General features: G+C 41.8%; 1 protein-coding gene and 1 pseudogene across 2 annotated transcripts; one reads left to right on the top strand and one right to left on the bottom strand.

The window, feature by feature from the left end:
* Window positions 1–11,377: 11,377 nt before the first annotated feature.
* Window positions 11,378–13,226, bottom strand: LOC134207080 (uncharacterized; annotated as a pseudogene).
* Window positions 13,227–42,444: 29,218 nt separating this feature from the next.
* On the top strand, window positions 42,445–91,561 carry LOC134205859 (protein yellow). Of its 2 annotated transcripts, none has more exons than XM_062681517.1 (2): window positions 42,445–42,891; window positions 89,967–91,561. In XM_062681517.1, the coding sequence occupies exons 1-2, from the start codon at window positions 42,660–42,662 to the stop codon at window positions 91,385–91,387; spliced, it is 1,653 nt and encodes a 550-aa protein (XP_062537501.1). In that variant the 5' UTR covers window positions 42,445–42,659; the 3' UTR covers window positions 91,388–91,561. The 2 variants fall into 2 exon arrangements, with proteins under 2 accessions (XP_062537501.1, XP_062537502.1); XM_062681518.1 differs by lacking the exon at window positions 42,445–42,891 and adding an exon at window positions 43,060–43,195.
* The last annotated feature ends 52,618 nt before the right edge of the window (window positions 91,562–144,179 follow it).

Consider the following 144,179-nt stretch of genomic DNA (forward strand, 5'->3'; position numbering starts at 1 on the left):
TCGAGCGCAATCTTCAAAATCTGAGTCCAGACGAGCTGGTTGCAGCATTGACCCGAGCCTGCGATGCAACCATGCCGAGAAAGGTACAGCCACGGTATGCACGTAGGCAAATCTATTGGTGGAATGAAACGATCGCAGAACTCCGTCGTAGCTGTTTTCGAGCAAGGAGGAGGATGCAGAGAGCCCGCAGCGATGTAGAAAGAGAAGACCGCAGACCAGTGTTTAGGGCGGCCAAAGCCGCTCTTAAAAAGGAAATTAGGCTCAGTAAGGCAGCTTGCATGAAAGAGCTCTGCCACAACGCGAATGCAAACCCATGGATGGATGCATACAGGGTCGCTATGGCTAAGATTAAAGGCCCAGCTATACCGCTAGAGTGGAGCCCAGAAAAACTCAAAGCAATTATTGAGGGACTGTTTCCGTATCACGAAGCACCAGTCTGGCCTCCCACACCTTATGGTGAGGCCAACACCAGCAGAGATGAAGCCCGTGTCACTAACCTCGAACTAGTTACTGCAGCAAAAAGCCTAAAACTAATAAGGCTCCGGGACTAGATGGCATCCCCAATCTGGTCTTGAAAACGGCGATCCAGGTCAACCCGGACATGTTTCGCACCACATTGCAGAATTGCATAGACGAAGGAAACTTTCCCGAGTGCTGGAAGCGGCAAAAGTTAGTACTGTTTCCGAAGCCGGGTAAGCCACCCGGAGATCCATCGGCCTACAGGCCTATTTGCCTGCTAGACACGGTCGGAAAACTCCTTGAGAGAGTCATCCTTAACAGACTGGCGATCCACACAGAAGGTGCAAACGGATTATCAAGCATGCAGTTCGGGTTTCGGAAGAGCAGGTCCACAGTTGACGCCATCCGGATAGTCGTCGAAGCAGCTGAAGCAGCCATGAAGCAAAAGAGGAGAGGAAACCGTTACTGCGCTGTGGTAACCTTAGACGTGAAAATGCGTTCAACAGTGCCAGCTGGGAAGCAATAGCCAGCTCCCTACACAGAATGGGGGTTCCAGGGTACCTGTGCAGAATTCTGAAGAGTTACTTCGAGAATAGGACGTTGGTCTACGAAACACACGAAGGCCTGAAGAGAATAGGCATAACAGCGGGTGTTCCCCAAGGCTCCATTCTGGGGCCGACGTTGTGGAACGCGATGTACGATGGGCTGTTGCAGCTAACACTACCAAGAGGTGTGAAGATCGTTGGGTTTGCGGACGACGTGGCTCTCATGGTATTAGGTGAAACAATAGAAGAGGTAGAAGTACGAGCAGGGCAGGCGATAGAAATAATCGAAAACTGGATGTGCGGGAAAAAGCTGGCATTGGCCCATCACAAAACCGAAGTGATGATGATCAGCAACCGAAAAGCAGTACAGCATAGTACGATTACGGCCGGAGAAGCCACCATCGCCTCAAAACGAGAGGTAAAGCACCTCGGGGTAATAATCGACGACCGGCTCAATTTCAATAGCCACGTTGATTATGCTTGCGAGAAGGCAACTAAAGCGATCACAGCTTTGACCAGAATCATGTCAAACAGTTCCGCGATTAGTAGCAGTAAGAGAAGACTCCTGGCCAGCGTATCTACGTCAATTCTCAGATACGGAGCTCCTGTCTGGGCGGCTGGTGAAATCACGAGAAGGAACCTTACTCGGCTCAATAGCACCTATAGGCTGATGGCCATGAGAGCGGCAAGTGCATACCGTACCATATCGATGGATGCGGTCTGTGCCATAGTAGGAATGACCCCCATAAACATCTTATTGGAGGAGGACTGTGAGTGCTACAGACTGCGAGGAACGGTTGGTGCTCGCATGATTGCGAGAGCCGATTCGATGAGGAAGTGGCAGCTGGCTTGGGACAGTAGTTCGAAAGGAAGGTGGACATATCGGCTCATTCCGAACCTGTCGCTGTGGGTGGACAGAAAACACGGGAAGTGAACTTCTTCCTGACACAATTCTTGTCGGGCCATGGATGTTTTCGGAAGTATCTGCACAGATTCGGACACGCAGAGTCCCCTTTGCCCGGCCTGCCCGAACTGCGAGGAGACACCGGAGCACGTGTTCTTCGACTGTCCTCGATTCAGGACAGAGCGAAGTGTGCTCTCAGTAGGCAGCGCTAGTAATATAAACCCGAGAACATCGTGCAAGAAATGTGCAAAATGAGACTACGTGGAACGAAATAGGAAGAGTGGTAACGCAGATCATGAAATCGCTGCAGCGAAAATGGCGTGAAGACCAGAGGGTGTCTGGAAGCGATCATAATCGGTCGGTCGGTCACGGGAAGCTTCCGTCGTCGGGGAACTTCCTGTCGGTGTAGGATAGATCCGCCGCCGGGGACTATCTGAGTAAATCGCGATCCAGTTGGGAGCTTAATGGCTCAAGAATACAGAAGATTAATATCGAAGAGTTTCCGCCGCCGGGGAGCCTCTAGTCGGAGTAGGCTAGATCCATCGTCGGGGACTAGGCCGAGTAGAACGTGACGCGTTGGTAGAACTGGTTTCGGGTCGTCGGAGCACCATTGAACCGGACGCTATGCTCCACCCGGAATCTCTGGATCGACTTCGGCACTCGGACCGGTCACTCGCTGAAGTAAGAAAGGCCTCCCGTCCTGCGCTGATCTGGAAAACACCAGAAATGTTAAAAGTGGTAAAAACAAGTCTTACACAGAAGCGAGTCGTCGGTTCCGAGGAAATTCAACGTCGGGGAACTCCTGTCGGAGTAGGATAGATCTGCCGCCGGGGATCATCCGAGTAGCCCGCGATTTAGCTGGGAGCTAAATGGCTCAACGAAAAAGTGCAGCAAAAAGTCAAGGAAACTATGCTGGGAGCCGAACGGCTCAATGTTAACAAAAGTTCCGTTCGGGAGAGTTTCCGCTACCGGGAAGCTTCTAGTCGGAGTAGGCTAGATCCACCGCCGGGGACTATGCTGAGTAGTTCGTGACGCGTCGAATAATCGGTTTTGGGTAGTCGAAGCGCCAGTGAACCGGACGTTATGCTCCACCCGGAATCTCTGGACCGACTTTGGCACCCAACCGGTTTCCCGTTGAAGTGAGAAAGTGCCTCGGACTATCTAGGTGAGACATTAGTGTTGGACACGCAATAAACTTCCGGGGGTCGTCGGTTTTCAGGCTCGCTCCCGCCGCCGGGCGCCTCCGCTCCGGAGTAGGATAGATTCGCCGCCGGGGACTATCTGAGTAGACTGCGAACATGTCGAGAGCTAAATGGCTCAAAGATACAGTGGTGCTGAATGGCATGAGGAAGAGAGACAGTGAGCGTCAAAGATTAAGAGACACGCAAACCGAATAAAAATGCTTCGATGAGAAAATGTAGCGAACTAGCTGTGCTAGCTAGAGGCTGAACACGTGAAGTGCATGAGCACAGCCCCTCCGAAGTATTGACATCCAGTAAGTCCTGGGGAACAGGGCATGTGAAGAGAGGGTAACTCAAATAACCTTCTGTTACTTGGGTGGGTTTAGTGGGTTCGGCGGGCCGGCCTTCTGCCGACTGCGCCAACCCCACTCCCTGAGTGATAATTTCAGGTGTCTAAAAGCAGATTTACCTTCATCCCTCTATAAAAAAAAAAAAAAAAAAAACACTTACACACACACACACACACACACACACACACACACACACACACACACACACACACACACACACACACACACACACACACACACACACACACACACACACACACACACACACACACACACACACACACACACACACCAGACCAGGCGGCGTTTCTCTCGGGAGATGACCGGGCCCTGGTACCAGTTCACTGGTTTCCCAGCCAGCCCAAGCGGAATCTGCCTAGGGGACGTGGCGGAGGTTTGACAGTGGGCTCTGTTGAATCTCTACAAAAACCACATGTCTACAAGCAGCTCTGTACAAGCGACCCGTGCCGCTTCCAAAGCACTTCAGCCCCATCAACAGGAGTGCCAACCGGCACATTAGGATCGATACCAGTAAGGTCCTAATTACGATATACTGGTCACGGCTTACGACAACGGACAGAATCTGGATAGTGGATTGGAAACGATGACATTGGGCTGACGGTCGTGCTGTTCTACTCCCTGAGTAAGGTAGGGTGACACCGGCTTGAAATGGCGAGTGGGCCAACAGTACGGCCGCCTCCGTCCCGGTAAAAACTAGCAGTCCTCCGAATACGTTCAATACTCGTCCACCAAGTTTCTTGGTGAGTACTAGGCTCGGTTGAGATTTTCCCGATTGCGCGATCGGCTCTGAACACGGCCATATAAGTGCGTCCGTGTCAACCCTCGCATGGACCTCACTGCTTGCAAAGATAATCCATGGATCATAAGCGACTACGTACGACGGGTGGAGATAACGGTTTGGAGGGGGGACCCTATAGAATGAATAATTCAACAAATCACGCAGAAGCAGATGCAGGAGCGGCGAACCCGTTCGCCAGTAGTGGGTTGGTGAGATCACCGCCGTCAGTGGCAGTAGTGCTACAGCAACAACAGCGGCAGAAGCAGGAGCAAAAGGAGCAGAAGAAGCAGGAACAACTGCAGGAGCAACGGCCAGGGCAGAGTGAGCTGGACAAGCCCCCACAAAAGCCGAAAATAGTGGCCGCGAAGAGATTGGTGGAGGAACTTCACAATTTCGTGGATGGGAGGAACAACGTCCATAAGGAGATTAAGGACATGGTTCACAGGATCCGTAAGGCGTTATTATCGGCAGTGAACGAATTCGATACAGCAACGCTGAGGGCCGATGTAGCGGAGCGCGCATTGGCACAAACTAAGGCACATGCTGTTGCAGTTCCGCCGGAACACGGAGGTATCAGGACATTTCCGTTATATCCTAAGAAGCAGGGAAAGGGAAACTGCTCGGGTGGAGAGTTCACCAGCCTCCATGACTCCCAAAAGGGCAAGAACCTCACCGGGAGATGACAGGCCAGGCGGACTCAAGAGGCAGACGCGGTCGGACGTTGTCACCGTCGGAAGGACAGACACTACTCCACAGGGAGAAGGATGGAGTACCGTAGTATGTCAGAAGTCGAAGAGAAATAAACAGCTGAAGCGAAAAGAGGCAAGGAAAATGAAGCAGAACGGGAAAGAAAAGCCTCTACCTCGTAAGAAGACGCCGAAGGGGGAAGCTGCACTGGTCAAGGCTAACGACACTACGACGTATGCAGCGCTTCTCAAAAAAGTTAGAGAAGATCCTGAGGTGAGGGACTTGGGCGAAAACGTGATAAGGACCAGGCGCACACAAACCGGAAAGATGCTCTTCGAGTTGAAGAAGGACCCTGCGGTTCATAGCTCGATTATGCAGGAGCGCATTGCAAAATCGTTGGGCTCAGAGACGGAAGTCAAAGCCTTAACTCCAGAGATGGTGATTTTGTGCAGAGACCTAGACGAGATCACGTCGGAAGAAGAGCTGCAGGTAGCACTACAGGCCCAGTGCAATATAGGCGAGGTACAAATGTCGATCCGGATTAGAAAGGCGTACGGAGGCACACAGACAGCGATGATTCGTCTGCCAGTAACCGCTGCTCATAAGGCACTGGAAGTAGGCAAACTGACGGTTGGATGGTCGAAATGCCCATTGAAAGCCGCCCCAGAAGTGAGCAAATCTATGGAGAGATGCTTCAAGTGTTTGGGCTTTGGACACCGAGCAGGAGCTTGTAAAGGTCCAGACAGATCTAACATGTGCTGGAAATGTGGGGAAACGGGTCATCTTGCGAGAGACTGCACGCAAAGACCGAAGTGTATGCTTTGCACTTCAGAGGACGGAAATGACCATCAGACGGGTGGCTACAAATGCCCAGCCTACAAGAGGGCGATCGCAGGCCAGCAGTAATGCAGATAATTCAGATTAATCTGAATCATTGTGAAACCGCACAACAACTGTTATGGCAGTCTACAGCAGAAACGATGTGCGATGTCGCGATAATTGCAGAGCCGTATCGAGTTCCCCTGATAACGGTAACTGGGTGACAGACAGAACGGGTTTGGCTGCGATACAAGTCATGGGCAAATTCCCTATTCAAGAAGTGGTGGAGAGTTCGTGCGAAGGCTTCGTGATTGCCAGAATTAACGGCGTCTTCATATGCAGCTGCTATGCACCTCCAAGGTGGACCGTGGATCAGTTTAGCCAGATATTGGATCTGTTAACCGATAAGCTGATCGGACGAAGGCCGGTAGTCATAGGAGGTGACTTCAATGCCTGGGCCGTGGAATGGGGCAGTCGAGTGACCAACACAAGAGGATATATCCTGCAGGAAGCACTGGCGAAGCTAGATGTACGATTGTGTAATGAAGGCTCGGTGAGCACGTTTCGGAGAGATGGGAGGAGTCTATCATCGACATCACATTCTGCAGTCCTTCGTTGATGGCAAGTATGGACTGGAGAGTTAGCGAGGAGTACACCCACAGCGACCACCAGGCGATTCGCTACCGTATTGGCCAACGAAATCCTGGTGCAACACGAAGAAGGATATCCAGTGATCGGAGGTGGAAAACGAAAGCCTTTAACAAAGACCTATTCGTTGAAGCACTTCGACCGGACAGCAGTACTGAGATCATTGATGCGGCCGAGCTAACAAGAATGATGGTAAGGGCTTGCGACGCTACGATGCCACGAAAACTAGAACCGAGAAGCAATCGGCGTCCAGCTTACTGGTGGAACGATAGGCTCAGTACGCTACGCGCTGCTTGCCTCAAAGCTCGGAGGCGGGCACAGAGAGCAAGGACGGAACCAGAGAGAGAGGAACGCAAAGCGGTGTTCCGGGAAGCTAGGACCGCATTGAAACGGGCTATCCAGCTCAGCAAGTCAGACTGCTACAAGGAGCTGTGCCGAGAAGCAGACGCCAACCCCTGGGGGGACGCGTATCGGGTCGTGATGGCGAAGATCAAAGGCCCATCGACGCCAGCTGAAATGTGCCCGGACAAGTTGAAGGCAATTGTGGAGATTCTTTTCCCGAAACATGAGCCGACCATGTGGCCGCCAACACCGTACGACGAAGAAGGAGAAGCAAACCCCTTAGATCGACAAGTGTCCAATAGTGAGCTTGCGGAAGCGACTAAACGCCTGAAAGCGAAGAAAGCCCCGGGTCCGGATGGAATACCGAACGTTGCGTTAAAAGCTGCGATCCTGGCATATCCGGACATGTTCAGGAAGGCGCTGCAAAAGTGCCTGGACGAAGGCAATTTTCCAGAAATGTGGAAGATCCAGAAGCTGGTGTTGCTGCCTAAGCCAGGAAAGTCACCCGGCAATCCGGCCGCGTACAGGCCTATATGCCTATTAGACACGCTCAGGAAGCTCCTTGAGAGAATCATCCTCAATAGGCTGACAGAAATGTACAGAGGGAGAACGCGGGTTGTCGAATATGCAGTTCGGATTCCGTAGAGCAGTTTCGACGGTGGATGCCATTCGAACAGTGCTCGAGAGTGCTGAGAAGGCGTCCAAGCAGAAGAGACGAGGAGATCGGTACTGCGCAGTGGTCACGATAGACGTGAAGAACGCGTTCAACAGCGCCAGCTTTGAAGCCATCGCGACGGCGCTGCACAGAATGCGGGTCCCCAACTATCTGTGCAATATCCTGAAAAGTTATTTTCAGGGTAGAGTTCTGACGTACGATACGAACGAAGGACATAAATCGATGCGCGTTACAGCGGGTGTTCCCCAGGGCTCCATACTTGGTCCAACTCTTTGGAACGGGATGTACGACGGAGTGTTGACTTTGCAGCTACCCAGGAAAGTGAAAATCGTGGGTTTTGCGGACGACGTGTCACTAGCGGTGATGGGCGAGACTCTTGAAGAAGTGGAGGTGTTGGTGATGGAGACGATAGCCATGATCGAGCGCTGGATGAGCGGTGTTAAGCTGCAGATAGCTCACCACAAAACGGAGGTGTTATTAGTCAGCAACTGCAAAGCGATCCAGCGGATGGAGATCGTCGTTGGAGGCCATGCGATTACTTCGAAGCGATCACTGAAGCACTTGGGAGTGATGATCGACGATCGGCTAAATTTCAACAGCCACGTTGACTACGCCTGTGAAAAGTCGGCGAAGGCTATGAACGCAATAGCGAGGATCATGCCAAACGTAGGCGGTCCAAGAAGCAGCACGAGGCGTCTGCTAGCTAGTGTCTCGTCATCGATACTGCGATATGGGGTTCCTGCTTGGGGTAATGCACTGCAAACCAAGCGGAACCGAGAAAAGCTGAAAAGTGTGTTCCGGCTGATGGCCATTCGAGTCGCGAGCGCATATAGAACGATATCGTCAGAGGCTGTATGCGTTATTGCTGGGATGCAACCCATCTGCATCACCCTGGAGGAAGACATCGAGTGTTATCGGCGAAGAGACACCAGAAACGTAAGGAAGGAGGTGAGAATCCGCTCGATGGCGAGATGGCAACAGGAGTGGGACAGTACGGAGAAAGGGAGTTGGGCCCACTGGCTCATCCCAAACTTGTCGGTGTGGATGAACAGAAAGCATGGTGAAGTGAACTTTCACCTGACGCAGTTTCTGTCGGGTCACGGATGCTTCCGGAAGTACTTACATCGGTTTGGACATACTAATTCACCGTTATGTCCAGAGTGCGAGAATGTCGAAGAGACTCCAGAACACGTGGTATTCGATTGCCCAAGGTTTGCGGAAGTACGTAGAGGAATGCCTGCACTAAGGGCGGACAACATCGCAGAGCGAATGTGTCACGAAGAAGACACGTGGAATGTGGTCAGCAGAGTCGTGACGCAAATACTATCAGAACTGCAGCGTAGATGGAGAAGTGACCAGCGAATAAGCGTAGTCTCGGGGGGAAATCCAGTGTGAGTCCAGTGAGCAGTGTTTGGCCTCGGGTCGTCGGGGCGCCAGCGAACCGGAAGTCTTCTGCCAACCGGAATCGTTGGACCGACCTCGGCACTCGAATTGCCAACCTGCTGAAGAAAGAAGAAGGAAGTGCTTCGGGTATGTAGGGCACCGCCAGTGCGGACGTCACCCACCACCGGAACTGTCGGACCACCTCTGCAACCCGAAGACGAAGACGGCGCAATGCGCGAAAGCGTCCCCTGCGATAGCCGCCGGTAGTCGGGGCACCATCAGTGCGGAAGTTTCCTTCACCGGAACTGGTGGACCACCCTCGACGCCGGGGAAGTCAGGAGGATTCGAGTCAGGAAGTTCGGTGCATGACCGTCGAGGGATCGAGAGTGGAGCAGTGGAGCAGTGGATTAGCCAGTCAGTCGGCGAACTACCATAAGCTAGGGGCCGGAATTTTAGAAGAAGTGCATAAGCACAGCCCCCGAAGTAGTCGCAGCATCCCGTGGTCCCAGGGGATCGAGGCAAGGAAGATAAGGGACCCGGTTTATCCGGGAGGCACATTTTTAGCAGGTCGGGAGGAGCCCATCCCTGTTCGCCTTCGAGCATAGTGTGGATGCTCGAGGTGTCTGTCGCGCAGATTTTTGATGGCCTTTAACCCTTGTAAAAAAAAAAAAAAAAACACACACACACACACACACACACACACACACACACGAAGTAAACTTCTACATGACGCAGTTCCTGTCGGGCCACGGATGCTTTCGGAAGTATTTACATCGGTTCGGACACACCAATTCCCCGCTATGTCCAGAATGTGAGAATGTTGAAGAGACGCCGGAGCACGTGGTGTTCTATTGTCCGCGGTTTGCGGAAATTCGTAGAGAAATGCCTGTCTCAAGGGCGGATAATATCGCAGAGCAAATGTGTCACGAGGAAAACACGTGGAATTCGGTAAGCAGAGTCGTGACGCACATACTGTCGGAGCTGCAGCGTAGATGGAGGCGAGATCAGCGAATAAGTGCCAATTCTGGGAGTATTCAGCGCAGTGAGCAGTGTTTGGCTTCGGGTCGTCGCGGCGCCGGTGAACCGGAAGTTTTCTGCCAACCGGAATCCTCGGACCGACCTCGGCACTCGAACAGCCAACCTGCAGAAGAAAGAAGAAGAAAGCGATTGGGGTACGTAGGGCACCCGAGGACGATGTCGAGAAAATGCGTGAAAGCGTCCCCTGCGATAGCCGCCGGTAGTCGGGGCACCACCAGTGCGGAAGTTTCCTTCACCGGAACTGGTGGACCACCCTCGACGCCGGGGGGAGTCAGGAGGATTCGAGTCAGGAAGTTCTGTGCATGGCCGTCGAAGGATCGAGACTACGTTGCAGTGGAGCAGTGGATTAGCCAGCCAGTCGGCGAACTAGCCTAAGCTAGGGGCCGGAATTTTAGAAGAAGTGCATGAGCACAGCCCCCCCCCGAAGTAGTCGCAGCATCCCGTGGTCCCGGGGGGATCGAGGCAAGGAGGATAAGGGACCCGGTTTATCCGGGAGGCACATTTTTAGCAGGTCGGGAGGAGCCCATCCCTGTTCGCCTTCGAGCATAGTGTGGATGCTCGAGGTGTCTGTCGCGCAGATTTTTGATGGCCTTTAACCCTTATATAAAAAAAAAAAAAAAAAAAAAACACACACACACACACACACACACACGGACAGACAGACGAGCTGAGTCGATTGGTATATAACATCATGGGTCTCATGGAGACTTCTATAAAAAGTTCGATTTTGGAGTGAAATGATAGCCTTTCAATACAACTTTGTTGTACGAGAAAGGCAAAAAGATCTTAACACATATGTAGGTCTTGTAATAGGCCATTGCCCGAGACGATATCAATTGAAGCTGTTAGGAAAACTTCAAGATGATGTATGTCGTTTCTGAGGCATACATGTAGAAGACTCGGAACATCTGTTATGCTATGTTCGGCAATTTTTCGAAAGAGATAACAGTTCTTTAACAAGGGGCTGATAGAACCCTCAGAAGTTTGGAGAACAAGTCCCAATATAGTAGTACGATTCATCAGAACCATAATACCGCATTGGGATAACGCTGGTAGTCAAGGCAATGCAATTGCTCTAAATAATAATGATGCGTCAACTTGACAAAGCTAGATATCACAATAGATCTAACAAATGGTCGCAGTGATTAAAACACCCACAAAGGAAAAAAAACAAAATATTGAAGAAATTTTCAAGTAGAAATCTAAATGCGTTTCTGTTGAAGATACAGAACTGTATTACGTAGTAAGATTTAGTGAAAGAGTTCATATGTATACAATTTAGAATAGAGTTTGAATGGCTTTATTTGGCGGCGTAGCCGAATTTTTTTATGAGTGAAAACTGGAATTATTTAAAAATTAATTTCGAAATTCCGCGAAATTCCGTTTAATTTCGTTAAAAGTATGATTTTTCTGACGATTTTTTTTAAATTTAACGATACGAAACGAAATCGGAAAATCAGATTTCGCCTTACCCAAATTCCGCGAAATTCCGCGGATTTTCGTTTCGAATGCCCTAAAACGAAATTTTTCGAAATGCCGCATATGCTTACTGAGGAAATGCTTTCTGCGGATTGGATAACAGACTTGATCCGTTGGAGTTAAACCGAGGATCGAGGTAGATCGCAGCACGGAAAACTCGATTGCTAAACAGCTTTTGCTGTCGACGATCCATCGCGGATACCAGATATGGCTTGAATCTGTTGGCATCGTCCAATTCGGAAATTCGACCATACGCACGGATCCATTCAATGTAAAAGTCAGATAACGTAAGCTGCAGTTGTTGAACAGCTATGGTGCAATCATAGCTGCATATTCTTCAATGAAGCCCCATTCTTTGGAAAGATCTGTAAACCAAATAAAATTGATGGATTTTAGTAAAAGAAATAAAAAAGTGCATAATATTCCGTTTTTCTTTTTTATAGAAAAGGTCAACTGTTCTATGTAAGCATTATATGGATAATACTAACCCAACTCCACGTACTGTTTTCCCAAATTTAAAAAAACTTTTTTTCCAGTTTTCATAGCGGGAATCATTCTGTAATCTGAACCCCATCTAGTTTCATTTGGGAGTGGTGGGTACGTTCCCTCGCTGGCTTCGAAAAAAGCTTTATATTCGGCTGATCGAAAAATTTTTGATTTCTTTCGAATGCCCTTCAATAGTTCTTTAAAATCGTTTTCACGACAAACATCATGCACCACCAGTTGGGCTGTATGAGCTCCGCAACGTATGGTTGTAACGAACTCGTCCGGCGTACACTCTTCGAGAGCTTTAGCCCATGTTTGCTCTTCAGGCCCTTCGTACGAATCCCCTTCAAATAAGTTTGCGCAGATTTCAAATTCATCCATCGTTGTTGTTGTTACATCTCCGAGGTCCGCAGTACATTCTTCATCTGGAAGTGTCTCTGAAAGCTCCAGTAGATCTGATGTTTCAGCCTCTTTTGACAGAAGCTAAACTAGGTTTACCATGTTGGAGGCGTTATCTATGGTAATGGAAAACACTTGCCAGATATCCATCCGAAAGTGTCTCAGCAACTTAATACCTTCGTCCTTTAGATTTTGACCTGTGTGACGATCGTGCAGTTCAATAACGCCTAAAAAGTAAAAAAACATTGAATAGCTCGATTGAAATTATTATGTTTGAAGTAAGGGAACGTCCATAAATTACGCATCGCTTAGTGAGGAAAGACGATCTTGCCAGATGTTTAACAGTTCAAATACAATTTTCCGATTGTACAAACATGGTTTCATAGGGTGGGTTGAGTCAAACATGTCTAATTTTTCGTTACGTAATTAATGGTTTTCGTCAATGTAAACCCATTGACTTGAAAAATCAAGAATTATTCTAATCCTAATATTGATCAATACATACCGAGTGTCCTTTTGGTAATGATCCCACGATTTGAAACATATTGGCAATTTACACCCAGGAAGCTGTGGTACATTTTCGACACAATGTAAAGTTTCAACGATATAATGACCCCGTTCAGCTCCTGTTGAATTACCCAGTCGATTCGGTCAGCGCATGTTTTTATGTACTCCGTGATATTATGACGATTCAAACAAATGTTGAATGCTTTTAGAAGAGGTTCCAATATATCGCGGAAACCTTCCCACTCAACCGATTTAAACGGGAGACTATGCAGAGTGTGCAGTTTTACAACTCCTCCGATGAGTCTCTGTTTAGACATACGAATGACGATTGCGGGTTCCGTTGTTTCGTCGACTTTCATACATGGTTCTCCGATGCACAGCAAATTGTAGGCCGCCGGATGTGCAACACGAAAATGTCGTGCGAAGTTTTGCGACCGGAACACCTTTTGTGTAAAGGAACAGTTCGGTTCCAACGCACATGCTACCACTTTATCGTTGTTAACTATTAACTGTTTAATATGCATCAACACTACCGATTTCACCGAAGGTTTTTTTCCGTTGATTCAGTATAGGTAATTCCTTTTCCGATTGCCGCCCAGGAGTGAATCAGTGTTATGCTCCGTATGATTCTCTTTCTCCATCGTAGCAGATGAGCTAGACGCGGTGTTTTCTGCAAAACTCGTAGACATTTTCTTTTAAAAACTATACACTTTTACGAAAACAGAAAAATCAGCACCGGCAAAACCAAATCGCGTGAAATCTGAAATGAACTTTTGACAGCTCTTGCTGATAGATTCATTATTTATAAACAAAGGCGCTCAGTGGTGGTTCATGATTCATTAATCAAATAAATGGGTTGGCATCGATGAACAACTTGACACGAGCAATAATTTACAGGATGGTTCTGGTTCATGAATCAGAAGCAATGCAAAAGCATACCACGATGCGATCCAAGCAACCGTGAGCAGAATCTACTCAGACGAATCATGAGCAGTGTGCAGATTCTTTGGCAAAATTATGTTTTTTTGTTCATGGTTTGCCACCACTGATTGGGCACCCACAATTCAAAGTAGATTGTATAGGAGGGTAAAACTTGCCGAAACTTCCACAGACGGGGTAGCGGGCAATGTTTAGATGTAGAAATGGCTTTTCCATACGAAAAAAATATCTACAGTATTAACGAATTTACACTCACTCTTCATAAGATTCTTTCCATAAAGTTCTCTTTCTCACAGGTTTGTTGCAATCGATGATAGCCGCCTCATCGGCGAGGACTCATTTCCGTTATATCTCGTAGTACGGCGGATTATCAATCATATCGAAATGTATTGCAGGAGAGCAATACTAGAAGGTGACGGGGACACAGTCTCCACCATCAATTAAAGCAAAAGGAAGTGTACAAGGTGTGCTAAGCTGATATTTGAATGGCAGCTATTAGTTTACAATCTTTTCAAATTCTAATGGACGAACCACTGCCAGCTGGATGCGGGAAGTAAATTATATAGGATTAAGTATTTAATCCTAAAATTTTAGATTGCTATTTCCTTCAAAGTTGATTAATAACCCTCTATTGGATCTTAAGTTCGATTATGGTAAAAGTTGCCTAGACAATTCTTCCACTTGACTTCGAGCTGCTTAATAGTAAAAAAAAGTATTCTACTCAATGGGAGTATCGGTTGCATTGCTAAAACAATCAGAAGAAAATGAATACAGTTTCATTCTTACAAGCATATTGAAGTGATTTGTTACAAAAAATCTAGACAGCATTTTTTAAATTACGACTTGATCCGATCTTTAGAACTTTGATATTCAACAACATCTAGAAGAGTCCGCTCTCCCAGAAACAAAAGGAAGCCAAGCCCCAGGTCGTCGGCGTCAAATTTATGATTGAGCTAAGCCGCTATGGCGGCACGTTCACGAGTCAAATTTGTTAGCTGCTTAATGGCTTGTTTTGACCACCATGCGACCGACATTGTCGCCTTTTTGGCAGTGGTGATGGGGGGAAAAGGTCCAGCTAGAGGTCTAGTCGCTCACGGTACGACGACGGGCGGCGGCGGCGGCTGTAGCTTTCAGTGGTTGGGTGTTAAATTTTGCTGTTTTCAGCGATTAGGAACTGAAATTCCAAATTTGGGGGGTTTGTGGTAGTCGTGAGTCGGTCGGTTTGCGCTCGTTCAAGGTCTAGAAGATATGGGTTTGGGCGATCGCGACTTTAGTCCATTTCAGACGAGGGTGAGGTCAAGTTCATGGAATTGGTATGAACAAGCGATTTTTTAACGATGATTTTTGTTCAAAATTACTTACACACGACAAAGGAAAAATTCAGTATTTGTTGTAAAGGTTAGTTGGCTTTCAGAGGTACTGATGAATTATTTAACCAAATGTTATGTCATTCTATTGAGAATGGCGAATAATTTCCAAAATAGATAATGTAAAATGTGCCTATCAAAATAAATTTACAAACCTTTCTGTGCGGTATAGAATATGTGAGATATGAATACCCTTACAATAGAGATGCCAGAAGCAGCATAACATACATCCGCTAAGCCACACACCGTTAAACAACATTCACCTCAACGGATGCATCACCCTGGGCACAGCATCGGAAATCGGGAAGATTGTATGGGTCAAAGTTATATTTTTGTAGACGATTCATATACTTGGTCTAAGACTTGGTCCAACGAGATTCGGTTGGATGTGATGAAGGTAATGAATCCTCTCTTTACTTTGTTATGGAAAGACGTTTTTATGGATATTTCTTTATTTCTTCCTTTTGCCTTATCCGAGAAAACGTATTCATTTAACCGATTCAATACGGATTTTTTTTCGTCGTATTTCAACATAAATTTTGGACATTCTGCTTCAAAAACGTATGCAAACCAAGAAAAAGTAGAAATATGGGGTAAAATATTTTTTTGAGATCTTCTAGGGCTTCCAAACCTTTCTTGAGTTCAGATCCTGATGATCAACATAAACAAAGCGTTTTACGGGGCCTCAATCCTAATTTGAAGTTGGCAATGCTACTTGAGACGTAATTAAACTATTTTTGTCAAATCGCAGTGTTACCAGAACATGAACGGTACTCAAAACTATTCTAGAGTTCAGATCTTGGAGGTCTACAAGATCAACAGAGTAACCCTAGCAGCACAATTCACGTTGATTTGGTTGATATAACTCATATATGACCAAATTAAGTCTCATATGAGTATAATAGACTGATTTACAACATGTGTGTTGCTCGGGAATTCATAGGTTGCCGAGCTTTTGTGTTAGTTGGAGAAGCCCCATGGAACATCATTACAGCAATATATACAAAATACAACATTCCCAGAATATCTACGGTACTTCAAACAATTCTTGAGTTCAGATCTTGGAGGCCTACAAGGCCAACAGAGTTATTGATAGGCTCCTGAGCTTGTGTGTTAGTTGTAGCATCCCCATGGGACATGATTATGTCAATATATAAAAAAATATACATTCCCAGAATAGCTGCGGTACTCCAAACCATTCTTGAGTTCAGATATTGAAGCTCTACAACACCAACAGAGTAATTCATAGTGTCCTCAGCTTGTATGTTAGATGGAGCAACCCCATGGGACATCATTACACCAGTATATGCAAATCAAAACATTCACAGAGTTCCTGCTGTAATCCAAATCATTCTGGAGTTCAGATATTGGAGGTATTGAAGAGGCTCGGGAGCCTCCTTTCAAGAGGCTCGGAAGCCTCCTTTCAAGAGGCTCGGAAGCCTCTTTTCAAGAGGCTCGGAAGCCTCCTTTCAAGAGGCTCGGAAGCCTCCTTTCAAGAGGCTCAGGCCTCCTTTCAAGAGGCCTGGAAGCCTCCTTTCAAGAGGCTCAGAAGCCTCCTTTCAAGAGGCTCAGAAGCCTCCTTTCAAGAGGCTCCAGAAGCCTCCTTTCAAGAGGCCCAGCCTCCTTTCAAGAGGCTCAGAAGCCTCCTTCAAGAGGCCCGGAAGCCTCCTTTCAAGAGGCTCAGGAAGCCTCCTTTCAAGAGGCTCAGAAGCCTCCTTTCAAGAGGCTCAGCCTCCTTTCAAGAGGCCTGGAAGCCTCCTTTCAAGAGGCCTCGGAAGCCTCCTTTCAAGAGGCCTGGAAGCCTCCTTCAAGAGGCCTCAGCCTCCTTTCACGAGGCTCAGAAGCCTCCTTTCAAGAGGCTCAGAAGCCTCCTTTCAAGAGGTCTGGAAGCCTCCTTTCAAGAGGCTCAGGAAGCCTTTCAAGAGGCCTCAGAAGCCTCCTTCAAGAGGCCTGGAAGCCTCCTTTCAAGAGGCTCAGCCTCCTTCAAGAGGCCTGGAAGCCTCCTTTCAAGAGGCTCAAGCCTCCTTTCAAGAGGCTCAGAAGCCTCCTTTCAAGAGGCCTCAAGCCTCCTTTCAAGAGGCTTGGAAGCCTCCTTTCAAGTGGCCTGCAAGCCTCCTTTCAAGAGGCTCGGAAGCCTCCTTTCAAGAGGCTCGGAAGCCTGCTTTCAAGAGGCTCGGAAGCCTCCTTTCAAGAGGCTCGGAAGCCTCCTTTCAAAAGGCTCGGAAGCCTACTTCCAAGAGGCAAAGTCCTGTAGAAAGCTTGATGTAGGGTATCTGTTCCTATATCAATAACAATAAGTCAATGTGCACATAAAATACATTGATTTCTCACCCAATTATAAAGTACCGTGGAAATAGTTATGCTCAATTCACATAATTTTTAATTGAGAACAATTTGGTTACTTCAAAAATGAAATAAACATCACATTCATGAAGTATTTAACTGAAAAACATCATCACCACCATGCACCCATTTCAATAACATTCTAAAATGGTTAATCCTCCTTTCAAGAGGCTCGGAAGCCTCCTTTCAAGAGGCTCGGAAGCCTCCTTTCAAGAGGCTCGGAAGCCTCCTTTCAAGAGGCTCGGAAGCCTCCTTTCAAGAGGCTCGGAAGCCTCCTTTCAAGAGGCTCGGAAGCCTCCTTTCAAGAAGGCTCAGAAGCCTCCTTTCAAGAAAGGCTCAGAAGCCTCCTTTCAAGAGGCTCAGAGCCTCCTTTCAAGAGGCTCAGGAAGCCTCCTTTCAAGAGGCTCAGGCCTCCTTTCAAGAGGCTCAGAAGCCTCCTTTCAAGAGCTCAGAAGCCTCCTTTCAAGAGGCTCAGAGGCCTCCTTTCACGAGGCTCAGAAGCCTCCTTTCAAGAGGCCTCAGAAGCCTCCTTTCAAGAGGTCTGGAAGCCTCCTTTCAAGAGGCTCAGAAGCCTTCTTTCAAGAGGCTCAGGCCTCCTTTCAAGAGGCTCAGAGCCTCCTTTCAAGAGGCCTGGAAGCCTCCTTCAAGAGGCCTGGAAGCCTCCTTTCAAGAGGCTCAAGCCTCCTTTCAAGAGGCTCAGCCTCCTTTCAAGAGGCTCGAAGCCTCCTTTCAAGAGGCCTGGAAGCCTCCTTTCAAGAGGCTCAGCCTCCTTTCAAGAGGCCTCAGCCTCCTTCAAGAGGCCCGGAAGCCTCCTTTCAAGAGGCCTGGAAGCCTGCTTTCAAGAGGCTCAGAAGCCTCCTTTCAAGAGGCTCAGGCCTCCTTTCAAAAGGCTCAAGCCTACTTCCAAGAGGCAAAGTCCTGTAGAAAGCTTGATGTAAGTATCTGTTCCTATATCAATAATAATAAGTACAAACATATAAAGTACATTGATTTCTTACCCAATTATAAAGTACCGTGGAAATAGTTATGCTCAATTAACATAATTTTTAATTGAGAACAATTTGGTTACTTCAAAAATGAAATAAACATCACATTCATGAAGTATTTAACTGAAAAACATCATCACCACCATGCACCCATTTCAATAACATTCTAAAATGGTTAATCCTCCTTTCAAGAGGCTCGGAAGCCTCCTTTCAAGAGGCTCGGAAGCCTCTTTTTATGAGGCTCGGTAGCCTCCTTTCAAGAGGCTCGGAAGCCTCCTTTCAAGAGGCTCGTGAGCCTCCTTTCAAAAGGCTCGGAAGCCTCATTTTAAGAGGCTCAGAAACCTCCTTTCAAGAGGCTCAGGAAGCCTCCTTTCAAGAGGCTCAGAAGCCTCCTTTCAAGAGGCTCAGAGCCTCCTTTCAAGAGGCTCAGAAGCCTCCTTTCAAGAGGCTCAGAGCCTCCTTTCAAGAGGCTCAGAAGCCTCCTTTCAAGAGGCTCAGAAGCCTCCTTTCAAGAGGCTCAGGCCTCCTTTCAAGAGGCCTCAAGCCTCCTTCAAGAGGCTCAGAAGCCTCCTTTCAAGGCTCAGAAGCCTCCTTTCAAGAGGCTCAGCCCTCCTTTCAAGAGGCTCAGAGCCTCCTTTCAAGAGCTCAGAAGCCTCCTTTCAAGAGGCTCAGAAGCCTCCTTTCAAGAGGCTCAGAAGCCTCCTTTCAAGAGGCTCAGAAGCCTCCTTTCAAGAGGCTCAGGCCTCCTTTCAAGAGCTCAAGCCTCCTTTCAAGAGGCTCCAGCCTCCTTTCAAGAGGCTCAGGCCTCCTTTCAAGAGGCTCAGAAGCCTCCTTTCAAGAGGCTCAGGAAGCCTCCTTTCAAGAGGCTCAGAGCCTCCTTTCCAAGAGGCTCAGAAGCCTCCTTTCAAGAGCTCAAGCCTCCTCCTTTCAGAGGCTCAGAAGCCTCCTTTCAAGAGGCTCAGGCCTCCCTTTCAAGAGGCTCAGAGCCTCCTTTCAAGAGGCTCAGAGCCTCCTTTCAAGAGGCTCAGGCCTCCTTTCAAGAGGCTCAGAAGCCTCCTTTCAAGAGGCTCAGGAAGCCTCCTTTCAGAGAGCTCAGAGCCTCCTTTCAAGAGGCTCAGAAGCCTTCTTTCAAGAGGCTCAGAAGCCTTCTTTCAAGAGGCTCAGGCCTCCTTTCAAGAGCTCAGGCCTCCTTTCAGAGGCTCAGAAGCCTCCTTTCAAGAGGCTCAGAAGCCTCCTTTCAAGAGGCTCAGAAGCCTCCTTTCAAGAGCTCAGAAGCCTCCTTTCAAGAGCTCAGAAGCCTCCTTTCAAGAGCTCAGGCCTCCTTTCAAGAGGCTCAGGCCTCCTTTCAAGAGGCTCAGAAGCCTCCTTTCAAGAGGCTCAGGAAGCCTCCTTTCAAGAGGCTCAGAAGCCTCCTTTCAAGAGGCTCAGAAGCCTCCTTTCAAGAGCTCAGAAGCCTCCTTTCAAGAGGCTCAAAGCCACCTTTCAAGAGGCTCAGAAGCCTCCTTCAAGAGGCCTGGAAGCCTCCTTTCAAGAGGCTCAGAAGCCTCCTTTCAAGAGGCTCAAAGCCTCCTTTCAAGAGGCTCGAGCCTCCTTTCAAGAGGCTCAGAAGCCTCCTTTCAAGAGCTCAGGCCTCCTTTCAAGAGGCTCAGGAAGCCTCCTTTCAAGAGAGGCTCAGAAGCCTCCTTTACAAGAGGCTCAGAAGCCTCCTTTCATCAAGAGGCTCAAGCCTCCTTTCAAGAGCTCAGAAGCCTCCTTTCAAGAGGCTCAGAAGCCTCCTTTCAAGAGGCTCAGAAGCCTCCTTTCAAGAGGCTCGGAAGCCTCCTTTCAAGAGCTCAGAGCCTCCTTTCAAGAGGCTCAGAGCCTCCTTTCAAGAGGCTCAGAAGCCTCCTTTCAAGAGGCTCAGAAGCCTCCTTTCAAGAGGCTCAGAAGCCTCCTTTCAAGAGGCCTCAGCCTCCTTCAAGAGGCTCAGAAGCCTCCTTTCAAGAGGCTCAGAAGCCTCCTTTCAAGAGGCCTCAAGCCTCCTTTCAAGAGGCTCAGAAGCCTCCTTTCAAGAGGCTCAGAAGCCTCCTTTCAAGAGGCTCGAAGCCTCCTTCAAGAGGCTCAAGGCCTCCTTTCAAGAGGCTCGGAAGCCTCCTTTCAAGAGGCTCAGAAGCCTCCTTTCAAGAGCTCAGAAGCCTCCTTTCAAGAGGCTCAAGCCTCCTTTAAGAGGCTCAGAAGCCTCCTTTTAAGAGGCCTGGAAGCCTCCTTTCAAGAGGCTCAGAAGCCTCCTTTCAAGAGGCTCAGAAGCCTCTTTGAAAGAGGCCTCAGCCTCCTTTCAAGAGGCTGGCCTCGAAGCCTCCTTCCAAGAGGCTTGCTCAGGAAGCCTCCTTTAAGAGGCTCAGAAGCCTCCTTTAAGAGGCCTCAGCCTCCTTTAAGAGGCTCAGGAAGCCTCCTTTCAAGATGCCTGGAAGCCTCCTTTCAAGATGCTCGGAAGCCTTCTTTCAAGAGGCTCAGAAGCCTCCTTTCAAGATGCCTCGAAGCCTCCTTTCAAGAGGCTTGGAAGCCTTTTTTCAAGAGGCTCGGAAGCCTCCTTTCAAGAGGCTCGGAAGCCTCCTTTCAAGAGGCTCGGAAGCCTCCTTTCAAGAGGCTCGGAAGCCTCCTTTCAAGAGGCTCGGAAGCCTCCTTTCAACCTCCTTTCAAGAGGCTCGGAAGCCTCCTTTCAAGAGGCTCGGAAGCCTCCTTTCAAGAGGCTCGCTCGGAAGCCTCCTTTCAAGAGGCTCGCTCGGAAGCCTCCTTTCAAGAGGCTCGCTCGGAAGCCTCCTTTCAAGAGGCTCGCTCGGAAGCCTCCTTTCAAGAGGCTGGCTCGGAAGCCTCCTTTCAAGAGGCTCGGAAGCCTCCTTTCAAGAGGCTCGCAAGCCTCTTTTCAAGAGGCTCGGAAGCCTCCTTTCAAGAGGCTCGGAAGCCTCCTTTCAAGAGGCTCGGAAGCCTCCTTTCAAGAGGCTCGGAAGCCTCCTTTCAAGAGGCTCGGAAGCCTCCTTTCAAGAGGCTGGCTCAGGAAGCCTCCTTTCAAGAGGCTGGCTCAGAGGCCTCCTTTAAGAGGCCTCAAGCCTCCTTTCAAGAGGCTCAGAAGCCTCCTTTCAAGATGCTCCAAGCCTCCTTTCAAGATGCTCAAGCCTTCTTTCAAGAGGCTCCAAGCCTCCTTTCAAGATGCTCAGAAGCCTCCTTTCAAGAGGCTTGGAAGCCTTTTCAAGAGGCTCAGAAGCCTCCTTTCAAGAGGCCTCGAACCTCCTTTCAAGAGGCTCGGAAGCCTCCTTTCAAGTGGCTCGGAAGCCTCCTTTCAAGAGGCTCGGAAGCCTCCTTTCAAGAGGCTCGGAAGCCTCCTTTCAAGAGGCTCGGAAGCCTCCTTTCAACCTCCTTTCAAGATGCTCGGAAGCCTCCTTTCAAGAGTCTCGGAAGCCCCCTTTCAAGAGGCTCGCTCGGAAGCCTCCTTTCAAAAGGCTCGCTCGGAAGCCTCCTTTCAAGAGGCTGGCTCGGAAGCCTCCTTTCAAGAGACTGGCTCGGAAGCCTCCTTTCAAGAGACTGGCTCGGAAGCCTCCTTTCAAGAGGCTGGCTCGGAAGCCTCCTTTCAAGAGGCTGGCTCGGAAGCCTCCTTTCAAGAGGCTGGCTCGGAAGCCTCCTCTCAAGAGTCTCGGAAGCCTCCTTTCAAGAGGCTGGCTCGGAAGCCTCCTTTCAAGAGGCTGGCTCGGAAGCCTCCTTTCAAGAGGCTGGCTCGGAAGCCTCCTTTCAAGAGGCTGGCTCGGAAGCCTCCTTTCAAGAGGCTGGCTCGGAAGCCTCCTTTCAAGAGGCTGGCTCGGAAGCCTCCTTTCAAGAGGCTCGGAAGCCTCCTTTCAAGAGGCTCGGAAGCCTCCTTTCAAGAGGCTCGGAAGCCTCCTTTCAAGAGGCTCGGAAGCCTCCTTTCAAGAGGCTCGGAAGCCTCCTTTCAAGAGGCTCAGAAGCCTCCTTTCAAGAGGCTCAGGCCTCCTTTCAAGAGGCTCGGAAGCCTCCTTCAAGAGGCTCAGAAGCCTCCTTTCAAGAGGCCTGGAAGCCTCCTTTCAAGAGGCTCAGAAGCCTCCTTTCAAGAGGCCTGGAAGCCTCCTTTCAAGAGGCCTGGAAGCCTCCTTTCAAGAGGCTCAGAAGCCTCCTTTCAAGAGGCCTGGAAGCCTCCTTCAAGAGGCTCAAGCCTCCTTCAAGAGGCTCAAGCCTCCTTTCAAGAGGCCTCAAGCCTCCTTTCAAGAGGCTCAGAGCCTCCTTTCAAGAGGCTCAGAAGCCTCCTTTCAAGAGGCTCAGGCCTCCTTCAAGAGGCCTGGAAGCCTCCTTTCAAGAGGCTCAGAAGCCTCCTTTCAAGAGGCTCAAGCCTCCTTTCAAGAGGCTCAGGAAGCCTCCTTTCAAGAGGCTCAGAAGCCTCCTTTCAAGAGGCTCAGAAGCCTCCTTTCAAGAGGCTCAAGCCTCCTTTCAAGAGGCCTCAGAGCCTCCTTTCAAGAGGCTCAGAAGCCTCCATTCAAGAGGCTCAGAAGCCTCCTTTCAAGAGGCTCAGAAGCCTCCTTTCAAGAGGCTCAGAAGCCTCCTTTCAAGAGGCTCCAGAGCCTCCTTTCAAGAGGCTCAGGAAGCCTCCTTTCAAGAGGCTCAGAAGCCTCCTTTCAAGAGGCTCAAGCCTCCTTCAAGAGGCTCCCGGAAGCCTCCTTTCAAGAGTCTCGAAGCCTCCTTTCAAGAGGCTCAGAAGCCTCCTTTCAAGAGGCTCAGGAAGCCTCCTTTCAAGAGGCCTGGAAGCCTCCTTTCAAGAGGCCTCAAGCCTCCTTTCAAGAGGCTCAGAAGCCTCCTTTCAAGAGGCTCAGCCTCCTTTCAAGAGGCTCAGAAGCCTCCTTTCAAGAGGCTCAAGCCTCCTTCAAGAGGCTCGAAGCCTCCTTTCAAGAGGCTCAGAGCCTCCTTTCAAAGGCCTGGAAGCCTCCTTTAAAGAGGCTCGGAAGCCTCCTTTCAAGAGGCTCGGAAGCCTCCTTTCAAGAGGCTCGGAAGCCTCCTTTCAAGAGGCTCGGAAGCCTCCTTTCAAGAGGCTCGGAAGTCCTGTAGGAAGCTTGATGTACATACATAATTTGAATTGGAAAGTTTCACGAAAAACCACAAATTGTAAACAAATGTTTGGATAGAACTTTGTGAAAATGGAGAGCCACATATCCCGTTAGTTTTCAGGATCGTTTATCATAAATATTATTTACGCTTATTTTCATTAGGGCGATAAAAATAAGGGGTACCTCGATGAACGCAAAAGTTCGAAGGGGTACCTCCCAAGAAAAAGGTTGAGAATCGCTGGCCTAATAGGTTTCAAACCAGACCCTCCATGAGGTCATGGAAGATGGAGGCCAAATTACCTGTTCAGCCTTGTCTTATTCGGCCAAATGACCTTTTCGGCCAAATGACCCTTTCGACCAAACAATCCTTTCGACCAAACAACCCTTTCGACCAAATGACCCTTTCGGCCAAACGACCCTTTCGGCCAAATGAGCCATTCAGTCAAATGACTTTCGGCCTAATTCTTTGTTCGGCCTAGTGGCATTCGACCTAATTGGCTTTCGGCCGAATGGGTTTCGGCCAAACGACCCTTCCCCCGGCCAAATGACCCTTTCGGCCAAATGACGGCTTTCGGCCAAACGACCCTTCCCCGATAGAATTGGTAAATTCTTTTCTTACACAAATATTGTTAAGAAAATTATTTTGAGCTTTTTAGTCGAGTCAAGTACGAGACACTGAAGACGGCCTTACTGATGAGGTCGAAATACGTATCTGTCAAGATACAATTAAGTGGTGGAATTCAATGGGATTGTACAAACTCGTCTTATGACAAGTGACAAATATTGTATTTAAAATTTCACAATTCCGCAAGCTGTTTTACACAATATCTGTAGAAAAACCTTTAAACCACTTTAAACCAGTCTTGCAAAGTTCTTAGACATAATAAAAAGAAAATATGGCACTTCCTAATTGGAGTTATTCCTAACGAAGGCTCCCCAATTCCTAGAACGGTTGCTACGTCAACTCGATTGATGTTTCCATCGTTAGCAGATTTGTGGTGAAGGTTTTCCAATAGAGTATAGGCTCCGACCTTTATGAGAGCAACTTTTATCTCATCCAGATTACTAATATTGCTATCCCTATCTTCGGACCTCGCTAGATTAAATTGCAAGGTTATCCAGGGAGGAATGAAAGGCCTACTGAGAACCATTCTTGGGAGCATTATTCTATCCTACACGGGTGAAAAAAAGTACCCAAAAATGAGTATCTTTAAATTTACTTTTGAGCGATTTTTTCTCTTCTCTTTCATCCACTCTTTCTTTTGTTGTCAAAACAAAAGAGCCAAAAAATCCAACGACGCCAGTTCAATACCGGAAGCCAATTTTGAGTTTTATTACCTGAGGTCGAAATTGAGTGAATTAAACTTAAATTTGGGTAAATAAATTTTTCGTTGGGTACTTTTTTAACATGGGAGTAAAGGCAAACTACTTCGACCCTACTTACTCAATTTTGGCTTCCCGTACGGATGTTCGAGGTTGGGTGAAATAAACTCACTATTGGGTAGTTTATTTCTTCCGTGTATGTATCTGCCTCTGGGGCAAAATCAACGCCTTTTTGGTGGAAATTAAAAATTACAAGCCCCTTGTTTCGCAGATCTTACTCAACGGCTATCAAGAAGGCGTTTGGTAATACTTAATCACTATTACTACGTTCCGGAGAAAAATCCACTTTCAGAAAAAATATAAAGCTCTTTTAGTGGAATGTATTCAACCGTCTAAGACGAATTAAGTAATCTCCATTTAATTCCACCAATTATATTCGATATCTTTGCAGATACGTATTTCGACCACAACTGTGTGGTCTTCTTCAGTATCTCGTACTTGACTCGACTTGATGACAAGCCGAGTCAAGTACGAGACACTAAAGACGACTACACAGTTGTGGTCGAAATACGTATCTGCAAAGATATCGAAAATTAACTGGTGGAATTAAATGGAGAGTACTTAATTCGTCTTAGACGGTTGAAAAATCCACGTTGAATGATAAATCAATCCCAACTTCGGCATCGCAAATGACCAAACCCGGACCTTTTCCTATTGCGCAGCAATCCATAAATAAGGACTTTAATTTCGCATTTGCCAAAGTAACGAAAAATCGGCAGATTTAGACGTGATTGGGTAACCGCTTCTAATAAAAAAATCTCCTAGTTGGTATAAATAAGCTCATTTTGGGTTCTGATGGAGCTTCATATAAATGGAGTGGCTTTATAATTACTTCAATCTTTTCAGTAAACATGCATACAAATAACATCAATTGATTTTGAGCTGTGCGGTAAAATGCATCCTCAATCTAATCACTAGAAATCAAGATTTTGATCCGAAAACATTACAATTTTGTATGAAAATAAACACTATAATTATAATTGTTCTAGAGCATGTTTGCTGATATATGGTTTTCCAGCGAAACTAATACAGCTGATTCATGTGGGGCTGGACGGTTCGAAATCAAGCGTCGACGAAATTTTGACATCCTTCGTAACTTTAGATGAATTGAAGCAGAGCGACGTACTTTCGAATTTACTGTTCAATATGGCACTCGATGGAGTAATTAGGAGAACTGCGTTGGCATTGGGAATCGAGCAAATCATAAACTGTCGTAAGATATTGCTGTCGAGTCGTCAAACTGCGCAATGATGTCCTGGTTAGTGGAGGAGCGGTACTATTATCAGACAATCGCATATGCTTCTAATGAAAATATCGATATGCAGTGGAAGATATTTTTGTTATAAAGTAAAGAGGAAACAATATAGAAAGATATCCGAAATCAATAAGGAAAAGATGAAATGGTGGAAAGTAAAAAAGACATAATTCTAAAACGAGTTTTTATAGTGACATTACCGTTTGTTCCAAAATATTCGAAAAGACACAAAAAAATCATTCGAAGTGTGAGTTCATCAACCATCATCAACCATGACCGGTATTTCCCGCCTCCAAGCGTGAAACAGCTGGATCGAGATAGCTTACTGTGCTTTGAAAAGAAATTTGGCATGCTGCTCAACCGCATCGATGCCGTCGAGGGATTCCCCACCAGAGTACAGTTCACTTGGAACCTGTTCTCGTTTGGTACTTCCGAGGAAGATTGTTTCGCCTATTCCGTAGTCATGTGCCTCCCAGTCGCATCGTAAAAAGTTAAAGTTTGAACAATAAAACAAATAAGCTATTTTAGCGATCTGATAATAAGTGCCGGTTAATGTGAAGTAAGATCACACATTAACGACTCAAATTATGCACATTACTTCCCACAGCTCGTAAACGCCATCGATTACAGTCATTTTCGCAAGATAAAAGAAATAATTAAACAATTTGCAACTCAGACTGCATCGCGCGCATAATTACAGCCCATTCGTCCTGCGCACCAGCAGCGTACGCGTTCGATGGTGGTGAGGTGACCCTCACACTTGCGGTGGGTCCGTAAAGCCACAACCAAATCACTATTCGACACCTAGTAGACATCATTAATTGGAGACCATTTCGCGCAGGCACCCTCACCGCCTAGCTCGGCCAAGGTCAGCTCTCTTGACTAGTGGCTGTCGCTTTTTTTCAAATGGGTTATTTCTTTTACGATTGTGTCTACTCGAAAACCGATTCATGACATGACGTGATCCATTTTTTTATTGTTTCTACATACCATGCGCCCCATGATACACGGTCACAGCATGGTGCGGAGTTCCAATCCTCCCACCATGTATCGTCTGGGGGAAATAGTCGTGATTTGTGCTGTCGAGTGGTAAGATCAATTCTTAAGTTGGCCTACGTGACTTCTGATCAATGCAAAGGAGGAAAATACAAATGGATCAGAATAAGAATAGTCTGCAACAGATCTGAGAAAGAAAGCTTTTGCAAGCATGTCTTGAATTGCTTGAGTAGGGCTAGTTTCTCTGGGTACATACCATAAATCATTTCCATCACTTTGGGTGCATGTCGTCAATCTGGAAAAGTTGCGAAAATTATCAATTAGCTCAATGCATGATTCTGTTGACCAAAAGAGATACCTAATGAACTTACTTAGTTTTTTTTTACATCTTTTACAGCTGTCAACGTTGGTGAAGTCTTTCCTCGGTTTCCTCATTTCCAGCCCTAAACTCCATTTTACAAGAACTGCTAAAGGCATTCTCCAGAATCCTAAAAGAAAATTGCCGAGGATGCGCCAAGAAAATCCTCAGATAGAGATTTGTGCCATCGACTTCACAAGCCTTTTGACGTAGGACTACGTCTGTCTTCTCTATATTAGGGTACACTTTGTGATTGTAAAAATCGGAGACAAAAATATGATACACTTTGAACGTTAATATCCAATTTTTTAACCTTTTGATTAATGAAGAGTCAACGCTTCTTTGCATTTATCTAAAAATACTGATTTTCACCTATTTATCTTCTCTTATATATAAAAATCAAATGGTCTGTGTTCGTATCCGCATAACTCGAAAATGGCTGGATGGATTTTTTTCATTTCTTCAGCAGAAACATTCGTTATAGTTTCCGACGGGTTTATATGATATTTCCTAATGCGAAAATTACGAATAAAGTTGAGCAAATCGTGAAAAACTAAAATTGTGATTCCTATGCGAACTTTGCATGGGCAGTTCGGAACGCACATTCTCGCCTACTATGCAGGACAACGTCTGCCGGGTCGACTAGTTATCGATAACTTATAACGGTCCTCAGCGTGCAGATTATTCAAACTCAACGAATCAGCATTTTATGTGCAGAAAGGGTTGATTACAAAAAATGGCGTCTGTTGTGATCCCGCGCCATCAGTAACGATGCTGAAAATTTATTCCAAATGGTGGCGTCTTAGCGAAAAATCATCGAGAGGCCATCGAACAATAACAGCACGAAGTGAAATATTAACGCAAGGTTCAGACAAGAGTTTGGTTGTAGTTAGTTATTGGAAAGGCGCATTGGGGGAAGAAAATTGGTTCTTCTCAGGACTAGCATTTTCTGAACAGAAAGGTTTGATTGCAAAAATGGACTGTATCGGTGGCATCGGAGTTTGGTATGGTAGCTTAGTTGCTGATAGTGGTTCCATCTATTCGAAAAACAATTAATCCATCATCTTCCTGTGACGCGCGCTTATAATTCAGAACCAAACCAAAGAATTTTCGCCAAATTGATGAAGACGCCACCTTAGTGTACATCGATCACAGTAACCCGAGCCTGTAACAAGCGCGGTTTCATCATCATCAATAGACATAGACCGCTGTCATCATTGAAAAGTAGTATGAAAAAAAATTATAGCCCAGGACATCCTGGCTACGATTTGGCGATAGGCTAAACAATAGCATGACAGTAGCCTGCAGTAACCAGGGATTGAATCCTAAAGAGAATGAACCTAGAATAGGGCACTGCACGGACTGCTTTGTCTCTTTCTTGCTGCAAAGAAGTTAGAAAACAACAAGGCCAGTAAACGTCAAAATTTATGAGGAACGAAAGAGAAAGAGATGTTTCCGTGCAGTGCCCTATAGGATGTGCCAAGTAGTCAGTAAAAATCGTACTGATTTGCTGTCACAATCGTACCGGTTGCTGATTGGTTGAAAATGACAATCGATTATTTCGATTGGTGGCGGCGCGTTTTGCGTAGGGCAGCATGTTGTTAGTTTGGACGTGTTGCAGGTTTGTAATGTTTTTAATAACCCAAATACGTAAATGTTTGATTTCCAGTTTTTTGGAAAAAAAAAATGAATTTATATTGAATTGCAAACGTCATATAAATTATTCTTAAGGGTTGTAAATGTTTAAAACTGTTGATGTTAAGCATTATCGTTCACATTTTTGTCATTTTCGATCTCAAAGTCATATTTTCATTAGCGAAAACTTCTCTCTGTTAGTCTTTCGCTTCTCTTACATAAATAAATGACAGGACGGAAAGAAAAACATCAATTTCGAAATATTTTGTTCCAAATTAATTTGGCTGCACTGGCGAGCACCTCGTCAAAGCAACCGATTAAAAACAACAAGGAAGTCTCAATTGAGTTGTCACATCCTATCCTATGAATGAAAAAGTATCTCACTTATCATCTCTGTTTACATATACTATATGTAGCATACCGCGAGAGACTTTTTTCGCAAGCTGTCATGATAGAGAACTGATTCGGGAGGCTATACCCCATGATAATTTTTTTTTAGAAAGCTCCAAACCGGGGAGCACTGGCTCTGATGGTGCATTTCAACTTGTTCTACACAGCTGTGCAGTAATCAAAACGAAAGGAGCGAAAACAAAGCGAGAATCACCATTTTTCTGTGGGGACTGCCTATCCGATTCTGTTTTTTTTGCACTTGTATACAAGTTTGATAAATTTGTTATCATGGCTTGTAATGATTCGGAACAGTTTTTGCCTCTCTTTTATCGTTGTTCGTTATCTATTGAGAGCGATTTCTGCAAACCCTGACAGTAACTTATATATGAGCGGATTCCGTCACAATATGGTTACTCCAATCACACATCTATTTTTAGATTTTCAAGTTCATTATTGTTGCCGTTGGCAGTCCATCTCATCGTGAGTCCATTGTGTCCGTTTATCCATGTCTTCTATCCAATCGTTGCATTGTTCGGTTGCTATTTATCCGGGTAACGTTGGAGGAATGCCTCCGAGAAGAACAAGTTGTCAGTAGAGACACAGACAAACAGACGTAACAGCTTGAACATTTTTCTTAAAAATCCATCGCTCAACTCATCTACCACCATCTTGCGAGCATGTTACACGAAACGATGTTTCGTGAGACATCGTCACCAGAAGGCGCTGGAGTGAAATGTCAAACCCGAAGGATTACGACACTAGCGCCTCTAGTTGTGAATTGCGTAATCAATCAAATTCAAATTGATCGTTGAAGTCATGGTCTATGGTATTTTCACTAGTGTTACGTCTGTTTGTCTGTGGTAGAGATGTCGTAAAACCCGATTAATCGATTACTCCCGATGTTTGTCGATTAATTGCTGGGTAGTAATCGATTCCAAACAAATCGATCATCACAACGATGAATCGATATGCGGAGGTTTCACGCAACTATCAATGGCGCGTGGCATAAGACTGCGCCATTGCCCGCCATGTGCAATGACCGAGAGGGGAATTTGTTGACAGACAAGACTATGGTGGCAGCCAGGTGGAAGGAGCACTTCGAAGATTTGTTGAACTGTGAAAATGAAGTTGTATTAAGGAGCAGGATGGACATAGTCGGCGACGGTCCATCTGTGGAACCACACACGCTGGACGAGGTTAGGAAGGCTCTAAACGAGCTGAAAAACAGTAAAGCTTCTGGGAAGGACGAGATCCCGGTCCAGCGTCTCAAACACGGAAGTAAGCAGCGGCATAAATCAATCCACCACATTATCCAGAAAATATGGGAGGATGAAGTACTGCCTGCCGGCTGGATGGATGGCCTCATATTAGATCTGTTCAAATTTCAAAAAGTTTCTTAAAATCGACCGGTCAACTGGTATTTACAATTCTTATGCTAAGATAGACTTCTGGTGAAAATTTCAGCTCAATTGGTTGAAATTTAGGTGTGCTTCAAATCGATTTAGTGTTTTTGGCATGATTTTGCCCCTAAAAAAATCGTAACTCTGAGTGGGATGAACGAAATTTATTGCAACAACAACTAAATGGAAGCCATACCTATCCTCGAAAACTTTGTTGAACATTGTGTTTTAATCGGAACAGATCTTCTTCGTGTTTTAACAGATTTTGTCCTTCGAGATACTCAAAAATCAACATTTTTCATTGATAAAAGGCCTATGAATCTACATCCAATATTTTTTTTTTGATTGATTTTGTCGGGAAGTTGCAGCTACACATTCATTATAGTATAGCACGGTATTAAATCTTAAGCGAGTATTTAATAAAAATTCTAGAAAATTGAGGAGTGGATTCACATTTCAATTTGCTTAATTGATTGCCTTATTACTAAGCATATGCGGTATTTCGAAAAATTTCGTTTCAGGTGGTTCGAAACGAAATTCCGCGGAATTTCGCGGAATTTGAGCATGGCGAAATCTGATTTCTTGATTTCGTTTCGTTTCGTAAATTTACAAAAATTTCGCTAGAAAAAACTAGCTTCTAACGAAATTTAACGGAATTTCGCGGAATTTCGAAACAAATTTAAACTTGAACCATACTTTATATTATCAAAAAATTTGGCTGCGCCGCTGAACAAAATCATTAAAAACAGCTTTATGATTTTACATTTTTATGTTATACAGCTTTTTCTATTAACGCTTACTACATAATCCCATTATGCGTCGACACATACGTGTTTAGTTTTCTTCCTTTCGTAGATTCGAAACTCTTCGTTGATCATGTTATTTATTACTAAATAATATGATTGCCGGGATGTTTAGGATTTTCTCCCAAATTCAAGCCTGCACGGTGGGCCTGGCCGTTTTAATACTTGTGTCATATTTATGATATGCTGCAAATATTAATGCAGACAAGAAAATGCTCGGGAATACAACCGACATTTCCAGGATGCTTTTTAATACTGGCTATGCATGTGCTAAGACAAGACAAGACAAGAAACGTTGTTTTGTTAGAAATATATCTAAAAGAAAACAAAAAGTATCTTTAACTATTCTATCTTATGTTTTACAAAAGGGATCCGACTCAATATTTAAGACATCAGACTTAGAGTTTAAATTTAATTGGATATAAATCAGATAAGTATAACTTTGTTAAAGCGGCAAAGTCGTGGCGTGGATTCCTAGGGCCCTTTTAAGGTTTTAGCGCCTCTTTCTTATTAAAGGCCTATTTGTTCACCACTGCTTAGGCGTCAAATCAGGTTTAAGCGCAAGAGTAAGCACCGCTTAAGAGTTAGGAAGGCCCTAAGGAAAACATAATGCAACGTTTTACGTTCAAGCAACAATTAGAATCTTACCTAAAAGTAAGAATAAAAAGTTCAGAGGATTGAAGGTACTCCACACAACAGTCAATATTCGGCGAATCATCGAAATGTACATACAGCCCCCAAGATTTAAACTCTGTGATATTATTTGACTATTTGCACAATATGAGTGCAGAATCGATCGTGTTGTTGCTGGTCACGGGACGGGAGCTAGTCTAGGAAACGCAAACTGAAAAAAATCTGCCTCGCGAGCAGATTTTTTTTTAATCAGTGTGCTATCGATCGTGTTGATGCTGGTCATGCTAGCTAGTGCGGGAGAATACGAGATGAAAAAAATAATGTCTGCATCGAAGAGCACAAAATTATGTAGTGCAGAATCGATCGTGTTGTAGAAGTTTATTAAACGAAGCACAATGATTATGCGTCGGATTGATTTGAAACACGGTTTTTGTCTTCGGCTTTCCAATATAACTTCGTTTAGTCGCTTACCAAGGTGACTTCACATGAATTTCCTTTTCAACTAACCAACGATTTATTTCCCGTGGCGTTCACGGATATGCAGAGCATTCTTCTGTCTCTTATAACAATGAGTGTCAACCCTAGCAGCTCAATTTGGACCGATTTGGTAAAGCAGCTACTCAAATGTGATCAAATTCAAAAATGTGATGACTGTAAGGACGTGACCAGCATCGTTATTGGTAATGAATTGGAAACTTCGAAGCAAGAATAATTAGATTTTTTTATCCCAAGAAGATTATTCAATTGGTAAGCTCTGCATATTCGCTGTTTCTCGGCCAATCATGATTAGCAACTACGATGTGTACAATTAATCATTTTTTACTATTAGCACAATATGAAAGGAACATTGCGGAGTCGTGGGCTTTTTGCATGCCTCATATACACACACATATACAAGGACAACCACAAAACAATTTCTATATTTTTACATACTTACTGATATAAAACTGAACTGATAAAAGAATTATCAAATTCAGGACCCCTCGCTCCACAATGAGTTAATTTGAAAGCGACAAAAATGCTGGGGTATCGCCTTATCGCCAATAGTATATAAACGGGAACGCGGCAACTTATCACATACTGCTTCTTCTGTAATTTTAGCTCTATTGGTTGCAAAACAGATATTTAGCTTCGTAAAAGTTAAATTAGAATTGTGTATACATATAATGCGAAACCAACTCAAAAAAATTCCGCGGAAAAAAAATAAAATTTCGTTTCGTTTCATAAAATTTCGAATTCAATGGACCTTGGTTTCGTATCGTTTCGAAATCTCGGAAGTAAATCTATATTTCGTTTCGATTCGTTTCGTTACGAAAAAGTGTGTTATCGCATACCCTTACTTATTACAAAGATTTGCACGCTGGCAAGCATTTCCATCGAACAAGTTACCATTGCTTTTCAATGATCGTCATCGAATAGTTTTGGTTGGGACCTGAAATGTTGAGACAAAGCAATCATTGGTGACTTGGTAGATTGTCATTCAATTTTAATATCGTGCTGCAACAGCAAGCGTATCTGGTGCAGTTGGTAGGGCGTTCGGCTGATAATCAAAATGTCATGAATCGAATCGCACAGAAATTGAATGAAAATTTTGTTTGACATTTTTTAAAGAATCTTCTTGATATGGAAATGCAGCTAATGTTATCTTTTCAACTTAAGCATACATGTTCACGATAGAATTAAAGGCGGAAGTACAAATCTAGTTCTATATGGAAATCTTCATGGCTGCCGTACTATCAACCATCTGTACTTTCGCCTCTAATTATATCATGGACATGTACGTTTAAATTTGAAAGAAGATGTTAGCATTTTGCAATTCCATATCAAGAAGTAACAAACTCATCAATTATAACGTGGTTAATGTTACAAACAACTGCTCTTGTCAGATTCTTTTCAAAAAATGTCAAACAAAATTTTTGTTCAATTTCTGTGCGATTCGATTCATGACATTTTGATTAGCAGCCGAACGCCCTACCATATATATGCCCAATTTATAAGAAAGGGCACAGACTAGAGTGTGCCAATTACAGAGGGATCACCCTTCTGAAATCGGCGTACAAAATCCTGTCGCGCATCCTTTTTAACAGACCTTTTTTTAGACCGCTTGAGGAGTCCTTCGTCGGCAAATACCAGGCAGGTTTTCGTGAGGGACGATCAACGACACATCAGATGTTTAGCCTGCGGATGATCCTTGATAAAATCCGGGATTACAACTTGCAGACTCACCATCTGTTCATTGATTTCAAAGCAGCGAACGATTCCTTGGAGAGAAATGAGCTGTGTCAGATAGTCCTAGACGGATTGAAACTGGGTGATGCACTTTCGAATTTATTGTTCAACATTGCACTCGAAGGCGCTATTAGGAGATCTGGCGTGCAGAGGAACGGCACTATCATCACACAGTCGCATATGCTCCTGGGTTTTGCGGACGATATCGACCTTATTGGAATCGATCGCAGAGCAGTAGTGGAGGCTTTTGTCCCACTGAAGAGGGAGACGGCGAGGATAGGCTTAACCATTAACTCTACCAAGACAAAGTACATGGTGGCAGATAGAGATAGAGGAAGACCTAGTGGTGTTGGTGCTGAGGTAGTGCTTGATGGGGATGTGTTTGAAGTTGTTGAAAAATGTGTTTACCTTGGAACGCTTATAACATGTGACACTGACGTTTCCCGTGAAGTGAAAAAAAGTATTGCTGCTGCGAATAGGGCCTTTCACGGATTACGTAACCAGCTTAGGCCCCGCAACATGCAGACGGAAACGAAATTTGCTCTATACAAAACTCTGATTCTACCAGTGGCCCTTTATGGACATGATGCATGGACATTAAAAGAGGCGGACCGGAGAGCTTTCGGGGTTTTCGAGCGAAAAGTGCTGCGTGCAATACTCGGAAGGGAACTAGAAAATGGTTTGTGGCGCAGACGCATGAATCATGAGCTGCATCAAGTATACAAAGAAGAAAATATTGTGAATTGTATAAAATACGGCAGACTTCAGTGAGCTGGTCACTTAGTACGAATGTCGGAAGAAAGAAGAGCGAAAACAATATTCAACAGAGAATCAGATAGGGGCCGACGACTTCGTGGAAGGCCACGAACACGCTGGCTGCACGCGGTGGAATTGGACCTGGGGATCCTAAACGTTCGGGGAAACTGGAGGAACATCGCCCAAGACCGACGATTATGGAGCTCTACAATACGCCAGACATAGGTGTATCGACGCTGTAGCCAACTAGGTATCCAGGTATGTAATTGATTAATCGAAGTAATCGATTAATTTGCGACATCTCTAGTTGTCAGCCGGGACGGTAAGGAGCGCACCCCAAACGCCTCTGTATGAGCTGCGGATCCGACGATCGACGGGGGTTTTGGTGGAGAGGCTGGGAATCGAATCCATGACCTCCACCTGTAAGGCGAACGTGTAGCCAACTACGCTACGGGACCCCCTTGAAAGAGTGAAATATCAATGGTAATAAAGAGATACCAACTATGATAGCAAATCCATTTCATATTGCTACGTAGTCTTATTCTTTTATCTTGGATGCGTTCGCGCATGCACTTCGAAGACGACCACGGTGATGGGTGGAGCAACAGTAACTATAGAGGAGGTGGCGAGACGACAGCAAGGCCAGAAAAACATCGTCAAGCTCGACAACAACCGAATCGGAAAGCACAGAGAAAGTTTACGACATCTTCGGGCACATCGAAGACTGACGCACTATAACACAAGCTCAACGATTACCAGCCACAAGATTCAGAGTAGTGTCCGCATCCTGCTGTCGAATTTGTAATTTTGCAGTATGTCGTTATGCCCCCGTTGCGTGGTGCTAGTGTGCTGATAAATATGGTTAAAATTTGCCGTGTTTAACTTTTTAGCACTAGTGTTCATTCCGAATTGCTCCTAGGCTCGCTCCTAGGTGGTAGCACTACTTTGTTTATGTAGTGTATGCCAACGCCATCACTCAGTGAGATTGAGTTTTTATGTCGGGCAGCCTGCGTTGGCGGCGCTGAAGTGCGATTTAAATCTTTACACACGTTTTTACCGAAATTTTGTTCGAGCATCCATGTCTGTTCTCTGTGCTCCAACTAAACATGAACGACGACCACGACGAAAGGTAAACCAAAACGGTTCTTTTCGTGGCCACTTTGCCGCACTCACACCAGCAAGTTAGGTACCTACACACAACACAAACGCAATGATTTTGATTCTGATTTTGGGGTTGTTGCTGTTAGTGATTGGAAAGGCGCATCGTTGATAATAAATCGGTTCTTATTGGAACCACCATTTTATAGTATAAAGGGTTGAGCTGCTTCAATTTTTCTTACAAATGCAAATCATAATTGCTCGGCAGACGGTAGGAAGTTTCCGATGGTGGCAGAATCACAAGCGCGCGTCAGAGGGAGCTGCAAACATTATTTCGCATGGATGGCATCTGTTAAGTGAAATTTACTCTCAAGAGTCATACTTGGTCTTGTTGCTGTTTGTGGTTGAGAAGGCGTATTATTGGAAATAAATCGGTTCTTTTTAAGACCATCTTCTATAGAAAATAAAGCTGATCCGAGAAGCAATTTCTTCAACCCAACCACTTAGTGACGTCGGAAAGATCAATCGCAATGATGACCTTATGTTAGCCAACGACTACCTTGCAGTCGTGTCAAGTACACAACTCTTCTGATTTTTAGTGCGAATATTGGCTGAATTCGAACATGTACTTTAGCCGCCCATGCAACATCATTGTTGAACGACCTCAAAAACAATATCTGCTTTTAACAACTTTCAAACACAAACAAACAAACAAAACACACAGAGGTATACCGAGAAAATTCTTTATATTGAATATATTTGTCGCACACATAAATTTTTGCAATTTGGCGACCCAAATATATTCAATTTGTACCCACACATAAATTCAATAACTGCATATTAGAGACCACACATACATTTTATTTGATTATAGGTTACATTTGTACATTTGTTTCGCTTGGAAAGTGGTTATGTGTGCACTAATTAGAATCATGAATTAAATTAATGGATTTTTGCCAATAAAAATGTGTGGAATTTTTGTAGTGTAGGTAGAAGTTTACTTTGCTCCCTTGAAGTGGTTTGAATCATGGTGTGCTTGTCCTTTGAAATCCTGAAATTAAATTTGTGAAACCTGAATTTTTTTTGTCCCGTGACGTTGAAGCGATATGAATTCTAGGTTATTTTCCAAAGAAATCAACGAGAATAACGGTATTGTTATAAAGTTGACTTCATTTTTAATTTTAATGACAAACACAAACATTATATGACAGCTGAACCGGATCTTCACGGTGGCAGTAAACAGTAAAAAGTCCAATACGCACAACTTTCCCTTTGGAGTACCCCAAGGATCAGTGTTGAGTCCATCTCCCTACCACGTTCTCACTTCTAATACAATTATGATTGACGGTGTGTCTTATGCATTCTTTGCGGATGACACTGAGTTCTTGGCATCGGATGAAGATCCACAAATCGTTGTCACCCAGCTTCAGCGACAATGAACGTCCTCGAGGAAGTCTAAGGGAAGTGGTGCATCAAGCTCAATGCTAGGAAAACCCAGTCCATATTTTTCATTAGGAGGCACGTCGCTCGATACTTCCCCCGCAGATCACAATCAATGGCCAACCAACTTTGTGGGATGACGAAGTGAAGTTATCTAGGAGTGGTGTTTGACAAGAAGCTCAAGTTTGACAAACATATTACTTATATCGCCGAAAAGATGGATCGCTGTTCAAAAGCGCTGTACTCTCTGCTGAATTGCCGGTCAAAGCTACACATCAAAAATAAGTTACTGGTGGTCAAGTGCATCATCCGGCCTATACTGACCTATATACATCCCTCTAGTAACATTTTGGTTTTATGCTGGTTTTATAACACTCTTGTAGAGTAAATTATAGACTTCAGGAGCGTTATAAAACTTGAAATGTTACTTGGGCGCGGCGGTTAGGGGCAACTGCGCAAAATCTCACCGCAAACGATTCAAGGTGAAACAGAACAAGCTGCTCAAGATGGTCCTCAACTTGAACCCCTTATCCGACCGACGTTCTTCATAACTTGACCGGTGTCAGTTTCACGAACCGAGTTTCCAATAGCTAGTCCCTTTTAAGTCGCAGTCGTCTTCGCCGATTGTTCCGATCCGTATTCTCTTGTTGATTATTCGTTGCGTGAGTTTTTTTTCACAAGGCTGGCTTGCAGGGCTTGACACTTCTTTTTCTTCTTATTGACATTACATCCCCACACTGGGACAGAGCCGCCTCGCAGTTTAGTGTTTATTAAATACTTCCACAGTTATTAACTGCGAGGTTTCTAAGCCAGGTTACCATTTTTGCATTCGTATATCATGAGGCCCTCCTTAGCCGTGCGGTAAAACGCGCGGCTACAAAGCAAGACCATGCTGAGGGTGGCTGGGTTCGATTCCCGGTGCCGGTCTAGTCAATTTTCGGATTGGAAATTGTCTCGACTTCCCTGGGCATAAAAGTATCATCGTGCTAGCCTCATGATATACAAATGCAAAAATGGTAACCTGGCTTAGAAACCTCGCAGTTAATAACTGTGGAAGTGCTCAATGAACACTAAGCTGCGAGGCGGCTCTGTCCCAGTGTGGGGATGTAATGCCAATAAGAAGAAGAAGATATCATGAGGCTAACACGATGATACTTGTATGCCCAAGGAAGTCGAGACAATTTCCAATCCGAAAATTGCCTAGACCGGCACCGGGAATCGAACCCAGCATGGTCTTGCAGGGCCTGACACTAAACCCCCTAAATTTCCGGAGGACCATTCCTCCTCATTTCCGGTGGACCATGGTGCACAGTTTCACTTAGAGTCCCTCGCTGGTAATCGGAAGATGATCAGCCGCCCCTAACATGGGGAACAGACGCTATAGTGAGCCGCTCCTAATATGAAGAACAGACGCTCAGTAAGGTCTGCATCTCCTGAGAGAAGTCTCCCCCTTCTTCCCTGTCAGTACACGACCATAGTTCCCAACGGGGTTGGTTACCTGATCTGCCCTCAGGTTGCTCGTCCAGCGCCACGAGGAGGTAGGGCTAGGATGCGCTGAGTAAGAGGCTAAGGACCGTGAGATGGAGTCTATTTTATTCCCTCAGGTAGATTGTACGACAATTCCCCGAAAACCAATTCCCCGAATGCAATTTCCCCGAATGAAATTTCCCCGAATAACAATTCCCCGAATGTAACATTTCCCCGAATGTAACAATTCCCCGAATGCAACATTTCCCCGAATTGTTTCCACAGTGCAGATAAAACTGAAACTGAAAAAGAAATATGCGCCGTTCCGTTTAACATAAATTCGCATAATTGGCTTTTGACATAAGCAATTTGAGCTGCAACAAAAGTGACGGTCGCGGGACAATTCGCTTACAAATTGTAAAAAAAAAAGATGCTGGGTCATTAGGCCGAGTGAGAAGTAAGAAGTGAGAAATGAGTAGTGAGTAGAAAAGAGTGACATGAGAAGTTAGAAGAGCGTAATGAGAAGTGAGAAATGAGAAGTGAGTAATGAGAAGTGAGACATGAGAAGTGAGAAGTGAGTAGTGGGAAGTGAGAAGTGAGACATGAGAAGTGAGAAATGCAAAGTTAGAAATGAGAATGAGAAGGAAGTACATAGTAAGAAGTGTATAGTGTGGAGTAAGAAGTGAGAAGTGAAAAATATGATGCGAGAAGTGTGATGTGAGGAGCGAGAAAGGGCGAAATACGAAGTGAGATGTAGGAAGAGAGAATGGAAAAATAAGGAAGGAGGATAGAGATAAAGGAAGAAAATTAATGCGTTTTCCGGTATAAGGCGAATGAAAGGGATAATTTTTTTTTTGATAATCGCTTCGCCCGGTATTAGGGAAAGACGAGTTATAATGCCTTCTTAAAATGAACACGTTTGCCCGATATAAGACAAAGAGGGACCCTTCTTGAATTGAACACGTTTGCCTGAAGTAGAAGGAAGGAAATATTGCCCTCCTTAAATGATCGCGTCTACGCAGTATAAAGACACTGGATGAGATATTGCCTTCTTTAAACGAACACGTCGATGAATTCGACAATTTTTTTCGGTTTATATATTTGATATTTATTGCTAGATGCGATCTTATAAATTATATCTATTCCGGCCAAACTTGTCTACATAAAAAAGAGACTACATTTATCATTACCTTATTTCAGGCAAACTCTTACTTCTGAAAAGGTAATTCCATTCTACCACATTCTACTTTGGCTTATATCGAGCTAACGCCTAACGCCTAAGGGATCACATCCACCATTGCCTTATTCCGGGCATACGCATTATTATTTTTTTTAAGGATTCATATCCACGATTACAGTAACTTCTTAATCAAGGGCATCCAATAAAATCGAAAGATTTGATCATGTTCGGCATCTCCAAAGAGACACTCTGGAACAAATCTTTGAACGCTGCTCTGTTCGGGCGCTTATAGTCAATGACAATTATTTGTTGGCAAAAAAATACTTTATTTTAGGGGATTTATTACATTCGGGGAAATTGCATTCGGGGAATTGTTACATTCGGGGAAATTGCATTCGGGAAAATTGCATTCGGGGAATTGGTTTTCGGGGAATTGTCGTACAATCCCTCAGGTACGCTTAGTACAAATGGTACGCTTTACCCAGCATATGCCGTGCCATGTTGTAATAGTACCTTTGAATTTAGGACATAATAAAACTATTGAAATAAATAAAATATCCATGAGCAAGACGCTAAAACGGCTAAAACTGAAATTTTACACCAAATTCTCATTGCAAGTTTTACTTATTCGTTCTTATATCTAGCTCACTCCTGACATCGCATTCCCCCGTTCTTTTCTTACTTTTAAATTATCAAATTTCACGTCAAGCGTTCACACAGTACATTCAAAGGTAATTTCCTATATTCCGGGTACATATTAGTTTAGTTCTGGATTTAGTTCGGAAAAGGTAGTGAGGATAACCGCTCCCTTCGGTGAGGTTTGATACCACGAAACCATTACGCTAGACAAGTGCTTTCACTACTAAACTACGAAGGACCTCCGTCTTTTTACTTCTCGTGTTTAGCTTCACACTTTCCAATTTCTCATTTCTCACAACTTATTTTACTTCTTGCTTCTTACTTCAATTTATCTCTTCTCAATTCTTCCTTCTCACTTCTCAATTCTCCAACTTTACTTCTTGCTCTTCATTTTCCTTCTTCTGACTTCTCACATCTTGCATCACGATTCTTACTCTGCACAATTTACTTCTTCTTTTTACTTCTGAATTCACTAATTCAACTTCTTGCTCCTCACTTTTTAATTCTTAGATCTCATCTATACTTTGACACTTCTTACTCCTCAGTCGTATGTCTCATTCCACTTTGCATTTCTCTTTTCCCACATCTCACTTTCGTTTTGCTGTCCATTCCTCATTTTCCACTCTTCACTTTTTACTTCTTATCCCTCCTCACCAGTGATAAACTCTCGCTTCTATTCTCCCACATTTAACTTCTGGCTTTCCACTTTTTGTTTCGCCATACTCCCTACTAACTTTGCATGTTCTAAGTTTAACATTCTCGATTCTCACTTTTCCCTTTCCATGCCTACCAAAGTCAAAACTTACATTCATAAAGAGGAAAAAAAAGTTCCAAGCAAGCACAGGTTTGGGCAGGCTCTAGCGCACTAACTAGATCAGAAATGGACGAAATTCTGGGTGGGACTTTCGAACGCAAACCAGAACGGTAATAGGTATGCGCCAATACTTCTTACTTATAATAAGTAACACATATTTGATTAACAAAACCATCGAAAACATTGTTGAGATCAAATTAGATGATGTCTAGTGGCAGTCTTTAGCGAGAAATATTCTCTGCTGAGTTACCCTTATCAATCAAATTCTGCAAATACTTATCGAGAAGAGAGAACGAGTGCCACTCGAATCAATCGTTTTAACACTTCTTGACCATTTAAACTGTCGAAACTGAGTCAAGAGTGCACTTGCAGCGTCGCGTCGGCGAAAAATCAGCGCACGGCAGTCTGCATAGGTGAGAACCACCGCTGTCGATCATCCACCTACCGTGCAGAAGTCTTGTGCTAAGGCTGATGTGCTCCACTACCGTGTGCCGGCGAACAACATTGGCTCAGACTCGACCGCAGACGCAGGTCTAGTCGATCGGATCGTGGTCGTCGTCGGGTTCAACTGAGCGACGACGACGCGCCGCCACCGTTGATATAACCGGCGTGCGTTGATCCTCCGACGGTCAGTCGCGGCAGTTAGTTTCTCGAATCAGGACGGTTCTCCCCTCAGGAAAAGGAAGAACCGGGTGCGCGGTTAAGAATCGTTGTCAGTGTGTTTGTTGGTGATTGTTTTATCCGGTGGAGAAAAGGATTAGAATAATGTGGAGATCGGCACTCTGTTTGGCGCTGCTGGGCGCCTTTGGGGCCGTCAGCGGAACGACGAAACTGCAGGAACGGTACAACTGGCGCCAGTTGGACTTTGTGTTCCCGAACCAGCAGCTGAAGCAGCAGGCCCTGGCCAGCGGGGACTACGTGCCGACCAATGGACTCCCGGTCGGAATCGAACGGTGGGAGAACAAGCTCTTTGTGTCGGTGCCAAGATGGAAGGACGGTAATTATTTCGAGTGGTTTCTGTTTATTTCGATTATTGTTTGGCGAGGACAATGTGAAAGCGAAGTTGGTGCATAAAAGGGAATTAATCCCGAACCGGGGGAAGAGACTGTTTTGTTGAAAATCGACGACTGTGAAATGCCAACGTGAGGTCATTCGAAGATTTGCGACCGTTTATCAAGGACATGCGACAGTGGAAACGCGACAGTGGGATGTATTTTTGTTATTGGGACAAGTGAAGCTAAGATGATGCAATAGGAACGGAGGTTTTTAGTGAAAGGACTTTTTTCAAGTGACTGAATTAAGTAGGTGAACCAGCGGTTATCTTGGCATTAACAATTTAATATTAATTTATTGGAACTTTCGGTGAACCTGAATGTGAATTGGACCAAGTAGTTGTACTTGACATCAACCAAATGCCTTTTCCATTTAAAAGAAAACGTGGTGGATGCGAAAATTTGTGACAACGTATCTTAAATAACCTAAATAGAAAATACGGAATTGTTAGCAAACAACCAAAAACTTGTGCTGTGTGAATATTGTTTCGACTGATTTATATTTTCTCGAAGAAAAGGTTTATGCAGTTCTAAGGCGAAATAATTTTCCAAATGCTATTTTTTAATTTTTTTAAATTAAATAAATAGAAGTGCTTGATTTTTCACAAATATTTTATGAGTTTTGTTCTCGCTTTTTCTTTCAAATTCTAATGTTATTGTTAGAAAGTTTAAGATTTTCATGTCCTATTTTCAACATACATTCATAATTCAAAATGATATTAGATCTAAATGATAAAGATCAATAACATAAATTTTATATACGAATCTTTGACTGTGATGTGAGGTAATCTAATTTGAAGAAATATTTCAAAATGGCATGAACATTTTCCATAGCCATACTGATAACATAATTCTCCGATTATTACAACATGTTGCGAGCAAATCAGTTAATGGTAAATTTGAAATACTGTATCTTAAATTATTTGTATAAACATGTACTGCCCTTCTACGCATAACCGTCCCATGTTGGAATTGATAAAAAATAATCCAAACTCGAGTCAATTTATCCCTCATTGTAATCTAACGATAAGAAAGGTTGGAAAACGTCTCCATAAAGTGTGATCCATCTAATGTTTCAGAAAAGTATTTCCTATGCTCATAAGTTTTATAAAATATTGGTAAACTTTTTATATCTATTCGATTCTAAAATTAGTGTGTGGGTGTGCAGTGTGCACGCAAAAAAAAACTTACTCAATTTTCAAGAACTAATCGATTTTTGTGCAACAAGTTGCATTCAACTGAGAATCCATTCTCATTGTTTCCTATTGAAAATTAGCGCGATCGGTCATTGAGTTTCGAAGTTATTATAGAATAACAGATCTCTCCTTTAAAAAAAATTAAATAAAAAACCTCGCAGTTAATAACTGTGAAAGTACTTAATGAACACTAAGTTGCGAGGCGGCTTTGTCCCATTGTGGAGATGTAATTCCAATAAGAACAAGAAGAAGAAGATATGAAAAGTTGTCTAATGTTTTTCTTAATTTTTGTGCACACACATACACACGGATAGACATACATGTGATCACCTCGTCGACCTGAGCCGATTGGTATATAACACTATGGGTCTCCGAGACATATATAAAAAGTTCATTTTCGGAGTGAAATAATAGCCTTTCGGTACAACTTTGTTGTACGAGAAAGGCAAAAATTGTGTGGGAAATTGAGTTCATTTGGGTGGATACGAAATGCGGAATATGTAGTTTCTGCTTCGATTAGCAAACATTTTATTTGTGTGTGCATTGAAACTGTTACTCAGAACTCTCGTTAGCCATATGGGAGAAAGCTGGACCAACACTTGGAAGGGCATAACAGCCACAAACATTTTGTCGATTGGACGTTTAGTCAAATGGACATTTGGTCGAATGGAAATTTAGTCGAGGTTATTTTGTAAAATGGAAAATTCGTCCAATGGACTTGTGGATAATTTGAATAAATAATCCACAAGATACATAGATGAACTGATTAGAGGAATTCAGTGGACGCAAGAAAGTCCAATCAGTAGCGTAAGAAACGAATACGGAAGCTAACGAGGATTTTTCAACTGAGCAAACGGAAACTTCTGGAAACCCTGGTGAACTATAGAAAAATTGTAAACCTGCAGAAATAGCAAAATATTTGGTACTGATGATAAAATACCTTCTATTTTATTTTTCGTCACAAGCTCAGAAACCAATGCTATCAAAGTTATTTTTCCAATACTTCATCATAGTCGGCTTTGGAACATTTTGTCGATTGGGATTTAGTCGAATGACATCGGGTCAAATGACTTCGTTGAAAGGACGTTTAGTCGAAAGAACATTTGGCAGAATGGTTTCCTTATTATTTTTTGCCTTCCTCCTACAACAAAGTTGTACCGCACCGCTATAAGATCACTCCAAAAACGAATTTTTAATCGTGTTATATACCAATTGACTCAGCTCTGCGAACTGAAGTGATGTCTGTATGTGTGTATGCAGTGTTGTCCTACACTCAGTGCAAAAAATTCTGCTTTTTGATTTTACTCCACCTAAACGATTTTATTGTCTTAACCCTTAAAGGCGCAAGGCGATTTTTTTAGAAATCGTCGAAAGTATTTTTAGCGTAAATTACCATTAAAATTATTAACATTAAACTAATTTTCGGTTTGTTGTTTTAAAACAACATTTCGCATTTAAGGGTTAACTAAGTAAATGCAACTAATAGAAGGATATTTGAATTTTCTGAATGTCATGTCAAAGTGCCAAAAAATGCACGCCAGAGTCACAGGAGTGCGCGCTCTGAAAATACACTCCAGTGTATTTTTAGTGGGCGCGCTGCTGTGGCTCTGGTGTCATTTTTTTTACAGTTTGACATGACATTTGAAAAAATTCAAATATCCCTCTATTAGTTGCACTTACTTAGTTAAGACAATAAAATCGTTTAGATGAAGTATTTTTTTTTATTTCTTCATTAAGGTGTTTTTTTAATTCCAGATTAAGTTCAACACCAGGTTTAGATGGAGTATCAAAGAGCAGAATTTTTTGCACTAAGTGTAGGCCAACTCTGCATACACACATACAGACATCACTTCAGTTCGTCGAGCTGACGAAAATGCCTTCCTTAAACCTATTAACGTATTTGCCCAAAAGTACACACAGCGTGCCCAAAAGGAAACGACGCACCACGCTTTTTGCTGCTCGTACATTCCATTCTTATGGGAAGATAACATTGAGGCGTTTTCTAGGGTGCGGTTGTTCCTTTCGAGTATGAAACGCCGCGTGGAATCTTGTGCAAATGCGCTTTTGGAAACATTACAACAGCCGCGCGGTGTGTCGTGTTGACAGCACCGTACAATATTTTGAATATAATGCATAGTTAACTATGCCATATTTAATTAGTCCAGAAAATGGCCTTTCTTCCCGTCGTTCCGCCGGAACTATTTTCGGAATAACTTTACGGAAAAATGTTTAAGGTTTTGGCTTTCAGTCTTTTGGAATCAAAAACGGGGTTTTATATTTTCTTCCGACGTTTCGAACACATGTATTGTGCCTTTTTCAAGGAATAAACTATTATGTTCCGTTTTGTTGTCACATTAGCCCTCAGCAAAGGACTTATTTTTCACCACAATTCGTTTGCCCAAGACTGGGTGAGGCAGAGCGGACATTTGAATTTACCCGACCCGCAAAAACTTTTGGAGCACTTGTCTATTTGGCGCCAGAGTGATAAAAGTGGCGAAAAAAATAAACATCATCTGGATCATATTTGATTTGATTGAACTCAGTAGCAAAGTTTACCGGGAACCAGTCAAGTGTGAAATTTAAGAAATTAGCTGCATGACAATCTTTATGATTAAGGCAGATATGACATTCTGTGCTAGGTTTGTACTTCCTGGGCCATATTTTGCAAATGAGTAGATAACCGAATCTGGACCAACTTTAGAAAATAAAAAACCCTATCATGCAGCGTTGAATATGAAAGTGCTTTCGTTGCAAAATGAGTCTTAATTCAAACCTAAAATTAAAACTTTTATTATTGATACAGTGTTCCAGTAGCTGCGATTTCCGTTCCTACACTGAACCAAAAAAGCGACTTTTAATCGACTGACTTTCCCCTTGTTTTGAATATTATTCCCTTCTCAAGTGTATGTTGCCCCGCTGTGTATGACATGTAAAACCGAATGATAATCATCCGACAAGCAAACAATGTATATAATACAGAGGCTTAGGGGCAAGCCAGAGTAAACGCGACGAGGATGCGATGCGACGTGGCTCACGTAAAGAAATAACAATTATTATCAATGAACTGTCAAATCGCACTTTCACGTGGCATCGCACCGTCACGTTTACTCTGGTTTCACCCGTAGAGGGCCAACGTAAAAGATCTCCATCCTAATCGCTTGCCCGCGTTAGCCTTGACCTGGACCCAGGTCAGATTCCCATCAAACTCCTCGATTTCATTGTTGAGGCTTCCTCGCCACGAGCCCCTTAGTCTGCTGCAAAGCTCTGCTAGATTCCAGCTCAACGCTTGCTTGCTCCGCTTTTTCGCTGACGCGCCTCCATTTACGCTCTCGAATTTCTATTCTTATCGGCTGTTGATGGCATCGTCGATGCAGTTCAGCATTCGAGATCCAGTTGTGAGGCCACCAGTTCCGGGTTATAAAACGTAGACATCACCCAAGTAACATTTTGGTTTTATAATGGTTTTAAGACACTCTTGTCGAGTAAATAATGGTCTTCAAGAGCGTTATAAAACTGTGCTTCGCCGCACCACGTTACCACCGCCGACAGCTCTTGACACGCCGGTAGTCTATAATATTTCATTCCGTGAACACTAAGAAAAACTTCGAATTTCCAAAGGTTTTTCCGCTGAAATTAAAAAAAAAATCTTGTTGCAATAGAATTTTTGAACGAAGAAGTCGTTTGACAGAAAGCCATTTCATCGAAGACAACAACCCAACAAACATTGGAGGTGAATGAAACACTATAATATGACCCAAAAAAATTTCCACTGTTTATATAGCTAACATTGTTTGTTGAGAACGCTGAAAGTCGCTTAACCCTTTCAGGCCCAAATTTTTCTAAGCGGTATTACGCAGTAAATTTGATATGTTCCATTTGTTTTAGGTGATTAAAGGTGGACAAAACAAGTCGAAACATATTTTTTCGGGATGTACTAGATCATCCAAACTGTCCTTCGGCCCAGAACATGCGATCTACAGCCAGGACACTAGCTTTTTCCATCACTAGAAGTTTGGATATGTATCCAGTTTTGGTGACATACAGTATATCCAAACAATCAGCCGATATATACAAGGTCAATAACTTCGAAGAGATGTTATGAAAATGGCTTAACACGTATTGAAATTATGAGTAGTGCAAAACGCTACAATCACAACTGTTGATTACAAGTCCCGAACTCAAGAAAAATTTGGACAATCTAGAATATTTAAAAACTATCTTACAATGTCTTTTGGTCTTACAGGAGATGTAACGCACATTGTTGGATACATATCGAAACTTTGAGCAACAGAAGAAGCCTTCAAAGCAGCTATAGCCCTCAAAAGTTTAGATGATGCAGAAAATATAAAAACTATCTTACGATGTATATTGACCATCCAGGAGCTGTACTGCACATGGTTAAATACATTTGAACCATTTGTTTGAGAAACTGCATATGATTCGCGCAGATACATTAAAGAAGGCAACCCATCTTCTTTGCATTTTGACCGGACGAAGGACCAGAAACGTTTCGGACGTGTGCGCAGACTTCGTTGCATTCGGTCGGTATGCTTGCTACATGGACCGAAAGCAACGAAGTCTGCGCACATGTCCGAAACGTTTTCGTATACTACAGAACAATTTCACAGAACATTGTATTATGATTAAATAAACTTTTATATTCATTCATTCATTTATTTAGTTAAGATCTAAACAGATAACACTGAATCAACAATTTGACGCCACAATGTACGGTTCGAGGCCGCATCTCTCCATCCTCGGATACGCCCCACGCTCGCCAAGTCGTTCTGCACCTGGTCTGCCCATCTCGCTCGCTGCGCTCCACGCCGTCTCGTACCTGCCGGATCGGAAGCGAACACCATCTTTGCAGGGTTGCTGTCCGGCATTCTTGCAACAGGTCCTGCCCATCGTACCCTTCCGGCTTTAGCTACCTTCTGGATAGTGGGTTCGCCGTAGAGTTGGGCGAGCTCATAGTGCATTCTTCGCCGCCACACACCGTCGTCTTGCACACCGCCAAAGATGGTCCTAAGCACCAGTCTCTCGAATACTCCGAGTGCTTGCAAGTCCTCCTCGAGCATTGTCCATGTTTCATGTCCGTAGAGAACAACCGGTCTTATTAGCGTCTTGTACATGACACATTTGGTGCGGTGGCGAATCTTTTTCGACCGCAGTTTCTTCTGGAGCCCGTAGTAGGCCCGACTTCCACAGATGATGCGCCTTCGTATTTCACGACTAACGTTGTTGTCAGCCGTTAGCAAGGATCCGAGGTAGATGAATTCCTCGACCACCTCGAAGGTATCCCCGTCTATTGTAACACTGCTTCCCAGGCGGGCCCTGTCGCGCTTGGTTCCGCCCACAAGCATGTACTTTGTCTTTGACGCATTCATCACCAGTCCAACTTTTGTTGCTTCACGTTTCAGGCGGGTGTACAGTTCTGCCACCTTTGCAAATGTTCGGCTGACAATATCCATGTCATCCGCGAAACAAATAAATCGACTGGATCTGTTGAAAATCGTACCCCGGCTGTTACACCCGGCTCTCCGCATGACACCTTCTAGCGCAATGTTGAACAACAGGCACGAAAGTCCATCACCTTGTCTTAGTCCCCGGCGCGATTCGAACGAACTGGAGTGTTCGCCCGAAATCTTCACACAGTTTTGCACACCATCCACCGTTGCTTTGATCAGTCTGGTAAGCTTCCCAGGGAAGCTGTTCTCGTCCATAATTTTCCATAGCTCTACGCGGTCTATACTGTCGTATGCCGCCTTGAAATCAACGAACAGATGGTGCGTTGGGACCTGGTATTCACGGCATTTTGAAGGATTTGCCGTACAGTAAAGATCTGGTCCGTTGTCGAGCGGCCGTCAACGAATCCGGCTTGATAACTTCCCACGAACTCGTTCACTAATGGTGACAGACGACGGAAGATGATCTGGGATATCACTTTGTAGGCGGCATTAAGGATGGTGATCGCTCGAAAGTTCTCACACTCCAGTTTGTCGCCTTTCTTGTAGATGGGGCATATAACCCCTTCCTTCCACTCCTCCGGTAGCTGTTCGGTTTCCCAGATTCTGACTATCAGTTTGTGCAGGCAAGTGGCCAGCTTTTCCGGCCCCATCTTGATGAGCTCAGCTCCGATACCATCCTTACCAGCTGCTTTATTGGTCTTTAGCTGTCGAATGGCATCCTTAACTTCCCTCAAGGTGGGGGCTGGTTGGCTTCCATCGTCTGCTGAACTGACGTAGTCATCTCCTCCGCTGCCTTGACTTTCACTGCCTGTACTCTCAGCGCCATTCAGATGTTCCTCGTAGTGCTGCTTCCACCTTTCGATCACCACACGTTCGTCCGTCAAGATGCTCCCATCCTTATCCCGGCACATTTCGGCTCGCGGCACGAAGCCTTTGCGGGATGCGTTGAGCTTCTGATAGAACTTGCGTGTATCTTGAGAACGGCACAGCTGTTCCATCTCCTCGCACTCCGCTTCTTCCAGGCGGCGTTTCTTCTCCTGAAAAAGGCGGGTCTGCTGTCTCCGCTTCCGTCTATAACGTTCCACGTTCTGCCGGGTACCTTGCTGCAGCGCGACCGCCCGCGCTGCGTCCTTCTCCTCCAGAATCTGTCTGCACTCTTCGTCGAACCAATCGTTCCGTCGACTTCGACCCATATACCCGACTTTGTTCTCCGCTGCGTCGTTAATGGCTGCTTTGACTGTATTCCAGCAGTCCTCAAGAGGGCCCCATCGAGCTCACCCTCTTCCGGCAACGCTGCCTCGAGATGCTGCGCGTATGCAGTGGCGACATCAGGTTGCTTCAGTCGCTCTAGGTCGTACCTCGGCGGTCGTCGGTACCGAACATTGTTGATGACGGATAGTTTTGGGCGCAGTTTAACCATCACCAGTTAGTGGTCAGAGTCGATGTTAGCGCCACGATATGTCCTGACGTCGATAATGTCGGAGAAGTGCCGTCCATCAATCAGAACGTGGTCGATTTGTGAATCTGTCTGCAGTGGTGATCTCCAGGTGTACCGATACGGGAGGCTGTGTTGGAAGTAGGTGCTGCGAATGGCCATATTCTTGGAGGCGGCGAAATCAATTAGTCGTAGGCCGTTTTCGTTCGTCAGCCGGTGAGCGCTGAACTTTCCAATAGTCGGTCTAAACTCCTCCTCTTGGCCAACCTGAGCGTTCAAATCTCCTATGATGATTTTGACGTCGTGGCTTGGGCAGCTGTCGTACTCACGTTCCAGCTGCGCGTAGAATGCGTCCTTATCATCATCAGTGCTTCCGGAGTGTGGGCTATGGACGTTGATTATGCTGAAGTTGAAGAACCGGCCTTTGATCCTCAACCTGCACATTCTTTCATTGATCGGCCACCACCCGATCACGCGCCTTTGCATATCGCCCATCACTATGAAAGCTGTTCCCAGCTCGTGTGTGTTGCCGCAGCTCTGGTAGATGGTATGATTACCTCTAAACGTTCGCACCATTGATCCCTTCCAACAAACCTCCTGCAGCGCTACGATGCCGAATCCACGGTCCTTGAGCACATCGGCGAGTATGCGTGTGCTCCCGATGAAGTTGAGAGATTTGCAGTTCCACGAACCGAGTTTCCAATCGCTAGTCCTTTTTCGTCGCAGTGGTCTTCGCCGATGGTTCCGGTCCGTACTCTTTTGTTGATTGTTCGTTGCTTATGATTTTTTAAAGGCTGGCTTGCAGGGCCTGACACCAAACCCCCTAAATTTCCGGAGGACCATGGTGCACAGTTTCACTTAGAGTCCCTCGCTGGCACTCGGACGATGATCAGCCGCCCCTAACATGGAGAACAGACGCTGTTGTGAGCCGATCCTGACATGGAGAACAGACGTTCAATAAGATTTGCACCTCCGGAGGAGCAAATTTCCCTTCCCTGTCAGCATACGACCATAGTTCCCACCGGGGTTGGTTACCCGATCTTCCCTAAGGTTGCTCGTATCCCGGCCAGCACCGCGGGGAGGTAGGGATAGGAGTTGCTGGGTAAGAGGCTAAGGACCGCGAGATGGGGTCTATTTTATTCCTTCAGGTACGCGAAGTACCAATGGTACGCTTTACCCACACACCTAAAAATAATCATGTAATTTTAGGTGCTACAACAACGACATATACGAGCGTCACTTTTGACGTAAAATTAGATAATACTTTAATTTTACATCACAAATTTATTGACAAAAAAATTGAAGGGTTAGGACGAGAATCGAACATAAGCCCACTGAGTGAGAGCCAAACACGTTACCACTCAGTTATCTTCGTCTCTTGAAGGAGAGGTGATCGAAGTAAAGCAGGTTCCACGATTTGCACTGAACAAGTATTTCACTGCATCAAGTCATCGACTGCTAGAGCGTTAGGTGCGTTGCATCGGATGCTGGGTTTGGGTTCCATGACATGTAATTTTAAATCATCTAACATTGAAAAATATGCGATTCAGTTTATGTCATGTTGTTTTGTGTCATTTTATTCACATACGTCACCTGTAATATTCATATTTTTTTGGTGTGCAGCATTTGCCGTGCCATATACTTTTATATAGTTTTCGGCTGATTTATTAAGAGCTGAATTGTGTGTTTTTGGATTAATTTATCGAATCGTATCAGCCGAAACCTATATAAAAGTTCATTTCATCATCATACAATGTTCTGTAAAATTGTTCTGTAGCATACTAACTGCCGTTTTGCAATTCTGAGGTCAATCGAGCAATCAGAACCAATTTAGATGAAATCCCCATACAAACTTCAAATTAAATGCGCCAGCTTATGCAACAAGCGATTGAGCTGAAATTTTGAGAGATTGATTTTCTTACCCAAAAACACAATCCTGAGGGGTACCCCGTGGAATTAGACAACTTTTTGTTTCCTGGGCCAGTCTAGTGCATACGCTCTATGGATGCGGGTTTGCAAGTCGATGCTGTTTATACCGATTTCAAAGCTGCCTTCGATCGGGTAAATCATGACGTCCTTCTACACAAACTCCAAAAGTTAGGTGTTTTACTAGCAAAGCAATCGTCAATTGGCTAAGATCATACCTTTCAGGAGAGTCTATGAAAGTGGGACTTGGCTCGACAGAATCTGCCTCAGAAGAGTAACCTTGGCTCATTATTTTCCCTGTACATCAACGACGTCACATATGTATTGCCTGCTGGCAATCGAGTTTTCTACGCAGATGACATGAAAAAAATATATGGTTATTGCGGGTATTGATGATTGCCTGGAGCTACAAAACATGCTGGATTTTTCCGAAGAATGGAGCAAACGTAATTACCTGGAACTGTGTGTCGATAAATGCAGTACGATCTCCTTCACAAAACAACGACATCCGTTGCACCATGTGTACACTTTTTCTGGACAATCGTTGGAACGACTCGATCAAGTTAGAGACCTTGGCGTGATGCTCGATAGTGAACTAACGTCTCGACCTCATTACGAAAACGTTATCTCTAAAGTTAACAAACAGCTTGGCTTTATTCCAAAGATGACAGATGGATTCACTGATCCCCTCTGCCTCGAAGTTTTGTACTTTGTACCAATGCACGATCAATTTTGGAATCAGCAGTGGTGGTCTGGTGTCATGCTAGGAGCTGGATCGAATGGATCGAGGCAGTTCAATGAAAATTTGTTCGCGTAGTTCTGAGAAATCTGCCGTGGCGTGATGCATCCATTCTACCGCCATAAAAACATCGCTGCATGCTTCTTGGAATCGAAACATTGGAGAATAGAAGGACCACGATACAAGCAGTCTTCGTCTTGACCGGCTGAAACGATGCACCTGCCATTCTAGCTGAATTGTGTATTTATGTTTCAGAACGACCCCTACGACGCAGAAATTTCCCGTATCTAGCTCCTCGTAATAGCCGTTATTGTCAGCATGATCCAATAAGGTTTATGGCTTCGCGCTTCAATTATGCATTTAGGTTTTTCGAGTTTGATGAGGGAGCTTCTATATTTGCTAACCAGTTAAGGCTGAGAATGTGAAGTCGCGCGGAAAACAATAGATACTGTAGAATATAAATGTAGATTTTATTTTTTTATAGTAATTGACTGTTTTGTAAATTTCTGTGACTATTTTGTAGACATGTGCAATAGTTATTAGTAAACTTCATTAAGACTATAAGTCAGATGAAGGTAACAATAAAATAAATAAATAAATAAATGTTACATTTTTGGCCAAAATGAGATTCCGAATTCTCGTCCAAAAAACGTATTTCGGCAAAAAATACGAACATTTGTTTTTTGTTCAGGGTTGTATTGTTTTTCCTTTTTTTGAGAAACTTCATACGTGCACGCACTTTGAAGAGCAATTATGGAATACTGCTTACAGGTTTTGCACTGGAAGTGCCTCAGGGTATTTTTTAAAACAGCTTATCGTTGTTTTCCGGAAATTGTGTAAATGGATGTATGCAGTTTATCAAACAAATTTTCATTTAGAAACTTGAGTGACGAAAGAGCTACATTCGCATCTGTGGATTTCAAGTCTCGAAATGGATCTCATTTAATCATATAATCTCAAAAATATCTTATGATATCCGTAGGCCTCCCAGAAGGTGTAATAGATATAATTGAACGCATATTGAAGCTTTGAGTACCGAAAAGAGCTTCTAAGCAGCTGTAGATCTCAAGTCACGAACTCAATGACAGTTTGGATTGCCCAGAATATCTTAAAACTATCCTACGATATCCGTTTACCTCCCGGGAGGTGTAATGGATATAATTGAATGCATGTTGAAGCTTTCAGTACTGAAACACGATGTTCTCGCAGCTATACATCTATATCGATATCTGTGGGTGATACCAAAAGAGGTAATGGATATAATTGAATGCATGTTGAAGCTTTCAGTACTGAAAAAAGATTTTCTTGCAGCTGTAGATCTCAAATCCCGATCTCAAAGACAGTTTGGATTGTCCAGAATATCTCAAAACTATCTTACGATATCCGTTGACCTCCCGGGAGGTGTAATGGATATAATTGAATTCATATTAAAGCTTTCAGTACTAAAAAACGATTGTCTTGCGGCTGTAGATTTCAAGTCCTGAACTCAAGGAATGTTTAGATGGCCAAGGACGTCCAAGGAAGTTAAAAAATAGTTTATTGAATATCACAGTAACTCTGTGCATATTGCATAAGTTTGAATAAAAATCTTATTTTAAAACAATACAATCCGCTGCCAACACATTTAAATTTCCTCTTTCATAACTTCACCGTGTTCATGACGTTCTAGGTTGACGTAAGGCCTTGATCGCCCATGCCTGATATTTTTCCCTGATAAGGGATTATGCATATGCACAGCATGTGATAGATTTAGTTCGGGTAAGGTATTGGAGGGTAACCGATACCGCGAGAGACTTTTTTTTCGCAAGCTGTCATGATAGAGAACTGATTCGGGAGGCTATACCCCATGATAAATTTCTTTTAGAAAGCTCCAAATGCGGGGATCACTGGCTCTGATTATGCATTTCAACTTGTTTTACACAGCTGTGCAGTAACCAACACGAAAGGAGCGAAAACAAAGCGAGAATCTCCATTTTTCTGTGGGGGCTGCCTGTCCGATTCTGTTTTTTCGCACTTGTATACAAGTTTGATAAGTTATCATGGCTTGTTATGATTCGGAACAGTTTTTGCCTCTCTTTTATCGTTGTTCGTTATCCATTGAGAAACATTACTGCAAACCCTGGTATTTAGTATTGTCTGACTCCTACACGCTTGCTTCATCAGCAACGGCGCGATGAAGTAAGGTTATATCACCTTTTTTGTATGAATCGTTGAAGATTTTTGTATGGATTTTCACACTTCGGTCAACCCCTTCTACCCTATGAGCGTTACGCTTTTTATGGATGCTACCTAACAAAACAAACTATATGGCTGGAGCCCATCTAGACTAATGTTATTTGGCTGAAAATGTCATTTGGTCGAACAGTTCTCACTTAACTTTTCAAAACATTTTTCTTGAATTAATTTGAATATTGCAATCAACAGACCAATATGAAAGCTTTTGATTGCAGTACTCAAAATAATTCATGAAAAATGTTACTTAGATCCTTTTGAAAAGTTAAGCGAGAGTTCCTTTGGCTGAAAAATATAGTTTGGTCGAAATGGACTTGTGGCAGAAAGGGTCATTTGGCCGAAATAAGCATTCGACCGAAAATGTCGTTCGGCTGAATTGACTTTCCCGTCAAAAATTGTATCTTGTTTTATTGACTCAGTCGGTTTTTTTTCAAGCCTCTAACCACAGACAAACAGACATAACACTCGTGAAATTTTCGTCGTTAAATGATTTACTGTTCAATTTAAATAATCAATAGTTGACCAATCGATCACTCTTGGCGCGCGCATCTAATTTGCGCTAGTTTGACGTTTGTTCACTATCGCCATCTGATTCGTGGTTTGCCCAACTTAGTGAAAACAACAGATGCTGTTAGTGTTTGAACAACCGTCAATTTGATGAGTGAGTGACCGGCCTGAAAAATTCACCAGACGTTTGGTCAAAAATGGACAAATGTTAGGCCAATCTGAAGCCAATTGCCAATTGGAAGCAGCATGTTTTTTATTTTTTTATTTTAGAAATACAAAATACAAAATTGGGGATCTTTGGGAAAGTTCACCTTCAATAAAATAAAATAAACGATTGCGCAAATATTTTTTTTTTTACGGGAAAGGTCAATTGATAATTGTGCCAAAAAGCCGTTTAACCGAATAGGTCATTTGGCAGAAAATGCCATTAGGCCGAAATGGTTGTCTTGCCGAAAGAACATTTTCGGGCCAAATGACTCTTTCTGCCAAACGACCGTTTCTACCAAACGACATTCTTGGTCAAATGATCTATTCGTTCATATGACTTTTTCGGCTGAACCAGCATTTCAGTCAAACGACCATTTCGGCCAAACGGCGTTTTCAGCCAAATGAACTGATAGGAAAAACAACTTTTTCGGTCAAACTACCAGTTCGGCCGAATGTGCTTTTCGGTTGTTCGTCGCTTTCAGCCAAATGTAATTTTCGGTCTAACCATTTTCGAACTAATAACTGTTTCGGACAAACGTTCAGTTCGGACTAATGGAATTCGGCTAGATGACTTTCGGCCTAACTTGTTATTCGGTCAAAAGGCATTCGAACAAATGGCTTTTCGCCGAATGACTTTTGGCCTTTGTTAGGGCTATTTGGCTGAAAGCCACAAGGCTGAAAGTTGTTTTGCCGCGTATGTCATTTGACCGAAAAATCCATTGGGATCGCGGGCGAAATTTTTTTTTTTGCCGTTGTGGACATACGGCCGAAAATGTCATTTGGCCAAAAAGTCGGTTGGCCGATATGGTCGTTTAGCAGCAAGGCAATTTGACTGAAAATGTTATTTGGCCAAATGGCGTGGGCTGTTCTTTGGATCATGTTATTCCTACCCTAGCAGCACTCATGTTTCGCATACTGCGTTTTTTTTATCTATTGCGTTTATTTGACAGGCTCAGGCGTGTATAACACTTAACGGAGCCGAGACTTTATGATATTTACAATCGATATCATCTTATAATCAACAGTTAGTAAGGGGAAGGGGTATAGACCAAGATACTCGTGGCGACTCAAGGTTAGATTGCGTAATTTCAGGACGGACTAGGTTGGGATTTAGGTTTGTGGTATTACAGCTGCTCATCCGGGTATTTGACGTCATTAACGGTATGGCGTAGCGTCGGGCTCGAGTTGTGGTTCGTCAGGGAGCATCTTCCGGATGGCCATAGCTTCGTACACAGAACAATAAGACAAAACCAAAACAAAAACGAGAAAAAAAAATAGGGGAATTAGACTTTTATGTCAGACGAGCAAAGAAAGGCATAGATGGCCTGCATATAAACCACATCGCGATCCCCAAAACACCTCTTACTTCCCTGTAGGGTTGTTTACCTCGGGCCACAAGGGTATCCAATAGTTGCTCTCTGGAGGCGTCGTTTTCCGAGCAATACCAAACTACGTGATCGATGTCATCGTAACCGGCTCCACACCTACATAGGTTGCTATCGACCAGGTTTATTCTATAGAGGTATGCGTTTAGTGAATAGTGATTGGACATAAGTCTCGATATCGTGCGAATGAAGCCTCGGCTTAAGTCCTCCCATCTGAATCACGCTCGCGCAAAAACTTTGAGAACTATAGAAAACAGACACCGTAAAAGTTCATTGTGTGAGTACTCTGACGGACTAATGGAAAAAACTCGTTGTTCGAGATTTGTCTATCATAAACTTCACCTCCCCGTGCGCCCACCTTTGCTAGCGAGTCCGCCTTCTCATTGCCCATACAAAGGTAATCTTGAATGATCTTTCGACCAAATCACGCATCTGCTCTCTTACAGTTGTAAGAAAGTAAGATGCGTGCTTAACAGGTTTCATCGATGCATACTATGTTACTGCGATTATTATGTCACCAGATATAGTCACAATCGAGTTGCTGCAACCATTTCTGTCTGAATTGTGCTGCTCGGGTAACGTCCGTTATGCCTAACGTACTTATGCCCAACGAGGTATACCCGGATTACAGAGCGTAACAATATGGTCAACAAAGTTAGACCTCTTTTTATCACTACGACGTTGTGTATCAGTCGACTGCAAAAGTCGCAAATTCTGGTCGTTCGTTCAATCTGAGCATCACTTCTAAAAAGCGAGCGACCTCGCCAGCCTTGGTGGATTGCATGCTCCGAATGGCTACTTCATTCTGCTGCAATCGGGAATCGTAATGCACCGCAGCCTGGTCGACTTCTGTTGAGATGTTGATGGTGGGTTGAGCTTCAAAACTTGAAGAAGTTGCTAGAAGTGCTCGAACCAAGCTTAGGCGCTTAAGCGGATCAATTGGGTCGGTGAGTATCTGCCCTGTCGCGGCTTCGGATCGATCCTTGCTGCACTCAGGCGTCGTGTGTACGATTTCATAGGCGAATATTACAAGTTGTTGCGGATTCGTCCTCTTTGTCGGCCAAGTATTCCATCCTCGCTCGTTTTTCCTGTCTGCCGTTAGCGTTCAACTTCCATCTTCCATGGTTCCCATGGTTCCAACGGCATTTAGTTTACTATGAACATTCTCCTCGTTTTGTAACTCGTGTGGGTCTGAACGAGTGCCCAGGATTTGGTAATGAATATTCCTACTTGATTTGCGCCGCCTGTGCCTGGGCGCTAAGTAGAAAACCAAATCATCGGATCCGCGCTGTTCCCTCAGATACCGGAAGATAACAATTCCTGTCCCGACGGTAGTTTGTGCTCTCCAACGTTTTCAAGCGTTCAACGATTTTCACTCAGCACCATGATTCCGAGCTTCATGCTGGCGAGTTATGTCAGCTTACCTTGCTGAGCTAACGTTGAATCGTTCCATCTTCCAATTCGTGTTTCATTGTCATAAGACGAGTTCAGTACTATGTAGTACTAAACTCGTCTTATGACAGTGACCGAAATAGAAGATATTAATAAAAAAAACTTCTGAAAGTCAATCAAGAAGTGAATTGAGAGCATTTCTGAAGAAACTCCTTCAGAGATTCTTAAAAGGATCAACTATTCCTCATAAGTCATAGAAATCCTTGAGATCGATATGCCTTTAAAGCACTGATCTTTAAGAGCTCAGTGCGAAATTCTAATTGTTTCTATTTGATACAGACTTCAAAACAACTAAACGTTTGAGATTTCCCTGACTAGGGTCATGCGCTAATTCGTCCATGGCGCTAATTCCCGTCATATCAAATTCTAATTCACTAATTACTCGCGATTGATCATTTAAATCAATGAAATTATCACCTGGAGAGATAGAAAAAAGTGTACACTATCATCTAAACTCATTCCAGCCACATTCCGGTGTTACTTTCATTGAAAAACTCTTCAAACAAACTTCACGATTCAGTATATTTGCAACATTACCTACCTTTTCCGTGCGACGAAGGAAAATCCAGCCGCTTCCACTCCAAGCAATAAATAAATTTCGTTTGTTCGCATATTTTCCGCTAGCGTAATAAAAGTAAAGTCTTTCAAATACATTTTTTTCATTCTAACTCTTTCATTCTAACATGACGTACACCCAAATTTGCTACTATTCCAAAGTATTGAATACTGGGAAATAATTTCATAATAGGCAACACTACCCACGTACATGTTCAGCCCTTGTGTTTGTTGTTTGACAGTCGGAGGCATTTTACTGAATTGTAGTACAGCCAAACCTTTTTTGTGCAATCTAAATGGGATTGTACTTGTAAAATATTCTGAATTGGAACCAAAAACATTTTTTTAGACTTTAGAAATTGACGGACATGATAGTTATTATGCAAGAAGTTGCAAATAGTTCGTCCAGTTATTCAATAATTTTCTGGAATAAAATGCTTGGGTACTACACTCGTGAACAAAGATCTGTAGTGCTGATTTAAATATGGTACCCGCTTCTTGTGGTACAGAGAAAATATATTGTAGACAGACAACATATGCTCTTGGTTATCCAAGAAATTCATGGAGTAAGGCCTTCCGATCTACACGCGTAACCAAAAATCAATTTACTCAATTGAAAAATGGTACATGCTCTCTGTAGTACAAAGAATGGAATGCGTTTACAACATATGCTCTTGGCTATCCAAGAAATTCCTGGAGTAAGGCCTTCTGATCTACACGCGTAATCAAAGATCAATTTACTTAGTTGAAAAATGGTGCATGCTCTCTGTGGTACAAAGAATGGAATGCAATTACGACATATGCTTTTGGTTATCCAAGAAATTCCTGGAGTAAGGCCTTCCGATCTACACGCGTAACCAAAGATCAATTTACTTAATTGAAAAATGGTACATGCTCTCTGTAGTACAAAGAATGGAATGCGTTCACAACATATGATCTTGGTTATCCAAGAAATTCCTGGAGTAAGGCTTTCCGATCTACACGCGTGACCAAAGATCAATTTACTCACTTGAAAAATGGTACATGCTCTCTGTAGTACAAATAATGGAATGCGTTCACAACATATGCACTTGGTTATCCAAGAAATTCCTGGAGTAAGGCCTCCGATCTACACGCGCAACCAAAGATCAATTTACTTTACAATTACGCTACAATGGGCGTATTACATATTCAAAACAGGCCTGTAGATCATTGGTTACGCGTGTAGATCTGGAGGCCTTAACTTCAGGGGTTTCTTGGATAACCGCGAACATCTTCCATACGCATATTCTATCATATGTACCACATTGAGCATATTACATATTCAAAACAGGCCTGTAGATCATTGGTTACGCGTGTAGATCTAAAGGCCTTTACTTCAGAGATTTCTTGTATAACCAAGAACATCGTACATTCACATATTCTATTCTGATTTTCACAATGGATACAAAACATATTCAGAACAGGCCAATATTAAATAAATTTATGTCATTTTGTTTTAACACGGTGCATATGCACCACATAAAAAACTAGTTCGGTGTTATGGAAATGCTAATATCATCTTCCAAACTTGGACGTACATGTTCATGATAGCATTAGAGGCGAAAGTATAGAATTGATAGTTCCGTTAGGATACGGCAGGCATGAAGAATGTTTTTATAGAAGTCGATTTGAAAGCGAGCGGAGGGCAATATTTGTGATGGCACATATCGCACGACCTTCCTTCTGCCAAGCTCCCGTATGAAGGGGGAGGGAAGAATATCAGTGTGGAAGCTGATATATCTCCACTGGCCTAGTTCGGTGTACTTGTTGAAATAGCACACCAATACCAACAGATTCATTTGACAGCAATCCACCGAATATTGGTTTGGACGAATGAAAACTATCATGGACGTGAACAGATTTTGGTAAGACAAAATTGAAAAAATGAAGGGTAGTTTTGATTACCGATTCCTAATAAACCATTATTTGTTCATTGCGTTAATAGTACGCAATGGAAAGTAGTAGACTTCCTATACATGTTACATATAAATTAATTAGAGTCAGTAGTTGGGTTAGCGTTTAAGTTGGATTTGAAAACTATGCAGTACATACTACGACGGGAATTAGCTCACTACCCTATACGACTTCACGTGGGAGATAAAATTGTTTTGTAATAATTGATATCTATAAGTTAATGATTGATTCCGACCGACGTTTCTTATTTTTATATGTATCAGGTTTCACTTTCATTGAATCTGAATGGAACGCATTTAGAAACAAATTAATGACGCATGTCGGACACAGTAAACAGCAGTAAATAACCTATCGTACCTCACAATCATGGCCCATTAAAGCCCTTCGGAAGTGATCCAACTCATAATCTTTTTGTGTTTGACCATTCACTATCGATGGCACCGGCGCCCATTCACCGACCCCAATTCTGACCGGAATGTGATTCCCCAACCGATCGATCAGATTTCGGTGTCCTCTGTTTTGATCACACTCGCGTTGTTATTGGTTGCAGTTTTGGTAATTTATTACCACTGGCACCGTTGGCGAGGCACAAACAAACTTCCCAGGCGCAGGTGTAGTGTTTGTAAACGGTGGCACAATTTTGGCACCAAATATGTTGATTTGTTTTACTTTTGACCACTTGGTAAATAGAGTCGCGTGCCACCCCAACTTGGTACAAACGCTACTGAGTTGAAGTTATATCACACAGAATGAAAGTGAACTGTTGAAGACATCCTGCGACTAACAAGGAGGGGTTTCGTCAGGATATGTAGAAAAGTTCCAAGACCTCATGCAGAAACTGTTGAACACGTTTTATTCTGTATGATGTACGAGTAATTGATATATTTTTCCATATAAGGATAAAATTTGAACAAATTAAAACTCAAATTGAGATCTACCATATAGATTGTATTAAGTTCATGGTCTTAATGAACTTAGAGTAAATACAATTTCACCATCTCGCATTAATTTGAAAAAAAAAATCCATCCGGTGATCGGACCGGAAGCGCAAGCTTAAATTTATGAACCCTCGGTGGCAGCTTTAGTTTGTCAAGCTTTAACGTAGAGATCACTGATCTATGATCACACGTTTTTTTGTTTGTCGTTCGTACTTTTCGGCGCTTAATGTGCTGTAAAACTGATTCATTAGGCCGCGTCACAGCTGACCGGTAAAACCATGTTTCTTGTGTTTCTCTGCGGCTAGCAACCGAATGGAAATCAAACAAATGACTCCTATTGCGATGACAAGTGATATTCGAAAGCAAAGGGGTCAACATCAAGGTCCTATCCTGTGGTTTTAAAAGCTTCCGTTCTGAGATGTAATAATTTTTATATGATCGAAATTCCATCGCCAAGTATAATAAAAGTCGCCTAAGGACACCGCCGTAATTTGCCATCCGTGCCGTAGTGAACCGGCCACAGTCCCATACGGCGAATAACATTCTAATTATATGATCAATTAAAATCACATTCGACGAAGCCCCGCCGCCGCGGGGAAGCCTGTCTTGTCGTAGGTCTAAATCGACGAACGCATAAACAATCTAACGCGACAAACATCAGTGTTCATATTAAGCCAGCCGTCTCATAAGTAATCAGCAATGGCATGGTGACGCACGTAAGAGGTTGCTTTTCCTTCTTGGTGCTGTCCTACCGTCAACTTCTTCAGCGTAAGGCGATTTCTGTCTACTGCTGGATCTGGCAGATTTAGTAGCGAAGCAGTCATCGAGTCTGTCGTAGATCGACGACGGCGCAACAACTGGTTCCAATCCTGATGGGTTAATTCCCGTAATGCGTGTTGTCGTCACCATTATCATCGATCGCCACCACACAACACGCGGTTTGATAGTTCTGCCACGCCGCAAATGCCTTTTCGGTATTTAACCTACCGATCGAAGGAAAGAGGTGCGGTTTGTGAGTAGCCGCTGTGGCAGCAGCGGCATCGAGCGTGATTGCACGTTACGCTTGGTTACGCTCCTCCGAAGAAAAGGACGCTCCGGTGCGAGGTGGCCGCTTGGCAAATATTGTTTCTGCTCCGACATGTTGTAGCTAGCGTTACAAATTGGTTCTGTGAAGGTCGAACGGTTCGGATCGCGGCGAGGGCAGTTTCACCGCATAGTTTGTTACAAATGTGGGCCGATGCTTGGGAAATTGATAGCGGGTGGACGGCGGAAATGTTTTTCGCGTGAGTTCTTTATTTATGGTTGGAAATTAGGTGTTGATTGTACACCGACAAGCTGTTTCGAAATGTGTACTGTCACGGAACAATTAGATTCCAACCGCATGGTTTTGGTATGATTAAAGCAAAGTTAAACAAGAATCGATTGCCAATACATAATTCTGGGGAATCAAAGGAAAGAAAGGAAACTTGAAAGTTGAACAGCACAAATCAAACGTTGATTAGCAATAATAAGCTGAAGCCAACCTGGTCGAACATTAATAATAAAAGAACATTTTGTAGACATTTTTCCTAATTTTTCCTAATTTTTTATATATTCACAAAAAAATTTGTCAAACAGGATGAAAAAGGTCCAACACATGGAACCGAAACGTCGGGCTATGCCAAACTAGCCCTCTGAATTAATTCAGACTGAGAAAGTCAACGTTAAACCATCCATTCTACCAGTCGCAATCTTCTACAATTTAGATATTAGGAAAATTACGATAAAACATGTAAATTAGAAACATAGTGGGAATAGACTGAGGTCGCGAATAAATTTCATCAATTTCAAGGTCTACCCTAATTTCCTAAATTTTTCAGTACCACTTTAATTTTCTTCGATTTTGACGTTGCACAACGTCTTACCCGAAGGTACAGAATCTAAAAAAAATCAATTGACAAACTCTCCAGCAATTTGTCCTACTCATCTGAAAATGCGAAAGAAAGGCACTTTCATTTTCAAGAGCAAATGAAAATGTATTGGCCATGTGTCACATTACAAGCGCTCATGATGGGCATGTTTGCAATGTATTGAAATCAAAATTTCTAAAACATTTTAATAGCTTTGAGCGAACAACAACGATTTTTGGAATTCAGAAAAATAACATTATTTAAGCAGAGCCAGCTAGTTTACAATACTTGACGCTCTTTTGTGTAATTTGAAGTTATGAAGTTACTTTCATTGCTTTTATTTTATTTATGCTGAAGACGGTGGACAAATAAATTGTTTATGTTTTCCAAGAGAGTGATAAGGAGCTTTGACTTCTCCCCAATAAAATGGTAATATCAGCACTAATTTGGACCATCGGTTGGCTGTTTCACTACGATGGCAAACTGACAGCAGCGTTGGAGTACATTTCTGCAACGGTGGCGTTGGCAATTATCAGTAGAAGCAGCTCTCAAGCCAATATTTGTTTGCAAACACAAACTATTTAGTGGTTGCTGTTAAATATACGAAAGTGGCGATATTTGTAATTGATTTGTTCTTCTCAGGATCACTATTCTGTACAACCCTTTTCTCAAATGAACTCATAAAATTTTGTATAAGTCCTAAACCAACATTTTATCCCTTTAAATGTTTCCCAACAAACAAATTAACTTTTTTTTGACGTAAACTACGTCTAAGGGGAAGACTCAGATACAGGGTGTAAAACCGAAATTTCCAAATTCGAGACCGTCACGAAATTAGGATAGATTTATTTATTTATCATCAGACTAAGGCCGGAGTGGCCTGTGCTGCACATAAAAGACTTCTCCATTCAGCTCGGTCCATGGCTGCACTTCGCCAACCACGCAGTCTGCGGAGGGTCCGCAAGTCGTCCTCCACCTGATCGATCCACCTTGCCCGCTGCGCACCTCGCCTTCTTGTTCCCGTCGGATCGTTGTTGAGAACCATTTTCACCGGATTACTGTCCGACATTCTAGCTACGTGCCCGGCCCACCGCAGTCTTCCGAATTTCATCAATTTCAAGGTCTACCCTAATTTCATAAATTTTCCAATACAACTTTCATTTTCTTCGATTTTGGCATTGCACAACGTCTTAACCGAAGGTACAGAATCTAAAAAAAATCAATTGACTTGGAAACTCTCCAGCAATTTGTCCTACTCATCTGAAAATGCGAAAGAAAGGCACTTTCATTTTCAAGAGACCAAATGAAAATGTATTGGCCATCTGTCACATTACAAGCTGTCTCCCAGTGCGCGTTGGTCCTCCACGAGTATCGTCCAGGTCTCGTGTCCGTAGAGAACTACCGGTCTTATAAGCGTTTTGTAGATAATCAGTTTGGGACGGCGGCGAACTCTATTCGATCGAAGCGTCTTGCAGAGTCCAAAGTACGTACGATTTCCAGCCACTATGCGTCTCCGAATTTCTCTGCTGGTATCGTTATCGGCGGTCACCAGTGAGCCCAAGTACACGAGTTCTTCTATCAACTCGATTTCGTCACCACCGATAGAAACTCGTGGTGGGTGGCTCACATTGACCTCTCTTGAGCCTCTTCCTATCATGTACTTCGTCTTCGACGTGTTGATGACTAGTCCAATCCGTTTAGCTTCGCTTTTCAGTCTGAAGTAGGCTTCCTCCATCCTCTCAAAGTTACGTGCCATGATATCAATGTCGTCGGCGAAACCAAATAACTGGACGGACTTCGTGAAAATCGTACCACTCGTGTCAATCCCTGCCCTTCGTATTACTCCCTCCAAAGCGATGTTGAATAGCAGACACGAAAGACCATCACCTTGCCGTAACCCTCTACGGGTTTCGAAGGGACTCGAGAATGCCCCTGAAACTCGAACTACGCACATCACTCGATCCATCGTCGCCTTGATCAACCGTATCAGTTTATCCGGAAATCCGTTTTCGTGCATTAGCTGCCATATCTGGTCCCGATCGATTGTATCATATGCGGCTTTGAAGTCGATAAATAGATGATGTGTGGGCACGTTGTATTCGCGGCATTTCTGCAATACCTGACGTATGGCGAACACCTGGTCTGTGGTAGAGCGTTCACCCATAAATCCCGCCTGGTACTGCCCCACGAACTTTCTTGCAATTGGTGTTAGTCGACGGCATAAAATTTGGGAGAGTACCTTGTAGGCGGCGTTCAGCAATGTGATTGCGCGGTAGTTGCTACAATCCAGCTTACCGCCCTTTTTGTAGATGGGATACACGACACCTTCCATCCCCTCCTGCGGCAGAACCTCATCCTCCCAAACCTTGGTAATCACCCAATGCAGCGCTCTAGCCAGTGCTTCACCACCGTGTTTAAACAGCTCTCCTGGTAGTTGATCAACTCCAGGGGCTTTGTTGTTTTTCAGCCGGCCGATCTCCTCCTGGATTTCCTGGAGATTCGGAGCCGGAAGTCGCATGTCCTGCGCGCCTGCTCCTAGGTTCATTACCATACCGCCACCGTTGTCTGCCATATCGCCATTCAGGTGCTCTTCGAAGTGCTGCCGCCACCTTTGGATCACCTCACGCTCGTTCCTAAGAAGATTCCCGTTTATGTCCTTACACATATCGGGCTGTGGCACGTGGCCCTTACGTGAACGGTTCAACTTCTCATAGAACTTTCGTGCGTTATTAGCGCGGTACTGTTCCTCCGTCTCTTCACGGTCTCGATCTTCCTGCTGGCGCTTTTTCCTCCGGAAAATCGTCTGTTCCGCGCCCGTTTGTATCGTGCCTCGTTCGCCCTCGTGCGGTGTTGCAGCAATCTCGCCCATGCTGCATTCTTCTCCTCAACTAACTGCTCACATTCGCCGTCATACCAGTCGTTTCTCTGATCCGGGGGTACCGTGCCTAGTGCAGCGGTTGCGGTGCTTCCAATGGTGGATCGAATATCTCTCCAGCCATCTTCAAGAGACGCTGCGCCTAGTTGCTTTTCCGTTGGGAGTGCCACTTCCTGCTGCTGTCTACCGTCTTGTAGCCGCCCAATATTAAGCCGCGGTGGACGACTACGACGCATGGTGTACACCGTTGAGAGTTTTGAGCGCAGACATACTACAACGAGGTAGTGATTGGATTCAATATTCGCACTGCGGTAAGTGCGGAGTTCGTGATGTCGGAGAAGAATTTACCGTCGATTAGAACGTGGTCGATTTGGTTTTCCGTTACTTGATTAGGTGATTTCCATGTGGCCTTGTGGATATTCTTACGGGGGAAGAAAGTGCTTCGGACTACCATTCCGCGGGAGGCTGCAAAGTTTATGCATCGTTGTCGTTCGATACGGTATGCAGACTATCCGGTCCGATGACCGGTCTATACATTTCCTCCCTTCCTACCTGAGCGTTCATGTCACCGATCACGATTTTGACGTCCCGCACCGGGTATCCATCGTATGTCTGCTCCAGCTGCGCATAGAACGCTTCTTTCTCGTCGTCGGGTCTCCCTTCGTGTGGACAGTGCACGTTGATGATGCTATAGTTCAGCGGTTCTCAACCTTTTCCTTCGGTGGTACCCCTTCAAATGTTTGCATAGCTAGAGGTACCCCCTGAAGTTTTTTTTAATTTATCTGGAGGCATGTTAAAGCAATAGTTTTGTATTCGATTCAAACCGATTGAATTTTCAAAAAATAATTTTGGGCTTCCAAAGAATTTAGGGGAAGGAGGGGCATAATGCCCTAGCTAAGCATAGACTGCTTTTATGCCTTAGCTATAACGATTTTCATGGGTGTTTCTACCTCACGCAACAGTTAAACAATATAGCTAGCTGATGCCATAATAAAATTAGAAAAAATCTCAATCATATTGATAATATTCACATTTAAAAAAAGGGGCGATATTTCGTTGCCGGAAAACTCATGAGGCAAAACGCCTTTTATCAGGCAGCTGATAGGGAACAACGTATCATGCGTTGGCACATCAGCATTCTGGTATGGACAGTCCGTAGAGACGCGAGTACATTGTAGAGTAGTTCCGCTAGGGCGTTTTGCCTCGCAAAAATGTTAGATGTTTCATCAAAATGTGGAAAATTTCAGTTTTTCCTACATTCCAATCTATTATTTTGACACTTTTTTCGCTTAACCTACATAATTTCACGTCTAGTTTTATTGAGGCTATCTCAAACATGGTAAATATAAGTGAATACCCGAAAGTCGTTTTGCCCCGGGGGGCGTTTTGGGGCATCTTCCCCTACGTACTTTGACCTCGCTGTTTTAAGCTTTGGTAACACTAATAATTGTCGTAATTGAGTTAACTTCAAATTGTTTAGGTTTGGATCTCACTCTCCACATGTTCCATTGTTCATCTTTTTAGCGGTAGATTAAATTTTTGTGGGTGGTCGATCGGCCACCGATAGCGCATCCAGCGGATTTGCTTGTGTTTGACGTTTGTTCACTACCGCCATCTGGTTGCTGCTTGTCCTTATAAAGCAGGGGACTGAAGAGAAGGCTAATACGCCTACCCACCATTCATTCAATATGGCGTACAATGTTTTTGTTTTAATTTCGTTTGATTTAAGATAACAAAGTTTCGGAAGTATCGACGAGCTATTTGTCGACAAAAAGAAGCCATACAAACACAAAAGGCTCGATGTACCTCAATCAATTGCAAGTTTTCGCCAAGAGAGGTTAATTGCCGATAATTAGCACTAATTGCGTACGAACCAATCACCCAAAATGAGCGCTGAACTCGGGTAAACTACCCAGAAACTGGGTAACAAAAACAGAAGTACCAAAAACGATGTTGGGTAGAGTGCCATTGTACCGCGGATGACAGGTGTTTCACCCTCTTGTTATAAAGTGCATTTAGCATTGGGCGATAAAGTTCCCGTGACGATTATTTTGATTGCATTTTGTTCTAAGTGAGACGTCTGTTTCACTGTGCTAACCTTCTGATGCAATACCATAGCGAAGGAGGCTGGGTTCGATTCCCGGTTCGGTTTTTTTTTATCCATTTACCTAGGCATATGAGTTTTATCGTGCTAGAATTCCAAAAATAACAACTGGGCTTATAAACATCGCAATCAAGATGAAACAAATATATTTTGGAAGGTCATAACTTAGACCTCTCTATTAGTTCAAGATTTGAATTTTTCAGAATATTTTTAAAATATGGGATTCTGAGTAAAACATTTGCAATTCTGATCGAAATTCCAAGATATTGAAGGATATTACTAGGTGTCAGCTGCTGAGAAATTTGATTTCCTGGTCTCAGAAATGTGATAGAGTTTTTTGATAGAGCTTTTGAGAGTTGAGAATCCTGGAATTAAAATTGAGAATCAGAAATAATGCTGTGATTCCCATGCGAAACCCTGCAGCCCATAGCTCACCAAAATCATACATTGCTACACTGAACCAAAACATCATCCCTGTAGCGTCTTACAACTGATTCGCTCACGCCCTTTAACGATAGCAAATATACTATATTAACAATATGATTCACTCTCACGAAATTTTGGCGACACCACATGTGGCGCCAACTCGCGTCCGAAAGGATCGATACACACGTAAATCGAACTACCCAAAATATGACGATCGTTTTACACACACTTCAAAATGTCATCATGAAAAAAAAATAGGGATGCTTGATGTTTTTTTTGCAAACTTAATCGATTATGTTTAATCGAATGCAAATGGAAAATCAAATGTTGTAGCAGAAGTGTGGTAGGCATATTTTTGTGGAAATGTATAATAAATTTGATATAGCTCGTTGAACTGTATCCGGCGGGACCATGCCGGTGCACCTACTCGCTCTCTGTTTCGCACACCATGTTGCTGTTTGCTCATTTGACTGCAACACTTTTATCAAATGTACTATTGTCGCGCTAATCTTTTCCTAGAATGCTGCGGCGGTCTTACACTCGCAGGCTCGGAAGCAGGAAGCCGCAGTATTCTATTTTATCTCGAGATGCATAATATATTAACAATATGATTCACTCTCACGAAATTCTGGCGACCAGGGTTACTGATTCCTACATAGCATCATCTTTCGCTTGAGATGCCGCTCAGTTATGAATACCACAGCTTTTGTTCGTGTGTCTTCGTCACGCGTGAGAACACGATACGCAATGAACCAAACCATACATTTTGGGCTTCCCTTTTCATCCGTGCTTTTGCCAATCACTGAGTTACCAGTATCTGCAAATTGGAAGCAAACGGCACTCACCAGTTATTCGTATCTGCACGGATTCTTGCTTTGCGTATAAAGTGTTCATCGGATTCCTTGTTGATTGCATCACGAGCGATGGATCGCCAAAACGCATCGCGAGTGATGATGATTGGGTATGATTGGAAGTTGTAGGGAGCGTTACACAGGATTCTCTTATGGATATAAACCTAGAGGTTCTGCTTTAGCCTTTCGGAACATTTGAAGCGCGAGCCCACGAGCTTTGTATTTAGTATATCTAGACGTTAATTATTGTTGTATCGCTTCAAACTTTAAAGATAGACGCTTACAGTCTTCATTAAAGTTATTTGCGAGATCTAGGGCTTGACAGCGTTAGCGTATGTGCGACGACGTAATGGGGTCGAAACTTATACGATTTTACTCTTTGAAAGGCAGACGAACCTGAACAATAAATTAACAAAAACAACAATAAGACGCAATATTTACATGGTATTAAACTCGAATGAATGTTTGTTATACATTAAACAGTTCAGAAACATTGGAAAATTTGTGGCAATATATTTGCCACTGCCTTGCAAGCGCAATTTCAGCGACAACAAAAAAAAATAAAATATTTTTAAAAATAAGGTTTTACGCTGGGTGCTGCGGGTTAGAGCCGCTTTTCTGCGCTCAAGCGAGTAGAAGGATATTTTGAAATTACTCCCATTAACAAAATTATTTTGCACTTACTTAGTTGTCAAACATTTCCCGCTCTTAGAATTTCGCTTTCCATGCAGCATGAAAGCGCACAAATGCACTAGACTCCACAAGACTTTACGGTTGTTTACATACATTCTTGCTCCATTTAGCTGCTGAATCTCGTGAAAGTTCGTAACGAGTGCTTTTAGTTGCATTCCTACTAATTATCCACTCGAAATATAATGTGAAAATATTTGTCACAAAGAATACAAAACTAAAAAAACGCAATTTCGTCGAAAATCCAAAAATTAAATATACACCCAGGTTTTTTTTACGCGGTTGGAATTCATTAATTTCTCGGTTAACCTGAACGTTCACAGCTTTTTAAATACCCCCTGAATTTTCTTCGATTTTTTGTGATTTTTTTAGTAGGGTTAACTCATTGTTTCATTGACGCTGAAGGTCTTAAACGAGTAAAACCAAACCGTGTAAAAAACCTGGGCGTACAAGAAAAGCAACGCATTTTTCACGCTAAACAGCTTATAATCTAACACAGGAGAAACAAAATAATTAATACCAATGGGAAAATGTATAACTTTGTCGTTTTTTTAACGAATTACAACTGAAAACCCTTCTTTCACTCGAAACATTGACATTTCAATTTTTATGGCTTGAATTCATCTGAAGTGTTACTAGATATGAAATATAGCTACTAGATTTTTTTATTCTTTATTAAAGTGATTTTTAAATATGTAACTATAAAGTTCATCACTGATAGTACACGTGTGAATTTTTTGTTCCGAATTTCATATTTGTGATTTTTTATTTTTTTAAACTTATTCTCTCGACTCCGAGAATAATCATGAAAAAATTGGATTAATGCATACCGTCGTCGGGGGTGAGAATGAGCCAGCGTCCTCGCCGACAGTCTGGAGGTCGGAAAAATCGTTCAAAAAGGTCTTTATAATTCAGTTTTCTTGTTCTCAGATACACTAAATCTAATCTTCAATTTTATGTAGCTGAAACAGTGACCCATTCTCATCACCATTTGAACCACTGTTTCCCTCGAAGACGGTACCTTATAATACAGAGAACAGCCATGGAGGCTCGAACAAAATTTCTAGATTGCTAATGATACTATTGATTGATTGTACATCATATGATTTATACATCATTTACCCCATTTACCCTATACACATTGGCGGAGCCAGAGTTATGGTAATGGTAATGATGGGGGCACCAGTAACTTCAATACACATCAAGTCTCACTGGCATATAAAAACACAGATTTCACTTTAGATTAGAAAATATTTGAAATTTAGTGCGTTGGCTAATCTGATTGGATATTTATATGTTCCGTAAGCTCGCAAAAACAGCCCTAGCCTTCTTGATCCGTGCTCTTATGCTTAGTTCCGCCGTCTAAGTGGCGGAGCTAAGTGGCTGCCAAATATTGAATGTTTTCGACGAAGGATTTCTCGACATTTTTTATTTTCTCCAAGAATTCTATAAAAAAAACTCCTACAGGGAAAGCCCTCCGTGATGTCTATGATAACTTTGGAAATTCCGGAATTTACTTTAGAAATTTCTTTACGAATTTCTTTGGAACTTCTTTTGGGAATTTCTTTGGAAAATCCTTCAAAAAATTCGGAAATATCTTTGTAAAATATTGCAATTCGATAAGAAATTCCTATGAAATTAATATACTGCCCCCATTCGCATATATGCCAGTCCCATGCCGTTTTTGTCGCATACAGATATAATAGCCATTGATGTTTCAAATCGCATGTTTCATATAAAGTTTCAAAAAATCTAATAATGATGTTTTACATTAGATGTTATTAAAATTTTGCTGAGTAGTTCATCATTCGATAGATTACCGTGAAACAATTTAGTTAAGGTTAAACAGTGTTTGGTTCTGTGCAGTCAGGTTGTGCAAATTCTTAATGGAACTATTATGCGAGTACTTTCAATATTGAACGCACATGACTTTGTATTTTTGGACATACAAGATCAACACTATCCATTCCCGAGTAGACGATAATAGTTCAATAATATCAAATGTTGATAGGATAGCCCAATAAGATATGGATATGATTGATATAAGAGATAAAAGATAGATATCAATATTTTGCACTAAAATATCATGAGGAGACCAACTTATGCTATTTGTAATAAGTGATCAATATCATGTGCCATTAGTTCTTATAGGTTCTTATTCATAGTATATCTTGATATTTTAATGATATTTCGGTGTAATTTTTTTATATATTTGCCTGTTCTTTTATCTCTTATACAGGCCTGGTAGCGGGTCACTTTTTAGTGACTTGGTCACTTTTTTCGGGCAAGTCACTAAAAAGTCTCTTTTTTCGACCTCAAGTCACTAAAGTCACCTTTTCTCGCAAAAAGTCACTATTTTCAACTATTTTGAAACTATTGATTATTTTTGAATGAAGCTTTATGTTTAAGTCGGATGATGCTTTCTTCATGGAGGAAATAAAATTTTGGATCTTGGGAAAATGATCGCTCTGAAACTTCGCCAGCCATTTTACTCGCTGCTCTTATTGGAATTTCACCAGTAGCAAATTGACCTTTCCCGTCAAAAATTTAAATTTGCCCAATCGATTCTTTATTCTATTTAAAGTCAACTTTCCCAAAGAACCGATATTTTTTACGCCTCTAAGTATTTTTAAATTTAAAACAAAATATTAAAAAAGTGCTGTTTTTCAAGATTGGGCTAACATCCGCCTGATTTTGAACAAACAGCAAGTGAATTTTTAAGACCGGGTCACACGTGCAGCATTTTTTCAACTTTTGTTTTCGATTTTTAAAATAGTTAGATCCCTCAAATAAGCCAAAGAATCGATTGAGATAATAAAACGAGATGCAATTGTTGACGGTAAAGGATATAGTATAGATATTATGTAAATGGGATAAAGCTCCCCCAATTTTGAAGATTGCAAGCGCTGAGATACATCGAAAATGAGAAAAGTGGATTAAGTGCCCAGTATCCCCTATCAATTGCACTATTGGCGGTTCAGATTAATCTTTTCAATTTTGGATATTCTTGCTGGTGCAGCAGGGTAACCAATAGTTGATGGAAGGCTTGTTATTTAGTGCATACCTAAAACAAACATGCTTATCACTTTTTATTATAACAAAAAATTATTTTATTACAAACCACGTGCTTATAATCATAGGGGCATAACTGCATTAATCCATTACTCTTCGCCGATGTTTTCTTCTTATCATTGTAGCAAATTGTGGTAGTTTGCGGAAGATTTAATGGTTTGGTGTGATAAAGGATGATTGTATCTTGCACCAGACGCAACAATCACGGTTGTAACTGTTAAGTTATTAACGAAGTTATGCTTCTCAGCGCGTGATATTTTGGTAAAATAAAAATATTATTATAATATTTAAAAATCGAAATAATGATATTTGCATCTATGATTGTACTGCAATCGAATTGAAAGGCGATACATTGAATATGTAAGGGATCCCCAAATCAATATTTTGGAATTTTTCAAAATATATTGTGATGATAATTTATGCATTTGAAATAGCATAAAGATTCCAATCGTGATTTTTTTTTAGATTTTGTTAGATTTGTTAGCCCGACGGTCCAGCATTATAAGCAGAAGGTCGAGCGTTGAATCCCAGTTCGTTGTAACTGAATTTTCATAAGTTTTGTTTCGTTTCAACCAAAACAATACGTACTGATGTTCCTTTCGCAATTCCAAAAACTTCCTAAACCTATAGCAAATATGCATCTTTCTTAAGTAGGTGCTCAGCTAATCGAGTGATCGTAATTTTCACTCATTCTTACGAGTAGAGAATGTTCATTCACGCAGATTTTTGCCTAGAAATCATTTTTCGGGGAGAAAAAAGGGTGGCATTGCGCATGCGCGCAGGCTGAGTAGTTTTATTTCGTTTTAAATACTGGAGTATATTTGCTTGTAACTAAGGAAGGGTCAAAATCTCACTATAGGCGGATTAATCTGCTTATTTTTATTTAACTCAACTATTTGTACGTAGATTTTGGAATATACACGTTTTACGCAGATTTTTCCCAAAGATTTTTTCACGCGGTTTATCGAAATCGTCAAGAAATACGCAAAAATTGCAAACAAAAACTTTTTTAGTTGAAGTTGTTTTTACGCGGATCTCGGAATAATTAAAGATTGCATATTGTCTGGAAACTCTAAAAAGTAGGTATACTAATGACATTCTTTCCTTCAAGGTACAATAATGAAATATTTATTCTCTTCCAGTAGAGAAATAATAACAAATATGAATAAAAACTTTCAGCAAGAAATGACTCTCGAACAACATTTGAAAACTGTAAAGGTGACTAGTGTTTTTCATTCAACTTGAGTCGTTTTTCAGTGTGCTATCGAGTTTCCATAATGCCAAAACATCTCGTCATTCTTGTACCTCCTCGAGCATACTCGAACGATGAATCGTTTTCGAGATCGAATCGAAAGCCGTAATGCCAAACATGTTCGACTCGAAAGAATTACGTTTGAATTGAGATGCGCAATGCCACCCCAGGTTTTCTGATGAGTGATAGATAAACATGTTTCGCTCGCTTCCAGTGGCGCAAACGTTTGATTTGTTCGCAGCACTACTCATAGTTTTGAATAGTCCTGCTTTTGACTGATATAAAGTAAAATTTCCTTGGGATAAAAGAGAGGGCAAAAGTGCACGATTTTCGTTTCTTTTCTGAGTTCGTTATGAGAGAGTGGTGTGTGAAAAATGGTTTACACCACAAAACACGAAAAATTCTCCCTCGAACCCAAAAACGATTAATTTCGTCTCATCGAAATTGCAACTGAAACTGAAAGTCACTATTTTGTCACTTTTTCTGCAACTGAAAGTCACTATTTGGTCCCTTTTTTCGTCAGCTTTGGTCACTAAAGTCACTATTTTGAGTGGCATTGGTCGCTACCAGCCCTGTAGTTTGCGGAAGATTTAATAGTTTGGTGTGATAAAGGATGATTGTATCTTGCACCAGACGCAACAATCACGGTTGTAACTGTTGAGTTATTAACGAAGTTATGCTTCTCAGCGCGTGATATTTTGGTAAAATAAAAATATTATTATGTATAAATAAAATATTTAAAAATCGAAATAATGATATTTGCATCTATGATTGTACTGCAATCGAATTGGAAGGCGATACATTGAATATGTAAGGGATCCCCAAATCAATATTTTGGAATTTTTCAAAATATATTGTGATGATAATTTATGCATTTGAAATAGCATAAAGATTCCAATCGTGTTTTTTTTTAGATTTTGTTAGATTCGTTAGCCCGACGGTCCTGCATTATAAGTAAGATTTCGAGCGTTGAATCCCAGTTCGTTGTAACTGAATTTTCATAAGTTTTGTTTCGTTTTCAACCAAAACAATCCGTACTGATGTTCCTTTCGCAATTCCAAAAACTTGCTAAACCTATAGCAAATATGCATCTTTCTTAAGTAGGTGCTCAGCTAATCGAGTGATCGTAATTTTCACTCATTCTTACGAGTAGAGAATGTTCATTCACGCAGATTTTTGCCTAGAAATCATTTTTCGGGGAAGAAAAAAAGGGGTGGCATTGCGCATGCGCGCAGGCTGAGTAGTTTTATTTCGTTTTAAATACTGGAGTATATTTGCTTGTAACTAAGGAAGGGTCAAAATCTCACTATAGGCGGATTAATCTGCTTATTTTTTATTTAACTCAACTATTTGTACGTAGATTTTGGAATATACACGTTTTTACGCAGATTTTTCCCAAAGATTTTTCACGCGGTTTATCGAAATCGTCAAGAAATACGAGAAAATTGCAAAAAAACACGATTTTAGTTGAAGTTGTTTTTACGCGGATTTCGGGATACTTAGAGATTGCATATTGTCTGGAAACTCTAAAAGTAGGTATACTAATGACATTCTTTCCTTCAAGGTACAATAATGAAATATTTATTCTCTTCCAGTAGAGAAATAATAACAAATATGAATAAAAACTTTCAGCAAGAAATGACTCTCGAACAACATTTGAAAACTGTAAAGGTGACTAGTGTTTTTCATTCAACTTGAGTCGTTTTTCAGTGTGCTATCGAGTTTCCATAATGCCAAAACATCTCGTCATTCTTGTACCTCCTCGAGCATACTCGAACGATGAATCGTTTTCGAGATCGAATCGAAAGCCGTAATGCCAAACATGTTCGACTCGAAAGAATTACGTTTGAATTGAGATGCGCAATGCCACCCCAGGTCTTCTGATGAGTGATAGTTAACTATGTTTCGCTCACTTCCAGTTGATTTGTTCGCAGGACTACTCATAGTTTTGAGTAGTCCTGCTTTTGACTGATATTTAGTAAAATGTCATTGGGATAAAAAGAGAGGGCAAAATAGAACGACTTTCGTTTCTTTTCTGTGTTCGTCATGAGAGAGTGGTGAGTGAAAGTTGGTTTCCACTACAAAACACGGAAAAAAAATTCTCCCTCGACCCAAAAACGATTAATTTCGTCTCATCGAAATTGCAACTGAAACTGAAAGTCACTATTTGGTCACTTTTTCTGCAATTGAAAGTCACTATTTGGTCCCTTTTTTCGTCAGCTTTGGTCACTAAAGTCACTATTTTGAGCGGCATTGGTCGCTACCAGCCCTGCTTATATCAATTAAGTCCACATCATGTTTTATTATTCTGTTCATGGCTTCTGCCCGAGTTGGGTTAACTCAAAAGTGATGAAAAGTGAAATTTTATTGTTATATGAGTGGGGCAGTATAGGAGTTTCGATGAAAATTTATTTAGGAATCCTTTATAAATGCTTTTGGATTACTTCAATTAATTTAGTATTTGTATTTGGTGAAATTCCAGAAAACTTCTTGAAAATTACAGGAATTTCTTCAGAAAATAATTTGGAGATTTTTTCTAAAAATTATTTAAGACATTCCTTCGGAAATATTATCAAAATTGGCGTATATAATTAAATTTCAGAATAAACATTCAATTTGGTGGGTCACGTGCCCCATCATGCCCTAGCTCCATCAGTGCCTATACACTAGCGCCGTTAAATTATTGAATTGCAGACTAAACTTACTTCCATAATAATGGTTCTTATCTGTTCTTACAAACCAAATGGATTTTTGGTTTTGTGAAGGCTGCCTCAAAAAATTGCCCTGTTCCGCCTCAAAAAAAAATGAGCGGAAATCATTTTGTTGAATGGTTATTTGAGGAATACATGTTGGTTCGCTACCGATATTTGACTTGAGTAAAAAAGTCTTTGAGGTCATTGAATGTCTCATAAGACTGTCACTATAGAACGTCGTCAGTTGCATTCTAGTAAAAATTCTGCTGAGGCCTACTACACATGATGGTATAACTGCAAATATACATTTACAGGTGACAGATGGTGTTATGTTGTTGCGTATTTGTATCAATGTGGTTCAGCTTCAGCATAAACACTAGCTGTGTCTGCTGTTCAATATAGTAGATTTTCTAATTTACTTCCACACACACGAGGTGGAGAACAGAAGAAATTTAAAGTAAATAACTAGAGTTTGGTATGGAGACATAATGAAAGCTCTTTTATTGTTTTGAACTGAAACCTATTAAATATTCCAAGCATTTTGTATCCGTATTTTATATTGATGAGATGCGTAGTTGGTGAGAACTACGCATGGTGAGAATGGGTGATTTGTCCAAACAAGGAAATTAATTATACTTTAAATGTTGTGGCGCCATCTCTTTCAAACAGCACCACCGTTTTAGTACAGGTTCCCTGAAGACAAATTGGAAGAAGCAGTCCGCGCCCTATATTAGAAATCTAAGACTTCCGTTTGATGCCAACATATCGAAAACCTATTGTAAAATGCATTTTTGCTATCACAATAATTAAATAATGTTTAATTTGTCATGCTATCAGAAATCTATGGTAAACTACGACAAGCAGCGATATCATTTGAACCTCGCTCCATACCTCCCATACCTAGGTAGGTATATTATTCTCCACCCGCATCGCTTGCTGTCCGTTGCAATGTTTGCCGGCGGACTGCGATGATTCAATTTTCTATCATCATCACCACTCATCGCCATTCATCATCGCATCCGATCGCAAATCTCCAAATTCTGCTGGAGATAAATCGAGGCCGATGCAAAAGCAGTACGAACAGTACAACACTTTTGCACACACCGGAGTCACTCACCACATGGTGATGAATCAAACCCGAAGCTAATGCAGTACGAATAAATACGAAACATATTCATACAGGATTCACTCGTCAGCTTTGGGAAGATATATTTTGTGCGGTTCATTCGGGATGCATCATTTATCGTTCTTTTCCGATTCCGTTCGCAAAGTATGAGTGAATGCGAGATACTTGATGCGATTTCCAGTAACCCTGCTGGCGACCCCACATGTGGCGCCACGATACACGATACACGTTATAATTAAACTACCCAACATATGACGATCGTTATACACACACACACTTACGGAGCCGAATTTGTTGAATTCAACATTTGGCTAGCAAACATTACCGCTAGGCAATGGTTAAACTCACTGGTATTTTTTAACAGCAAGGAAGTGACCCTGATCAATTTACTTATGTTTTGTTACACTTTTACAATTTATTACAATTTAAATGTAAATTTACAAAATTCGTAGAGATTTATAGATTTATGATTTATAGATATATAGATGCATAAGAGTTTACAAAATGATTGTTTGAGCTCGAATAACGATGGAATTCCGACATTCAAAACTTAAGGATTTTTGAAAACGTGACGATTTTTATCACATTTTCAAGGATGATGTGATCAAAATATTTTACCTACTTGTGAGATGAGCATTAGGGTGGTTCAAAAAATTGATTTTGATCCACAGTGCTCATCTGATTCTTTACCATGTTCTGAGTTTCCCCTGAAAATTTGAGCTCATTTGGATTAAAACTGATTTAGCACAAGCCGTTTCAAGTTTGCATGCAAATTAGTATGGAGAAAATTATTTTTTCGTTGTACTGTTAATGAAGTTTCCCCATCAAACGCAGGTTAAAAGAAAACCTACATGGCTAAAAGGAATACTCAACAGCTTTCACTCAGTGTAAACCGCATCTCAATTAATCGTTCCAATAATTCATGATTAGACAATGTTTTCACCACGTAAAACACTTTTTTGGTAGTTGATTTGCATTATAAATATATTAGGGAGAAATATCAATATACTCAAGGGAGATTATATATTGCTGTTACAATTATTTTAAATTGATATTTGAAAACCATCCCTAGAGCGGAATAAACTTGTAATGTTGCTTGGAATATCACCGCATGGCTAAGGAAGGCTTTTATATTACTATGGTAGATTATTGTTTAGCAAGATCAATCGTTTTGAATAATTTTATGACACCAGTTAAACTTATTCATTCGCATAACAAGTTTCAATTTTGGCAGGTGCTTAGAAAGAATTGGGTATATATGAAAAAAAGATATCGAACCAGTGCATAATCTCCATCCAAGCGTTTCTCAGCTATTTTCAGAGGATTTCATACATTTATCGAGTTTGGCTTCGTTATGCTCTTTGTCGCTTGAGCTTCAATAAACAAGTTATTTAGACTATAACTTGGTAATAATCGATTCCTCCTTAATTTTTTATATGATGATTGGAAGAAAACAATCGAGGAAACTCATTTAGTAGTGACGTGGTAAATAATTGACTGTTTTATAACTAAAAGGTTCCGTTTAAGGGAGAAAAAAAAGTTGTTTGGGACCCTCGGTAGATTTTTTTCAAATAGTCACGAAATGAACGCCTAAAGGGTCAAACACAATGGACACATTAAGTACTGTCCATTTAATTCCACCAGATAATTTTCGTTATCTTTGCAGATACGTATTTCGACCACAACTGTGTGGTCGTCTTCAGTGTCTTGTACTTGACTCGACTTCACGAAATACGTATCTGCAAAGATAACGAAAATTATCTGGCGGAATTAAATGGACAGTACTTAATTCGTCTTAGACGGTTTAATACATTCCACTAAAAGAGCTTAATATATTTTTCTGACAATGGACACGTTTGCGTGCGTTTTGACAGTTTTCCCATGTGTTTGGCCCATAAGAGCTATATTTTCACGTAGTAAAAGTATTAGCGATGCTCATTTTTTTTGTCACACACCGCGTTGAATTATCTTGATTTTATAAAATCAATGATGATTTCTTTTCAAATTAACTCGCATGCATAATCCCATTTTTGAGAATTCCCAAATTGTTATCAATTTGTGAATATGATTTGACAGAGAGAAACGTACTTTTGTGAACAAACTGCCCGATATGAGAGTCTGATATAAATACAATTCAAACATAATTACGTTTGTGGTACAATCTCTCTATATAAAAATGAGTTTGAATTTCCTTTGAGGCAATATAACTCACGAACGGGTTGACCGATTTGTACGGGTTTCTCATTAATCGATTCGTCTTGAGGACTGCTGTGTTATAAAATATCACTAAATTTTGAGGAGAAAGTTGAGAAATTGTGAAAATACAATTTTGATGCGAGTTGTAAGGAAACCCAATACGATCGCGCGGCGCTGAATGAACTCAACAATTGACAGTAAGAATGCAAAATATAGTTGACTCTGTAAATCTCGATGTTCTATATCTCGATATCTCTCCCTATGTCGATGGTTTCCTCGGTCCCTTCAATCTACATACATTTTGGCTTTCTACATCTCGATAACTTCCCTATCTTGAAATCTTTCTATCCCGATGTGTTGTAATCGTATTTTGTTCTGGATTCACTCTCCTTATGTCGATATGTTCAAATTTTTAGGCTACTAGACCATATTTGGACGATAACAATACAGATCAACAATAAGCAATGATATTTGTTTTGTTGTCGTTTTTCATAGCAACAAGCTGTTTTGGATCTAGTACCCATTTAAATTTTCCTTCCATTCCTCGATCTCTCCCTATCTCGATGGTCCCTTCAATATCGAGATGTGGAGAGCGACTGTAGTATAATCCCGAGCAAGGTCGGGTACGTTCAACTAGTTTTTCTTGCGAAAGTATCGAAAATAATCTATCAAATCCCAAAAAATATCTGATATTGGATACGAAATCGAGAAAGCACAATAAAAGAGGCGTAATTAAGTTTAGCCGAAATATCTCACCGTAATGCTACGTTTTGAAAGGGCAAGTGAATTGAACAGCTTAGTTTAATGCAATTTACTAGCCAAGAGTTGAACATGTTCAACTTACTGTCTGTTCAAGTGAGTTGAGCGAAGGTGTTTGGACGCGTTTAATCCAAGCGACTTATTCAATTCACTTTTCATGTCTAAATGTAACCAAATAATCATACCCGTTATGATACGCGTAACATAACAAAACGCAATCGGATGAGTGTCATCTTCATGGCTTTCCACTCAAGATACACATTCATTCGATCAATGGTGGGCAGCAAAAAGTTTTCAATTCATAATAAGTTGCAACGCAGGTGTTAAGTTCCAGTAGGAATTTAGGACACCGACGAGGAAGAAGAATGATGCATTGGAATAATATCGATAATATTCAGAAAGAATTAATCAAATTTCTTGCTGAAGAAAATGATAGAAATGTTTACAGTGGAACAATCATTTTAATGTTTGCGGAACGGCTTTCACAGTTTGAACGATTGAAGCAAAGGTGTAGTTTGTCTGCTTTGCACTGCTTCATCGAAATATTTACAATAGTGTTTGCATTTAACAAAGTCGATATTTTGCATTTAACAAAGTCGATAATCGATTTATTGAAAAATGTATGGACATCCCCACACTGTAAAATGTCATCGAACAACTGTATGACTACTCACCGGAAGATGGCAGGAGGGTTTTCCAGCACAAGCTAGAAAAAAACATGTTTAGATTCCTCTTTGCTCGCTAGATGATGTTGTTATCACCGGCAAATGAATCGCCTGCTTTGAGCGTGCTTACAGCGGCACAGAAAGAGTTAACTTTCTGAAATCAGTATGGCGAAAGGCATCTACGGTTCGATTACTCGAAATTAAGCACCTTAATCGAAAAAACATTTGGTAGGCGTAGTAGCGGACACCATCCTTCATAACCGGTACCAAATAGTTTTTCATGATAAGTTCCTAATCTTGAGAAAACCCGCGTTAGATGTCTTTCGCCATACAAATTTCTGGCGGTTAACTCATGCTGGCTATTTTGCGCATATACTATAGCGCCGGAATGTGATAGCGGCGAGTAGAAAATCAGCCACTGCCAATAATTCATTGTTCGCCATTTCGTTGTATGGAAAAACTCGAAGTGAACCATATTGTTAATATAATATATTTGACGATAGTCAGACGATTTTTGGATGATTCACTTATGGTTTATTCGTCATCAAACGATGAGCGCCCGTATGTTTGTCATCCGTATATGAGATGGTGAATGTTTTAGAACCGTATGCAATGCGATCGGTATGAGAATGATTTTTCACGCGGAAAGAGGATTGCAATCAGTTGTTCCCCAGATAAATATTTGTTTTTAATATATGAATTTCGAATAAAATGCAGGGTTTTCTTTTGAATTTGATATGAGTGCACATAGAACAAAATAAACAAGTATTTTTTTTTATTTGAATCGATCGATCAATGTTATTTTTACACGGATTAAAACTTCATTGATATGTAGGTTTTTCTCTTGGAATTTCGTGTGCCGCGGCTACTCTGACAGACTCATAATACGATCTTGTCGGAAAATCTGGAGTACAAATAAATAAGAACTAAAGTTGCTGATCCGGGGCGATGGGAATAGCCCGATGATTTCCGGAATGTCGCTGAGATTTATGGTAGCTGTTGTCTTGGGCAGAAATCGGATGCGGTGGGGTGTACGCTATGCATGTACTGCTGTGTAAATTTCGCTGCCAATGTGGGGCCATTGTCGTCAAACAGGTCACTGAATGCTGTTTTAAGCGTTATCACCTAGCAAAATCAAACAAGACACAATAATTAAGAACTTTTGCTGTGCCACGGTTTAGTTTTCCTGGTATAAACTGTATACTTACCATCAATTATATGAGCAAAACCTTAGCTAACTTTTTGCAACGTATCAACCGACTCAGTCATCAAAATAGAATGGTGTTCATGAAAAAGATATTCGATGCGAAACTATATTGTGCCTGTCTTATAGATCATTTATAATTCAGATGATTCAAGTTTTGGGGCGCTCGCAACAGATTTGTCATCCGATGTATGGATGATTTCACTTCGGTTGAGCACAATCCGAAAAGTGTATGACGTTTAATTCGACACTGATACAAAAATTCATCGCTTTTCAAATGATTTTCATTTCTTAATTCGAGTATGCATTATTCACAATATTGCATCAGTTATGAGTTATGAGAGGAGCAATTTTAGAAAGCAAGGGAAAGATGTTTCATACAATATTAGGAGGGGTTTTGGGTTCAGTGTACAAAGCAGATCATGCTGAAGTTGACTGGTTTCGAGACCAGACCCGATTTGGGCTAGTAATTTTGCCTAGAGAAGTCAAGTACCTATGTACAGGGGTTGGGCAAAAAAGTTGAGATAGGCAAAAATTTGACGAAACTCAATGCTTAAAATAATCCGAATTTGATAAAACCGAAACCATCGAACGTAGAAATTCTTCTATTTTTCCTATCCATTACCTAAATCATCGATTTACGAGCATTGGAGATTTTCCGTGTTTTTCGAGGGTATGTAAAAAATGCATTTTTTTTGTTTATCATGGTGACGTGAACCTTCATAGTAATTTATGATTTATCATGAATCTTGAACTAATTTTCCGGCTAATGGTAGCTCCAGGTCAAAAATCCATTCTCAAAAATGTTTCTGTAATCATCTCGCAACTTTGATACCCATATTCGGACTAGAGGAATTTCTGCGTTTGAGACTTCGGATTATCAACCTTTTTGTCTTTTTCTGGTACATCGATTGCTTATTGTTTTTCTTCCACAAAGCGATGTGGCTAGTAGAATTCGTAATTAGTGTGCAGCATCTGGACTTCTTGAAAACCGTCATCCATGTGGCCAAATGTGACGATGTTTCAATTTTGAAGAAAACTCGCGCTGAACTCCTCTCTAATAGTGTGTTGAAATTGACGCCCAGTTTGTCGCAAGCAGACCCGTAGCTAGTTCCTTTTTGGCCATAAGGACGTGATGCATGTTACAGAATCTGTTTCAAACTCTTGTGAGCGGAACTAGTTTTTGCCAATTATGAAGTAGAAATTATGATTTAGTAAACATGCTTGTTACATTTGAAAACAATTTTTTAACACTTATATCAATTTATGGACCTTCTCCAAATGGGCGAAATAGGTATTGACCATAGGCTTTTGAACAGCGATTCAAGAACCTCTCCCAATTTCGAACCCTAGGATTGTGCTCTTTGTTCAGGACGGAAAATTTCCTCAGTAGAACGAAAATATTCCGTTCTATCTGGTATTAAGTTGAATAAACAAAATAGACTGAATAAATAAGTACTAGTCGTTTGAAATTTCGAGGTCAATCATGAAATTAGATTTTTTTTAAATTATAATGCAACATCCGCCATTACGCATCTTTGTCTCAGGTACCCCCAGAGACCAGCGAAGGTACCCCTAGGGGTACATGTACCCCAGGTTGAGAACCGCTGCTATAGTTGAAGAAACGGCCTTTTATCCTCAGCTTGCACATCCTTGCGTTGATTGGCTGCCACCCAATCACGCGTTGGCGCATCTTTCCCAGCACTATGAAGCCGGTTCCCAGCTCGTTGGTGGTGCCACAGCTTTGGTAGAAGGTAGCCGCTCGATGCCCGCTTTTCCACACGTTCAGTCCTGTTCAGCAAATCTTCTGCAGCACCACGACGTCGAAGTTGCGGGGATGTAATTCATCGTAGATCATCCTATCGCAACCTGCGAAGCCTAGCGACTTGCAGTTCCATGTTCCAAGCTTCCAATCGTGATCCTTCATTCGTCGCCTAGGTCGTTGCCGATTGTATCGAGTCGTAATATCTTCTATGTCGTTCGTAATAGTTGTTTTTAAAGGCGGCTTATTGGGCCTGCGCAATCCCCCTGTCTCGTCGGAGGGCCGTCGTGTCAGGTCTGTTTAGCGTCCCACCTAACACCAGGACTTGGGCTTGTGTGCTTTAAGCACACGGTCGCTTTGGCGGAGCCTACTTGCGGACTCATGCAGCTTTTCTAGAAGTTTAACAGAGCCCACATCCTAGGCAGGCACCACAACTTGCAGATGGCCAGGGGAGGGATCGTCAACCCCTTGGACATAGTCCCTGCTGCCCGAAAGCGAAAGGTTTTACTTCCTGCTCTTTAGAACAGCTGTGAAAACCAAAATAAAATTTGTTGGGGTACCAGTTGGGGTACTATTCCTAATTTTGGTTCCTTATTTCGCAAATCCCATTGTTTCTTATGGGATTGGCCAAATTGGGACCACTAGTGCGACAACTGGTGCAAAAGACCTCAAAAATTAATCAAAATCAATTTTAACAATTATGCTTTGCTTTGGAGATCAAAGATGTTATCGTATCATATGAATATGCTTTATTGATCTGAACTTGTTTTGTGGTGATTTGATTGGCCATTTCGCATATAAAGCACTTGTGCGACAACTGGTGCTATAGCCACAACTGGTACATCTAGCCTATATAAATATGTGTTGCTTCTTTGTTGAGATTGGTGCCTCTGAAAATGCGAAGTGAAAATCATTTGGATTCTGTACAGTTTCTACTTCAATTTATCCACAGAAGAAATAGCACGTGTTAGGGAAAGAGGCCCCAAAACGACCACCCCACCCCCCTCCCCCCCCCGATACAAAACGCCTTTTGTGGTTTCCCTCATATTTACCGTCATTAATATGTCCGTAACAAAACTAGATCTAAAATTATGTAGGATAGGCGAAGAAAGTTCCAAAATAGTGCATGAGAAGGTCGGAAAAACCGAAAATTTCCATATTTTGAAGAAACATCTAACATTTTGGCGAGGCAAAACGCCCTAGTGGCAATAACCTACAAAGTACTTGCGTCTCCACGGACTATCCATACTAGAATGCTGATTCGCCGACGCGTGGTACTTTGTTCCCTAGGAGCCGCCAGCTGAAAGGCGTTTTGCCTCATGAGTTTTCCGGCAACAAAATATCACCACTTTTTTGAAATGTGAATTACAAGGATGTTAACGATCATTCAATATTTGCGTTTGATCATTTAGTAGTTTGTCAATAACACATTCCAGAAGCTGAATTTCAGAGTTCAGTGCGTGATTTCTCTTGTTTCGGACTGCAGAACGATGACGCGATCGGCCGAAATATTTGTTCTGCATTGCGCGGCCGGTAATAAAAATCAGTTCAGTGCGAGATTTCTCTTGTTTCGGACTGCAGAACGATCGCGCGATCGGCCGAAATATTTGTTCTGCATTGCGCGGCCGGTAATAAGAGTAGCTATCGAACAAGTAAGTGCAGTGCGTGTTTTAGTCGTCGGGAAAAAATAAAGTATTTTGTGTTCGGTGGCTCATGCGCATGTCGCGCGCGGTCGAAAAAAGCGAGTTCTTCAATAGTTTGCTGTAGCCATCGAACAAGTGAGTACAGAGTGCTGCTCTTCCGTGCGGTCGTCCAAAACGCGAATCTCCTTAGCTTTGATATGTCACCGGGCGTGTATGTTTTTTTTATCTTTTATTCTCGTATTAGTGTCATTTCCCATCCCATAGATCGCATTGCTTACCAAAGTGAATCCAGATAAATTATCCTTTGTAACTAAGACGATATCCTATCCCAAGACAATCGTGGAGATGCAGAGGTATACTCGGTCTCTAGTAGCAACGAGAGTCGGACTAACAATCCTTCCATTCCTATATGACCGTAAGGACGTGGCCGGCGCCGTTAACGACTTTAAATATTTGAGCTCCCGAAACGTGTACATTGAGAATGAGTAGCTAATCCCAAGCCCCATTCATTGTGTTCTCTGTACAATTTTGCAAGCTCAGTCAATCACGGAGTAGCAACTACGAATTGTGCGGTCATAATGCTCATGCCCATGCTCAACACATTCCAGAAGCTGAATTTCAAAATATGTTGTATGGTGGACTTCTAGGGCGAAGTTTTTTCTACAACTCTGCCTAATGGTTCGTTGTTTGAATTCCACTAGTAACGGAGTTATAGCATAGTTTCAGTAACTTAGACTAAATGATAACAAAATTCCAATCATTTAGTCTAAGTTACTGCAACTAGCGGTCTAACTCCGTTATTAGTTGAATTCTAATAACGAACCATTAGGCAAAGTTGTAGAAAAACCTTCGCACTAGAAGTCCACCATACAACATGTTTTGAAATTCAGCTTCTGGAATGAGTTATTGACAAAATATTAAATGATCGAACACAAATTACTGAATGATCGGTAACATCCTTGTGTGAATATTATCAATATGATTGAGATTTTTGTCAATTTTTGAATGGCATCAACTAGCTATCTTGTTTAACTAATGCATAATGTAAAAATATCCATGAATAGCGTTACAAATAAGACAATAAAGCAGTGTTTGCTTAGCTAGGGCATATTGCCCCTTCTTCCCCTACCAATGCAATCACCATTTCATTCCACCACAAGGTAACCAAAGAGCCTTCAAAGTGTCTTTGTTTATACGACTATCTGGATGACTACATCAAATAGATTGTCAATCGTTTTGGGTGACCAATATGTCAGGCCTCAAATCAAATTTGACTTAGATTAGCCTTTATTTGACACCATCTCATATTTACATACCAAATCAAAACTACTGGACTTCATTCAACTGACAGCCCACTGAGTCCATTTCAACACCCATTTCATGCAGCTACCACCAGACAGTCACATGCCTCCATTCATACCACATCGCACCCGACAGCTCTTTATCCAATTAATTCGAGAAACTCGCGATTAAAATCTCAACGTTCATATGCCGTGCAGCACTTCCACCTCGAAGTGGCATGGTTGGTAACCGATCTGTGAAATCAACCTCCCAATTTACCGAAACTTGACAACTTATGCAACCGCATTTCGGACCTACCTCAAACCACTGCGAACGATCATTCATTTGTTCGTTCATTCAGCCGAACAAACGGAAAGCAAAAAATGCACAACGTCGGTACCGTGATAAATGACTCGTAATGCTACCGACTGGCTTCCAATCTTGCAGTCAAGTTCAAGGTCGATTCAATTTCAGTGCACCAATAAATTTGTATTCATTGAACGATTTCGCTGACACAAAAATAATTTCTTCTAATTTCTATTTCTTCCCTCTGGCAGGCATCCCATCCACTCTGAACTACATCGATATGAATCAGACCCCGTCGGGTTCTCCCCCACTGATCCCGTACCCCAGCTGGGCCAACAACGTCGCCGGAGACTGCCAGAACGGCCTATCCACCGTCTACCGTATCAAGGCTGACAAGTGCGGACGCCTCTGGGTCCTGGACACCGGTACCGTCGGAATCGGCAACACCACCCAGCAGCTCTGCCCGTACGCACTGAACATCTTCGACCTGAAAACCAACACTCGCCTGCGTCGGTACGAACTGCGTGCCGAAGACACCAACCAGAACACCTTCATCGCTAACATTGCCATTGACATGGGACGCAGCTGCGACGACACCTTTGCCTACATGTCCGATGAGCTGGGCTATGGACTGATTGCCTACTCGTTCGAAAAGAACAAGTCCTGGCGATTCGAGCACAGCTTCTTCTTCCCGGATCCGCTGCGCGGTGACTTCAACGTCGCCGGTCTGAACTTCCAATGGGGTGAGGAAGGCATCTTCGGAATGTCACTTTCTCCAATGCAAGCCGACGGTTTCCGCACCATGTACTTCTCTCCTCTGGCTAGCCACCGCGAATTCATGGTTTCCACCCAAGTTCTGCGCGACGAAGAAGGAGCTGAGGAAAGCTTCCATAAGTTCAGCTATCTGAAGGAACGAGGACCAAACAGTCACACCACTTCCCGAGTGATGAGCGAAACCGGACTGCAGCTGTTCAACCTGATCGATCAGAACTCCGTCGGATGCTGGCATTCATCGCTCCCATACAGCCCCGAAAACCACGGAATCGTCGATCGCGACGACGTCGAACTGGTCTTCCCCGCTGACGTCAAGATCGATCAGGAAGAGAACGTGTGGGTCATCTCCGATCGTATGCCCGTTTTCCTCATTGCCGAACTGGACTACAGTGACGTCAATTTCCGCATCTTCTCCGCCCCGCTGAGCACTCTGGTCGCCGGAACCGTCTGCGACGTGCGGCCGCATCTCCACGCCGCCCCTGGTGCCATCCAGTCCAAATTCGGTGGATCCGATCTGACGACATATTCGGACGTCACCCTCCTCCCACCCGGCTACACTCAACCCATCAGCTACACCCCGTCTGCCTATGCTCCAACCGTAGCTCCGGTCGCCAAGTACACGTCTGCTCCGGCGTACGAGCACCCGACCTCTCACATGTACACGACTCAGGAATATCCGTCGACAGCCAAGGCGTACCACTACAACAAGTACCACGGCATTGAGTACCAAACGCACGGCAATGGTCAAGCCGACTACCACTTTGGTCACGGCGGCCACTACCAGCAGCACGACCAAGGTCAGGACCAAGGATATTACGGCGGCGGTGGTCACCACCACCGGTATTGGGGAGGAGCTGGCGACAAGAAGTCGGAATCCTGGAAGCAGCAACTGTATTAGAAATCCACCTTCGGCTGCTGCCTTTGAGGTCAAGCCGGTACCATTATCATTTTAGGGAGATTTAGGTAAATTATTTGTCAGTGTACATCTACTCGTCATGTGTCCTAACTTTAAGTCAGTGTAAGAACGAACGAACCAACTCAAGTCGAATAAAATAAGATTTTTGTTACGAAACTGCGTTTGATTCGATGACTTTTCCCTTTCTTGCGGCACATCGAGAGCAGGTGTGACTCCACCGCACGTTTAACCGGTTCACTATGGGATTGACGGTGGCAAAATATCGGACGTACATCAAACGTTGATTTGTGTAATTTTCATAGCGTTTATATTCATTTATAAGCTTAAAAGATTCTAGAGTAAAATTAACATTTCGTTTTTATCTAGACGGACTAGAAAGCCAATTCGTCGAACATACTAAGAATAATCCAATAAAGATACCTCGATAATTTTGAGGCACACGGTCAGACCAAACCTAACTTGTACAGAAATACCCCACGGTGCGGTCCCGCTCTAGTAAATCACCGCAAAAGTGCATCGAGTTCTCCGCACCTAATGGTCGTCATTTGTCGAACCCTATTAGCACTTGGCAAACTGGATTCCAGGTCTCATTGCGTTTCCCCCGCAGCTTTACGCACGACGTCGCGTCGTCGCCACGTCATAAAAATCAGCGGCAGATCAAGCTGCTTGTCATTAAATACTACGTCGAGTATTTTATCGCCGGAAAGCAATCGAAAGATCATGCAACGATACCATTTGGGTGGTGGTTTTATGAGTTCACTTCGCTACAGATTCAAATGACTTACCCAAAGTCAGCGAAGTGGGGTGGTAAGACGTGTGGAAGGTCAAAAAACAAGCATGGTTTGATACATTAATGCATGAATGAGATTGATCGGTAGCATTAGCAAATGAGTCCTTGACCGGATTCTAGAGAACAGGTTCATTGGTAATAATACGGTACACGAGAGAAATAATGACCGAAATTTGTGGGGAATGTCACTTGCATGCTTACTTGCCATTACTGTCCAATAAGGAAGCTTGATTTGAAGGATAATTGAAGGCTGTGCACCAGTTTGGTACATGTTCATGGGCCTTTCTGCGAAAAGTAACAGCGAACAAGCCGAACCCGTGATCGACCTTCAGTGCGTGAATCGCTATAATGCTTAGTCAGATCGCAACCAACTGAGTGCGGCTTACCAATTCGATTAAAAAGAACTAAATAAGACACCGAAACATAAACATAAGCAACCATCAAAAGCATATTACGAGTCCTTTTCTCAGTCAATTTAAACACAACCTATTTATTGCTTCAGGTGCTGATCTGACTATCAGAATTGCTGAATTTAAGAACAGAAACTTGGGATTAAATTTGTGTAGCATTTGAGTTGTACTGAGATTGTACTTGGACTGAATTTGGTTTGGATTTGGATTGGATTTGGATTGGATTTGGATTGGATTTGGATTGGATTTGGATTGGATTTGGATTGGATTGGATTGGATTTGGATTGGATTTGGATTGGATTTGAATTGGATTTGGATTGGATTTGGTTTGGATTTGGATTGGATTTGGATTGGTTATGGATTTGGATTGGATTTGAATTGCATTTGGTTTGGATTGTGTTTGGTTTGGATTGGTTTGGATTGGTTTGGTTGGTTGGATTGGTTTGGATTGGTTTGGATTGGTTTGGATTGGTTTGGATTGGTTTGGATTGGTTTGGATTGGTTTGGATTGGTTTGGATTGGTTGGATTGGTTTGGATTGGTTTGGTTGGTTTGGATTGGTTTGGATTGGTTTGGATTGGTTTGGAATGGTTTGGTTGGTTTGGATTGGTTTGGATTGGTTTGGATTGGTTTGGATTGGTTTGGATTGGTTTGGATTGGTTTGGATTGGTTTGGATTGGTTTGGATTGGTTTGGATTGGTTTGGATTGGTTTGGATTGGTTTGGATTGGTTTGGATTGGTTTGGATTGGTTTGGATTTGATTTGGATTGGTTTGGATTGGTTTGGATTGGTTTGGATTGGTTTGGATTGGTTTGGATTGGATTTGGATTGGTTTGGATTGGTTTGGTTGGTTTGGATTGGTTTGGATTGGTTTGGATTGGTTTGGATTGGTTTGGATTGGTTTGGATTGGTTTGGATTGGTTTGGATTGGTTTGGTTTTGGATTGGATTGGATTTGGTTTGGATTGGATTGGATTTGGGTTTGGATTGGATTTGGATTTGGATTGGATTTGGTTTGGATTGGATTGGATTGGATTTGGATTGGATTTGGATTGGATTTGGATTGGATTTGGATTGGATTTGGATTGGATTTGGATTGGATTTGGATTGGATTTGGATTGGATTTGGATCAAATTTAATACCTTTATGTTGCTTTATTTGTAATGAGATGACCATAGGAGCTATGAGATGATGTCGAGGAACAGTAAGCTTAATTTGTTTCCTTCCAAATGTCGTTGAATTCCGCATGCCTTTTACTGTGGAAGTTTTTCCACAGTCATAAACAGTTTTAATTTTATAATAAAGGTATAATGCGTTGAACATAATGATATAATTGCACGGATCAATCTATCACCTCTGATGAATATCAATAAATTGTGCACTATTACATCAATTACATCATTTTCTCCTTCTTCTTCAGCCGATTATTTATGCTACAATTGATTAATCAAGTGTCAACTTTAAGCTTCTCTCGACATTCGCCTCTAGCTACCGGGGACAGGCGCAGCAATTAAGGTTCTGCGCCACACGCCAAGATACCGCCTCTCATACTCCCCCGCGCCAGCTCTTATTTCAACACACAGGCAGCCACCCGACTCCTTCACCGACTTATCCACCATAACATCCAGTTCACTGCGGAGTATGCAAACATGCCGAGGCACGCGATTGCTGATTTATGCACCTGATTTGACTGCCCTGTCAGCAGCGATGTGTGCAAAAATCGTCGACGCTCCTGCGATGCCGGCTCTTCCGATCGATGTAAACAACGAAAGAAAGCCACATGCTTATGGTCCGGCGAACACCATCAAGGCCGATCGATTGCCGGCTGGTCTACAATCGGTTCGATATCTTGATGCTATGAACACTCGAACGTTCGATCGGACCTCGGTACTCGCAATGGAGGACAGCATCATCAGTGCACGTAATATGTCGTTCGAGCCTCTTTTGGAAAAGTCCAGGTCCGACAGAGTAGGTAACTGTGCCATTTCAATAAACGCAACTATGATAGCGATCTAATTGGTACCTTCACTCCGATATCATTGGCGATGGAAGGCACGCACCGCTTTTGATCGACACTCATCGTGAAAATTCCTTTGATCGTTTACAACGACTTCTTCCATCGCTTTGGAACGTAGGAGCTCAGTTTTTGCTCTTATTGCATTTTCATAAATATTTCCGGCACGAACACGACTCGTTTGAAGCCAACCAAACCTTTCACATCGACTTGGCAGCACAATGTTGAAGGGTGTCATGCGCAAGAATGCACGTTGCGCCAGGTCCTAAGAAAAAGTAGGACCGGCAGCTGATTGACGTTACTTAATTATGTTACGCACTGGTGTGTACTGTATGGCGTTAGATCTTCTGCGTTTGATAGAATACCAAGAAGGTAGTTATATCAAGTATTAGTATGTAATATGTATAGTGTGATGAACGTGACAAATATGGACGATAAGCTTTACAATTTGAGATGCAAACACTCAAGACGTGTTTTGTTATCCTCAGTTTTGAACACATGAATTTTCTTTGTTCCAGATGACTTATTTCACTACACATTGCTATGATTGAATGAATTGGCTTTGAGCGGCGATGTAGTCGTTATTCTTAAATTATGTAATTAAGATGGGTAGATTCTGTACCTTAGCCGTACGGTGGGATGCACGGCCACAAAGCAAGATCATGCTGAGGGTGGTTGGGTTCGATTCCCGGTGTCGGTCTAGGCAATTTTCGGTTTGGAAATTGTCTCGACTTCCTGGGCATAAAAGTATCATCGTGTTAGCCTCAAAATAAACTAATGCAAAAATGGTAACTAAGCTAAGAAACCTCGCAGTGAATAACTGTGGAAGTGCTGAATGAACCCTAAGCTGCAAGGCAGCAATGTCCCAGTGCACAGTGGGGAAAATCCGACCCAAAAAGGTACATATTTATTGCGGCTACTTGCTGCGCCGGAAAAATACATTTCCTGAAGGGAAAATCCACGACGATTGTACGACAATTCCCCGAATAACAATTCCCCGAATGCAATTTCCCCGAATGCAATTTCCCCGAATAACAATTCCCCGAATGTAACATTTCCCCGAACGCATCTCCCTTCTTTTTGAGTGCGGCCTAAGATGCTTCAGGATGGGAAGCATTTTCGGTTCCTTGTGCACAGTATATCCATTGTACTGAATTATAATACATTCAATACATTTTGCGTAATAAGGGATCTAATATGATTGTACGACAATTCCCCGAATGCAATTTCCCCAAATGTAATTTCCCCGAATGTAAAAATTCCCCGAAAGCAATTTTCCCGAATGTAACAATTTCCCGAATGTAACATTTCCCCGAATGAAACAATTCCCCGAAAATAATGTATCTCCTGAAAACACATCTTTGCAATCGACTGCATGCCTCCAAACCGAGCAGTATTCAAAGATTCGATCAAAAGAGTCTTCTTGAAGATTATCAGCTGAAGATCTTTCGATAGTATTGGATATTCTTGATTCGATTACGATTGAACGCGTTTTGGTAAATATGTTTTGATCTCCGTTCCTTCCTTGTATATATTCTTAAGATAAGGAAATGGTGGGTCTAAATACTTTTAAAGAAAAATAATGTGATTGCCCGGAATAAGGCAACGGTGAATATGATGCCTTCTTTCAAAAGAATGCATCTGCCTGGAACAATGCAATGGTAAATGTGTAAAGTAGGTTTTCTTCTTCTACTTCTTATTGGCATTACATCCTCACACTAGGACAGAGCCGCCTCGCAGCTTAGTGTTCATTAAGCACTTCCATCACCCAACCAGAGATTGCAACATTTTATTGCAATCTCGCATTAGTTTCGCGTACAGTTTGCCATAATTTGCGACATATGCACAGATTGTATTAAGTAAACGGCAGGCCCTTGCATTAGGTCTCCGGTCACGAGAAAATAAGAACTGGTTATGTGTTAGTGTCTACATTGAATCTAATTTTACACTCCCCCATCGAGGAGTGAAATGCTGTATACTTCGACAACCTCAGCAACCTTACAAAAAAAATCGGTCAAAGACGGGTATTGAACCCGGACCCTCCACACTTTGCACATCTAGACTGACGCGCTAACCATCTGGACTATTTACCAGATGAGGAACGATGTGACCAAAGGCAATCATGATCCACGTTTCATGCTATGCGGATGCGACAAGTGGAAGGGTAGCAGGGATAGCAATGAGTGATCAGGCATTGAAACCGTGAGTGAAGTGGACGAGCATTGATCTAATTGAATCATAGCATCCTGTGCCAGTGAGTGAACAGCCTTGCTCAGATGGATACCAAACAATGATTATGAGCGTTCGTTGCTGCGTAAACAACGAGCAACAGAGTTCGCCAAGCCAAACTTGGTATGGTATCCAGGGAAGCTACGATTGGAGCATTTGTGTTACGCTCGCTCTACTAGAATAAAACCAAAACACATCAGGTGTTCTGCTGTATTCACTCTGCTTTCAAGTAGCTGGAATAGAGAAGAGAAAGTATCAAAGCCTCCCATGCAGTATATCAGAGTTCCATTCTTATAGTGTGTGATATTCCATATTTGAGCACAACACAATATCATTCTTAATTACAGGTTCTATATTTATTCACCAAAACACTGCTCTTCATTTCACTCCGCATTGACACTCTAATGCACGCCTACCTCCAACTACTCGATTCCCAATCTACACGATTATTCTAGAATACCACATCCTCCCCTGACAGAAATAAGAATGTACCAAATTATTAATGTAACAGAAAAGTGTAATCAGCAGACTAAGTTCGTTCTTCAGTCCGTACGGTTGACGCATTGTAGGTGTTGTGGCCGGTCGATTCATTCAGTACGATTATCGGTTGACATGCTATCATAGATACAATTGTAATGTCGTTTAACCTCATCTTCCTCCGGTGACAATGAAAAAAGTAACTGAAAAAAAGGAAATAATTATGTTATATTTGTTAATATTATGGAAATAAATCAACACAATCTGTCAAACTGCTTGGTTTCCGCCCTTCAGCATTTAATTTTCATTTGCATTCTTAGCAGCTTTCCACTTATCTCTTTGATGGTCAAACAATCCATTTCCCAGGTTGCTTGTTCTTTGGTTGCCAATCATCAGCCAATTTTCAGCTCTCTCCTCTGGTAAACAAAACTACATGTTCAGGTCCCTGTAATTTGCCATATTTTATGGGCCTGTCGATTTCTATATTCTTGTTCACTAAGTACAGCTCATGATTCATACATCTGCGCCATTCTCCATTTTGCACCACGCCTCCAAGTATTGAGCGCCGCTTTTTTTTTCGCTCAAACTTGCTTTTCCCATTATACTCGTTCCTAAACACCTTCAAAGGCTAAGTTGAACAGCACTTGCGTATCGCCCTGATTCAGTTCCCCCAATGCCATGAATGAATCGAATGTTCCACTGTTTGTTCCGAAGCTCGATTTTTACCCATATAGCGTCGTAGAATCAATTTAATCAGCAATGATCGAAAGTCATGTTCTAGCATTCTCTGCCACAGTTCGTTCCATTTCACTGAGTCGCAGGCTGCTTTAAAGTCCAAGTCGAATATCAACCAAAACTTTAATTGATCGCTGTTAACCTAGAAAATATTTGCTGAGGAATATAGAACTTAGCTGAAAAATAACATTAACAAAACAAATATATGGATAAGGTACAATATTTTTATAAGCATAAGTAGATATACTAGAGTGATGACATCTGTTTATCGTCAGGAAGTTATTCTAGTATAAAACTCATAGCATTTTTATTATGATGCTAATTACAACCTGATTGATAATTACATTCCGGAGCTATAACCAAAAAAAAAACACAATAGCGATTCTGGTTAAAAAGCGAATAGAATATACCACTAATGTTTCCTTTTATTTATGATAAAATACCCAATATAAACAAAAATATTATAGTAATCATTCACACAAAAAAATAATAGTATCGATTTTATTAAACATAAAAATTTTATTCTCATATATATTTCCACCTTTTTATTCAATAAACGAGAAGGCCACTAACATTTTATTTGATGCTTCGATATTTTTCTGAATTGAATTTGAATATGTTTTATCAAAACTAGTAAACAGTGCCCAACGTTTCTTAGATCATATCTCAAACCTACTGTTTTTTTTTAGCTCGGAGCGTTTATCTAAACAAGCCATACAGCCTTCAGCATAATTTGTCTACTGCAGATGTACTAACAAGGCAATACCTTGAATTTAACTTTTTCGATTATCAGAAATCTTTGCAAGTTGTATGTAGTTTTTTCTCCAATATTTTTCAACAATTTGATTGAATCTATCTCCGAAAAATGAGACTCTAGCGTTAGAAGTATCTTGTAGCGCAATACTAAACAGAGTTGGAAAGTTCATGTGGAGAACGTCTATTTACTCTTTGTTTCATCCATACCAGCTTTGAAGTGGGGAATAGGTAATCGCGATGCATATGGCCATAAATTTGAATTTCTCTTGTCGGAAAAAATATAAGAAAGTGTTGGGTTCAACCAGATTCGTTTGTTTTAAATATTCATCGTGTGTGGCATGTTACTTCTGTTATGATTCATATAACAAACACTTTTAAAATATTTTGTTTTTTTTTTATAAGCCAAAAATTAAAATTTACATATGATCACATGATACTCCTATTTGAATGATTGTATTTCAATGAGGGGTTTCATTCGGCTAAATAACAAGCTCTAATTTTTTTTAATTCCAATGTCAAATACAGGGAGCGGAAAACTCGATACAATTCAAATTTCAAGCTATTTTACTTGGAACCTGCAAATTTTCTCTCAATGTTTTACGTACCCGTTACTATTTTCTCACAATTAATTTTCATTATGCCAATCTTTTTTTTAAAATTATTTCAAAGATTTTGTCGATTGCTTCGCATATATTCAAGTGCCAATTGTAAAATAATTCATACCTTTTCTTTTATTGAAATCCTCGATAGATTTGGAATGACTCAAGAAATTGAGTTTTGTTTGGAATGAACTATAAATAATTAGTAAGAGTCAATTTACTCTTTCTGCTTACAACTTTTCTCGACAGGATGAATACTTTATACCGCTTGCCATTTACCCTATCCGCACAGATGTGAACAAAGTTTGAACGCACATTAAGAATTCCGTCTATTTTACAATATAGCATGTCCAAAAAGTAATTGAGGACTTTTTTAGAAGATAGCATTAAAACGGACACCAGGTGGCTTTGTCCTCACCATCGATGGAATAAACTGGCCTTGGGTTTAGTTTCTCACAACGATGTAACAAACTCCAAATTTTGGACTTTACTCGGCTCAACCTTTTTTACAAACACCAGTTTACCTACTTGGGCTTTACCCGACTAATCTCTTTTAACTGTTCAACTAACACCATGGTCTTGGGCTTCACCCGACTCATCTATCTCCGCTGTGAAAACAAACTCCAAATGGCCTTGGGATTAGCCCAATCCATCCATCTCCGCTATGAGAACAAACACCAGATGGCCTTGGACTTAACCCGACTCATCTCTTTCAACTATTCAACGAACATGAGATGGTCTTGGGCTTAACCCGACTCATCTATCTCCGCAGTGAAAACAAATAACAGATGGCCTTGGGCTCAACCCGACTCATCTCTTCAATATATACAACGACACCAGATGGCCTTGGGCTTAACCCGACTCATCTCTTTCAACTATTCAACCAACACTAGATGGCCTTGGGCTTAACCCGACTCATCTATCTCCGCAGTGAAAACAAATAACAGATGGCCTTGGGCTCAACCCGACTCATCTCTTCAATATACACAACGACACCAGATGGCCTTGGGCTTAACCCGACTCATCTCTTTCAACTATTCAACGAACACTAGGTGGCCTTGGGCCTAACCCGACTCATCTATCTCCAACAACACCCAACACAACACTTAACCCTTCTACCAGGACTTGAAAAAAATCATTGAAATACAATGGTTGATTGAGCTTCAATTATTAATTTAATCATCATTGAAAAAAAATCTACATCGTCTTTAGTTTTTGCTATCTATCAATTCTTGAAGAAAGATATTTCCAGATTTAAATCATTTCACTGTAATAAATTAATACATTCTTACTGTCAACAATCGATAAGTTCAACTAATAAAATCTATAATAGCACACCTAACCACTCTCCAATCAGATGAAATTTATGTTAAGCCTCGTATTTGAAACAATAGGATGTGTGTTAAGTGTTTGGAGCATTGCGATATGCACAATGAAAAAAAAACCTTTGTTTACTATATTTTTATTAATTAAAACTAGATTGATTTCTTACCATTCCTTCTCAGTCACTTATTTACCTTACAAACAGTTTCCGAGTTGAAGTTTCAAAATAAATACATCCTTCTTAAAAGCTACTTTCGAGCCCAAAAGATCTTTTCATGCCAAATTATAAATACTGAAATACTGAATACGTTTGTATTGTCGGCGTAGCACGTAGTTAGAATTCGGAAGTCAGGACTTTCGAACCGAACTTTCTTCCGAAGTTTTATTTGTCAAATTAATTGATGCGTTGTTTAGCGCCTCTTTAGGCGAATCCAGTGCACTACTTCCGAAGTTATGAAAGTTGCCTGTATCTGGAGAAAAACCCAACTTCGGTATAAAAAGCGGTATAAATTTATTCCGGATACACGCAAATCGAAGCTTATCATGCGAAATTTTGCGGCGAAATGCTCTTTCTATATAAAGATTTTACAATTTCTTAAATAATCATGCAAGGAATGCAACCCATCAACAGAATCAACGGAAAAACAAAAGGTATAATGATCAAATTGCATTATGAGTAATTTTATATTTACTCTCAACTTAAACGAACTTTTATTTATATTTATGTTTGGTTTGATTTACTTAACCGTGTATTTTCAAAAAAACAAACAGGGCATATATAATAATTCACTATGCCTCCTTTCTTCTGTCACAATCTCACAATCATCGCATCATGATGCCTTCAGCGCGACAAAAAAAAACAAAAACTTACCGTTTGACAAAAACAAAACACTTCGATTTACCGCTCGCATAACCATAATTACCATTGCTTCAGCTGATTCTTTCATGGCTAGGATCGCCAATGTGATATTCCATATTTGAGCACAACACAATATCATTCTTAATTACAGGTTCTATATTTATTCACCAAAACACTGCTCTTCATTTCACTCCGCATTGACACTCTAATGCACGCCTACCTCAAACTACTCCTCGATTCCCAATCTACACGATTATTCTAGAATACCACATAGTGGACTTAATTTTCCTAATGTCTGAAAAGATTTTTCTAACAGCGTGTGGTAACAACACTCATTGTTAGGTTACCAAGTGATTTGCCTCACTCAGTTGTCTCCCATTGGTGAGCGATGAAGATCTTTAAACATTGAATCAACGAACGCCAAATTTCAACGATCTAGAAAACATCAGCGATTGGGCCGCAGTAGAGCATCAAGTTGGCATGAATTTAGCCGATTTTTACTCATGATCTGATTTTTTTCAATGCCTGTGAGTGATACGAGTGGAATTAGCACCATGCATATTTGTGTCCTTTTCCGTCATCAAGCTAAATGGAATCGGGAAGATTGTGTGGGTTAAAGTTATATTACTGTACACGATTCATATACTTGTCTAGGAGGAGCCAACGAGATTCGTTTGGATGTATTGATCGAAGCCAAATAAACCGACTTAATGCAATGAGCTGTATTAACACTAGGATTTATTCGCTAAAAAAACTCACGCGGATACATTCGTGCAGAAAATTGTTGTAACTAAATTTTCAAATGCCTTTCAGTGATTTTTCAACCGATATTCTCAGTTTTTTACCAATCTCTTATCCAGCTCTTCTAGTTTCTTGAAACTGCAAAACATTGTGTCTAGTTGTGCTCAATTTTTCACTAGAGCTGTGGGAGTAAAGCAACGGATTTAGAAAAATGCGATTTTGGAGATATACTTTGATTTCATTACCAAAAATGATATCTATTCATATAGTGATGATGGAAATGATAAAATAACACATAAAAGACATCACCTGGAACATGAGAACACATTTTGAGCATCCCTACTATGCATACGTTGATAATTCGGTGCCTTTAGGAACCACTTTATGCTACAGGATGTATGAAGCTTCAGAAAATGTTTTCAAGCATGTTGTCTACTGTGAACTTGTTAAAATAAATGTAAACTATATACGAAACATGTGTGATAATAAATTATGATGTTCTAGGATCTCCAAATTGTCCTGGAGTTTGAATCAAATGGTCAACCGAATCAACCAAGGCTTCCATGATGTCCCATACCGCGGTATCAACCCAATTATGACCTCCGAGTATTTATCTTTCACTTGCATCTCAAATTCAGGCATTTGAGATGTTGTAAGATCTCCAAATTGTCCTGAAGTTTGAGTAAAATTGTCTATCGAATCAACCAAAGCATCCATGATGGCCTCAGACGCAGTATCAACCCAATTATGTCCTCCGAGTATTTGTCTTTCACTTGCGTCTCAAATCCAAACATATGAGATGTTGTAAGATCTCCAAATTGTCCTGGAATGAATCAAATGGTCTACCGTATCAACCAAGGCTTCCATGATGTCCCATACCGCGGTATCAACCCAATTATGTCCTCCGAGTGTTTATATTCCACTTGCGTCTCAAATCCAGGCATTTGAGATGCTGTAAGAACTCCAAATTGTCCTGATGTTTGAGTAAAATGGTCTATTGAGTCAACCAAGGCATCCATGATGCTCCCAGCCGCAATATCAACCGAATCATGACCTCCGAGTATTTGTCTTTCACTTGCGTCTCAAATCCAAACATATGAGATGTTGTAAGATCTCCAAATTGTCCTGGAAATTGAATCAAATGGTTTACCGAATCAACCAAAGCTTCCATGATGTCCCATATCGCGGTATCAACCCAATTATGTCCTCCGAGTATTTATCTTCCACTTGCGTCTCAAATCCAGGCATTTGAGATGTTGTAAGATCTCCAAATTGTCCTGAAGTTTGAATCAAATGGTCTACCGAATCAACCAAGGCTTCCATGATGTCCCATACCGCGGTTTCAACCCAATTATGTCCTCCGAGTATTTATCTTTCACTTGCGTCTCAAATCCAGGCATTTGAGATGTTGTAAGATCTCCAAATTGTATTGAAGTGTGAGTAAAATGGTCTATCGAATCAATGAAGGCTTCCATGACGCCTCCTGCCAAGGTATCAACCCAATTGTATCTTCCGAGTATTTATATTTCACTTGCGTTTCGAGTCCAGGCATTTGAGATGTTCTAAGAACTCCGAATTATCCTGGATTTTGAGTAAAATGGTCTATCGAATCAACCAAGGCTTCCATGATATCCTTAGTCGCAGTATAAGCCCTATCATGTCCTCCGAATAATTTTCTTCCACCTGCGTCTCAAATCCAGGCACAGGAGATGTTGTAAGATCTTCAAATGGTCCTGGAGTATGAGTAAAATGATCTATTGAATCTACCAAGGCTTTCGTGATGTCCCAGCCACGGTATCAATCTAATTATGTCCTCCGAGTATTTATTTCATTTGCGTCTCAAATCCAGCCAATTGAGCTGTTGTTAGAGCTCCTAATTGTCCTGCAGTTTGAGTAAAATGGTCTATCGAATCAATCAAGGCTTCTATGGTGTCCTCTGCCGCGGTATCACCCCAATTATGAACTCCGAGTGTTTGTCTTCTACTTGCGTCTCAAATCCAGGCACATGAGATTTTGTAGGTTCTCCAAATTGTCCTGAAGTTTTAATGAAATGGTCTACCGAATCAACCAAGGCTTCCATGATGTCACATACCGCGGTTTCAACCCAATTATATCCTCAGAGTATTTATCTTTCACTTGCGTCTCAAATCCAGGCATTTGAGATGTTGTAAGATCTCCAAATTGTCCTGAAGTTTGAGTAAAATGGTCTATCGAATCAACCATGGCTTTCATGATGTCCCCAGACGCGGTTTCAACCCAGTTATGTCCTCCGACTATTTGCATTTCACTTGCACCTCAAATCCAGGCATATGAGATATTGTAAGATCTCCAAATTATCCCGGAGTATGAGTAAAATGGTTTATCGAATCAACCAAGGTTTCCATGAAGTATCTAGCTTGTCTTTCACTTGCGTCTCAAATCCAGGCGTTTGAGATGTTGTAAGATCTCCAAATTGTCCTGGAGTTTGAGTAAAATGGTCTTTCGAATCAACCAAGGCTTCCATGATGTCACCTGCCGCGGTATTAACCCAATTAAGTCTCTACCTTATTTATTTTTCACTTGCGTCTCAAATCCAGGCATTTGAGATGTTGTAAGATCTCCAAATTGTCCTGGATTTTGAGTAAAATGATCTATCGAATCGCTTTACGATGCTTCTCTGAATTGTTTTCAATTCCCTCATTTTCTCGATTCAAAAAGAAAAAACCGAAATAAACCAGGTAGTAAGTGATCCTTCCTCTCTTGCGTTTAACCAAGACACCAACCTTTTTGGATTGTTTCACCTCTCTTCATAACTTTTGAAAGTCGACTAGAGTGTGCCAATTACAGAGGGATCACTCTTCTGAACTCGGCGTACATAATTCTGTCGCGTATTCTGTTTAACAGACTGAGACCGCTAGAAGAGTCCTTCGTCAGCGAATACCAGGCAGGCTTTCGTGAGGGTCGATCAACGACGGATCAGATGTTTAGCCTGCGGATGATCATTGATGAATTCCGGGAGCATAATTTGCAGACTTACCAAAGTTCTTGTTGGTGTATCGAGTAACCACCCATCTCCCCCTATTTTTTGGCGATAATGGACATCAATGTGCTTGCCTATACGTTCAATTCTAGTGTCTTTTTCCGTTTACCTCGAGGACGCCATTACTAGGACCTGATTGTACCAATTTGATCAATGATGATCGGATTTAACGAGACTTGTAATGTTGTGATGTAATGTTCTTAAATGTTCTTAAAACTGAGGTTTTTAGAGTAAAGTTTAATTAAGACAAACATACACTGTCGGATGATTATAATAATAAAAATAAACAATAAACATCATAAATAAAGTACAACATCTCATATGCCTGATAAAAGACAAATACTCGTAGGTCATGATTGGGTTGATAGCGTGGCTGGAGACATCATGAAAGCTTTGGTTGATTCGATAGACCATTTGATTCAAACTCAAGGAAACTGCGACGCAAGTGAAAGAAAAATATTCAGAGGACATAATTGGGTTTACGCCGCGGCTGGGGTCTTCATGGAAGACTTGATTGATTCGTTAGACCATTTGATTCAAACTTCAACCTAATTAGGAGATTTTACAACATCTCATATACCTGGATTTGAGACGGAAGTAAAAGACATATACCCGACGTACATAATTGGGGTGATACCGCGGCTGAGGACATCATGGAAGCCTTAGTTGATTCGATAGATCTTTTTACTCACACTCCAGGACAATTTGGAGATCTCAAATGCCTGGATTTGCGACGCAAGATAAAGATAAATACTCGGCGGATATAATTGGGTTGATACCGCGGCTGGGGGCTTCATGATAGCTTTGGTAGATTCAATAGAGCATTTTACTCAAAATCCAGGACCATTTGGAGATCTTACAACATCGCCTATGCCTGGATATGAGACGCAGGTGCAATACAATTACTCGGAGGACATAATAGGGTTTATACTGCGGCTGAGGACATCATGGAAGCCTTAGTTGATTCGATAGATCATTTTACTCACACTCCAGGGCAATTTGGAGATCTTACAACATCTCAAATGCCTGGATTTGAGACGCAAGTGAAAGATAAATACTCGGAGGACATAATTGGGTTGATACCGCGGTATGGGACATCATGGAAGCCTTGGTTGATCGGGTAGACCATTTGATTCAAACTCCAGGACAATTTGGAGATCTTACAACATCTCATATGTTTGGATTTGAGACGCAAGTGAAAGACAAATACTCGGAGGACATAATTGGGTTGATACTGCGGCTGGGAGCATCATGGATGCCTTGGTTGATTCGATAGACCATTTAACTCAAACTTCAGGACAATTTGGAGATCTTACAACATCTCAAATGCCTGGATTTGAGACGCAATTGGAAGATAAATACTCGGAGGACATAATTGGGTTGATACCGCGGTATGGGACATCATGGAAGCCTTGGTTGATTCGGTAGACCATTTGATTCAAATTCCAGGACAATTTGGAGATCTTACAACATCTCATATGTTTGGATTTGAGACGCAAGTGAAAAACAAATACTCGGAGGACATAATTGGGTTGATACTGCGGCTGGGAGCATCATGGATGCCTTGGTTGATTCGATAGACCATTTAACTCAAACTTCAGGACAATTTGGAGATCTTACAACATCTCAAATGCCTGGATTTGAGACGCAAGTGAAAGATAAATACTCGGAGGACATAATTGGGTTGATACTGCGGCTGGGGCCATCATGGATGCTTTGGTTGATTCGATAGACAATTTTACTCAAACTTCAGGACAATTTGGAGATCTTACAACATCTCAAATGCCTGAATTTGAGATGCAAGTGAAAGATAAATACTCGGAGGTCATAATTGGGTTGATACCGCGGTATGGGACATCATGGAAGCCTTGGTTGATTCGGTTGACCATTTGATTCAAACTCCAGAACAATTTGGAGATCCTAGAACATCATAATTTATTATCACACATGTTTCGTATATAGTTTACATTTATTTTAACAAGTTCACAGTAGACAACATGCTTGAAAACATTTTCTGAAGCTTCATACATCCTGTAGAATAAAGTGGTTCCTAAAGGCACCGAATTATCAACGTATGCATAGTAGGGATGCTCAAAATGTGTTCTCATGTTCCAGGTGATGTCTTTTATGTGTTATTTTATCATTTCCATCATCACTATATGAATAGATATCATTTTTGGTAATGAAATCAAAGTATATCTCTAAAATCGCATTTTTCTAAATCCGTTGCTTTACTCCCACAGCTCTAGTGAAAAATTGAACACCCCTAGATACAATATTTTGCAATGTCCAGAAACTAGAAGAGATGGCTAAGAGGTTGGTGAAAAAACTGAGAAAATCGGTTGAAAAACCACTGAGATATAGTCATTTAAAAATTTAGTTACAACGATTTTCTGAACGAATGAATCCTAGTGTTAACAAGTATGACATGCTCTGATCGGTTTGAATGCGAGATTTGATACAAAATGCTTAATACAAAGAATGTCACACAGAATTGTTTTGGGTGCATAGTTATTAATTGCAGGGGTTTCTAAGCCAGGTTACCATTTTTGCATTCGTATATCATGAGGCTAACACGATGATACTTTTATTCCCAGGGAAGTCGAGACAATTTCCAATCCGAAAATTGCATAACCCGGCACCGGGAATCGAACCCAGCCACCCTCAGCATGGTCTTGCTTTGTAGCCGCGCGTCTTGCCGCACGGCTAAGAAGGGCCCAAAGTGTAAAGTGGGTGTTATCTAAATTAAATGAGATTCTTTTTTTAGAAGTAGGCATTTGTCCGCAATATAGATGAATGTAATATGTTATTTTGATGCAGGCGAATTTGGCCAGAATAAGGAAAACATATATGAGATCCCTTCTTAGGAAAAACGTATCGAAAGTATAACATTTAATCAAAAAACATGTTTTTGAATTCATTTTCGCGGTATAACATTAAGCGATAAGTAACTTTTGCTGTATATTTGATATGATACCTTTTTCATAATTTCATATTGGCTTCTCTCCTTGCCTTATAACGAACAGATTCTTTATTAGTATTCTCTTCCTTTCGCCTTATACAGGATAGATGAGTTTTTTTTATAGAAAGCATTATCTCCTACAATCGCAGTATACCGGACAGACATGATCATTTACAGAACGCATTATATCATTCTTTCACTTTATTCCAGACAAGCGAGTTCTTTTGAAGAAGGGACTATCTACCCTATTTGCCTTATCCCAGGCAAATGTGTTCATTTGAAAAAGGCATTATCTTTTCTTCAAATACTGGGCGATGAATCATCTAAAGAAGGCATTATTTCCTCCCTATGCCTTATACTGGGCAGACGCGTTCATTTTAAGAAGGCCAAATCATGCCCTTTTGCTTTCAACCGGGCAGATGCGTTCATAATACCAAGTAAATGTATTCATATAAAGTAAGCATTATCCCCTTATGTCGACTTTTTCCGGCCATATGCGTCCATTCAAAGAAAGTATTGCCTTCTTCTAATACTTTGTCGCCTTCTTCTTAAATGGCTCTACTTTTCTTCTGGAACTTGCTCTTTTTCATCTTAGCATTTCCACAGTTATTAATTGAAAGCTTTCCTATGCCCACCAGTTGGATACAATAGATACATTACGTTCAAGAAGCCGAGCATGCTTCCCACCCAAAAGCATCCTAGCAAATATATTATATTAACAATATGGTTCACTTCGAGTTTTTCCATACAACGAAATGGCGAACAATTTGCCGGTGATAACAACATCATCTAGCGAGCAAAGAGGAATCTAAACATGTTTTTTTTCTGGCTTGTGCTGGAAAACCCTCCTGCCATCTTCCGGTGAGTAGTCATACAGTTGTTCGATGACATTTTACAGTGTGGGGATGTCCATACATTTTTCAATAAATCGATTACCGGAATATCGACTTTGTTAAATGCAAACACTACTGTAAATATTTCGATGAAGCAGTGCAAAGCAGACAAACTATACCTTTGCTTCAATCGTTCAAACTGTCATTTTGTCATGTCTATCATTTTCTTCAGCAAGAAATTTGATTAATTTTTTCTGAATGTGATCGATATTATTCCAATGCATCATTCTTCTTCCTCTTCGGTGTCCTAAATTCCTACTGGAACCTAACACTTGCGTTGCAACTTATTATCAATGAATCGCCTGCTTTGAGCGTGCTTACAGCGGCACACTTGGAGTTAACTTTCTGAATTCAGTATGGCGAAAGGCATCTAAGGTTCGATTTCTCAAAATTAAGCAACTTCATTGAAAAAATATTTGGTAGGCGTAGTAGCGGACACCTTCCTACATAACAGGTACCAAATAGTTTTTCATGAAAAGTTCCTAATATTGAGAAAACCCGCGTTAGATGTCTTTCGCCATACAAATTTCTGGCGGTTAACTCATGCTGGCTATTTTGCGCATATACTATAGCGCCTGGATGTGATAGCGGCTGGTCGAAAATCAGCCACTGCCAATAATTCATTGAAAACTTTTTGCTGCCCACCATTGATTGAATGAATATGTATCTTGAGTGGAAAGCCATGAAGATGACACTCATCCGATTACGTTTTGTTATATTGCGCTTATCATAATGGGTATGATTATTTTGTTACATTTAGACATGGAAAGTGAATTGAACAAGTCGCTTGGATTAAATGCGTCCAAACACCTTCGCTCAACTCACTTGAACGGACAGTAAGTTGAACATGTTCAACTCTTGGCAAGTAAATTGCATTAAACTAAGCTGTTCAATTCACTTGCCCTTTCAAAACGTAGCATTACGGTGAGATATTTCGGCTAAACTCAATTACGCCTATTTTATTGTGCTTTCTCGATTTCGTATCAAAAATCAGATATTTTTTGGGATTTAATAGATTATTTTTCGATACTTTCGCAATAAAAACTAGTTGAACGTACCCGACCTTGCTCGGGATTATACTACAATCGCTCTCCACATCTCGATATTGAAGGGACCATCGAGATAGGGAGAGATTCGCTTTGACGCAGCCGCGCTGTTGCCATCTAGCGGTGACGGACGTGTGCGTGAAATCACTGTTTTTCAACATGGTGAAGTATAGGAAGTATATTTTAAAATGCTTTTAAAATGTTATTAACAGTGTTATATTGAAAACTTTTAAATACATAGAGTTAGAATTTTGAAAAACTACATGTTAGGCTCCTTATCTACACATGTTTTTTTAATCAAAATAATTCAACTTTTGTGTTACCAATATGAAAGTAAATTAAATTTCTAGCCCAAAATAATGAACTATTTTCGGTTAAAATGTGTTTTAACGCTTTAATAAGCATTTTAAAACTGGCGTCCTATATCCCTTGCCGGTGAAATAAAAAAGCATCACCCGGCCCCCATTTTGTTTTCTCGCTTTCGTCAGGGCCAATCGAGGAATGGAAGGAAAATTTAAATGGGTACTAGATCCAAAACAGCTTGTTGCTATGAAAAACGACAACAAAACAAATATCATTGCTTATTGTTGATTGATATCGTTCAAATATGGTCTAGTAGCCTAAAAATTTGAACATATCGACATAAGGAGAGTGAATCCAGAACAAAATACGATTACAACACATCGGGATAGAAAGATTTCAAGATAGGGAAGTTATCGAGATGTAGAAAGCCAAAATGTATGTAGATGGAAGGAACCGAGGAAACCATCGATATAGGGAGAGGTATCGAGATATAGAACATCGAGATTTACAGAGTCAACTATATTTTGCATTCTTACTGTCAATTGTTAAGTTCATTCAGCACCGCACTCTAGATCATTTTTAGCGCGATCGTATTGGGTTTCCTTACAACTCGCATCAAAATTTTATTTTCACAATTTCTCAATTTTCTCCTCAAAATTTAGTGAAATTTTATAACACAGCAGTCCTCAAGACGAATCGATTAATGAGAAACCCGTACAAATCGGTCAACCCGTTCGTGAGTTATATTGCCTCAAAGGAAATGCATACTCATTTTTATATAGAGAGATTGTACCACAAACGTAATTATGTTTGAATTTTATTTATATGAGACTCTCATATTGGGCAGTTTGTTCACAAAAGTACGTTTCTCTCTGTCAAATCATATACACAAATTGATAACAATTTGGAAATTCTCAAAAATGGGATTATGCATGCGAGTTAATTTGAAAAGAAATCATCATTGATTTTATAAAATCAAGATAATTCAACGCGGTGTGTGACAAAAAAAATGAGCATCGCTAATACTTTCACTACGTGAAAATATAGCTCTTATTGAATATATTGATATTTCTCCCTAATACATTTATAATGCAAATCAACTACCAAAAAAGTGTTTTACGTGTGAAAACATTCTCTAATCATGAGTTATTGGAACGATTAATTGAGATGCGGTTTACACTGAGTGAAAGCTGTTGAGTATTCCTTTTAGCTATGTAGGTTTTCTTTTAACCTGCGCTTGATGGGGAAACGTCATTGACAGTACAACGAAAAAATAATTTTCGCCATACTAATTTGCCTGCAAACTTGAAACGGCTTGTGCTAAATCAGTTTTAATCCAAATGAGCTCAAATTTTCAGGGGACACTCACAATCAGATGAGCACTGTGGGTCAAAATCAATTTTTTGAACTACCCTAATGCTCATCTCACAAGTAGGTAAAATATTTTGATCATATCATCCTTGAAAATGTGATAAAAATCGTTACGTTTTCAAAAATCCTTAAGTCTTGAATGTTGGAATTCCATCGTTTTTCGAGCTCAAACAATAATTTTGTAAACTCTTATGCATCTATATATCTATAAATCATAAATCTATAAATCTCTACGAATTTTGTTAATTTACATTTAAATTCAAAAAGTGTAACAAAACATAAGTAAATTGATCAGGGTCACTTCCTTGCTGTTAAAAAATACCAGTGAGTTTAACCATTGCCTAGCGGTAATGTTTGCTAGCCAAATGTTGAATTCAATAAATTCGGCTCCGTAAGTGTGTGTGTGTATAACGATCGTCATATGTTGGGTAGTTTAATTATAACGTGTATCGTGGCGCCACATGTGGGGTCGCCAGAATTTCGTGAGAGTGAATCATATTGTTAATATATTATGCATCTCGAGATAAAATAGAACACTGCGGCTTCTTGCTGGTTGCTTCTCAGGTAATCGCAACGGTCACTAAACACAACAGTGTCAATGAAAATCTCACCCATTGTATGCACTTGCCATGATAAACACTCTCCATGTACTCAGTGACTCCGGTTGCCTCTCACTAATACAATCGAACACTGTTGTCATTTCGCGAAAAGCACGTGGTTTTGTTTTGAGCGGGAAAATTCTGCCTATCTTTTAACACGGCGGCTATCTTGACGTTTACCTTCACAGTCGAGCCTGCGAGTGTAAGACCGCCGCAGCATTCTAGAAAAAGATTAGCGCGACAATAGTACATTTGATAAAAGTGTTGCAGTCAAATGAGCAAACAGCAACATGGTGTGTGAAACAGAGAGCGAGTAGGTGCACCGGCATGGTCCCGCCGGATACAGTTCAACGAGCTATATCAAATTTATTATACATTTCAACAAAAATATGCCTACCACACTTCTGCTACAACATTCGATTTTCCATTTGCATTCGATTAAACATAATCGATTAAGTTTCCAAAAAAACATCAAGCATCCCTATTTTTTTTCATGATGACATTTTGAAGTGTGTGTAAAACGATCGTCATATTTTGGGTAGTTCGATTTACGTGTGTATCGATCCTTTCGGACGCGAGTTGGCGCCACATGTGGTGTCGCCAAAATTTCGTGAGAGTGAATCATATTGTTAATATAGTATATTTGATCCTAGGCTGAACCGAGAAACGAACTCGAAATCTCTAGATTGGTAATCCTACCCCTACGCCTTTGCTCGCATGGTTAACTGGATATCCATCGATTTGTACCGCACTCAAAAAAGGGGGAAGCATTCGGGGAAATGTTACATTCGGGGAATTGTTACATTCGGGGAATTGTTATTCGGGGAAATTACATTCGGGGAATTGTTATTCGGGGAAATTACATTCGGGGAAATTGCATTCGGGGAATTAGTTTTCGGGGAATTGTCGTACAATCGTCTAATATTTTTTTCCTTATTCTGGCCAATTTCGGCTGCATCAGAGATCAGATAAGTCCTTATTCTAATTCTAAATTCATTCATCTTTGCATTATTTCAAGCTAACGCCTATTTTTGAAGGACCACGTCTACTATTTTCTTATTTTGTAAAAATGCCTTCTTTTAAAGAATACATCACATCCCCCATTATCTGATCGAAGTGTGCCGTGCGCGACGGACGGACGTCAAACATTTTCAGGGTGCGTTTTTTTCCGTTTCGGCTGCTGATAACTCACAGAAGATACATTGCAGAATAAATTGTGTCGCAGAGTTGTTACAGAGTTGAGTTGAAGATTGTAGGGAGCACCGCAAACGATTGTTAAAAAAAGTTCACGTGACAAAGTTCCGCGTTTGCAAATCATTGGTGAAATAATATAATTCCATCGGTTGTGATGTGGTTAGTGTGAAGATTTTGTGATTTTGGAGATAGCGGCGTAGCGATCGGACACAAATGAAATTCAAAACATACCTTAAACGATGTGGTGTTCAACGAAGTGGCTTATTCGCAGACCCAAATTGAAAAATGAAAATAATAGGTGTAAAAAAGTGGATGTGTCGGATGATCCTGATGTTTTCTATTCACGGGGCTCCTTCGATAGTGGATAAACTACTTTGGTGAGCACGTTCCAGCTCTATTCCTTTCCTTCTTCATTGCTTCATCATTTCAAAAAATAAAAATTAACACTAAATACGTACAGGGCATCGTTTGCTGCTATTGCCGCGGATATTGTGGGAGTCCCAGGTATCCGGTTCACGCTTTAGTTAGCAACGATGGCTCTTCTCGACCTTCTACTCCCTGAGTAGTTAGTACGAATAAGGGCGTCCTTGTGAAGTTTTGCTGTACCTGTTATGAACATCTAGTACATCCCATTCCCAACACTTATTGAAGAAACCTTTATTTCTGCAGAAGTGAATCCTTTTTGTAGTACTAGTCTTCGTAACAAAAAGGGCACCATTACGGAGCATGAGATCTGATCAAATTATTCGTAGTACTACTTGATCAACACCCCCAGTTGGGTGAGGGATAGAGGATGACGCACACACACACACACACATCACATCCCTCATTATCATATTCAGGGCAGATACATGTTATTAAAGAACGAACAATAACATTCATTATCTGGTGAAACACCCACTAAAGAAGGGACACATTTACCGTTGCATTATTCCGAGCAGATGCATTCTTTTTAAAGAAGGAATCACATTCACCATTGCCTCTTTCCGGGTAAACGCATTATTTTTGTTTACAAGGATTCACATCTACCATTGCCTTATATATTTGAAGAAGGTATATACATGACAGGAGTTTGATTCCGAAGATAGGAAAAATATTTACCAAAAGGCTTTCAATCGGAATTGCAGTTTGATACTATTTTGGGAAAAAAATACCTTAGAAAACACTGTACTCTGATATCTTTATAATTCGTGTTGTTGAATTACTTGGAGGATCAAGAACTACAATTCTCGCTTAACTTTTCAAAAGGTCCTAAGTAACATTTTTTCATGAATTAATTTGAATAGCGCAATCAACAGACCAATATGAAAGCTTTTGATTGCAGTACTCAAACTAATTCATGAGAAAAATGTTACTTAGGTCCTTTTGAAAAGTTAAGCGAAAATTACTACCAAAGGCTATTCAGCTGATAATCTCCAATAAGACACTCTTGAACGTATCTTTGAACGCTGCTTTTTTCGGACGCATACAGTAGATTGCGAGATGTGTTTGCAAGAGGTATTTTATTTTCGGGGAATTGTTACATTCGGGGAAATGTTACATTCGGGGAATTGTTACATTCGGGGAAATTGCATTCGGGGAATTGGTTTTCGGGGAATTGTCGTACAATCATCCACGACAAATCGAACGGTGCTATTTTCATTCGCCGGGAATTATGGGAACTGGCCGTTTTGTCCCATTTACTCTTAAAAATCATTTTTTTTTTATGACAGCTTCAATTTAAAGTCGATTGCGGCTAACTATTTCTATGTTATCTGATGCTAATTAAGTAGAAAATACGAGTGGTATCTATTGCGACCTTAAACCATGAATGGAAGTGGCTGTTTATCCATTTACCCCCGGAATCGTATTTTTTCTATGACAGCTCCGATATACAATCAATTGCGGCTGTCTATTTCTATGTTTTCTGATGCTTAGTCAGTCGAAAATACGAATGATATGAATTCCGGCCGGTGGTACCAAACCAAAGGTATCTAAACAGGGCAAAGGGGGTGCAAAAAGCGACAGTTTGACCACAGAGGCGAAACTGGCGGGCCAGGCTGCTACAGGGAAGAGAGAAAACCCAAACTGTAACATCAAACGACATCCTGATGATCCGCAACATCCAAAGCCGGACAGTCGTCGTCCGGAAAAAAGCGGGAACCCCGGAAATGGCGACTAAAGTTCTGCAAGTGAACCTCCACCATGCTGAGAGCGCCACGGGTGTGCTCTGTCGGAGGTTCACCAAAGAGAATTTAACCGTGGCCCTCATTCAAGAGCCATGGGTCAATAAATCCAGAATACAAGGTATTCCACAACACTCATGTAAGTTGGTATATGATGACAGCCAGCTTTCTCTAAAGCGGCTATTTTATTACATAACAACTGTAAATACTTTCCAATTTCAGAATTCGATTACGACAATTCCCCGAATAACAATTCCCCGAATTCAATTTCCCCGAATGCAATTTCCCCGAATAACAATTCCCCGAATGTAACATTTCCCCGAATGTAACATTTCCCCGAATGTAACATTTCCCCGAATGCATCTCCCTTCTTTTTGAGTGAGGCACAAGGCGATGGGTATTAAGTAAGCCATGCGAGCAAAGTCGTATGATTGCCGATCCGGAGGTTGCGAGTTCGATTCTCGGTGTGGCCTAAGATGCTTCAGGGTGAGAAGCATTTTCGGCTCCTTGTGCACAGTGTATCCATTGTACTTGCTACACAAGACATTCATGCAACTGGCAGGTACCGGAAAGCTTGCGATAACTGTGGGAATGTCTTCTTGAAATAAACGCGTTTGTCCGGTATAAGATGACAGTAGGAGATAATTCCTTCTTCAGATGATAGCATCGTCCGGTATCAGGGCAAAGAAAGTGATAATGTCTTCCTCAAATGAACACATTTGCCCGGTATAAGGCAAAGAGGATAGATAGTCCCTTCTTTAAATGAACTCGTTTGTCTGGAATAAAGTGAAAAAATGAAACAACGCCTTCTTTAAATGATCGCGTCTGTCCGGTGTAATGAGTCCGCAATATTGCAAAAAGAGGAGATAATTCGTTTACTAAGCAAGTACCACGCTTGCCAGGCATAATACATGATTGATATGAAGCAATTATATGTTTCAAAAATTCTCTTATATTACACCACACTTATTCAAAAAAATGCTTTTTTGTTTAATATAACATTCTGGAAAACGGCATCCTTCAAAGGTCATTCTGAAAAGGTAGAATCCATCAAAAGTCACACAACGAAAGTTACAGACCGTCTAATGCTATATTGAGAAAATGAATTCGGCAAAATGTTTTTCGGTGAAATATAATACATTCAATATATTTTGCGTAATAAGGGATCTTATATATTTTATCCTTATTATGGCCAAATTCGCCTGCATCAAAATAAGAGATAAGATTAGTCCTTATTCTCATTCTCAATTCATTCATCTTTGCATTATTTCTAGCTAACGCCTATTTTTGAAGGAACACATCTACCGTTTTCTTACTTTGTAAAACTGCCTTCTTTTAAAGAATGCATCACATCCCCCATTATCCCCCATATTCAGGACAGATACAGGTTATAAAAGAACGAATAATAACATTCATTATCTGGTGAAACACCCACAGAAGGGACACATTTACAATTGCATTGTTCCGAGCAGATGCATTCTTTTTAAAGAAGGAATCACATTCACCATTGCCTCTTTCCGGGCAAACGCATTATTTTTGTTTACAAGGATTCACATCCACTATTGCCTTATATATTTGAAGAAGGTATATGCAGGACAGGAGTATGATTCCGAAGATAGGAAAAATATTTACCAAAAGGCTTTCGATCAGAATTGCAGTTTGATACTATTTTAGAAAAAAAAACTACCTTAGAGAACACTGTACTCTGATATCTTTATAATTCAACAACACATCTTGGAGGATCAAGAACTACAAATACTACCAAAGGCTATTCAGCAGCTATAAGGCTTTCCAATAAGACACTCTTGAATGTATCTTTAAACACTGCTTTTTCGGCCGCATACAGTCGATTGCGAAGATGTGTTTGCAGGTATTTTATTTTCGGGAATTGTTCCATTCGGAAATGTTACATTCAGAATTGTTACATTCGGGGAAATTGCATTCAGGGAATTGTTACATCCGGGGAAATTACATTCGGGGAAATTGCATTCGGGGAATTGTCGTACAATCTCAGAATTCATAAAAAGGGACATCGTAGCGGTCAGGATGGAGGTACCTTCCGCCAGAGGGAGTAGGGAGATCTTGGTGGTCTCGGCATACTTCCCAGGTGACGTGGACGAAATCCCTCCTCCAGAAATAGCTGCGCTCGTAGCCTACAGCCACCGACACAACATCCCCTTCGTCATAGGGTGCGACGCAAATGCACATCACACCGTATGGGGAAGTACCAATATAAACACCAGAGGTGAGTACCTGTTACAGTTTCTCTCTTCCAAGAACATTGACATTTTGTAATGTTGGTGATAAGCCCACGTTTGAAAACTCCATTCGTCAGGAAGTTTTGGACTTGACTCTATGTAGTCGGTCTATCTCTGATAAAATAAAAACTGGCATGTTTCTGAAGAAATATCAATGTCAGACCATAAACACATCATCTTCGAATGGGAAGGGGTCTAACGATGGAAAAAACGTTTAAAGATCCTAAGAAAACTGATTGGGAATCCTACTCAGCTATCCTACGATCCGAAGAGTACATCATAGAAAGTCACATCAAGTCCATAACACAATTGGAAGATGCGTCCAAATCCATTAAAAACAAAATCCTTAACGCCTATCAAGAGAGCTGTCCAACTAAATCAACTAGTTCGAGTAGAGACGTTCCATGGTGGAATAAAACTCTTGAGAAGCTTAGGAAAACTGCGCGTAGGGAGTTCAATCGTGCTAAGCGAACCGGCGATTGGAGCCTATACAGAAAGGCCCTGACGAACTACAACAAAGAAATAAGGTCAGCCAAACGGAAATCGTGGATTCTAATGTGTGAAAGCATAGAGAATACACCCGTAGTGGACAGACTCAAAAACTCTTTCAAAGACCACTCCAATGGTGTGGGTAGCCTCCGAAAGACGGATGGTTCGCTCACTGTAGAGCCTAGCGATACACTGAGATCCACTTCCCTGATTCAATCCCTGAGTCGAGCATCGGCGACCAAGGCACTGGAATTGCTGTCTCAGATCCACAAGAGATCCAATCATGGGTTTCTGGATCCAAAAAAGACGCAATAAAGGTTGCAAAGGAAGCTTTCACTCGGGCCAGGGTTGAGCGGGCTGAGAGCTCTTTCGTGCATTTTCAGTCCCCTGCCATGGCTGGACCCTTCCCCGCGTTGCTCCAAATCGAGGAGAAAACCATGGCTCCCCCCTTGGTTGAGATTTTTAAGGCGAGTCTGATTTTGGGGCACATACCTAACGATTGGCGTCAAATCCGGGCTGTCTTCATTCCCAAGGCAGGCAAGAGAGATAAAACCAACCCCAAAGCATTCAGGCCGATAAGTTTATCCTCTGAAATGCTCAAAATTATGGTAAAGGTACTATGCGAGTACATAAATCACAAATTTATGAAAGCAATGCCTTTGTCAAAAAAACCAATTCGCTTATCAAAGTGGAAAATCTACGATCTCGGCACTACATACGGTAGTTCAAAAAATCGAAAAAACACTTAATGCAAAAGAAATTGCTCTTGTAGCATTTCTTGATATTGAGGGCGCATTCGATAATGCTTCTTATTCATCTATAGGGTCAGGGTATAGGTCTATAGGTTACCTGGGTACATGCTATGCTAGCTAATCGGAAAATCTCCTCTGAGCTTAGCGGTTCATACATCACTGTTAAAGCAACAAGGGGGTGTCCGCAAGGCGGAGTGCTTTCTCCTTTGTTGTGGTCACTGGTTTCTGGTTCCTGGTGTCAAAAGGAACAACTAGGCATAAATCCTACAAAAACTTCCATTATCCCTTTCACCAAACGGAGAAAGGTACAACTGAAACCCCTTTTCTTGAATCAAACACAATTAGTTTATTCAAGTGAAGTAAAATATCTAGGTGTCATACTCGACGCAAAGCTTAATTGGAACTCTCATCTCCAATCAGTTGTGCAGAAAGGTCTCAATACACTTTGGGTTTGTTCAAAAACCCTTGGTAAAAGATGGGGCCTAAAACCAAGTATGATCATGTGGATATATAAAACCATTGTCCGTCCCAGGACAACTTACGCTTCCCTTGTCTGGTGGCCTAAAACTAATGAGGCTGCTGCAAGGGCTAAGATCAACAAAATCCAACGCACCGCTTGCATAGCCATCACTGATGCAGTTCGTAGTACACCCACTTTGGCCCTAGACGCAATGCTTCACCTGCCCCGGTTAGATCAATTCATAAAGCTGGAAGCGGAAAAAAGTGCTCTAAGGTTAAAGAGAACAAAAACACTGCTGTCAGGGAGACCTTACGGGTCACCTCAGCATATTAAATGAATTTGCCATAAATCCCGCAATAGGAATTTGTAGTGACTGGATGGAAACGGTAGTCAATTATGACTTACCTTACGATGTGTTCATTCCTTCCCGCCAGGAGTGGGAAGGAGGTGGACCAACGTTCAACAGGCTCTATAAATTTCTTCACAGATCAGTTCGAAAATGAATAATCTGACAGGATCCGGAATCTATGGCCCTACAACAAAAAATTTCTGTCCACTTAGGACAGTGGCCCTGATATTTCAGGCGGAAATATATGCAATATTAGAATGCGTGTTATTATGCCTGAGGAGAAAGTATAGATTTGCAAAAATATGTATTTTCTCTGACAGCCAAGCAACATAAGTCGCTTAATAACTACACTTGTAACTCAAAGCTAGTGTGGGAATGCATTCTGGCTTTGAAAACTTATCCATACGCAATCAGAGTCTACCTATATTGGATCCCAGGACATACGGGTCTAGAGGAAACGAGATTGCTGATGAGCTAACCAGGAATGGATCTAATGAAAGGTTCATTGGCCCTGAGCCCTTCTGCGGGATCTCAGACTGCTCTGTAAAATGGAACTGAACAAATATATGGTCAGTCAAATCACATCAAACTGGAATGCACTTCCCCATACGAGCCAATCCAAAGGCTCGTAACGATTAACCCCAAGAAAACCCAACAACTATTAGGTCTCAACAAAGGGATCTCAACATCTACACCGGTCTAATAACTGGACACTGCCCCTGCAGATACCATCTACAAAAGATCAGACAATCCAAACCTCAAATTGCCGCTTCTGTGACGAGGAGAGAGAAACATCAGAACACATCCTCTGCTATTGCAGTGCACTCACCCAACGTAGGTTCAAAGTTCTCAGCAAGCCCTTTTTGGGGCCTGCTGACATATGGATCTTATCCCCAAAGGACGTGGTTGGCTTCATAAAGCTAGTCTCGCCAGAATGGGGGAGTCACATACTGTAACTCATGATCTCTATTCATCAATAATAGATGGTCTTGAGTTCAGTCGATACCAAGGTATCTCAGTGACAAACATGTTACTGAGATAACTTGCGTATTTCACAGCAAAAGGGTATATCACAATAGTCCTAAAATCTGGACGCAGTGATCTTCACCCGACAAACGAGGAAAAAAAAAGAATTCCGGCCTTGAAAAATGACTGGAAGTGGCTATTTTGCCTTATTTACCCACGAAATCATAGTTTTTCTAAAACAACTACAATTTAAGATCGATTTCTGCTAACTATTTCTATGTTTTCTGATGCTTAGTCAGTACGAAATACGAAGGGTATCTATTCCGACCTTATATCATGACTGGAAGTGGCCGTTTTCTGATGCGTATTTAGTAGAAAATACGAATGGTCTAAATTGTATATAATCCGGCCTTGGATTGTTACTATAGCAATGGCTGTTTTACCCCCTTTACCTCTAAAAGTCAATTTATCATATGATCGCTTGGACTTAAAATCAATTTTGGCTAATTATTTCTATGATTCTTAATGAAAATTCAGTAGGAACTACAATCTTGACTAAATATGACCAACACGCCTCATTTTCAAAAAAAAAAAAAAATTTGTGTATGGCCGCCACCATTTAAAATCAATTGCGGCTAGGTATTTCTATGTTTTCTAATGCTAATTTGTAAGAAATTACGGCTGTTACATATTTCATTTCATTTATTCAGACTAAGGCCGAAGTGGCCTGTGCGGTATATAAGAGTCTTCTCCATTCGGCTCGGTCCATGGCTACACGTCGCCAACCACGCAGTCTACGGAGGGTCCGCAAGTCATCTTCCACCTGATCGATCCACCTTGCCCGCTGCGCACCTCGCCTTCTTGTACCCGTCGGATCGTTGTCGAGAACCATTTTCACCGGGTTATTGTCCGACATTCTGGCTACGTGCCCGGCCCACCGCAGTCGTCCGATTTTCGCGGTGTGAACGATGGATGGTTCTCCCAGCAGCTCATGCAACTCGTGGTCCATTCGCCTCCTCCACTTACCGTCCGCCATCTGCACCCCACCATAGATGGTTCGCAGCACTTTCCTTTCGAAAACTCCAAGTGCACGTTGGTCCTCCACGAGCATCGTCCAGGTCTCGTGTCCGTAGAGGACTACCGGTCTAATTAGCGTTTTGTAGATTGTCAGTTTGGTACGGCGGCGAACTCTTTTCGATCGGAGCGTCTTGCGGAGTCCAAAGTATGTACGATTTCCAGCCATTATGCGTCTCCGAATTTCTCTGCTGGTATCATTTTCGGCAGTCACCATTGAGCCCAAGTACACAAATTCTTCTACCACCTCGATTTCGTCACCACCGATGCCAACTCGCGGTGGGTGGCTCACATTGTCTTCTCTTGAACCTCTTCCTATTCATGTACTGTGTTGATGACTAGTCCGATCCGCTTGGCTTCCCTCTTCAGTCTGATGTAGGCTTCCTCCATCTTCTCAAAGTTACGTGCCATAATATCTATGTCGTCGGCGAAGCCAAATAGCTGGACGGACTTATTGAAAATTGTGCCACTCGTGTTAATTCCTTGCTCTTCGTATTCTTCTTCCAAAGCGATGTTGAATAGCAGACACGAAAGACCATCACCTTGCCATAACCCTCTGCGGGTTTCGAAGGGACTCGAGAATGCCCCTGAAACTCGAACTACGCACATCACCCGATCCATCGTCGCTTTGATCAACCGTGTCAGTTTATCCGGAAATCCGTTTTCGTGCATTAGCTGCCATAGCTGGTCCCGATCGATTGTATCATATGCGGCTTTGTAGTCGATGAATAGATGATGCGTGGGCACGTTGTATTCGCGGCATTTCTGCAGTACTTGGCGAACACCTGATCCGTGGTGGAGCGTTCGTTCATAGAACTCGCCTGGTACCCCACAAACTCTCTTGCATTTGATGCTAGTCGATGGCATAAAATTTGGGAGAGTACCTTGTAGACGGCTTTTAGCAATGTGATTGCGCGGTAGTTTGTACAATCCAGCTTATCGCCCTTTTTGTAGAAGGGACACACGACACCTTTCATCCACTCCTGCGCCACAACTTCCTCCTCCCAAATCTTGGTAATGACCCAGTGCAGCGCTCTATCCAGTGCCTCACCACCGTGTTTAAATAGCTCTCATGGTAGTTGGTCAACCCCAGGGGCTTTGTTGTTCTTCAGCCGGCCAATCTCCTCCTGGATTTCTTGGAGATCCGGAGCCGGTAGAATTATGTCCTGCGCGCGTTCCCCAGGTCCATCACCATACCGCCATCTTCGTCTGCCACATCGCCATTCAGGTGCTCTTCGTAGTGCTGCCGCCACCTTTGGATCACCTCACGCTCGTTCGTAAGAAGGTTCCCGTTTAAGTCCTTACACATATCAGGCTGTGGCACGTGGCCCTTACGTGAACGGTTCAACTTCTCATAGAACTTTCGTGTGTTATTAGCACGGTACAGTTGCTCCGTCTCTTCACGGTCTCGATCTTCCTGCTGACGCTTTTCCCCCGGGAAAATCGAGTTTTGTCTGTTCCGCGCCTGTTTATATCGTGCCTCGTTCGCCCTCGTGCGGTGTTGCAGCAATCTCGCCCATGCTGCATTCTTCTCCTCAACTAACTGCTCACATACGCCATCATATCGTCACCGTCGTTTCTCTGATCCGGGAGCACCGTTCCTAGTGCAGCGGTTGCGGTGCTACCAATAGCGGATCGAATATCTCTCCAGCCATCTTCAAGAGACGCTGCGCCTAGCTGCTTTTCCGTTGGGAGTGCCATTTCCAGCTGCTGCGCGTATTCTTGGGCTAGTCCACCGTCTTGTAGCTGCCCAATGTTAAGCCGCGGCGTCCGACTTCGACGCGTGTTGTACACCGTCAAGAATTTTGAGCGCAGGCATACTGCAACAAGGTGGTGGTCGGATTCAATATTCGCACTGCGGTAAGTGCGGACGTTCGTGATGTCGGAGAAGAATTTACCGTCGATTAGAACGTGGTCGATTTGGTTTTCCGTTTCTTGGTTAGGTGATCTCCATGTGGCCTTGTGGATATTTTTGCGAGGAAAGAAGGTGCTTCGGACTACCATTCCGCGGGAGGCTGCGAAGTTTATGCATCGTTGGCCGTTGTCATTCGATACGGTGTGCAGACTATCCGGTCCGATGACCGGTCTATACATTTCCATCCTCCCTACCTGTGTGTTCATGTCACCGATGACGATTTTGAGGTCCCGCAGTGGGCATCCATCGTATGTCTGCTCCAGCTGTGCGTAGAACGCTTCTTTCTCGTCGTCGGGTCTCCCTTCGTGTGGGCAGTGCACGTTGATGATGCTATAGTTGAAGAAACGGCCTTTAATCCTCAGCTTGCACATCCTTGCGTTGATTGGCTGCCACCCAATCACGCGTTGTCGCATCTTACCCAGCACTATGAAGCCAGTTCCCAGCTCGTTGGTGGTGCCACAGCTTTGGTAGAAGGTAGCCGCCCGATGCCCGCTTTTCCACACTTTCTGTCCTGTCCAGCAAATCTCCTGCAGCGCCACGACGTCGAAGTTGCGAGGATGTAATTCATCATTCAACCTGCGAAACCTAGCGACTTGCAGTTCCATGTTCCAAGCTTCCAATCGTGATCCTTTATTCGTCGCCTACGTCTTTGCCGATTATATCGAGTCGCATTATCTCTTATATTGTTCGTAATTATTGGTTTTCCAGGCGGCTTATTGGGCCTGCGCAAACCTCCTGTCTCGCCGGAGGGCCATCGTGTCAGGGCTGTTTAGCGTCCCACCTAACACCAGGACTTGGGTTTGTGCGCTTTGAGCGGCACACGGTCGCTTTGGCGGAGCCTACTTGCGGATACATGCAGCTTTTTATAGAGGTTTAACAGGGCCCACTGTCAAACCCCACCACATCCTAGGCAGGCGCCACAACTCGCAGATGGCCTGGGGAGGGATCGTCAAGCCCTTGGACATAGTCCCTGCTGCCCCGGCTGTTACATATTCTAGCCTCGGATCATGACTGCAAGTGGCCGTTCTAGCACAGCTACTATTTGAAATAGATTGCGCCTTACTATTTCCATTTTAATTATTGAGAAGAGCGGAAAATCTTCCTGAGGTGTGAGCAGGGCCGGATTTAGACGGAAGGGGGCCCTGAGGCCGACAGCTTGTGGGGGCCCCAAAATGTACAAAAAAGGTTGGTTTAGGTACATAATATTTGTGGGGGCCCGAGGCCACGGCCCCCGGCCTTCCGCAAAATCCGGCCCTGGGTGTGAGGCTACTTTGAGCATCAGAAAACATAGAATTAGCTAGCCGCAACGCAATAGATTTTAAGTAGTAAATGGGTCAAAACAGCCACTTCCGGTCATGATTTAAGGCCGAAATATATGACAATTGTATTTTTTTCAAATTAGCATCAGAAAACATAGACATAATTAGCCACAATCGACTTGAAATTGTAACAGGAATAAAAAAATATCGAGTGTTATGGTGCAAAATGGCCACTTTTAGTCATGACCCAAGGCCGGAATTTATACCATTTGTATTTTCTACTAAATTAGCATCAGATAACAAAGAAATCGCTAGCTTAAATCAATTTCAAATTGTAGTTGTCATAGAAAAAACGATTCCAGGGGGTAAATGGGGCAAAACGACCACTTCCAGTCGTGGTAATAGATTCTACTCGGTCACCTACAGTCATGATTCGAGGCCGAAATTAGCATCAGAAAACATAGAAATAATTAGCCACAATCAATTTTGAATTGTAGCCTCCAGAAAAAAATGAAGGTAAATGGGGCAAAATGACCACTTCCAGTAATTTTTCAAGGCCGAAATTTATACCATTCGTATTTTCTACTAAACTAGCATAAAAAACATAGAAATAATCAGCCGCTTTTGATTTTAAATGGTACCTGCCATAGAAAAATACAATTCCTGGGGTAAATGGGACAAAACGGCCATTTCCAGTCATGGTATAAGCACAGACAAACAGACGTAACAGCTAGAACAGTTTCCTGAAAAATTCATCGCCCAGTTACTTTAGCACCATCTCGCGTGCATGTTGCACGAAATGATGTTTAGTACGACATTGTCAACAGACGGCGCTAGTGTGAGATGTCAAATCGAAAGGTAAACGATGTGCGCGCCTCTAGGTGTGAAACAAGTAATCAGTGTAATTTAAAACGACCGTTCAAAGCGTGGACGATGGGAATTTCATCAGTGTTACGTCTGTTTGTCTGTGGTATAAGGTTGGAATAGTTTATACTATTTTTCTATCAAATTAGCATCAGTAAACATAGAAACAGTTAGTCGAAATCGATTTTAAATTGTAGCTGTCATAGAAAAAATCGATTTTCGTGGGTAAATGGGGCAAAATTGCCACTTCCAGTCAATTTCTACTTAATTAGCATCAGAAAACATAGAAATAGTTAGCCGCAATCGATTTTAAATTGTAGCTGTCATGGAAAAAATATGATTTTCAGGGGTAAATGGGGCCAAACGACCAGTTCCCATAATTTCCGGCGAATGAAAATAGCACCGTTCGATTTGTCGTAAATTTTCCCTTTAGGAATGGTATTTTCCGGCGCAGCAAGTAGCCGCAATAAATAGGTACCTTTTTGGGTCGCATTTTCCCCACTGTGCAGTGGAGGAGGGATATAATGCCAAAAGGAAGATGAAGACCACAGCTAAGATTAGATAAATTTGCCGAACATAAAGTCCATTTCGCATGTAACTTTAATCAAATCAAAAATAAACAATAATTGTTCAGAATCTTCTATTTAAGGCTATCACTTAAATAAAAGATTCTGAACAATTATTGTTGTTTTTGATTACTTTGCGTAATAATTTTAAAAAGTCAAGCAGTCTGGTGGAACAATTTTGGATTTACAACGATAAATGTTCTCGGCCACAGCATAATCGGCTAAGGTTTGAGGCATATAGGTACCCTATCCAATATCATGCGAATAATAACGACTCCCAGACAACGACAACGCTATGCCTTTTTGCTTACAGCAATCGGAAACATTATGTGCGGAGCCTAACGCAGGACATACAACTTCTGTACGAAGTACGACTAGTGAAAATTTCGGAGCTGTGGTGCCACCTATCGGTTAGTAGCAGAAAAATGTTCCCAGTTTCAGTTTCTAGTCGTTCCTTGCAGATGATTTTATGCAGTGCTTTTATGTGCTTTTATGAACTGTCCACGAGCTGTACCATACGTTTGGCTGATATGAGAATAAAATTATCATAATATATAATGAGCGTGATAAAATAATTGAAACAGGTTCAAACCTGTATGAAACTATGGACGCAATCTCATTGTAACTAAATTCTTAATGCTGTACTACATCATTACAATAGCTGCAAAAGCCATCATGGATTTAAGCTTACTTACTACTTCATTCATTCCGTGTGCCAAACATAGTAATAATTTCTTATTGGATTTCTTTCCAGTCAGAGAACAAGGCCAAAGCTCGTATGAAGGTAATGAAACTTGAAGCATTGGAAAAGTTCCCCTAGTTTGATGTAAAAAATAAAGCTGCACGAATGGACCTGGCTCAAGCTGATCTGCTCCAAGTATGATCGAAGTCCGCCAACGTAATTATTTTAACTAAATTAATGATTTTGTGTGTGTTACTTCTACGTGAAGTTAAACGATTTACAATGATACGGACGAAACTATCAATTCTATACTTTCGCCTCTAATTCTATCATGAACATTTACGTCTAAGTTTGGAAGATGATATTAGCATTTCCATGGAATTATTTTGTTTAAATAATTTTCAATATGGACTTGTGTTGGAGGATTGTAACAAATTTACGGTTCTGATAAACTCCCTATCTAGGGGTTTGGGAAACGGTCTATAAAGTTAGACTATGGATTCTATAATGACAGAAATGCAAATACTTTTTCAGACGATTTTGCAACGCTGTTAGGTATTTTTGGTAACAAACGCTGACAGCACTTGCCGCAGCGCAAAATGTCATAGTTTGATAGAATGACTTTGCATTTAATGATAATTTGGAATATGTTTTTCTATCCACTAACAGTGTTCAAATGAGCATTGTCACTAAAATAAAAGTGCAACATCAATGAACGAAGTACGATGTATAAACCAAATTACTTCTACTCACGAAATTAAAACCAATTGTTGATTCGATGAAACTTTTTTAGCTTTGGACAAAGTCTTACCCGAAACTACTCGATTTTTAAATGTTTTCAATGTTAATTGATATTTTTTATAATTTCAATTGATCATGACGGCCTTTAGGAGGCGCTAGTGTATTTTAAAATTTGATAACCTAACTATTATGTACACTAATATTTACAATAAAATTTGATAACCTAGATTGGAACTAGCGCCCTAATTGAAGCCTGATCCGAATGTAAGCAACGGACCCAAAACTTTTATTCACACTCACCAAAGCGTTCAGCCAGTTCAGGAAGGTTTTAATCCCGGCCAGACGGTGGACCTCGGATGTTCTTGTCCTGGGAGGGGTGTTGAGGATCATCCTCAGGAATTTGTTTTGGATCCGTTGAAGTTTGAGGTGGTGGGTTTTAGCGCAGCTGTTCCAGACCGGCATGCCGTATTCGATCACAGGGAGGATGATTTGCTTGTAGACAGCTAGCTTATTTTTCAGGGACAATGACGACCGGCGGTTGATCAAAGGGTACAGTAGTTTCAACAAAACGTTACACTTTGTCACCGTTTTGTCAACCTGTTGCCTGAAAATAAGCTTGCTGTCGAGGGTCAAGCCAAGGTAGTCGGCCTCATTGGCCCATTCCACAGTCGTGCCATTGGCGGAACATGTTTAGGGGATTTAGAGTGGGGAAAACGATGACCTGGGTCTGCGCCGCGTTGATACAGATCTTCCAGCTGGTGAGGCACTCTGTCAGGGCATCCAGGCCTCGTTGGAGTTTTGCCACTAGCGCTCTGATTACTCTAGAATCGTAGACGATGGAGGTGTCATCTGCGAACAGAGACATAATGCTGCCTTCTAGAGGTTCTGACATGTCGGAGATAAACAGATTGAAAAGCAGGGGGCCGAGGATACTGCCCTGGGGGACGCCTGCGACGATGTTGTGAGCATTGGAGCTCGCTCCGCTGATAGAGACCCGGAATGTCCTTGCCGACTGGTAATTGTTGATGATTAATTCCACCAGGTAGCTGGGAAGATTGTAGCGTTGTAGTTTGTACACCAGGCCATCATGCCATACATTGTCAAATGCCTTCTCGACATCGAGTAAGGCCATGGCGGATGTTTTTGAGACAAACTTGTTCCGTCTGAGGACGTTGGTAACTTGAGTCAGTTGGTGTACAGTTGACCAACCGCGTCGGAAACCAAACTGTTCCTCGAGCAAGATGTTGAGATTTTCGGCAGACTCAAGTAACCAGTGATGAATAGCTTTTTCGAATAGCTTGGATAATCCTGAGAGAAGGCTGATGGGACGATAACTTTTGGCTAGGGATAACCTTCGCTGCCTTCCAGGATGATGGGAAGTAGCTGAGCCGGAGACACTGATTAAGATCAGCGAGAGGTGCTCAAAGAATGGAGCACTCATGTGTTTGAGCTCGAGTTTCAGGATGCTATCGAAGCCTGGGGCCTTCATGTTCTTCGATAATTTGATATAGGCCGTCAATTCGCCAGCTGAGATCTTCAACTCCTCCGAGAAGTCGTTAGGAATCAAATGGATGTTGTTAGCATGCTCGTTGACGGCTGCTTCATGTGGACTGTCGATGTTCTGCCCAAGACGAAGCTGACGACCTAATTTATTGAAATTTGGTCGAATGAAAATGGTTTACTTATTCTTTTCATTGATACTCTTTCTTCCACTCAATATTTATACAATAATTAGTTCAGTATGAAATTGTCTTCCAACCATAATTCGTTAATTATTGGCCGAAAATTTAATTTCGACCTAATGGTCATATGACCTTATCTGCCGTCATACGCATATTTGTCCCATGTTTGCTGGGATTTCCAATGTACATGGGACAGTTATGCGTATAACGGCAGTAATGTCTATTCGACTATACTGCCCATGATCGCATATTTGTAACAATCGACAAAAGTAGGCATGGGAGCAATGGAACGATGAAGTTTGTGATATGCATTAGTATGGAAATCTAAATCATTTTCAAAAAAAATCTAAAAATTGCACAAACACTTTTTGCAGTTAAAATCATCGGCAGCTATATCTGCATTACCTAATATTTGGGTCTAAATCAATTGTGCTAAGTTTTGTACAAGGAACATGGCACACCGGTGAAATACTTTTCCAGTGTTACAATTATGCGGTCACTATGCTCGATGTGTCAAAACAACTTGGTAGTTTTTTCAAGATCCAACTTTCAGATTTCACCAACTTAGATGAAAGAACTAACAATTTGAAGACAATTCATGAGCCTAACTCAAAATCGCAAAAAATGCAATTGTTACAAATATGCGATCATGGGCAGTATACGAAGCATCATTCGAGTACATTTCTTTTGACCATGTGGTATACTGCCGCTAACCGCAAGTCAGACTTATCTGTTTATGGCACCCATATACAGATAAGTCTGACTTGCGATTAGCGGCAGTATAGATTCAATGTAGTCGGTTAGAGGGGTTCGCCGAAGTCAATATCCAGTCTGGAATAATCTCGGATGTAGGTATTGAATAGGAGAGTAGGGTTAGTAGCGACAGTAGGGTTAGTATCAATCCAGCTCTCTGTGTATTGTCTTCATTATTTTAGTTTTTATGAACCCATCATTCTTTGGACAATATTGGAGCAATAGTTATATGACTTTTAGAAACACCCGAATAAAAAAATAATTATTTAATCGTTATTGGCTAAACTTCTTTTCTTTCAAATGTCAATTCGACCGAACGTACTAAAGACTAAATGTACCAAGATTATAAAATCGAAAATTCGTTTGTCCCCATGTCCCACGACCAAAATTCATTTAACCAAATGTACGAAGATTCTTCTTCCTAAAATCTGATTTCGACTAAATGTCCATTCGACCAAATGTCCGTTCGACCTTCGGCCAAATGTCATATGCCTCTAGTGGACTAAAATTCATTTTCGAGTAATTGTCCCTTCGACCAAATGTCCATTCGACGTATTGTCCTTTCGACCAAATGTCATTCGACTAATTGTCATTCGACGAAATATATATCGAGAATATTCCCAACTGGAGATTGACTTTGGCGAACCCCTCAACAAACATTCACTAGTTTAACTAACATCAGTGTGATGATTCAGTTCAGCACTGTGTTGAATTATGTCTGTACTATTTCTTATCGCAACTTCTGTTCAGGCTTTGTTCACACAATTTTGGAGAAGTTATACAGCTACAACATCTCATTTTGAAAAACAACTTTATTACCTGATTCGTTAAACCTTTAATAAGCATTTTACTTAGCCTTAATTCAGCTACATGTAAATTCTTCGAAAATAATAACGCATTGAGAGTAACATGATCAAGATCCCCATTAAACGTATTGCAATTGCTATTTTCATATAGGGTTATGCGCTAATTCGTCTATGGCGCTAGTATCCGTCATATCAAATTATAAATCACTGAATACTCGCGAATAGTAAACTGAAATAATGAACTAATCATCTGGCGCGATAGAAAAAAGTGTACACTACGATCTGCATCCCTTTAAATTACATTCCGGTGTTACTTACTTGAAATACAGTTAAATTTAACTTTGCGACTGTGACTTTTTTCACAATTTCCTACGATATCCGTGCGACGAAGGAAAATCCAGTTCGTTCACTGCTGTAGAACACGCGCAACACCGTCACCAAAATCAACGTAATTCACTGATTTTCACCGCACTTTTTCACATAAATTCCTCACTGCGCACTAAATAAAAGCAATGTTTATTGCTCAAGTGAAAAATAATTGAAAAATAACTACCGGAAGGCGTTCAAATGATCTGTTTTTTCAAACTTTAAAGCGTTTGAAATTTATTTTCTTCGTCGCCTTGTTTATAGTCGAAAAACGCGTTGCTAAACTGGCGGTTTGAACTGAAATAATCTTTATTACACATCTGATAGTACATCATGCAGTCAATTAAAGTAGGTTTTTCAATTATTTTCCGCTAGCGTAATAAAAGTAAAGTCTTCCAAATAAATTTTTTTCATACACACTCGTCATTCATACTAAAATTTTCTACTATTCCAAAAGTTTGAAACAGGAGAAATAATTTCATAATAGAAATTAGTTGGCAGCACTACCCACGTACATGTTAAGCATGTGTGTTAGTTGTTTGACAGACTGAGGCATTCAATTGAATGGCAGCACAATCAAAACCATTTTTATGCGGTCGAAATGGGATTGCACTAGGAAATTTTTGTTAACTGGAATTGAAATAAACTTTCAAATTAGACTTTCAAAATTGACCAAAATGATAGTTATTCTGCATGAAGTCACAGATAAGTCATCCAGTTATCTAAGAAATGAACAAAGATTTGCAGTCCTGTTTTAAGTATGGTACATGCTCCTTGTGGTACAGAGAAAGGATACGTAGATGATCAATTTTCCGATTTCAAATATGGAACATGCTCTCTGTAGTACAAAGAACAGAATGCGTTCACAGCATATGTTTTGATCTACACGCGTAACTAAGTATTAGTTTTCTGGTTTCAAATATGGTACATGCTCTCTGTAGTACAAAGAACAGAATGCTTTCACAGCATATGTTCATGGTCATCCAAGAAATCTCTGGAGTAAGACCTTTCGATCTACACGCGTAACTACAGACAAATTTTCCGGTTTCAAATATGGTACATGCTCTCTGTAGTACGAAGAACAGAATGCGTTCACAGCATATGTTCTTGGTCATCCAATAAATCCTTAGAGTAAGGCCTTTTGATCTACACGCGTAACTAAGTATTAGTTTTCCGGTTTCAAATATGGTACATGCTCTCTGTAGTACAAAGAACAGTATGCGTTCACAACATATGTTCTTGGTCATCCAAGAAATCCCTGGTGTAAGGTCTTTTGATCTACACGCGGAACTAAAGATAAATTTTCCGGTTTAAAATATGGTACAAGCTCTCTGTAGTACAAAGAACAGAATGCGTTCACAGCATATGTTCATGGTCATCCAAGAAATCTCTGGAGTAAGGCCTTTTGATCTACACGCGTAACTACAGATCAATTTTCCGGTTTCAAATATGGTACATGCTCTCTGTAGTACGAAGAACAGAATGCGTTCACAGCATATGTTCTTGGTCATCCAATAAATCCTTGGAGTAAGGCCTTTCGATCTACACGCGTAACTAAGTATTAGTTTTCCGGTTTCAAATATGGTACATGCTCTCTGTAGTACAAAGAACAAAATGCGTTCACAGCATATGTTCTTGGTCATCCAAGAAATCCCTGGAGTAAGGCCTTTTGATCTACACGCGGAAATAAAGATCAATTTTTTGGTTTCAAATATGGTACATGCTCTCTGTAGTACAAAAAACAAAATTCGTTCACAGCGTATGTTCTTGATCATCCAAGAAATCCCTGGAGTAAGGCCTTTTGATCTACTCGCGCAACCACAGATCAATTTTCGGGTTTCAAATATGGTACATGATCTCTGTAGTACGAAGAACAGAACAGTTCAAAGCATATGTTCTTGGTCATCCAAGAAATCCTTGGAGTAATGCATTTTGTTCTACACGCGTAACTAAGGATTAGTTATCCGGTTCCAAATATGGTACATGCTCTCTGTAGTACAAAGAACAGAATGCGTTCACAGCATTTGTTCTTGGTCATCCAAGAAATCTCTGGAGTAAGGCCTTTTGATCTACACGCGTAACTAAAGATCAATTTTCCGGTTTCAAATATGGTACAAGCTCTCTGTAGTACAAAGAACAGAATGCGTTCACATCATTTTTTCATGGTCATCCAAGAAATCCCTGGAGTACGGCCTTTCGATCTACACGCGTAACTAAAGATCAATTTTCCGGATTAGGATTAGGATTAGTTATCCGGTTTCAAATATGGTACATGCTCTCTGTAGTACAAAGAATAGAATGTGTTCACAGCATATGTTCTCGGTCATCCAAGAAATTCCTGGAGTAAGGCCTTTCGATCTAAACGTGGAACTGAAGATCAATTTTCCGGTTTCAAATATGGTACATGCTCTCTTAATAATGGGTACATTACATATTCAGAACAGGCCTTTAGATGGTTGGTTACGCGTGTAAACCTTAAGGCCTCCACTTCATGTATTTCTTGGATAACCGTGAAGATCTTCCATATGCAAACTCTATCATATATACCACAATGGGTACATTACATTTACAAAACAGTTCTGTAGACCATTGGTTACGCTTGTCGACCTGAAGGCCTTCACTTACGGTATTTCTTGGATAACCGTGAAGATATTCCATACGCAGGTTCTATCATATGTACCACAATGGGTACATTACATTTACAAAACAAGTCTGTAGATCATTGGTTACGCGTGTAGATCTAAAGGCCTAAACTTCAGGGATCTCATGGATAACCGTGAAGATCTTCCATACGCACATTATATCATATGTACCACAAGGGGTACATTACATTTACAAAACAGGCCTGTAGATCATTGGTTATGCCTGTGACCTGATGACATTCACTTCAGGGATTTCTTGAATAACCGCGAAGATCTTCCATATGCAGATTCTATCATATATACCACAATGGGTACATTACATTTACAAAACAGGCCTGTACATCATTGGTTACGTGTGTCGACCTGAAGGCCTTCACTCCAGGGATCTCTTGGATAAATGTGAAGATCTTCCATACGCACATTATATCATATGTACCACAACGGGTACCTTACATTCACAAAACAGGCCTGTAGATCATTGGTTATGCCTGTGGACCTGATGACCGTCACTTCAGAGATTTCTTGGATAACCATGAAGATCTTCCATATGCAGATTCTGTCATATGTACCACAAGGGGTACATTACATTTACAAAACAGGCCTGTAGATCATTGGTTACGAGTGTTGATCTGGAGGCCTTCACTTCAGGGATTTCTTGGATAACCGCGAAGATCTTCCACATGCAGATTCTATCATGTGTACCACAACGGGTACATTACATTTACAAAACAGGCCTGTAGATCATTGGTTATGCCTGGAGACCTGATGACCTTCACTTCAGGGATTTCTTGGATAACCAAGAAGATCTTCCGTATGCAGATTCTATCATATGTACCACAATGGGTACATTACATTTACAAAACAGGCCTGTAGATCATTGGTTACGAGTGTTGATCTGGAGGCCTTCACTTCAGGGATTTCTTGGATAACCGCGAAGATCTTCCACATGCAGATTCTATCATGTGTACCGCAACGTGTACATTACATTTACAAAACAGGCCTGTAGATCATTGGTTATGCCTGGAGACCTGATGACCTTCACTTCAGGGATTTCTTGGATAACCGTGAAGATCTTCCATATGCAGATTCTGTCATATGTACCACAAGGGGTACATTACATTTACAAAACAGGCCTGTAGATCATTGGTTACGAGTGTAGATCTGAAGGCCTTCACTTCAGGGATTTCTTGGATAACCGCGAAGATCTTCCATATGCAGATTCTATCATATGTACCACAACGGGTACATTACATTTACAAAACAGGCCTGTAGATCATTGGTTATGCCTGTAGACCTGATGACCTTCACTTCAGGGATTTCTTGGATAACCAAGAAGATCTTCCGTATGCAGATTCTATCATATGTACCACAACGGATACATTACATTTACAAAACAGGCCTGTAGATCATTCGTTACGCGTGTAGATCTGAAGGCCTTCACTTCAGGGATCTCTTGGATAACCGTGAAGATCTTCCATACGCACATTATATCATATGTACCACAACGGGTACATTACATTTACAAAACAGGCCTGTAGATCATTGGTTACGAGTGTAGATCTGAAGGCCTTCACTTCAGGGATTTCTTGGATAACCGCGAAGATCTTCCATATGCAGATTCTATCATATGTACCACAACGGGTACATTACATTTACAAAACAGGCCTGTAGATCATTGGTTATGCCTGTAGACCTGATGACCTTCACTTCAGGTATTTCTTGGATAACCAAGAAGATCTTCCGTATGCAGATTCTATCAGATGTACCACAACGGATACATTACATTTACAAAACAGGCCTGTAGATCATTCGTTACGCGTGTAGATCTGAAGGCCTTCACTTCAGGGATCTCTTGGATAAACGTGAAGATCTTCCATACGCACATTATATCATATGTACCACTACGGGTACATTACATTTACAAAATAGGCCTGTAGATCATTGGTTACGAGTGTAGATCTGAAGGCTTTCACTTCAGGGATTTCTTGGATAACCGCGAACATGCTCCATACACATATTCTGTTCTATGTTTCACAATGTACACATATCATATTCAGAACAGGCCAATATTAATTGAATTTATGTTATTTTTATTTAACACGGTATGATACCGCATAAAAAACTAATTTGGTGTACTTGTAGAAATCGCACACCAATACCAACAGATTTATTTGACAGCAATCCATCGAAATTTAGACTGGACGAATGAAAATTCTCATGGACGTAAACAGATTTTCATAAGACAAATTTTAAAATTTTGAAGGGTGTTTTTGTTTGCCGATTCTCAATAAACTATGATTTGTTCAATGCGCTAATAGTACACAATGAAAACTAGGAACTCTAAAATACGTGTTACATACAACTTAGTTAGAGTAAGTAGTTGGGATACCGTATAAATTAGATTTGAAAACCAAGCACTACCTACTACGACGGGAATTAGCTCACTACCCTAATCATTTCAAAATTTTCCTAAATCGGGTCTCGAACTGCTGACATTTGATCATCCGCCGGTAACGTTGCCATCCACGCCATCCTTGATTTGTAAGTTATGGCATACTCAATGCAAAACATAAATAATCGTATGGCTGAATATGAATCATAATTGGCCTCTTAATCAACAAGTCAATCTGTCAAACTACAGTTTGTTAATAACTGTACAAGATTTTTATTTCAACCATTGTTCAGCCAGTCATAACCATTCAACACTGGGAAAAAATATAAGAAAATAATGTCAAAACGATAAAATAAAATTCGTCTCCAAGATGGGGTTTATGAAAATTAAATGAATTTATGTTCGACCTTTCTCGGATACTCTGAATAACCGGTTGCGATATTATTCTGCCATCAATACCACACATGCAGCGAGTAAATAACTACACATATCGACATTCATTTACATATAAAAAACAACTAGTATATAGGAAATCTGTAACAGACATGCAATACGGTCGATTTTTTTTATGAATTTGTTTGTGTTCGTTTCCTTTTCAACTTTACAACAACTGAATTTTCTTCATTGCACCAGCAATTTTGTTCGTTATAATCTCCAACAGCTTTATCCTAGATCAGGAATTAATTATGTATCACGAAACAATTATACATTGCTCCACGAATATAAAAAGCCTGAGCGTGAATGAATCCAGAAATGTATTAAAAATAAATTATTATTTTCCTATCCAAATATCATCAATTCAAGCCATCACGATTTTCTTTCAAACGGAAAAAAGCATAAACTATTATCATGTTTTCTCCCACTGTGCTATAGATCCGGTAAAGTTTAAATCCAATGGACAACGGTTAAGATGGATGTCTAATGCTTGCTTATTAATCTACTATTCAAACTCATTTCGACCACCTTCTTAGAGCATCACATAGTCGTCGAACAGAGAATTTTGAAAATCATTAATTCAGCACATTGATGAACTTCTCCAATGTGCTGAAATCTGATAAAACTAAAACGTTAGTTCGACCTCAAATAAGGTTGTAAATAAGGTGGTAAACAAATAAATAGCCCAAGTAACATTTTATGTTTTATAACGCTCTTGAAGACCATAATTTGCTCTACAAGAGTGTTATAAACCCAGCATAAAACCAAAATGTTACTAGGGAGGCCAAGTCGAATATAAGTTGGATCAAATGCTGAGATGAAATCTGTCTAGCGAATTATTCAGCATCCATTTTAATCAGCTATGAAGATTGCAAATAAACAATAATTCGACTTAGATGCTTATTTGTAGCTTGTCGTTGGTTGTTGGGCCCTCTATCCGACTACAATGAATCTATACCACCTGGTCAAAAGAAATTCAGTCACCATTTCACCAGAAGTTCATTCGGTCGGAATTAAATTTTCGATCAATCATAAACGAATTAAGGTTGGAAGACAATTTTTTCTTTACTAATTATTCTATAAATATTGAGCGAAAGAAAGAGTTTCTATGAAAAGAATAAGAAAACCATTTTCATTCGACCAAATGTCCCTTTGACTAAACATCTTTTCGACGAAATATCATTAGACCAAATGTCATCAGACATGTCAATCAACGAAATGTTTCAAAACCGGCTACGATGAAGTACATTGATATCATTGGTTTTTGATAGTGTGCCGAAAAATAGAATAGAGGGTATTTCACCATCAGTATCTAATATTTTGCTATTTCTCCAGAAGTTTCTATTAGCTCAGGTGAAAAATCCTCATAGACATTCGTATTCGTTTCTTCTGCTGCTGATTGAACTTCCTCATGTTCACTGAATTCCTCTTATCAGTTTAACTATGAATCTTGTGGATTATTTATTCAAATTCAATGAAAAACCCATTTAACTAATTACCTATTACCGACTAAACACTTTCAACATTCAACTAAATTTCCATTCGACTAAATGTCCTTTCGACTAAATGTCCATTCGACCAAATGTCCATTCGACTTAATGTCCATTTGACGTAATTACCATTCGACTAAATGTCCATTCGACTAAATGTCTCTTCGACCAAATGTCATTCGACGAACTGTCCCAAAGCCCGCTGAAACTGCCTGCGAGTAACATACCGCAATTGAATCAAATCTTTGGTGAATTATCGATGTTTAGGGAGTTGCTTACCTGCCGAGCCGTCGGTACATGTTGCTCTTGGGCCACCGAGATCGCCTCCTCGATGGAACGCAGCTGTCGATCGATTGCTTCAGGCGTTGCCGGCCGCGCCTCGTAGTCGACGTTGTTGTCCACGCATCTTTGGGCTAGGTTGAACTTAGTCCTAGAATTAAAAAAACACATTAATAAAGTTTAAAAAAACGCATCTTTGGAACCGGTCCCAGTCGACTCGGTGGTAGTTTCGCCGGAACTGCTGATGCTGATTGACCGAGGAGCCCACTTCCGCCACCACTGGATAGTGATCCGAACTGAGCTCCTGGTAGACGACCGGCTGCGAGACGAGGTCGTTCATGTTGGTTATGTATAGGTCGAGGGTTGCGTGGACACCGGACCGAACTAGCCGAGTGGGGGAATCCGGGCTCAAGATCGTGTAGTGACCTTCCTCCATGTCGTTGCTCCAGATGGTGCCGTTTCGATTGTCGCGACTGTTGCCCCAGGCTTGATGTTTGGAATTCAGGTCACCGGCAATGATATACTGGCCCTGCCTCCGCGCGTTTCGGACAGCCTTTCGTAGTGGCCCGATGTTTTTCACCACAGTTGGCAGTTCACCATACTTGTTACGCGCTCGCGTTGTCAAACGTCTACCTTGCGGTCGTGTCTTGTACACAACCCTTCTGATTTTTTACATCTATTTCACAACTATCGCAATATTTCTCAATGTGCAATATTTCTTATTCTGAATCTACTTCAATACTTATACTTCATGAATATTAGTTAGGGTGGCTCAAAAAACACTTTTACAAATTTTTTGATGGACCGCCCTTTTATTCGGTTCTATTTGATGCCCTGATGCTCTGGACAAAATTTCAGCCAAATCGGCCAACGTTTGGGCGGTGCTAAACTCATTGGAAGTTTACATGGAAAAATGTGTGTAGAAACATCCAAAAACAATGATTTGCAATACTCATTCAGTTTTTGTAGAAATAAATACAGAATGTTATGCTGAAAACCGCGAGAAGATTAGAGTTTATTAGGCAAAGATATTAGCATTTTGCTGGAGTGTTGTAGGGGTGAATTTGTTTCTTTTCAAAGGTAAAAGAAACGAAATTAGCTCAAACCCCACTTCAGAGAAATGCTAATAACTTAGCCGTGCAAACTTTAATCTTCTCGCGGTTTTCTACATAACATTCTGTATTAAATTCTTCACGAATGAGTATCAAAGTTCTTAATCGTAAGTTGTGCCGTCCAACTGCATTTCACTGTTTTTGGATGTTTTTGCATACATTTTTCCATATAAACTTCCAACGAGTTTAGCACCGCCCAAACATTGGCCAATTTGGCTGAATTTTGTCCAGAGCATCAGGGCATCAAAAAGAACTGAATAAGAGGGCGGCCCATAAAAAAAATGAAAAAAGTTTTCCCATACTAATTTGAGCCACCCTAATATTAGTGCATGGGCACTATTTCAATTTAAGTTCGAGAAACATAGGAATCATATTAAAGAATAAATCGATCAATCAACCAGCAGTAATTGACCAACTCAGAATTTTTCATTTATTTAGATTACATCTAAACAGATCACACTGAATCAAAATTGTGACGCCACAATACACGGTTCGAGGCCGCATCTCTCCATCCTCGAATGCGCCTCACGCTCGCCAAAGTCGCTTTGCACCTGGTCTGCCCATCTCGCTCGCTGCGCTCCACGTCGTCTCGTACCTGCCGGATCGGAAGCGAACACCATCTTTGCAGGGTTGCTGTCCGGCATTCTTGCAACATGTCCTGCCCATCGTACCCTTCCGGCTTTAGCTACCTTCTGGATACTGGGTTCGCCTTAGAGCTGGGCGAGCTCGTGGTTCATTCTTCGCCGCCACACACCGTCTTATTGCATGTCCAGTGCTTGCAAGTTCTCTTCGAGCATTGTCCATATTTCATGTCTGTAGAGGACTAGGGATCCTACATTCAGAGATATGCGAAAGCGGCCATCTTGAGCCAATCGAGCATTGAGAACTGTCAAAATCTGAGCCAAATGAACATCGTTATTGTTGCAGATCGAAAGGTATTGCGATTTTGGTAAAATAGATTTTATGAAAAGTTTTATCGAATAAACAATTTGTTTTGCTTTCGTAAGTAAAGGTAGTCTAGTTGATGCCTTACATTATGTTCATTCGTATTGCTCTTTAATTTTAGCGAAAATGCACTGCTAGAGGATAGACAAAATAATCAAAAAGTGTCTTCGAATGTAAAGTCATGTGCAAGCCTAAACATTTTTCACTGCGGCAAGTGCTGGCAGCGTTTGTTTACGAAAGTTACAGCGTTGCTAAATCGTCTGGAAAAGTATTCGCACATCTCTTAATATAGGATCCCTATAGAGGACTACCGGTCCTATCAGCGTCTTGTACATGAAACATTTGATGCGGCGGTGAATCTTTTTTGACCGCGTTTCTTCTGGAGCCCGTAGTAGGCTCGACTTCCACAGATGATGCGCCTTCGTATTTCACGACTAACATTGTTATCAGCCGTTAGCAAGGATCCAAGGTAGACGAATTCCTCGACCACCTCGAAGGTATCCCCGTCCATCGTAACAATGGCAGTAGAGCGATCTTTGCTACGGCACGAACGATGTCCTTCCCTGGAGCAGTGCGTAGGGTCACGACTCGGACGACCCCGTCCTTGCCCGGGTGCAGCTTCATGACTGCGGCCAGCTAGCAGGAGGAACGTTGTCCTCCTTCATGACGACGATGTGGCCTACCTTAATGGTGACCGGGCGATCGCATCCTTTGGTTGCCCGTGACTGCAGCTGTTGAAGGTACTTTGGGTACCAGCGGGCCTTGATATTCTAAAGATGCTTCTGGAGCACATCGTAAGTTTCCAATTGAATTTCAGGAACCCACGAAATTCGGCATCGGGTACTGCTTGAAGGTTGGTCCTGACGAGAAAACGTCCTGGAGTTGGGACCCCCAGATCGGACGGTTCACTCGGCATCGGAGTCAGCGAACGGGAATTGAGGCCCATTTTGACCTGTGCCAGTAAAGTCAACATCTTTTCGTAGGCAATGTTGGTATTGCCTACTGTTTTCATGAGGTGCTTCTTTGCTGACCGCAACCTCCCAAAGACCCGAAATGCGGTGCGTGTGGCGGAATGAACTTTCACCGAATCTCGTTCTCCGCACACCAATTGAAAATCAAATCCCGATCGTTGTTGTCTACCTTCAGCATCCGGTAGATGCGGTAGAGTGCGTGAGACGCACCATTCAAAGTTGTCGCATTGTTCGAATGCAGCTCGGCAATTCTTCCTCTTCTAGTTACCACACGACGGAGGGCTGCTAGGAAAGCAGCTGTTGTGACATCGCTAACAAGCTCGATGTGTACGGCTCTCGTGGCGAAGCAAACGAAAATTGCCACGTAAACATTGGTTGGAGCACGATTGCGGACGGTTGCCTTCAGGAAGAATGATCAACAGTGGTCGACGCCACAAACAGAGAAGGGGCGAGTTGGTGAGACTCGCGATTCTGGAAGATCTGCTGTGCCCTTCTGGACTAGTGTGGGGTTGCTACGAAAGCAAGTGTGGCAATGGTGGAAAACGGATTTGGACAAATTTCTGTCGACAAGAATCCAAAACTTCTGGCGCAGTGTGGCTAGCAGTAGCTTCAAGTGAAAGAAACTAGCCAGTAGAGTCGACAGCGGGTATTTGGCAGAGAGTACGATAGGATGCTTGGCGTAATCGGAGAGAGGGGCGTTCCGCAGTCGGCCACCGACGCGAATAGTGCGATCTTCGTCGATGTATGGCTTCAGCCACTTCATGGGGATGATTTGACGACTCCCTAGCAACACACATGTTTCACATAAGCTACTGCAACTCTTAAGTGACCAGATTTAGTCAAAATCAAGTTGCTGCAACCATTTTTCGCTGACTTGTGCTGCTCGGGCTGGTTCATTCAGGTGAGAGATCTCTGCAGGAAACGACTGTTGCTGGGCTAGCGGACACAAATGAAGTTCAGCACGTTGCAATTCTTCGGTGGAGACTGTAGAAACGGTATCGTTGCGAATACTGAGTTGGTGGTAGCTGTCTGCGTCAGCTCGGCGCAGTATTGCGCGTGCTTGCAAGGATTGCAGGTATCGTAAACCGAATGCAGTAACGCGACGAAACTTGGAGAAACTGGGATTCCTAATTTAATTTATTTGCTGTTTTATGATTATGCGTCCGGCACTGAGGATAGCCCCCTAGATCTCGGTTGAACAAACCCCGCGGTGTTTCTTCAAATTGATTGTTGATTGATTGCCTGTCTGAATATTAGACATCTTCGCATATCGTTCGGATCCATATTGTATTTAACGCTTCAGCTTTTATATTCTCTGCATGTTGTTTTCCTGACATTTATTAAGCCAAAATAGGCAAAATACCTGACCAATAATAAAAATTCGATTGGAAAATGTTTTTATCTCATCGACTTAAAAGTGATTAAATTTTTATTACACAGCAAATTAAATCCTACTAATTAAAATTGAACGCTATTAATCCCACGTTACGTTACGTGAAATACGTTCATATTTATTTATTCGATTTATATATAACACTCGGTCTTCTGGATCGAACTATCGTTTTGATCACACAGCCTTTCTAAATCGTCGAGTTGCACGTGTAGGGCAAAAACAGTAGTAACATTAGGCACGCCGTCTGGACATTGATGAAGGGTTCCATCCGTCCGGAACGGAACCCTCTAATCTTGGGTCATCTTTAAATGCACCAACATGAGGCAGACAGCCAGCAGTTAACGACTTGCATTTGGCGTTTGAAGTGGCCTAATTTTTTGCACCTCTTGCTTGCTGTAACCACGCCGGATTCTGACGGGCTGAGGATGGATGCTTGCGCCGCGTTGCGTTGATAGCTGTGGCTTGAGCCCCTTGAGCCGAACTCATTTGTTTATGAATAAAGTGGCGGTTGTTAGACAAGGCGCTGGAACATTCGCACTCCAAGGCTCAAAATAGCCTCGGGGACTGTGGATGCAGCGTAATTTAAGGTCCTAATGTTTGTTTTTCGCACGAATCCATTCAAGTCGGCCTGGACACAGGATTTTTTTTGC

Source organism: Armigeres subalbatus, chromosome 1 (genome assembly GCF_024139115.2).
Source record: "Armigeres subalbatus isolate Guangzhou_Male chromosome 1, GZ_Asu_2, whole genome shotgun sequence".
In the NCBI taxonomy this organism is placed as follows: Eukaryota; Metazoa; Arthropoda; class Insecta; order Diptera; family Culicidae; genus Armigeres; species Armigeres subalbatus.

Coding starts and splice junctions, on each gene's coding strand:
- LOC134205859 (XM_062681517.1), top strand. CDS start 42,660: ATGTGGAGATCGGCACTCTGTTTGGCGCTGCTGGGCGCCTTTGGGGCC. Junction 42,892..89,966: donor GGTGCCAAGATGGAAGGACG/GTAATTATTTCG, acceptor TCCCTCTGGCAG/GCATCCCATCCACTCTGAAC.